This window comes from Moschus berezovskii, chromosome 18 (genome assembly GCF_049115385.1).
Source record: "Moschus berezovskii isolate FMDL1 chromosome 18, NW_MosBer_1.0, whole genome shotgun sequence".
In the NCBI taxonomy this organism is placed as follows: Eukaryota; Metazoa; Chordata; class Mammalia; order Artiodactyla; family Moschidae; genus Moschus; species Moschus berezovskii.
In genome coordinates, this window is record NC_142477.1 from 6,016,913 (window position 1) to 6,157,378 (window position 140,466).

At 60.7% G+C, this 140,466-nt stretch overlaps 2 protein-coding genes across 4 annotated transcripts; one reads left to right on the top strand and one right to left on the bottom strand.

Annotated features, from left to right (window-relative positions):
- The first annotated feature begins 48,923 nt into the window (after positions 1–48,923).
- On the top strand, positions 48,924–71,156 carry NKD2 (NKD inhibitor of Wnt signaling pathway 2). Its single transcript, XM_055422315.2, has 15 exons — positions 48,924–49,001; positions 49,764–49,827; positions 50,025–50,182; positions 50,289–50,382; positions 50,474–50,510; positions 50,617–51,056; positions 51,268–51,365; positions 51,926–52,009; positions 66,249–66,309; positions 66,649–66,776; positions 67,070–67,165; positions 67,776–67,923; positions 68,448–68,532; positions 68,952–69,079; positions 69,217–71,156. Exons 1-15 carry the CDS (start codon positions 48,924–48,926, stop codon positions 69,759–69,761), a joined length of 2,244 nt encoding a protein of 747 aa, XP_055278290.2. The 3' UTR covers positions 69,762–71,156.
- Positions 71,157–74,707: 3,551 nt separating this feature from the next.
- SLC12A7 (solute carrier family 12 member 7) lies at positions 74,708–111,554 on the bottom strand. Of its 3 annotated transcripts, none has more exons than XM_055422314.2 (25): positions 111,270–111,554; positions 97,722–97,816; positions 97,272–97,394; positions 94,926–95,024; positions 93,608–93,662; positions 92,267–92,397; positions 91,745–91,986; positions 91,036–91,247; positions 89,645–89,812; positions 88,199–88,297; positions 87,602–87,659; positions 87,139–87,313; positions 86,571–86,689; positions 86,334–86,432; positions 85,973–86,092; positions 85,004–85,108; positions 84,547–84,715; positions 81,867–82,062; positions 81,481–81,650; positions 81,235–81,366; positions 80,599–80,706; positions 80,103–80,281; positions 79,589–79,603; positions 76,361–76,494; positions 74,708–76,044 (listed from the first exon to the last, which is right to left on the bottom strand). In XM_055422314.2, exons 1-25 carry the CDS (start codon positions 111,391–111,393, stop codon positions 75,953–75,955), a joined length of 3,219 nt encoding a protein of 1,072 aa, XP_055278289.2. In that variant the 5' UTR covers positions 111,394–111,554; the 3' UTR covers positions 74,708–75,952. The 3 variants fall into 3 exon arrangements, with proteins under 3 accessions (XP_055278289.2, XP_055278286.2, XP_055278287.2); XM_055422311.2 differs by having other exon boundaries at positions 94,926–95,072; positions 111,270–111,552; XM_055422312.2 differs by lacking the exon at positions 79,589–79,603 and having other exon boundaries at positions 94,926–95,072; positions 111,270–111,553.
- Between the last annotated feature and the right edge of the window lie 28,912 nt (positions 111,555–140,466).

Here is a 140,466-nt window from a genome sequence, read left to right on the forward strand (position 1 = left end):
CGCCCATGCAAAGAGCATGAGAGAAGCTTTATTAGCTTCCTGGGGGAGAGCCAGGCAGCTCCCCATGGGTCTGAACACAGCCCGAGGGGCTGGGGAAGGTCCTCAGAGTGGTCGGGGTGGGCCGGGGGCGGGCCCTGCACACAGAGTGCTCCCACGGCTTCACTCCCGCCAGTGCCAAAGGCAGGAGCTGTTTCCCAGCAGCCTGTCCAGGAGGGGACAGGGCTGGACAGCTGGCAGACCAGATGCCCACAGGCAGGGTCTGCGTCTTTATCACAGCCCAGAGGGACCCTGTGAGTCTGACTCCCCCCTTCACACACACATGCAGACACACACAGAAACACAGATATGCAGAGACCTAGACACCCAAAGACGCACACGCACATACATATAGACACACAGACACACATATAGACACACAGATACACAGAGACGCAGACACACAAACACACACGCACATACATATAGACAGACAGACACACATATAGACACACAGAGATACACACACAGATACACAGAGATGTAGACGCACACAGAGACACATCTATACACAGACGCACACACATGCAGACACACACAGAAACACAGATATGCAGAGACCTAGACACCCAAAGACGCACACGCACATACATATAGACAGACACACATATAGACACACAGAGATACACACACAGATACACACAGATGTAGACACACACAGAGACACATCTACACACAGAGGAACACACATGCAGACACACACAGACACACAGATATGCAGAGACCTAGACACCCAAAGACGCACACGCACACACATATAGACACACAGACACACATATAGACACACACATATAGACAGACAGACACACATATAGACACACAGAGATACACACACAGATACACAGAGATGTAGACACACACAGACACACATCTACACACAGAGGCACACACATATAGACACACAGACACACATATACACACAGAGATAGATACACAGAGACGTACACACACAAACACACACACATACATATAGACACACAGACACACAGATATGCAGGACCTAGACACCCAAAGACGCACACGCACATACATATAGACACACAGACACACATATAGACACACACAGAGACACACACATATAGACACACAGGGATAGACACACAGAGACGCAGACACACAAACACACACGCACATGCATATAGACAGACAGACACACATATAGACACACAGAGATACACACACAGATACACAGAGATGTAGACACACACAGACACACATCTACACACAGAGGCACACACATATAGACACACAGAAACACACATCTACACACAGAGGCACACACATATAGACACACATACACACACACATATAGACAGACAGACACACATATAGACACACAGATACACAGAGACGCAGACACACACATATAGAGACACAGACACACATACACACACAGAGACACACACATATAGAGACACAGACACACATACACACACAGAGACACACACATATAGACACACAGAGATAGATACACAGAGACTCAGACACACAAACACACACACACATACATATAGACACACAGACACACATACACACACACATATAGACAGACAGACACACATATAGACACACAGATACACAGAGACGCAGACACACAAACACACACACATACATATAGACACACAGACACACAGATATGCAGAGACCTAGACACCCAAAGACGCACACGCACATACATATAGACACACAGACACACATACACACACACATATAGACAGACAGACACACATATAGACACACAGATACACAGATATGCAGACACACAAACACACACGCACATACATATAGACAGACAGACACACATATAGACACACAGATACACAGAGACGCAGACACACAAACACACACGCACATGCATATAGACAGACAGACACACATATAGACACACAGAGATACACACACAGATACACAGAGATGTAGACACACACAGACACACATCTACACACAGAGGCACACACATATAGACACACAGAAACACACATCTACACACAGAGGCACACACATATAGACACACAGACACACATATACACACAGAGATAGATACACAGAGACGTACACACACAAACACACACACATACATATAGACACACAGACACACAGATATGCAGAGACCTAGACACCCAAAGACGCACACACACATACATATAGACACACAGACACACATATAGACACACACAGAGACACACACATATAGACACACAGGGATAGATACACAGAGACGCAGACACACAAACACACACGCACATACATATAGACACACAGACACACATATAGACACACAGAGATAGATACACAGATACACAGAGATGTAGACACACACAGACACACATCTACACACAGAGGCACACACATATAGACACACACAGATACACAGAGATGCAGACACACAGAAACACACACACATATAGACACACACAGACAGACACACATGCACATACATATACATATAGACACACAGACACACATTCATATAGACACACAGACACACATACACACACAGAGACACACACATATAGACACACAGACACACATACACACACAGACACACATTCATATAGACACACAGACACACATACACACACAGAGACACACACATATAGATACACAGACACACAAACACACACACACATACATATAGACACATAGACACACATATAGACACACAGAGATAGATACACAGAGACGCAGACACACAAACACACACACACATACATATAGACACACAGACACACACAGGCATATAGACACACACAGATACACAGAGATGTAGACACACAGAAACACACACACACATAGACACACACAGACAGACACACATACACACACAGAGACACACACATATAGACACACATACACACACAGACACACATTCATATAGACACACAGACACACACACACAGAGACACACACATATAGATACACAGACACACATACACACACAGACACACATTCATATAGACACATAGACACACATCTACACGCAGAGGCACGCATACATAGAGACACATATAGACACACAGACACACAAATAGACACACAGAGACACACACACAAACACAGACACATGGATACATGGAAACGTAGACACACACAGACACACAAACATATAGACAGGCACACACATATGTAGACACACAGAGACACATGTGCATATAAACAGACACATATTCATATAGACACACAGACACACATACACACACAGAGACACACACATATAGACACACAGACACACATATACAGACACACAGAGACACACACACAAACACAGATACACAGAGACACACGCACATATGCATAGACACACAAAGCCACACATACACACAGAGCAGACACCGAGAGACAGGAGCAGAGACACAGAGACACGAGCAGCACGCACACCTGTAGACACACAGACACGCGTGCTCTGTGCCGGGAGCACAGGCTGTGGGTGGGACGTGGAGAAGTTTCCTCCCAGATCGCAGGGTGCGGCTGACTCCAGGCCGAGCCCCGCATGCCTCTGTCTGCATCCAGACTCAGCTGGCAAGGGGCTAGGTCTTTCCATCTGGCAAAGCTGGGGCAGCAGGGTCCGGGGCCTGGCCTGGGCAGAGCTGGTCTTGAAGCATCTGTGCCACCCAAAGGCGATGGACTTACCACAAGCTGCAGTGTGGGGGATGCATGTGGGAGGGTTTCTGGCCCCTGACTGAGGCTCTCATGCACCCAGAACCAGGGGTCTCTGCTCGCCCCTGACACTCGGGAGGTGGGGACGGTACGGTCACCAGGGGCTCGCATCTGGGCTGTGGAAGGCGCCCCCATGAGTTCACACCCCACCCTAGCTGGCCAACCCAGGAGCTGCGCTGTCTGGGCACCCCACCTTAGTCCTGTCTGGAACAGGCACCTTGGGCTACGGGCGGCTGAGGACAGGAGGCTGGGGCTGGGGAAGCCTGCGAGGTCATCAGGGCACGGGCCTCCGCCCAGGACATGGCCGGGCCAGCCGGCCCTGCGGAACCTCCACGAGGGATGCTCGTGTCCTGGGCTGAGGCACCAGGCGGCTGCTTCCCCAGAGGTGACCTGGAAACCACAGGGACCCTGACTCCAGGGGGCAGTAATGTCGGGACAGGGAGCTCTCTGGTCCCTGCAGGCCAGCGGGCCTGGGGGCTGCCTAGAAAAGGCGGGGCCCAGCTGGACACCAGCCGAAGGAGAGCTAACCTGATTGTTTCCAGATGGGGGTGCCCTCACATGGCTGGACCAGGGCCCTAGTCCCTGCCCCCTCCACCCAGTGCCCACACAGGGGCCCCTCAGCCCCCCTCCCTGCACCCCTCGCCACTCTCAGATTGCCTTCAGGGGAGGAGTGTTTTCTTAAAGACGTTTTCACCTCTGTTTTATTTACTGTACTTTTCACTTGTAGAATTTCCATGTGCTTCTTTCTGAGTACGCTCATTTCTCTGTCAACATATTCCACCGTTTTTTCACTCACTCTATATTTTTTTTTAAAGAAACTTAATTTCAGAATAGTTCTGAAGTTACAGGGAAGCTGCTGAGGTGGCACCGAGAATCCCTAGACACAGGCACTGTTTCCCTGAGTTAGCATCTCTCGTGGGTTAGTGCAGGATGTTTGTCTACCGGCCACATTGTGTATTATTATTCTCCAAAGTCCACGGTTTTTTCAGATGGCCTTAGTGTTTACCGAACGTCCCAGGACCTTGTCTAGGATGACCCAGCACTGGTTCTTTCGCTACGACAGCTTCTCAGACATGGCCCACTTTGAGGGAGACGGGCCAGCTGTTTCATAGCCATCCCTCCAGTACTACTGGTCTGAGTGTTTTGGCTTCAGATTTGGGCTCTGTGTTTTGGAGGAAGACCACCAGGTCCGGTTCCCTTCCCCTCCTGTTTCACCGTCTTGGAGAGAAGCCTGCGCCCCTGCAGAGGCAAGCGTCCCCCGCCTCCGCTCACCGTGTGTCCCTGTGTCTTCTGTCGCCACCCGTTGGCGTGGGATGTGTCTGCGTGTGGACTGGGGCGTTTACTCTGCTCGCTGCGCCCTGAGGAGCTTCCTGCCCCTGTGGTTTGGTGTCTGTCGTTACTTCCGGAAAGTTCCCAGACATTGTTGTGTGACATTCTCCTCCCTCCCCGCTCTCCCCTGTCTTCCCGGGGTCCCAGGGGCACACTTGTGCGCTGCTGGACTGTCCCGTGGCCCCTGGCCCCTGGGTATCCTGTCCTCCTGTCTCCGTGACGTCAGCCCGCCTTGGCTCATGGACTCTTCCCTCACTGTGGCCAACTGCTGCTGAGCCTGCCGACGGCGGCCGTCTTCGTTTCTGTAGTGGCCAATTCCTAGCATTTCCTTGGGATCTTTCTGAGAGTTTTGTCTCTGCTGACATTACCCATGTGCTGTGATCTTGTCTGTTTTCTCACGGGGGCCTTCGTGGGTCATCACAGGTGTTCTAAATCCCTCTTCTCAAGGTCCTCAAACCTCTGCTCTATCTTGTTGGGTCTTGCTCTGATGGCTCGCTTGCTCTCCTGACCATGTTTCACTTGGCCTTGCCCACCTTGTACTGAGTTGCTGGAAGACAGACCTGCTGTGTGGGGTTGTGGGAACTGAGGTGGATGGGCCTTTCCTGAAAGACTCACGGTTCTCTGGCTGCAGCCCCTCCCAGGTCCTGACGTCCATCTCCGCTCGTCATCGGGGTCCCCAGAGCCCTTCCTTGTGTGGAGTCTGCATCTTGCGGCTCCCAGCTACGACCCCTGGGTTACAGTGGGTCCCCGATGGTGCAGTGGTCAGTGGTGGGCACCCATAACCTCGTGATCAAGCTTCATCCTCTGTGGAGACTGGCTCTCTGGGCTGTCTCACTGCCATTCTTCAGAGTCCAGAGGGGATGGTTTTGGATCTTCAGCATGAGAACCTGGTAGGGTTCCTGAAGGTAAGGCCATGAAGGTTTGGGGAAGTCTGTCTTCCATTGGAGGAGCCCCCTGGTCTGCGACCCCCATCTCTCCAGATTCAGGAAGGTGGCCTATTGTGTGACCTCAGTCCTCTGGGGGTCAAGCTGTGACCGAGAGGCCAGGGGGAGGACAATATTCCCCAGTGATCAGGACGGGGGCCCTGCCCCCTGCCTGGGGCCCTGGTCACTCAGACCCACCGGCTCACCGCCTGGCCTCCTGTGGAGAAGCCGGAGGGCAGTGTCCCCTGTTACCTGGGGGCCAAGTCCACCCCCCGCCCCACCCTCCGGGCCTGTTCTGGCCTTGCCATCATCCCTCACCTCCTCCCCCCCACACTGCGGCAGGTCAAAGCGCGGGGTGGGGGTCGCTCAGCCCCCTCGAGTCTTCCCAGGGAGCTCCTGGAGATCAACCCTTCTTTTCAATGAACAAGGCATGAGGCCAGAGGGAAAGTGTCCTGAGGGTCCCCGGGAGGCTGGCCTGTGGCCTGGGTGTGACGGGTATTCCCCAGGGGAAGGGGGAGGGGTCTCCCCGAGCCCAGGACAGCATCTGCCCTCAGAGTTGGGCATCTACCGCCGGCATGGGGCTCTGGGTCCCCGGGCAGAGAGTCTGGGCCCTCACCAGTCCTGACCGCATGGCCTCTGCCCCGCCCTGGGCCCCGGATGCCCCCCCACCCGGGTCCCACAAGGGACGGATCTGACAGAGTCTCCCAGACTGGCCATGTAAACCAAGGCAGCATTGAAGCTGACTCAGGGGACGCGGGGTGGGTGTGCAGCGGCTGACCTGGAGGCCTGCGGGCACCTGGAGCCACCCCTGCAGAGACAGGCGCTGCGGGTGTGAAGGCGCCAGGCCTGCACGCAGAGCAGCTCAGCAACAATGTTAACTGTTGTTATAGGCGAAGGGTGCCTGGGGTTAAATAACATGTACTGTTAACATTAGCATCGTCTATTTCTTTCTGATTTCTTTAATACAGCTGCTTGAAGGTCTGTATTTATCCTGGCGGCTTGGCTGGCGCTGATCCGGGTGGAGAGAGCCATCCGGGCGATGAGTCTGCAGCCTTTAATGTGAGAAGAGAGGGCTTCAGAGGCCAGTGGACATCTGGTTAAGGCTCGTGGTCCAGCTGGGAAGGGTTCACTGCAGCCTGGCCCTTCATGGTCTCACATGAGAAGGTACACATGGTGGGGAGGGCCCCGAGTCCTCCATGGTCTCACGCGTGATATCTTAGTTTGGGCTCTGCTAGGTCTTGGGAGCTGCCTCTCAGGTCCCAGATCGTCAGGAGAGGCTCTGGGGCAGGAGGGAGGACCCAGGGAGGACAGGAGGTTCCGCAGGGAGCAAGCAGCGATGGCTGGGGGCTCCTCTTCCTTCCTCGGGTTGCGGCCCAGGAGCCCCCACCCTTCTCTCTCTCCTATTTGCATCTTACTTCTCTCCTCTGGGCTTCCCTGGTGGCAAAGCTGGTAAAGAATCCACCTGAAATGCAGGAGACCTGGGTTCGATCCCTGGGTTGGGAAGATCCCCTGGAGAAGGAAAGGGCCACCCACTCCAGGATTCTGGCCTGGAGAAGTCCATGGACTATACAGTCCATGGGGTCACAAAGAGTCGGACACGACTGAGTGACTTTCACTTCACTTTCCCTCCCATCTAGGCTTCCAGAACTTCACAACAGGATCCACCTCCCCAAGGCCCCCGCAGTGGCCGAGTGCCCTGCACACAGCAGGGACCTGGCAGACGCCTCAGGGGAGCGGTGAGCCGTCAGGGCTGGGCCCGCAGCAGGCCCCAGCCTCACCCAAGCTCCCGGCCGCGGCGGACTGGTGGCAGGGAGCAGGCTCAGGTCTGTCGAGCTTTCTGCAGGAGGGCGGGGCAGGAAGGGCTGGCCTGCCTCACCTGGGCAGGTGGCATCACCCAGCACACCAGGCGAGGGAGAAGGTGACGGGCAGTGTGGCCGACTCTCTCCTGGAGACACGGGGAGGCCGCCCTGCGTGTCTAGAGGCGGAGGAGGCTCCTGAGCTGGGAACCGGCGGAGAAACGGGCCCAAATGACCTCAAAGGGACACAGGTTGAAATGGACCGTCCAGGCCCACAACCACGTCCTACAGGCTGTCAGCGCAGTCCGCAGAGAAGCCCCATGTGGGCCAGCGACTCCATTTTTCCCTTAATTGAATCAACATGGTGGTGTTGTGGGGACGTTGGCAAAGAGTGAGTTCCTGGCCGGAGCTGAAACTTAAGATCAGATTCCCAAGAAAGCCTTTGTTTTTCCCTGGCCCCACCCCCAGGACTCAGGGCAGAGGGAGACAGGGAAGCAGCTGAGAGCTTTAACTAGGATGGCTTCCCCTCTTCTGGACCCCAGAGTCCCTAAATGAGACCCAGCATCGATGGGTACATTTTGAAGGATCGTGCTTGCTTTCGGGAGTAGTGGGGGTCTCGTGAAGCCGAGGACTAACTCTCACACAGTAGGGCTTTGTGATGGACACTTACAGTCAACCTCTGTGCCTCTTATTTTGTTTGGTTTTTAAAGGCTGTACCAATTTTTAAAACTTTTTGAGAGACGTGTTTATGTATTTACATTTAGTTTTGGCTACGCTGGGTCTTAGGGGCTGCCGTGGGCTGTCTCTAGCTGTGGTGAGCAGGGGGACTCTTTGTTGCAGTCTGAGGGCTTCTCATCGCAGTGGCTTTTCTTGTTGGACACAGGCGCTATAGTGGAGCATGGTTTTAGCTGCTCCACACATGCGGCATCTCCTTGGACCAGGAGTCAAACCCGTGTCCCCTGTTTTGGCAGGCAGATTCTTTAATCACTAGACCATCAAGGAAGCCCACTCTGCACGTTTTAACACGGAGCTCATCTTTTTGACAAACTAACTTTTAGTGAATACAATAAGTCCGCTACCTATGAACCTTCAAGTTGTGAAATTTAAAAGATGCAAATGTGTATCGGCATGTCCAATCACATAAGTTAGCTCACCTGGATGGAGTTCACTGTCACGAGCGAGCATCATCTCCAAGGAGTTCTGCTTCTGTGTGCTTTACAGTTCTGTGTGCTTTACACTTCTGTGTGCTTTACAGTTCTGTGTGCTTCACAGTTCTGTGTGCTTTACAGTTCTGTGTGCTTTACAGTTCTGTGTACTACTTTACAGTTCTGTGTGCTTTACAGTTCTGTGTGCTTTACACTTCTGTGTGCTTTACAGTTCTGTGTGCTTTACAGTTCTGTGTGCTTTACACTTCTGTGTGCTTTACAGTTCTGTGTACTACTTTACAGTTCTGTGTACTTTACAGTTCTGTGTACTACTTTAGAGTTCTGTGTGCTTTACACTTCTGTGTGCTTTACAGTTCTGTGTGCTTTACAGTTCTGTGTGCTTTACAGTTCTGTGTACTACTTTACAGTTCTGTGTGCTTTACAGTTCTGTGTGCTGTACACTTCTGTGTACTTTACAGTTCTGTGTGCTTTACACTTCTGTGTGCTTTACAGTTCTGTGTGCTTTACACTTCTGTGTGCTACTTTACAGTTCTGTGTGCTTTACAGTTCTGTGTACTACTTTACAGTTCTGTGTGCTTTACAGTTCTGTGTACTACTTTACAGTTCTGTGTGCTTTACAGTTCTGTGTGCTGTACACTTCTGTGTGCTTTACAGTTCTGTGTGCTTTACAGTTCTGTGTGCTTTACACTTCTGTGTGCTTTACAGTTCTGTGTGCTTTACACTTCTGTGTGCTTTACAGTTCTGTGTGCTTTACAGTTCTGTGTGCTTTACAGTTCTGTGTACTACTTTACAGTTCTGTGTGCTTTACAGTTCTGTGTACTACTTTACAGTTCTGTGTGCTTTACAGTTCTGTGTGCTGTACACTTCTGTGTGCTTTACAGTTCTGTGTGCTTTACAGTTCTGTGTGCTTTACACTTCTGTGTGCTTTACAGTTCTGTGTGCTTTACAGTTCTGTGTGCTACTTTACAGTTCTGTGTGCTTTACAGTTCTGTGTGCTGTACACTTCTGTGTGCTTTACAGTTCTGTGTGCTTTACAGTTCTGTGTGCTTTACACTTCTGTGTGCTTTACAGTTCTGTGTGCTTTACAGTTCTGTGTGCTTTACAGTTCTGTGTGCTACTTTACAGTTCTGTGTGCTTTACAGTTCTGTGTGCTGTACACTTCTGTGTGCTTTACAGTTCTGTGTGCTTTACACTTCTGTGTGCTTTACAGTTCTGTGTGCTTTACAGTTCTGTGTACTACTTTACAGTTCTGTGTGCTTTACAGTTCTGTGTGCTTTACAGTTCTGTGTACTACTTTACAGTTCTGTGTGCTTTACACTTCTGTGTGCTTTACAGTTCTGTGTGCTGTACACTTCTGTGTGCTTTACAGTTCTGTGTGCTTTACAGTTCTGTGTGCTTTACAGTTCTGTGTACTACTTTACAGTTCTGTGTGCTTTACACTTCTGTGTGCTTTACAGTTCTGTGTGCTTTACAGTTCTGTGTACTACTTTACAGTTCTGTGTGCTTTACAGTTCTGTGTGCTTTACAGTTCTGTGTGCTTTACAGTTCTGTGTACTACTTTACAGTTCTGTGTGCTTTACAGTTCTGTGTGCTTTACAGTTCTGTGTACTACTTTACAGTTCTGTGTGCTTTACAGTTCTGTGTGCTTTACACTTCTGTGTGCTTTACAGTTCTGTGTGCTTTACAGTTCTGTGTGCTTTACACTTCTGTGTGCTTTACAGTTCTGTGTACTACTTTACAGTTCTGTGTGCTTTACACTTCTGTGTGCTGTACACTTCTGTGTGCTTTACAGTTCTGTGTGCTTTACAGTTCTGTGTGCTTTACACTTCTGTGTACTACTTTACAGTTCTGTGTGCTTTACAGTTCTGTGTGCTTTACAGTTCTGTGTACTACTTTACACTTCTGTGTACTTTACAGTTCTGTGTGCTTTACAGTTCTGTGTGCTTTACAGTTCTGTGTGCTTTACAGTTCTGTGTACTACTTTACAGTTCTGTGTGCTTTACAGTTCTGTGTGCTTTACACTTCTGTGTGCTTTACACTTCTGTGTGCTTTACAGTTCTGTGTGCTTTACAGTTCTGTGTCCTTTACACTTCTGTGTGCTTTACACTTCTGTGTGCTTTACAGTTCTGTGTGCTTTACACTTCTGTGTGCTTTACAGTTCTGTGTACTACTTTACAGTTCTGTGTGCTTTACACTTCTGTGTGCTTTACACTTCTGTGTGCTTTACAGTTCTGTGTGCTTTACACTTCTGTGTGCTGTACACTTCTGTGTGCTTTACACTTCTGTGTGCTTTACAGTTCTGTGTGCTTTACACTTCTGTGTGCTTTACACTTCTGTGTGCTTTACAGTTCTGTGTGCTTTACACTTCTGTGTGCTTTACAGTTCTGTGTGCTTTACAGTTCTGTGTGCTTTACACTTCTGTGTGCTTTACAGTTCTGTGTACTACTTTACAGTTCTGTGTGCTTTACACTTCTGTGTGCTTTACAGTTCTGTGTGCTTTACACTTCTGTGTGCTTTACACTTCTGTGTGCTGTACACTTCTGTGTGCTTCACAGTTCTGTGTGCTTTACACTTCTGTGTGCTTTACAGTTCTGTGTGCTTTACAGTTCTGTGTGCTACTTTACAGTTCTGTGTGCTTTACAGTTCTGTGTGCTTTACAGTTCTGTGTACTACTTTACAGTTCTGTGTGCTTTACAGTTCTGTGTGCTTTACAGTTCTGTGTGCTTTACAGTTCTGTGTGCTTTACACTTCTGTGTACTACTTTACAGTTCTGTGTGCTTTACAGTTCTGTGTGCTTTACAGTTCTGTGTGCTTTACACTTCTGTGTACTACTTTACAGTTCTGTGTGCTTTACAGTTCTGTGTGCTTTACACTTCTGTGTGCTTTACAGTTCTGTGTGCTTTACACTTCTGTGTGCTTTACAGTTCTGTGTGCTTTACAGTTCTGTGTACTACTTTACAGTTCTGTGTGCTTTACAGTTCTGTGTGCTTTACAGTTCTGTGTACTACTTTACAGTTCTGTGTGCTTTACAGTTCTGTGTGCTTTACAGTTCTGTGTGCTTTACAGTTCTGTGTGCTTTACACTTCTGTGTGCTTTACAGTTCTGTGTGCTTTACACTACTGTGTACTACTTTACAGTTCTGTGTGCTTTACAGTTCTGTGTGCTTTACACTTCTGTGTGCTTTACACTTCTGTGTGCTTTACAGTTCTGTGTGCTTTACACTTCTGTGTGCTTTACACTTCTGTGTGCTGTACACTTCTGTGTGCTTCACAGTTCTGTGTGCTTCACAGTTCTGTGTGCTTTACAGTTTTGTGTGCTGTACACTTCTGTGTGCTGTACACTTCTGTGTGCTTCACAGTTCTGTGTGCTTTACAGTTCTGTGTGCTTTACACTTCTGTGTGCTTTACACTTCTGTGTGCTTTACAGTTCTGTGTGCTTTAGAGTTCTGTGTGCTTTACAGTTCTGTATACTACTTTACAGTTCTGTGTGCTTTACAGTTCTGCGTGCTTTACAGTTCTGTGTGCTTTACAGTTCTGTGTGCTTTACACTTCTGTGTGCTTTACAGTTCTGTGTGCTTTACAGTTCTGTGTACTACTTTACACTTCTGTGTGCTTTACAGTTCTGTGTGCTTTACAGTTCTGTGTGCTTTACACTTCTGTGTGCTTTACAGTTCTGTGTGCTTTACACTTCTGTGTGCTTTACAGTTCTGTGTACTACTTTACAGTTCTGTGTGCTTTACACTTCTGTGTGCTTTACAGTTCTGTGTGCTTTACAGTTCTGTGTGCTTTACAGTTCTGTGTGCTTTACAGTTCTGTGTGCTGTACACTTCTGTGTGCTTCACAGTTCTGTGTGCTTCACAGTTCTGTGTGCTTTACACTTCTGTGTGCTTTACACTTCTGTGTGCTTTACAGTTCTGTGTGCTTTACAGTTCTGTGTGCTACTTTACAGTTCTGTGTGCTTTACAGTTCTGTGTGCTTTACAGTTCTGTGTACTACTTTACAGTTCTGTGTGCTTTACAGTTCTGTGTGCTTTACAGTTCTGTGTGCTTTACACTACTGTGTACTACTTTACAGTTCTGTGTGCTTTACAGTTCTGTGTGCTTTACACTTCTGTGTGCTTTACACTTCTGTGTGCTTTACAGTTCTGTGTGCTTTACACTTCTGTGTACTACTTTACAGTTCTGTGTGCTTTACAGTTCTGTGTGCTTTACAGTTCTGTGTGCTTTACAGTTCTGTGTACTACTTTACAGTTCTGTGTGCTTTACAGTTCTGTGTGCTTTACAGTTCTGTGTACTACTTTACAGTTCTGTGTACTACTTTACAGTTCTGTGTGCTTTACAGTTCTGTGTGCTTTACAGTTCTGTGTGCTTTACAGTTCTGTGTACTACTTTACAGTTCTGTGTGCTTTACAGTTCTGTGTACTACTTTACAGTTCTGTGTACTACTTTACAGTTCTGTGTGCTTTACAGTTCTGTGTGCTTTACAGTTCTGTGTACTACTTTACAGTTCTGTGTGCTTTACACTTCTGTGTGCTTTACAGTTCTGTGTGCTTTACAGTTCTGTGTGCTTTACAGTTCTGTGTGCTTTACAGTTCTGTGTACTACTTTACAGTTCTGTGTGCTTTACAGTTCTGTGTGCTTTACAGTTCTGTGTACTACTTTACAGTTCTGTGTGCTTTACAGTTCTGTGTGCTTTACACTTCTGTGTGCTTTACAGTTCTGTGTGCTTTACAGTTCTGTGTACTACTTTACAGTTCTGTGTGCTTTACAGTTCTGTGTGCTTTACAGTTCTGTGTGCTTTACAGTTCTGTGTACTTTACAGTTCTGTGTGCTTTACAGTTCTGTGTACTACTTTACAGTTCTGTGTGCTTTACAGTTCTGTGTGCTTTACAGTTCTGTGTGCTTTACAGTTCTGTGTACTACTTTACAGTTCTGTGTGCTTTACACTTCTGTGTGCTGTACACTTCTGTGTGCTTTACAGTTCTGTGTGCTTTACAGTTCTGTGTACTACTTTACAGTTCTGTGTGCTTTACACTTCTGTGTGCTTTACAGTTCTGTGTGCTTTACAGTTCTGTGTGCTTTACACTTCTGTGTACTACTTTACAGTTCTGTGTGCTTTACACTTCTGTGTGCTTTACAGTTCTGCGTGCTGTACACTTCTGTGTGCTTCACAGTTCTGTGTGCTTCACAGTTCTGTGTGCTTTACACTTCTGTGTGCTTTACACTTCTGTGTGCTTTACAGTTCTGTGTGCTTTACAGTTCTGTGTGCTACTTTACAGTTCTGTGTGCTTTACAGTTCTGTGTGCTTTACAGTTCTGTGTACTACTTTACAGTTCTGTGTGCTTTACAGTTCTGTGTGCTTTACAGTTCTGTGTGCTTTACACTACTGTGTACTACTTTACAGTTCTGTGTGCTTTACAGTTCTGTGTGCTTTACACTTCTGTGTGCTTTACACTTCTGTGTGCTTTACAGTTCTGTGTGCTTTACACTTCTGTGTACTACTTTACAGTTCTGTGTGCTTTACAGTTCTGTGTGCTTTACAGTTCTGTGTGCTTTACAGTTCTGTGTACTACTTTACAGTTCTGTGTGCTTTACAGTTCTGTGTGCTTTACAGTTCTGTGTACTACTTTACAGTTCTGTGTACTACTTTACAGTTCTGTGTGCTTTACAGTTCTGTGTGCTTTACAGTTCTGTGTGCTTTACAGTTCTGTGTACTACTTTACAGTTCTGTGTGCTTTACAGTTCTGTGTACTACTTTACAGTTCTGTGTACTACTTTACAGTTCTGTGTGCTTTACAGTTCTGTGTGCTTTACAGTTCTGTGTACTACTTTACAGTTCTGTGTGCTTTACACTTCTGTGTGCTTTACAGTTCTGTGTGCTTTACAGTTCTGTGTGCTTTACAGTTCTGTGTGCTTTACAGTTCTGTGTACTACTTTACAGTTCTGTGTGCTTTACAGTTCTGTGTGCTTTACAGTTCTGTGTACTACTTTACAGTTCTGTGTGCTTTACAGTTCTGTGTGCTTTACACTTCTGTGTGCTTTACAGTTCTGTGTGCTTTACAGTTCTGTGTACTACTTTACAGTTCTGTGTGCTTTACAGTTCTGTGTGCTTTACAGTTCTGTGTGCTTTACAGTTCTGTGTACTTTACAGTTCTGTGTGCTTTACAGTTCTGTGTACTACTTTACAGTTCTGTGTGCTTTACAGTTCTGTGTGCTTTACAGTTCTGTGTGCTTTACAGTTCTGTGTACTACTTTACAGTTCTGTGTGCTTTACACTTCTGTGTGCTGTACACTTCTGTGTGCTTTACAGTTCTGTGTGCTTTACAGTTCTGTGTACTACTTTACAGTTCTGTGTGCTTTACACTTCTGTGTGCTTTACAGTTCTGTGTGCTTTACAGTTCTGTGTGCTTTACACTTCTGTGTACTACTTTACAGTTCTGTGTGCTTTACACTTCTGTGTGCTTTACAGTTCTGCGTGCTTTACAGTTCTGTGTGCTTTACACTTCTGTGTACTACTTTACAGTTCTGTGTGCTTTACACTTCTGTGTGCTTTACAGTTCTGTGTGCTTTACAGTTCTGTGTGCTACTTTACAGTTCTGTGTGCTTTACAGTTCTGTGTGCTTTACAGTTCTGTGTGCTTTACAGTTCTGTGTACTACTTTACAGTTCTGTGTGCTTTACAGTTCTGTGTGCTTTACAGTTCTGTGTGCTTTACAGTTCTGTGTACTACTTTACAGTTCTGTGTGCTTTACAGTTCTGTGTGCTTTACAGTTCTGTGTGCTTTACAGTTCTGTGTACTACTTTACAGTTCTGTGTGCTTTACTGTTCTGTGTGCTTTACAGTTCTGTGTGCTTTACAGTTCTGTGTACTACTTTACACTTCTGTGTACTTTACAGTTCTGTGTGCTTTACAGTTCTGTGTACTACTCTACAGTTCTGTGTGCTTTACACTTCTGTGTGCTTTACAGTTCTGTGTGCTTTACACTTCTGTGTGCTTTACACTTCTGTGTACTACTTTACAGTTCTGTGTGCTTTACACTTCTGTGTGCTTTACAGTTCTGTGTCCTTTACACTTCTGTGTGCTTTACAGTTCTGTGTGCTACTTTACAGTTCTGTGTGCTTTACAGTTCTGTGTGCTTTACACTTCTGTGTGCTTTACACTTCTGTGTGCTTTACAGTTCTGTGTGCTTTACAGTTCTGTATACTACTTTACAGTTCTGTGTGCTTTACAGTTCTGTGTGCTTTACACTTCTGTGTGCTTTACAGTTCTGTGTGCTTTACAGTTCTGTGTACTACTTTACAGTTCTGTGTGCTTTACAGTTCTGTGTGCTTTACAGTTCTGTGTACTACTTTACAGTTCTGTGTGCTTTACAGTTCTGTGTGCTTTACAGTTCTGTGTGCTTTACAGTTCTGTGTACTACTTTACAGTTCTGTGTGCTTTACAGTTCTGTGTGCTTTACAGTTCTGTGTGCTTTACACTTCTGTGTGCTTTACAGTTCTGTGTGCTTTACAGTTCTGTGTACTACTTTACAGTTCTGTGTGCTTTACAGTTCTGTGTGCTTTACACTTCTGTGTGCTTTACACTTCTGTGTGCTTTACAGTTCTGTGTGCTTTACACTTCTGTGTGCTGTACACTTCTGTGTGCTTCACAGTTCTGTGTGCTTCACAGTTCTGTGTGCTGTACACTTCTGTGTGCTGTACACTTCTGTGTGCTTCATAGTTCTGTGTGCTTTACACTTCTGTGTGCTTTACACTTCTGTGTGCTTTACACTTCTGTGTGCTTTACAGTTCTGTGTGCTTTAGAGTTCTGTGTGCTTTACAGTTCTGTATACTACTTTACAGTTCTGTGTGCTTTACAGTTCTGCGTGCTTTACAGTTCTGTGTGCTTTACAGTTCTGTGTGCTTTACACTTCTGTGTGCTTTACAGTTCTGTGTGCTTTACAGTTGTGTACTACTTTACACTTCTGTGTGCTTTACAGTTCTGTGTGCTTTACACTTCTGTGTGCTTTACACTTCTGTGTGCTTTACAGTTCTGTGTGCTTTACACTTCTGTGTGCTTTACAGTTCTGTGTACTACTTTACAGTTCTGTGTGCTTTACACTTCTGTGTGCTTTACAGTTCTGTGTGCTTTACAGTTCTGTGTGCTTTACAGTTCTGTGTGCTGTACACTTCTGTGTGCTTCACAGTTCTGTGTGCTTTACAGTTCTGTGTGCTTTACAGTTCTGTGTGCTTTACAGTTCTGTGTGCTTTACAGTTCTGTGTGCTACTTTACAGTTCTGTGTGCTACTTTACAGTTCTGTGTGCTTTACAGTTCTGTGTGCTTTACAGTTCTGTGTACTACTTTACAGTTCTGTGTGCTTTACAGTTCTGTGTGCTTTACAGTTCTGTGTGCTTTACACTACTGTGTACTACTTTACAGTTCTGTGTGCTTTACAGTTCTGTGTGCTTTACAGTTCTGTGTGCTTTACACTTCTGTGTGCTTTACAGTTCTGTGTGCTTTACAGTTCTGTGTGCTTTACACTTCTGTGTACTACTTTACAGTTCTGTGTGCTTTACAGTTCTGTGTGCTTTACACTTCTGTGTGCTTTACAGTTCTGTGTGCTTTACACTTCTGTGTGCTTTACAGTTCTGTGTGCTTTACAGTTCTGTGTACTACTTTACAGTTCTGTGTGCTTTACAGTTCTGTGTGCTTTACAGTTCTGTGTACTACTTTACAGTTCTGTGTGCTTTACAGTTCTGTGTGCTTTACAGTTCTGTGTGCTTTACAGTTCTGTGTACTACTTTACAGTTCTGTGTGCTTTACAGTTCTGTGTGCTTTACAGTTCTGTGTACTACTTTACAGTTCTGTGTGCTTTACAGTTCTGTGTGCTTTACAGTTCTGTGTGCTTTACAGTTCTGTGTACTACTTTACAGTTCTGTGTGCTTTACAGTTCTGTGTGCTTTACAGTTCTGTGTGCTTTACACTTCTGTGTGCTTTACAGGTCTGTGTGCTTTACAGTTCTGTGTACTACTTTACAGTTCTGTGTGCTTTACAGTTCTGTGTGCTTTACAGTTCTGTGTACTACTTTACAGTTCTGTGTGCTTTACAGTTCTGTGTGCTTTACACTTCTGTGTGCTTTACACTTCTGTGTGCTTTACAGTTCTGTGTGCTTTACAGTTCTGTGTACTACTTTACAGTTCTGTGTGCTTTACAGTTCTGTGTGCTTTACAGTTCTGTGTGCTTTACACTTCTGTGTACTACTTTACAGTTCTGTGTGCTTTACAGTTCTGTGTGCTTTACACTTCTGTGTGCTTTACAGTTCTGTGTGCTTTACACTTCTGTGTGCTTTACAGTTCTGTGTGCTTTACAGTTCTGTGTGCTTTACAGTTCTGTGTGCTTTACAGTTCTGTGTACAACTTTACAGTTCTGTGTGCTTTACAGTTCTGTGTGCTTTACACTTCTGTGTGCTTTACACTTCTGTGTGCTTTACAGTTCTGTGTGCTTTACAGTTCTGTGTGCTTTACACTTCTGTGTGCTTTACAGTTCTGTGTGCTTTACAGTTCTGTGTACTACTTTACAGTTCTGTGTGCTTTACAGTTCTGTGTGCTTTAGAGTTCTGTGTGCTTTACAGTTCTGTGTGCTTTACAGTTCTGTGTACTTTACAGTTCTGTGTGCTGTACACTTCTGTGTACTTTACAGTTCTGTGTACTACTTTACAGTTCTGTGTGCTTTACAGTTCTGTGTGCTTTACAGTTCTGTGTGCTTTACAGTTCTGTGTGCTTTACACTTCTGTGTACTACTTTACACTTCTGTGTGCTTTACAGTTCTGTGTGCTTTACAGTTCTGTGTACTTTACAGTTCTGTGTGCTGTACACTTCTGTGTACTTTACAGTTCTGTGTACTACTTTACAGTTCTGTGTGCTTTACAGTTCTGTGTGCTTTACAGTTCTGTGTGCTTTACAGTTCTGTGTGCTGTACACTTCTGTGTACTTTACAGTTCTGTGTACTACTTTACAGTTCTGTGTGCTTTACAGTTCTATGTGCTTTACAGTTCTGTGTGCTGTACACTTCTGTGTACTTTACAGTTCTGTGTGCTTTACAGTTCTGTGTGCTTTACAGTTCTGTGTGCTTTACAGTTCTGTGTACTACTTTACAGTTCTGTGTACTACTTTACAGTTCTGTGTGCTTTACAGTTCTGTGTGCTTTACAGTTCTGTGTGCTTTACAGTTCTGTGTACTACTTTACAGTTCTGTGTACTTTACAGTTCTGTGTGCTTTACAGTTCTGTGTACTACTTTACAGTTCTGTGTGCTTTACAGTTCTGTGTGCTTTACAGTTCTGTGTGCTTTACAGTTCTGTGTACTACTTTACAGTTCTGTGTGCTTCACAGTTCTGTGTGCTTCACAGTTCTGTGTGCTTTACAGTTCTGTGTGCTTTACACTTCTGTGTGCTTTACAGTTCTGTGTGCTTTACAGTTCTGTGTACTACTCTACAGTTCTGTGTACTTTACAGTTCTGTGTGCTTTACAGTTCTGTGTGCTTTACAGTTCTGTGTACTACTTTACAGTTCTGTGTACTTTACAGTTCTGTGTGCTTTACAGTTCTGTGTACTACTTTACAGTTCTGTGTGCTTTACAGTTCTGTGTGCTTTACAGTTCTGTGTACTACTTTACAGTTCTGTGTGCTTTACAGTTCTGTGTGCTTTACACTTCTGTGTGCTTTACACTTCTGTGTGCTTTACAGTTCTGTGTACTACTTTACAGTTCTGTGTGCTTTACACTTCTGTGTGCTTTACAGTTCTGTGTGCTTTACAGTTCTGTGTGCTTTACAGTTCTGTGTACTTTACAGTTCTGTGTGCTTTACAGTTCTGTGTACTACTTTACAGTTCTGTGTGCTTTACAGTTCTGTGTGCTTTACAGTTCTGTGTGCTTTACAGTTCTGTGTACTACTTTACAGTTCTGTGTGCTTTACAGTTCTGTGTACTACTTTACACTTCTGTGTACTTTACAGTTCTGTGTGCTTTACAGTTCTGTGTACTACTTTACAGTTCTGTGTGCTTTACACTTCTGTGTGCTTTACAGTTCTGTGTGCTTTACAGTTCTGTGTACTACTTTACAGTTCTGTGTGCTTTACACTTCTGTGTGCTTTACAGTTCTGTGTGCTTTACAGTTCTGTGTGCTTTACACTTCTGTGTACTACTTTACAGTTCTGTGTGCTTTACACTTCTGTGTGCTTTACAGTTCTGTGTGCTTTACAGTTCTGTGTGCTACTTTACAGTTCTGTGTGCTTTACAGTTCTGTGTGCTTTACAGTTCTGTGTGCTTTACAGTTCTGTGTGCTTTACAGTTCTGTGTACTACTTTACAGTTCTGTGTGCTTTACAGTTCTGTGTGCTTTACAGTTCTGTGTGCTTTACAGTTCTGTGTGCTTTACAGTTCTGTGTACTACTTTACAGTTCTGTGTGCTTTACAGTTCTGTGTGCTTTACAGTTCTGTGTGCTTTACAGTTCTGTGTACTACTTTACAGTTCTGTGTGCTTTACTGTTCTGTGTGCTTTACAGTTCTGTGTGCTTTACAGTTCTGTGTACTACTTTACACTTCTGTGTACTTTACAGTTCTGTGTGCTTTACAGTTCTGTGTACTACTCTACAGTTCTGTGTGCTTTACACTTCTGTGTGCTTTACACTTCTGTGTACTACTTTACAGTTCTGTGTGCTTTACACTTCTGTGTGCTTTACAGTTCTGTGTCCTTTACACTTCTGTGTGCTTTACACTTCTGTGTGCTACTTTACAGTTCTGTGTGCTTTACAGTTCTGTGTGCTTTACAGTTCTGTGTGCTTTACACTTCTGTGTGCTTTACAGTTCTGTGTGCTTTACAGTTCTGTATACTACTTTACAGTTCTGTGTGCTTTACAGTTCTGTGTGCTTTACAGTTCTGTGTGCTTTACACTTCTGTGTGCTTTACAGTTCTGTGTGCTTTACAGTTCTGTGTACTACTTTACAGTTCTGTGTGCTTTACAGTTCTGTGTACTACTTTACAGTTCTGTGTGCTTTACAGTTCCGTGTGCTTTACAGTTCTGTGTGCTTTACAGTTCTGTGTACTACTTTACACTTCTGTGTACTTTACAGTTCTGTGTGCTTTACAGTTCTGTGTGCTTTACAGTTCTGTGTGCTTTACAGTTCTGTGTACTACTTTACAGTTCTGTGTGCTTTACAGTTCTGTGTGCTTTACAGTTCTGTGTGCTTTACAGTTCTGTGTACTACTTTACAGTTCTGTGTGCTTTACAGTTCTGTGTGCTTTACAGTTCTGTGTGCTTTACAGTTCTGTGTACTGCTTTACAGTTCTGTGTGCTTTACAGTTCTGTGTGCTTTACAGTTCTGTGTACAGAAACTGCAGTTAAGTTGGACCATAAAGAGGGCTGAACAGCAAAGAATTGATGCTTTCAAATAATGGTGCTGGAGAAGACTCTTGAGAGTCCCTTGGATGGCAAGCAGATCCAACGAGTCAATCCTAAAGGAAATCAGTCCTGAATATTCATTGGAAGGTCTGATGCTGAAGCTGAAGCTCCAATACTTTGGTCACTGACTCACTGGAAAAGACCCTGATGCTGGAAAGATTGAAGGCGGGAGGAAAAGGGGATGACAGAGGATGAGATGGTTGGATGGCATCACCAAGTTGGAAGTGCATTTGAACAAACTCCGGAAGCTGGTGGAGGACAGAGGAAGCTGGCGTGCTACAGTCCGTGGGGCCGCAGAGTCGGACACGACTGAGCGTCTACAGCAGTAGATTACAGTAGTTCAGGACCCTTATCTCAAGCCCAGGATGCCCAGAAGCAACTGGTTCAGTTCTTCAGAAGTAGCTGAAGAACCAAAGAGATTCAGGACACAGGAAATGGCAAGGAATTTGAGGAGGCACTGCTGGTTTCTAAGGCGCAGGACCTGAATGGGGAAGAGTACAGGAAGACTGCGGCAGCCTCTCAGAACGTGACCCAGTGCTGGGGCGCCATTTACAGTGAGGGAAAAAGCGCGGCTACCCGGACATCACTGGATCACTCTTTCAAGACAGTAGATCAGGTTGAACGCAGCAGGAACCGAACCTTTGCCTTCGACTTCGGCGTGAGCGCCGCTGCGGCTGGCCCTCCGTCCCCAATGCTGACGGCCCTGCAGCTCTGCGTCCCCCGCCCCTCCTCTGGCCCGTGACCCTTCTTGCCTGTTCACGGATGCCAGCCCCTGTGTGCCCGCTGCTGTCCTGGGCTACTCTACTTCTCAACGTGCTGTGCTGTAAGATTAAAACGTTTCTGTTATTTTTTTGTGCTTGTTTTTTTATGTATTATTTGTGTGGAAAGTCTTCCAAATCTACTGCAGTATAGTACCAGATAGCCAATTGTGTTCGCTGGGTCCCTGGGCTAACTTTGCGGGACTTACGAACACACTGAACCTACTAATGTGCTCTTGGAAGGGAACTCACTTGTTTGTAGCAGATTTACTATATTCATCTGCTTTTCGTTTCCCAGGCATCACAGGGAGGCCCAAGGTCAGCAGGGAGGCCCTGAGGTCACGCTGCTGGAAAGGGCCGGACCTGGAGAAGGAAGTGACGTTGCCTAAAGTGGCCATTTGGGCAGGGTCTTGCTGGGCACTGGGCAGCCACCGCTCTGAGCAGTGGGAATTTCTCTTCTTGGAACAGAGTAGATTGCCATCCTTCTCGTCCTCCTGGGCATGGAGTCGTGTCGTGACTATGGAGGCGGGGAGGGCAGGGATGGCCTCCCTCCAAAGTGTTTCGCAAGCCTCCCCTCAAGATTAGAACTTGGGCCGCTGGTCGGGTTTCAGATCCCAATTGGAAACAGATTTGTCTTCTCTGCTTTGGTGAAGTTTTGCTGTTTTGCAGGACTTTGAAGTTTATTTATTGTTTTAAATTGCGTTAATTATTTTTGAAGTTCATACTTTTGTTCATGACTTGAAGGCTCTGAAGGGCATAACGTGCACAGAGATTCAAATAATTCAAAGGAGTGCATCCAATGGTTTCTTTTAATTGGCAGCAGAAGACGGCATCCAATTTATTACAAACTTACATGCTGTGATTTAGGACTAATTTAACTTCCTCTTGAAGCTGGAATTCAAAACCTCACTCATGGCCCGCCATGGTATTACCCGGGGAGAAGGCATTTCATAAGCTGAAGCAAGAACTAGGGTCTTGCACGAGGCCCAGCATTACTCCCATATGAGGGGGCTGGACGGAAGGACAAAGCTGGACGCCTGACCATGGTGCCCGGGCTTGGAGACCAGGGACCACTCTCCACGGTGCCTGTCTTCTTGAGCTGAGATCCAGCTGGGGTGCGCGTGCTGGGGTCACAGGACGGCAGTGATGGAAGCACCCCCTCCCAGTTCTCCGCACCCCTGGGGCTTGGGGCAGGCCAGGCCCCTCCCCCACACCCATCCCAGCAGGCACCTCCCTCGCCTGCACGGAGCAGCCGCCCTTGCTTACTCAATCCACAGTCTTTCTTTCTTTCTTTTTTCTCTTTCTCAACAATTTTTGGGTCATCTGCTTGGGAAGCCCTCTTCCAGGCTCTGGGTACCCAGCAGTGAGATAATGACCCCTCTCAAGAGGGTCAGTCCTCCAGGGGATGCGGCAGGCACAGGTTGCCTCCTGTGTGCTGGCAGAGGCCCATGTGGGTCAGAGAAGGGAAGCAGGTGTGGTGTCCCCCACACAGACCCCAGAACCAGGGCATCGGACACAAGGACGCGTCTGAGAGGGGCCCCACAAAGCATAATGGCCTGACTGCCCCAGGGGTGGACTGCAGGGAGTCTTTTCCATCACTGCTGCCCTGGGGTGCTGGACCCTGCCCCAGGGTTGCCCAGCTCTGGGCCCGTGGTGCAGCCACCTGGTGAGGCTGGGAAGGCATGAACACATCTGTGTGTGGTGTCCACATGGCGGCTCCGAACTCCAGGGCCCAGGGGATGGGGTGTGTCCACAGTGCAGCCTCTGAGCAGAAACTGAAGGCCTGAGGGACCTGACCTCTGGGCTTCTCTGCCAGAGAACCCCTGTCCCAGGGTAGGACCAGTGGGCTTGGCTGGAGGAAGCTGAGGTGGGCCGGCAGTGGCCTGTGCTGTGGGCGCTTTGGGGACTCTTGTCCTACTGGGAGGCTGAAGTGTGGGCACGCAGGAGCTGCTTAGGGGTGGCTGGGCCTGGTTCTAGGGGCCCTTTGTCTCCCCATGATGGATACACTATGGGGAGCATAAGAGCAAGACCCACCAGGAGGGTGGTCAGTGCCCAGGGCAGCTTCTGGGGCCTGGACAGGGCAGGGGTGGGAGTGCCTGGGTCCTGGATCGGCTGCAGGAGAACTTGGATCATCTGCCGATGGGAGGAACGTGATGGGGCGGCCAGGACCATCCTGGGGCTTCATCCGGAGGCCCAGAAGCAGACGGGGGCTGGTTCCCAGGAGCAGGGAGGGCCGTGGGTGCTCGTGTGTAGGATGTGCCGGAGGGGCACCCAGAGAAGACGCCAGATAAATTCACGTCTGCGGTCCCAGGGAGAGGAGCCAAGGTCATCACGCTGGGGAATTTGGAGAGGCTGGGGACCCGGAGAAGCGGTCAGCAAGGCGATGGGAACCGAGAGGAGGGGTGCCCAGCAAGCCTGGAGGCTGGGCACAGCCCTGTCAGCCTGCCCAGGTTTCCAGAGGTCACTGACTATTTGGATATTTCCTGCCGCCTCTTAAATTTCAATTTGCTTTTCTCATTCATTTTTCTGATTTTTGCCTTTATTCAGGTGGACAGCAAACGCTCCCCTGACCAGTGGAGGGTCTGGGGGTCTCGGAGCCCCCGGGCTCCACGTCCTGGCCCCTCACCCGCCAACGCTATGGTGAGTGCTAGTTCTGGGCTCGAGCTTGTTTATTTTCTCTGGTCTTAATTTTTTCTTAAGACAACAATAAACTTTATATGAAGGTATAGTTTTAACCTTTCTCTTTTTCTTCTCATATCTCTTACAGATTTTCTGGGTTTGTTTCTTTTTATTTTGAGGTTTCCTCCAAAAATATTTTCATTGTGGGTTTGGTTGGCAAGTCTTTTGAAACCTTATGAGAACAGCTTTATTATGCCCTCAAAACAGTTTGTTCTTTCAACTGTTGTGTACCTTTTATTTCTATTTTCTTCCTTTTTCAGGATATTTTTCTTTTTCCTATTGCTAATGTCTTCCCTTATTTTTAGAGGATATTTGTCATGCTAATTTCAAATAATTTGTCTGTCCTAACACTTCTGTTTCAGATGTTATAAGCTCATTGGTTTGTGGCTTTCCCTTTGTGATTTTTAAACTTCTCGAGAATTTAGATTGCTTGACTCAGGGCTACGTCCCCCTAGAAGTGAACCAAATGGTCTTTGGAAGAAAATACATCATCCAAGACCTCTGTTTCCATGCATTGCATCCAAAATACACCCAGCGTTTCCAGCCATACCAAGGACCAAGTGGCCAAACACAACAAGACAAAGCGACAATGTAAGCAGAATCAGATGTGAACAGAGGCTGGACTTACCAGACGTGGATTTTAGTTAACTATTTTCATTCCTCCAGACCAACTTTTAGCCATTAAATTAACTGTTTACTAACATATACACAGAGCTAAGACAAGACGGACAATTTAATAGGAGAACTGGAATCATATTTTTAATTGGTAGAAATTCTAGAACTAAAATCTACACTAATTGAAATTAAATACTTGAAAAGTTGAGACCCTGATGCTGGGAAAGATTGAAGGCAAAAGGAGAAGGGGGCAGCAGAGGGTGAGATGGTTAGATGGCATCAGTAACTCAATAGAAGTGAATCTGAGCAAACTCAGGAAGATAGTGGAGGACAGAAAAGCCTGGTGAGCTGCAGTCCATGGGGTTGCAAAGAGTCAGACATGACTTAGAGACTGAGAAACAGCAACACTTGAAATGTGGGTTTGGTGTCTTAGAGCACAGAATAAAGGTCAGTGAACTGGCAGACAGGTTGGCAGGACAAAATCGATAAGAGCATAAGAACACCTGGGATTTAGTGAAAAGCTGAAACATGCAAAGGAGAGCAGAGAGAACAAGAGAAAGGTTTGAAGAAATGCTGGTCAAGACGTTCTCAGGCCAGTGGAAGACATCAAGGCGTGTGTTTGTGAAAACACACAAGCGTGAAGCACAGTGAGAGCAAAGGGACCACACCTGAGCACACTGCAGCCCGGCGCCGCCCGGAAGCCCAGGGGGGCTGTGAACGTGACGCCAGCCCACGCTCCACAAAATGACGGCGGGCGGGGGACAAGTGGAGGACGTACGCACAACCCTGGGCAAATAACAGCTCACCCAGAGTGTTCTATCCAGTTAAAACGTGTTTAGAGAACAAACAAAATGAAGATGTATCAAAATAAAAATTGAGAAAATTTGTCAACAGTGATTTTCATTAAAGGTAATGTTAAAGGAAAATTTTTAGGTAGAAGGGAAATCTTTATTTTTTTTTAAGTGAGAAATTTATGGAAAACTATAGAAAGAATAAATGTGAAGGGAAACCTAGATGGCTGTTGACTGACTGTAACAATAACAACATCAGGTAGAATTTAAATATATGTAAAATTAGGGCACAGAAGAAAAAAGAAGCTAGGATAGGTGAGTGTGATTCAAGAGTTGAGGTGTGGTTGCCTTGTCCAGGAAGCTGGAAGTACTAAGGAAACAATAAACTAACTGACTAGTCAAAATCTGGCAGAGAAAGATTTAAAATGGACAGAGAACATCCCTACAAAGCAAACTGTAACACGGTATGTTTGACACAAATATATCACTTATTACACCAAAATAACATGACCATTATTTATAATTAAAGTACATTAATACTCTAATTGAAGACAAAGATGGTCGGGCTGGATTACAAAAACAAAAGAAAAAAAGCAGTTATTTCTTCAACGACACATGTAAATGTGAGCATTTATATATGGAAGAGTGGGGAGAGGCACCATGCAAGCAGACAAAAGTGATAGAGGTAGTGAAGATTTGACAATCATGGTAAACAAACCTGATCGGTCAACATGCACAGAGCCCTGCATCCAACTGATGCCTGCAGTAAACACTTATTTCCCCTGAGCACACAGGGAACATTTGCCAAAGCTGAGGACCTTTTGTGTCATTAAAATCCCTCAACGAATTCTTAAATGTCGAAAACATACACTGATCGATGACACATTGAAATTAATCTAGAAATCAGTAACTGGAAGATATGTGGGGGAAACCACGAGTGTTTGAACATAACTAACGTTCTGAGTGACCCGTTCGCCTAAGAGAAGCCTCAGTGGAGATCAGGAAACACTGTGAACTGGATGACATAGAAACTTGTGTGATGCACTAACGCTGTACTGAACAGGAAGTGTCTCACTTTTAATTGTGCATATTAGACAAAATGCCGAACATCAGGGAACTAACTACTTTACTCAAGAACTTAAGAAAAGGACAGAAAAGTAAAAAATTACACTCAATAAATTAGAATACGGCAATGATAAAATCAGTACTTAATGAAATATAAAACATATGAGAGAAAAAGTCAATAGCCAAATGTTACTTGCTTGAAACAGAATGATAAAAACAAAATTATAAAGTCCTGGAGACTTTAATGAAGGGAGAATGCAGAGACACAATTAACAGTGCCAAAGATGAGAAAGGAGGCACCACTAAGGGTCAAACAGAGGTTCACTCATGAAAGGGCCTGCTGAACAATCTGTGCCAGTAATCTCGACAGCGTCGACAAGTTGAGCAAATGCTGGAAAACGCAACATGCCAAAACTAATGCAAGAAAAAAAATTAAGTCCTAAAAATATTCCCACAAAAAGTCCAGATCCAGTTGGCTTTAGGAGTAAACTCTTCCAGATGCTGTGGAAGAAATCACAGCAGTCTTATACAGACTGTTCTAGGGAATAGGGGAGAAAAATGTGATATTTCACAACTTGATTTATGAGACCAGAGTAACTTCATAAATGTCTGACCACAAGGTCACTGCAAGAAAGGAACATTACGGCAATCTCCAACATGAGCATGAACACGAAAGTGCTTTAAGATTAGCAATTCACAACAGAATACAGATGGCTGTGTGGCGTGCTTTATACGGAAATACACCACAGCCACCTGAAATATAATCCAGAGACGCAAGAATGGTAAAACACTAAAAAGGAAATCAATGTATGATCATGTACAATCAGGCAAGGAATGCTCCAGCACAGGTGAAGCCTGAGGCCACCGCGCTGAGCGGAGTACACTGGCCGTAAAAAGACAAACAGTGGCTAATGCCACTTCCCTGAGGGACTCGGGGTCTTCGATGCGTGGAGAGAGCCAGGGACCGAGGGGGCAGAGGGAGTCGCCAGGTAAGGGAGGAGCTTTCAGCTGCGTGAGGAACAGCTGTGGACGCGGATGGAGGCGAACGTCACACGGTGTTCTGAACAGGCAACACGCAGGGTCAATCGATGAGCCGTCTGGAATGACCCAGGAGCAGGTCAGCACTGCCACGGCACCCTCTGCCGGCAACGAGAGACAGGAGCAGGCTCTCTGGGGCAGCGGGACCAGAAAAGGAGACGTTCTTGCTGATACCCACTCGGAGGCGAGGCGTGGCATGAGGCCCGGGGCTGGCCCGCAGCAGGCGGAGCCAAGCGCAGCGCCGCGTGGGGGCCCGCTCCATCCCGGTGCATGGCGGACATCCGCAGAGGAGGCTGCCCCATGCAGGCAGCGGTGTGAAGGCCAGCTGCCCCCGCGGGACCCCGCCTCACACTCCGTGCGAAATGGGGAGCGCGGAAGAGCCCCAGAGGGGAGGGCAAAATCCTCGCAGCTAACAGGAGGTGCCAGCCTGTCTTCACCACCTGAGAGCCGCAGACGGCAAGGTGGAAACTTGCTGCGTTTGCCTGCATCAAGGTTAGATGCGTGTGTCCCATGGAGGACAGCCTATGCATGAGCTGTGTCCAGCATCAGGACCCTGCGGGGGGTCTGCCCCCCAGACCCCTGCGGAGCTCCTGCCTCTGCCAGGCAAGGAGGAGCTGGGACATGGGACGTGGCGGGGCAGGTTACAGGTGGGATTTCAGGGGGGTGAGCGGCCTCACCGGTGAGTGGGGGGTGGTGGTCACTTCATGCCCACCGGCCAGGGTGGGGAGGGGAGGGGTGGGGGCAGAGAAGCCCTGCAGGGTGAGGGGAGCATCGCCCAGCGGGGATGGGCATCGCAGCTTTTGCAGCTGAGCGGACCTGGGCGGAGGGTGCGCAGCCTGCCCAGGGCACCATCCAGGGTGCAGGTGTAGGGGGAGGCCGGGGTCACCACCACCTTCTCTGTGGGGGCAGGAGGGTGGGGCCCCTGCCTAAGGGACAGGTGAGGCAGCGCCCAACCCACCCGCATAGGCAGTGAGGAGGGGACACCCCAGCCTGCGTGAGGGGCAACCGCTGGGGCTGCAGCCCGCGGCCCTGCCAGCCACCGTCTGCGGACTCGGGCCAGACAGGTTTGCCCTGAAAACCCCAGGCTGACCCGGACATGGTGGTTTGAGAAATCAGTAAACCGGCCGACTGGAAGACAGCACGAATCTGGACGCAGCTCTAAAATAGTGTCGACTTTGGAAACTTAGCCACTGAGAGCGAGATGAGATACAGACGCCAGTTACAGCGCTAGAAGCAAGTCGGGAAACGCCGGTGTGTCTGCACGGCTCAGACGCAGACAAGGGCTTGCCCGGTCGTGCAGTGGGCGCTGCGTGGGACTCGCTGTGGGGTGGATGGGGGGTGGCAAAGCAGTGTTGCTGAGCCAGCGGTGGCCCTCGAGGGGGACGGCGCACAGGCCAGACCCGAGCGGTTCAGTGAACTCTGCGTCCAACCTTGGGAAGTAAGCAGAAGGCAGAAGCGAAACCAGCGGGATTAGAACAAAATACAGACGGACCTTTCCACACGTTGTCATCAACGCACTGGTTGTGGCAGAAGACTCGAAGAAAAGGTCAGTGTTACCTTCCCCCAAAATGGTTTTAAAAAGCTGCGTCTCTTCACGCCCAACCTGAAATGCCGTCTTTACCAACAGTAACTCCGGGAACCCTGGGATCCACTGCTGGCTTCACAGTCCCGCCCCACGGAGTTTCTTATGTTTTAACACCTTTTACGGAGAGTCATTCTTCTGACTCTTTTTAGGATTCCTTGGCTATTACTGGAGTCTTTTTTTTAACATAAACTTAAGAATTACTTTGTTGCCAGTTTCCAACAGGGCCCCTTGGGGTTCGCTTTACTGGCTCTGTGAAGGGTGTTCAGCTGGACTCCCCTCCTTCCCATGACATCAAGGCCTCTGAAGGGTGGGCTCACCGTGGCCCAGCTTCTGTGGTGGACCCCATGGCCACACCTATGGTCTCACCTCCGGCAAACAGCAGCTCTTCACAGCGGGGGGCCATCAGGGCCCCTTGTCAGCTCAAGACCCCATCCTTGTCCACTCGGCCCCAGTGGGAGGGCAGGGGGGACACCACGGTCTCGGGTTGGACGTGCTGGCCTCCAGAGGCGGGTGAGAGAGCCCCCGGCTCAGAAACGAGGAGCCCGCTCCCTGCTGGCAGGAGGCTGGGTCTCCTCCCCAGTCAGGGCGCCTCTGCAGACAGTTGCCAGGAGAAGGAAATGGCAACCCACCCCAGTATGCTTGCCTGGAGAATCCCAAGGACAGAGGAGCCTGGTGGGCTGCTGTCCATAGTGTCACACAGAGTCGGACACGACTGAAGTGACTCAGCAGCAGCAGCAGCCGGGACCAGGTGTGGCTGCTGGAGGGGAGGAGCCAGCTGGGGGAGGACCCACCCCATCAGCCCATCCACAGGGACCCTCGGGGGCTCTTGGGGACCCACATTCTGGTGGCACAATTGCTCTGGGTTTTCTTTTTTTCATGCACTTGTTGACGTGTCGGGCATTCCTTCCCTACAGCGGGAAGGAACAGGTCTCAGGCCACCATCCATCTCCCCTGATCGTTCAGGGGAAGCCATGAGCTCTGTGACCGGCCGGGCCATCTGCTTACTTTGCGGGCATGACCTGCCTCTGCTGCCTTTGAGAACAGGAATAAGTCAGCAGCGTCCTGGATCTCCTGACTCTGGTGGAAGCCGTTTCCTCTCACCAGCGTCCGGATGTAACAGACGTGTCGTCGGGGGAACCGCCGGCCACTCCCCGGGGAAGCCGGGAGACAGGTCTGTAAAAACTGCCGAGCAGGACGTTTGCAAATAAAGGGCCTGACTGTGCTCATCTGCGACTGTGCTGGCTTGGCTGGAGGCCTCGTTACACACTTTCCTGGAAAACAATGCATTCTTCTCTCTTCTCCCGGGAGCGCCGCAGGCTGCCCCGGCATAGCTTACAAAGGGCCCTCTGTGGGGCCCTACCCGCGGGTAGTGGGAGGCAGGTTTGGGGGGGCACGCCCGTCTCCTCCCGCCGCCCCCAGTTTCCGCAGGCAGACCTGGATATGCAGGGCCCTGACTCCCGCCGCAGACCCCGGGTGGGGGGTTCAGGGCTGTGGGCTGCCCAGGCCCCTCGGGGCAGGAGAGCAGGTGTGGGAAAGGCCCCAAGGGGACCTCAGCCCCAGGGGCCACGGTGCGGACGGGGAAGCCAAGTCCTCCCACCCAGCGGACTGGATGTGGGCGCCGGAGGGGAACGCGAACTTTGACCCATACTTCACGTCAAAAACAAAAATAAATTTAGAAGTGATCTGAAAGACACAGGAAAAGGCCCTCACAGCTCAGAGGCACATCTCTCAAACCAGAGAAAGCTCTACTCGGGAAAGAAAATAGGGATGAGTGGGGCTTTATGGGAACTGAGAGCTCCCATCTGTCTGAGACCCCAGGGAGGAAGCCCAGCCCAGGCTGGAGGGACGTGCGACATGCCGTCTGAGGAATGGCCGGAGCCGGCGGGCTTGCTCGTGGCTCATCCTAGGTCTTTCCAGCTCATAGCCAGGGCCCTGTGTCCTAGTGACCCGAGGATGCGGCCCAGGCATCAGCGGTCCTCTCTGCAGAGGCTGCTGGCTGGTGGAGCCCCAGGGATGGCAACGGGGGGTCCCCAGATGGGACAGCTGGCGTTCCTCTCCCCGGGGCTAGACCCCCAGATGGAAGCCACACCCCCAGATGGGGCTGCACCACGGCCCCAGGTGGAAACTGAGTGGAGGCCAGCCGGCTGGCCAGGGTGGAGGGACAGACAGAGCAGCATCGGGTCCGTGTCCCAGGGGCCGGCCCATGGTGACCACCCTTGGATCCCGCACCCTTTCATGTTCAATTACCGAGACGACTGGGGGGCTGCAGGCGCGGACATGCACGGTCTGCTGGTCCTCCCAGGGAGCACCACTGCGTCCCAGTGGCGCGGCCCCGCCCCACCCTGCGTGCAGGGCTGCTTCTGGCTCCGAGCTGCTCCCACAGGTGAAGTGATTGGGAAATAAAAACACAAGTCAAAGACGTTCTCAAGAGCAGACACCCCACCTGCCCTGTTCAGATCGGGGCCCCCAGGGCCGCAGGTGGCCGACCCACACTGCCCGCTGCGCCAGGCATCTGCACCCTGAGCCTTGGCCTCGGGTCCCTTAAGCAGAAGCCAGTGGCGTCTCTCTGGAAATGGCTCAGCCCCCGGGGCGCTCGCTGTGTGCGCCCTTTCTCTGTCTATCTCTCTGGGGAGAGGTGACCCTGGGTCATCTGGTTGGCCGTGTGCAGTCCCAGCGGTCTGTGCAGGCACTGGGGGAACAGGAGACAGAGTTTGGAGGCACTGGGTCATGAGCCCTGGGCTGGGAGGGGCGTCCAGAAGCTGGTGGGGGAAGCCCCGGGGTCCAGCCAGCACACCTGGATTGGAGCCTGTGAGCCCCGTTTCCTGTGGCCTCCGAGCCGCGGGGCAGGAGATGTGCCATCTCACAGTGGCCTGGGGCATTCACTACTGGTCGCCAGGAGCCGGCCCAATGGTCTGTCCGGATGGGGCCAGGTGGGCGGGGAGGCCCGGGACAGCCCTGTGTGCCCTCGCCCCTCGGGAGCCGCCCCTGTCCAGCCTTGAAGCCCCTCCTGCCAGGCCAGCCCGGGGCTCAGCGGGCTCCCAGGGGTCAGGGTCTCGGTCTCCAGGGTCCGCCAGGCCCCACACCCGACTGCCCCCTGGGGTCTGTCTGCCCACAGTGGTCCTCACGTGGCCCTGACCTGTCGCACACGCATCCACTCTGGGTCTAAAGTGCTTTGCAGTCACCACTGGTGGGCGGGGAGCTGCCCCACGGGGCTGCCCTCCAGGGGCCAGAGACCCAAGCCACCTGGCCTGGCTGACCCCCGACTCCAGTTTGCCCCTTCGTGTGGGACTCAGAGGAGCCCACAGCCGCTGGGGGGGGCATCCCGGGGGGCTGCGGGGAGGGCGGAACTGCATGGTGACCCAGTCCAGGCCCCCCATCCATCCTGTGCTCTGGGCTCCCGCTGGCGCGGGGGTGGGGGCAGCCCCAGGAGGGGCAAGATCAGCAGATTCACTCAGCCAACCCGGCCGACAGCCCAGTATCTGCCAACTGATGCTCGGATAAGCGCGGAGCACTTTGCTGCAGAGAGGAGCAGGCTCTGGAGAGACCCCGTCAGGGACGAGCCTGAACCGTCATGAAACAAGCCGGGCACACACTCCGCACCTGTGAAGTGCCTGGAACAGCAGTCACTGGGGGCGGGGGGTGCAGGGTTCTGGGGGCCGCCTGGCTTCTCCCGGCTGAGACAGCACTCCAAACTCGCCTCGTCCGCTCTCCCAGCCTCTGGGCCGGAAGTCCCCGTCTCGGCATCTGCCTCTGGTCCTGGGGTCTCTGTTCGCTGCCCAGGCCCCGGTCCCCGCGCCCCCACCATGTACGAGGTGCCGTCTCAGCACGTCGGCAGCTGAGAAGGAAATGACATCTTTTCTTTCCCTCCCACTTTTCTTGGGTCTGGACCACTCGGGTCTTTAGAGCCAGAGAGAGGCTCTGCTTCTCCTCCTCTACTGAGAGAGGAAAGCCCACCCTTCCCAGCCCACCCTGGGAACCACCTGTGGCCTGGCCCACCCTTCCCAGCCTGGCCTGCGTGGCTGGTTTACAGAACCACCTCCCAAGACAGAGGTCGGCCCTGGGCCGTCCCCACGGACCATCCCCACCCCAACTCCAAGGTCGTCTGTGTCTCCAGAGGCAGACCTGGGGCTGGGGGCTGAGTTCCATCACGCGAAGCTCGGGTGTGGTCGCCGGGCAGGGCAGGGGCCAGAGCCCGCTGCTGGGGAGGACGTCAGCCAAGCGGCCCGGCGTCTTGACCTCGGTGTCAGCGTGCACCCCGCACATCAGCAGGGAAACTCGGTGCTTCTTCTCTGGGGACTTGAAACCAGGTGAAGGGTAACGCTGTCCCACCACTGCCACCACCCTTGGCCCATGCGCTGGTCTGGAGAAAGTGAAGCCCGAAGCGCTTCCCTGGGGCATCTCTTTCAGGAACACCCCTCCCCTCGGTCCCCTGCCCTGCCTGGAGCCACAGAGCCAGTCAGTTCCCTTAGAAACAAAGGGACTGCTGAGCGTGAGTTAACCAGCTTACCCGTCCTCTGAGCAAGGCGCTCCCACAGAGGATCCTGCCCCCAGCCCCACACCCTCACGGCTCGCTCCCTGGAGAGAGGGGCCCCCCCTCTGCACAGGCCTCTCCTCAAACTTGCGATTTTTAAAGTTTTTCCCCATCTATTAAAAAGACATGTGTTTATTGTAAAGGAATAAAAAGTCCAGAACTGAAACAAAAGTCTCCCCCCACTCCACAATAGGAGTAACTTCTGCTAACAATTTATTGTGTGTCTTTCCAGACATTCTCCACGCAAATGCAGATAGAATTATTTCTGCATAAATGGGATCATGACAAAAATATGCTGTGAGACCGGCTGCGTTTTTCACTCAATGAGGCGTCCCAGACACTTTTCCATGCGAGTCAGCCCAGATCCTGACCATTTAGGAGCTGGGGGTTGGGGGGTCCTACCCTGCGGGGGCCCTGGTGCTCGTTCCCACGGGGGCCGCAGGGCGCTTCCAGTGACGTCCTCTGTTACAGGCAGGGCTGCGGTGTGGACACGCGGGCGTGCACACACCCACCTGTGCACACCCCCAGTGTGTCTGTGGGAGCGCCCGCAAGCAGGCTTCTCCGTGCAGTGCTGGGCTTGACGAGGCCATCACAAGGTGGCCTGCTGGGAGGAGGGGTTACCGAGCCCCAAGGCCCCTCCTTCCCCATAACGCCGAGTCCAGTGCCCACCTGAGACTCGATGCCTCGTCACCAGTATCAACCGAACACCCCCGGGCTCGGCTCTTGGTGTCCCTGGCATTAACTGTCGTCAGGGGCCAGCGCCGGGCAGAGGCTGTGGGTTTCTGAGGGGTGGACAGAGCACTGGGCCGCTCCTGGTTCCCCCCAGGCAGCCGTGAGTGAGGGGCTAAGCTGACCTCTCGGTGCCCAAGGGTGAACGTGCCGCCTGGAGCCGAACTCCGCCAGCCTCCCTCCAAGTGGCGTCCCCATCAGGACGGGCACCGTGACCCCAGGGCAGACCCACCAGCTCTGAGGGGCCGGCCCCGGCCACCCAGGGGGTCAGGAGGCCCCTCGGTAGGACCCACGTGGCCATGCCCCAGGATCTCCTCCGAGGGGCTGAGGGCCCCAGGGCTTGGCCGTCGAGAGGCAGGTGGCCTGCACGGTCACGGGGCTGGCCAGCGTGCCCCCGCTGGGCTCACTCACATCCAGGGAGGAGGGAGGCTCCTGCCATCCTCCTCTGCTTTCTGCATCTTTCAGGGAATTTTTCTGGGCAGTGCCTGCTGAATAGTCCCCAGAAACTGGCCGCCAGGCGGTGAGAGCCCAGAGCAAGGTTTTCCCCCGAGCCCCGGGGAGCAAGACTGCAGAGAAAGTCTGAGGGGCTCCTGGGGAGGCCCGCCCCCACCTGAGAAGGTCCTGAGCACAGGGCGCCCTTTCCCTGGACACACAAGAGCCGGGGGCCTTCGCCACCTCTCCATCCCTGGCACCCTGGTGTTGGGAGGAGGCACGTGAGGAAGCCACACCTCTTGAGAGCCCCGTTTCATCACCCCAGACAGGGAAACCGGCACAGTGGGGCAGGCAGCTCAGCACACGTCCTCCCGGCCCCTGAGAGGACACTTCAGGTCCAGGGACCGTCAGCTTTGGTTTCTTCACGCTGCCCACCCCCGCTTATGAAGGCTGATGTCCACTGAAAACCGCCCAGGACAGCTCCCTGCCCCAACCTGAATCAACCTGACAAGTCCAGGTTTCTCCTACAGAATAACATAGGGACTCCTCTCTAGGCTGGATTTGAAATATCCTCGCTGTCTCACCGAGACCCGCACCTCTGGCAATTAAACTGCTTGATTTATAACATTTCTACGACCATGTGCAGTGGACTGGGCACTATGTCCCGCCAGTTCATATACTGACCACGTGCCGTGGGCTGGGTGCTGTGTACCCCCTGGGTTCATCCGGTCACTCGTCCACCTATTCAGCAAGTGATTTCTGAGAACCTGTCCTGTCTGGGCCGAGGTCCAGACACTCAGATTCCAGGCTCCATGGAGCTTAGAGTGGCCGGAGCGAGTGGTCAGGTAGCAAAGAAACACGCAGGGAGGGGGGGGCTTCCTGGGACCAGGGATGCACCTCCTTAGGGGAACAAGCGAGGGGGCCATGGAGCTGTGTGCAAGGAGCTTCCGGGCACGAGACACCCGTGCAAAGGCCCCGAGGCAGGGCCACGCTTGGCACACATCCTGCCAGCAATGCAGCTGGTGTTGCTGGAGTGGAGGAGCCCAGGATGCAGCACAGGAGGGCCTGGGGGTGGGGGTGGCTCTCCGGGGGGTGGGGTCTCCTGGGCTCTGCGTAGGGAAGTGGCCTGGCCACCCTGCCTGTTCCAGAGCTGCTCTGGCCAGAGGGCGGAGGACGGGAGAGCAGGTGGCCTCCCCGCCCAGGAGGGAGCTGGGAAGGGGCCAGGGCTGCGGGCTGGCGAGGCGTGCTGGACGGCCTCCGGGCGCTGCAGGTGGAGCCCACGGGCCACCACCGGCTGAGCGACGGGTGCGGTGGGATGTCTCCGCTGACCTGGGTGGCTGGGGGAGGCGCTTTGGGGGCCCAGGACCTGGGCAGGGGCCACTGAGAACACCCGGACCCCGGGACACAGGGGCAGGTCACCCATGGAGGCCTCAAGGATGACTCTCGGCCGGGCGCCCTGAAAGCCATGGAGGACCCCGCCCGAGACACACCGGGTCCGTCTGGGGGTCTCTGAGCCTCGAAGGAGGCGGAGCTGCCCCTTCAGAGAAGCCCCTTGTCTGCCGCGTGTCCTGGCAAATCAAGCACAGAAATGCGGAGGTGCTGGGGCCCGTGGGGGGACGGGGCTGCCAGCTGGGCACCGGGGCTCCCTGGCCCTGCACTCCCGTGGACACACCCCGCTGGGGTGAGGGACACACTCTGGGCCCCGCCTCCCCCACAGCGAGGGGTCCTGCCTGCCGATGGCTGCCCCCTTATGCTTACGCCCATCTTTGGCTGGAGGAGGCGTGGCGATGCGTGTCCCTGGGTGACAAGGCAGAGGGACCCACCCAGCGTCCCAGGCCATGGGGAGCCCTGATCCGGGATGCCCCTCCACACGCTTGGCCGCGCACAGCCCGGCACCCAGGGGCCATGAGAAACACAGCGTGCAGCCCCGCACTCTGACCCACCGACTCTGAGTCCTGGGGGCTCCCCTCCCCCTGGGGCAGCCTGCCGTTGACTCCACACGTCCATGCACCGTTCAGGCCAACGCTCCAGAAGCCTGGAGCCCCGGAGCACGCTGCTGCAGGATGTCCGGCCTCTGGACCCTGTGCTCCTGACCACGGGGAGAGGAGGCTTTAACCTGTGCAGCTTGTGCCCAGGACCCGCCCCGTCCCGCCAGGCCCGCCCCCCTCCCTGGGCCAGCTGTCCCCTCTCTGCAGAGGCTTCCCACCCGCTCTGGGCCCTGGGTGCTCCTGAGTCCCCAGGGCGGCCTCAGTGTCCACTCGGCCAGCTCGTCCCCCTTCCACAGAGAGGGATGCGGGAGACAGGAGGCTCCCAGCTGCAGCTTTTGCCGCATCAGCCCCTCTGATCACCCACGCAAAGCTGCCCCCGCCCCAGGCCACACCCCCAGACTCCCGGCCGCCTCCAGCCTGGGCCTGTCCCACTGTGCCCGCCACACTGGCCTGAGTGGCCCCCGCTCAGTCTCCAGCCCTGCTCTGACCTCGCACCTGAAACGATCACCCGGCCTCCCGAGAGTAGGGGGCCCACGGTGGTGGTTGGCCCGGGGCTGACCCGCAGGTCTGTGGCGGGCCCAGCTGCTCCCTGGCTCCCTGGGTGGTTTATGGCGGGAGGAACAGTGGTCGTGAAGCGTGTCCTCCACCTTTCCCCTCCGGCCGCTCTCAGACTGGAGGGTGGGACACGGCGGTGGCAGGAGAAAAGCCTCCTAAGCTGCCTGGAGAGACAGTCCTTCAACGACGGAAGGGGCGGCGGGCCCAGGCAGCTTCACCTGTGCCCACCTGGGGGCATTGAGCCAGGTGACCTGTGACCCCAGGGGGACTCGAGGTTTCAGGTGCGTCCCAGCAGGAGGAGAAGGGGCAACAGAGGATAAGATGGTTGGACGGCATCACCGACTCGATGGACGTGGGTTTGAGCAAGTTGGTGATGGGCAGGGAGGCCTGGCGCACAGCCGTCCATGGGGTTGCAGAGTCGGACATGACTGAGCGACTGAACAACAGTGACAGCTTGGGCTGGCCAGGATCTGGGAAGCCCAGGAGAGGCCAGGTCAGCCATCAGGCCCCTGCTGTTGCCCTGAGTAACACTGGGTCCCGCCCTCGGGGGTGACAGGACCCTGGGGATTCTCAGTCACCAGGTGTCAGGACGGGCCCACAGAGGGGGCTGAGTGGCACCCCTGCCCGGGTCCCCACCGCCCCCAGCCGCCACCACCTCCCCTGTCACAGGCCACGTGTCCCGTGGACTCCAGGACTGGTGGCTGAGGACACTGCCTCCGCCCCTACGAGAGACTCCTGGGTCTGGGCTCCAGGTCCGTGCTGCATCCATGGAGGAACTGATTCTGGAGGCCCAGCCCGGCTGAACAGCTGTTAACAGCTGGCGGAGCACAGGGCCACCTCCACGCCCCGAGCCCAGGCCGTTCTGGCAGGAAACCACCTACAGGAATAGCCCTGAGGGGACAGAGGGAGGAGGTCGGAGTTCACCACTGCCCTCCCCCGGAGGCGGGATGGGGGAATTTGTGGTTATTTCCTAACCATCTTGCGCAAGTGAAAAGCGCCTGGACGGAGGTGCTGACAGCTGCAAACCCTACGGGGTTTCTCAGTTGATTTCGCGTTTCAGAGCCCGCGGGCCCGCGGGCAGGCGGCTGAGGTCCCCGCAGGAACTTGGCAGGGTCCCGCTGGGGACTCGAGACGGCGGCTGCAGAGCCCTGAACAAGCTGGGGCCAGGGGGCCGGGGGACGTGCAGAGGGTGGGGGGCCCTGGAAAGGCCAGGGCGCCTGCTCCCACTTGCGCCTGAGTGTGTGAGCACCTGTGTGCCGGTGTGCAGGCATGTGAACACACGTGTGCACATGTGTGTGAATGTGAGCGTCTTGAGGGCGTGGAAGGAGGAGGCCCTCCTCCAGCCCTCTTCTGTTCCTGGACACGGGGAGGCCACCGTGTGGGCCCCGCCCGGCAACCGCCCAGAAGGCAGCATCATGGGCTGCTGTGAGGCTTACTGAGGTCGTGCAGGCACTGCCGTGGTCGGGAGGACACCAGGAAACTGCTGGGCGTCACGTGAGCAGGTGGCATCCTGACCAGCTGGCCACGAAGAGGCCCCAGAGCAGGCACTCGAGAGGCACCTGTGGGCCCTTTCGGCTGGGCGGCGGGCCTGTTCCTGTCCAGAGGGCCTGAGCCCAGGCCGCCCACTTCCTGCCAGCAGCTTCAAGGGCATGGGCTGACCAGACCCCCTCCCCGGAGCCAGGAAGGGTGACTCGGACCAGCAGGGCTGTGGCCGCTCCTCACGGCCCTGGGGGAGGGAGCACAGGTCCCCACCCATTACCTAGCCCTGGGAGCTTCTCCCCTGGAGTAGGGGGCCAGGCCCCCGGCAGCGCAGGAGCTGGAGGTGGCTTCTAAGGGCGTCCAGCGTCCGGGTGGGCAGCGGGGTCTCCTTCCTTCAGGGAAACCGTGGCTGGGCTGGTTCTACAGATGGGAGAGGGTCCCTGCCGGGCAATACAGGGAAGGCCCCCGCTTCCCTGTTTCCTCTGATGGGGGCTTTGCGGGAGCTGGGGTCTGGGGGCTCCACCCACAGGGGTCTCCCTCTGGCTGGACACCCTGAGCTCCGGCCATGGGTCCACTCTGAGCCAGCTCTGCCTCTGGGACCTCAGGAGCTGCCCTCGGGACTCCTGCTGGCCAAGGCTGGGCGAACACATGCAGGATGACAGGAGACCAGTCAATCAGGAGCCCCGCCCCAGGCTCACCCCTTGCCCCAAGGGACACGCTCTGGCCAGGCCCCTGGCGCTCCCAGCCGGTTTCGAGCAGCAGGTGGTCACCCTTGCCCATCCTGCCGAGGCTGCTGAGGGGAGCAGAGGACCCAGGAGCTGGTCGGCACTGCCGGACCTCCGGCCGCTCCAGGGGTGGACGGGGGGCTTGGGGATCCGGGCAGCTGCTGTCCACAGACTAAAGCAGCTGCTCCAATGCACTAAGACTCGACAAGCAAACACCATCCAATCACACGAGAAGAGAAGGTGCAGGGATTGTTTTTCCTACAGAGAAATATTAAACTTCCGTAAATGAGAAACCAAAACCAAATCTGAGAGCAAACTGAGCGAATGTTTGCAGCAAACAGGTCCTTCATATGCAAAGAGCTCCTGTTGTTTAGTTGCTAAATCATGTCCAATTCTTTGCCACCCATGGACTGTAGCCTGCCAGGATCCTCTGTCCTTGGGATTTTCCAGCAAGAATAGTGGATTGGGTTTCCATTTCCTTCTCCAGAGGATCTTCCCGACCCAGGGATCAAACCCACCTGCACTGTCTCCTGCCTTGACAGTCGGATTCTTTACCACTGAGCCACCAGGGAAGCCCAGCAAAAGCTCTCACCTTAATAACTACAGAAATGTAATTAATGTAAACATTAATACAGTAGTCAACCTTGATCATAGCCAAAGAAATAAATACTAAACAAAATAAAAACTAAACAAAAATGAGACTTTTTCAGTTTCTCATTGGTTTTGGAATGCCAGGGGCTGGCCTGTAGGCTGCCAAGGGAAGTGTAAACTGGCGAGGGCTTTCTGAAAAGCCGTATAGCTCTGGACATCACCAGCGTGCGAGCGATTCCACACCTCTGCCGGGCAGCTCAGGGGACAGTTGGAACAGGGTCAGTGATTTGTGACAAAGGCAGGCGTGACTCAGCACCTGCAATCACAAGGCGGGAACGCTGTGACCGAGGCGGGAGGGAACCGGTGCCCATTCTGTGGTCGTGCCGAGCAGCCTCAAGCAGGAATATAGATCTTGCTTTTAAGGAACCTTTGGTTGTGCAGAGAGTGACCATGAAAAGTTTTCAGTAAAACAAGCAGACACAAAACTCTGGCTAATGAAGTGGTTATCTTGGGGAGACGGCACTGGGGAAATTTTCATTTCCTTCTTCTTATTTACGTTCTACATTTTGTAAATTTTCTGCAGTAGTCAGAACTTTTATAATGAGAAAAGGTAATAAACTTTTCTTTTTACAAAAATATAACCTGGAAAAATAATTCTGATGAATGTGTACGATGTGTGTTGTGAATATTAAGAAGTTTTTGATCCATACGGGCAGATCTCAAACACCCCAGGTGTTGCTGCCAACGCACTGGCCCTGGGCACAGCTCAGGCCCTGGGTGGCTCTGGGTCCGCTGCCCTCGCCTGGCCCCCAGTGACCAGGACAGGAGGTGGGAACGTACCTGGGTGGGGGCACTGCTGGCTGTTCTGCGCTGGAAAAACACATACCCTGCACTCCTTGCCGTTCGGCTTGAGTGGAAACACCCATCCCCGCTCAGCTCTGCTCATTCCAACGCACGTGGCACCTGCTGTGGGAATCCCGCCTCCACATCCCTTGGTCGCCTCCTGTGTCGGCCTTTCTGGAGGAAAACATCTCACGCAGCTGCGTTTGCGATAACTTGAGTCAGCCCTGTGGTGGCGACCACAGACAGGGTGGGGGGCCAGCCCCGCGCGGAGGCGACCACAGAGAGGGCGGGGCCTGAGGGTCAGAGACTGGGAACTGCAGCGCCCTCCCCGCACTGCCCCGTTCTCAAGGACACTGGCCTCTGCTCTGCCTGGCGGCACAGGCTTCTGCTCCAACCTCAGTGCTGACCTCCGCTCTGACCGCTCTGACCTCTACTGACCTCCGCTCTGACCTCTGCTCTGACCTCAGCTCTGACCTCTACTGACCTCCACTCTGACCTCTATACTGACCTTCGTTCTGACCTCTGCTCTGGCCAAAGGCACTTTCAGGGCCCAGGAGGTGACCGTGCTTCTTGGCGGAGGACCCAGGTGATTCCAGACCGGCCTTGTGGGCGTCTGGAAACCCCACAGCACAAGAAGGAGGAGGAGAAAGAGCGGCTCCCGGCTGTGTCCTGGGAAGGTCCAGGTGGCTCCCCAGGCCGCCGCCCGAGCAGGCGCTTCGTCTGGGACACCACCCCTCCATGCTGCGGTGTGGGCCCCTGTCCTCGGGTGTGGGTCCCGCGGTGGGTCAGCAGGGCATCCCGGGGCTGCACCCACGCCCACCCTGTTGCTGGGCTCCCACGGCAGCCGCGGGCGGGCAGCCTGGGAATGCTGCCCCTCTGCGGGGCTGTGACCGCTTCTCAGAGCAGGAGCGCCCCCACCCTGGAAGGGTCTGGGTCTGGCCTCCTCTGCGCTTCCCACAGGATACTCTTCCAGTTAGCCAGCCGCTCCCAGACCTGCTGGGTGGGGGTGGTGGGGAGCACGGGGACAGGGCCCGAGCGGCCCCCCTCGGGCTCAGCCCCCCTGCAGACGCGTCTCCTCGCCTTGGAGACAAGCCTGGGACCTGATGCGATCTCAGGAGGCACTTTCAGAGGCTGCAGGACAGCAGACTAATCACGGAGGACGTGGCTAAGCCCAGCCCTGCTCTTTGAAAGCTCTGAGAACTGATCTTATCAAGACAGCAACTGTCCCGAAGGCTCCAGGGCCTGGAAGGGAAGACATGAGCGGGGCAAGGACCCCACCCGCCCGCCTCCTCCTGCGTGGCCGTCCTGGAGCCTGGAGTGACCCTGAGCTGGTCTCAGCTGCTGGTCGGCCCCGTACTCTCCTCCTGCAGAGGACAGACAGGACACAGCAAGTGTCCCCGCCTGACCCACCGCCCCGGGGGACGGGACACGCAGGGAGACTGAATCTGGCCGTGGAAGGCCCGCAGGAGGAGCGGGGAGCCCAGGGCAGAGTGCCCACCCTGGGCAGGAGGTTAACAGGGTCCCACAGGCAGGCCATGGTGAGGACACGCCCATCGGGGCCACAGGAAGGGCCCTGGACAAACTTCCCTGGGCTGACCTCATGGGAAGGGCTGACAGCAGCCCGGCACGGGTCATACCGAAGAAGCAGCACCATCACGAGCACACATCACGCCCACCAAACAGTGGACGACAAGAAGGGGGCCTCAGGGAACGTGCCCTGGGGATGGTGACCGACAGTCCCACGACCAGAATGACGGGGGAGGGGGCCATGCCGAGGACATCACGGCGGACGTCACAGAGCAGGAATGGTGACCAACACAGCCCCACAGGGGGGTGGGGGGCGGCCACACTGCCAACATCACAGCCAACGTCACAGCGGCTCCAGCCTGAGTCTCAGGGAGATGGAAGCATCGGCTTGGCGGGCGCCAAGGGCTGGTGACACGTCCTCAGGGGTCCCTGCCAGGCCCAGGGGCTGGTGGCCGCTGCATCCCAGGGTCCCCTCTGAGCTGGGATTGCTGCCGGGAGTGGGGGTGGGGTCCCTCTAGGATCAGGGTGGGTTGGGCCGCGAGCAGAGGTCTGGATTCAGCCCAGGGTGCCCCCCCCGGGGAACCGGCCCTCCCTCCCAGTCAACGCGTGGCCCCTTGCCCACCACCACGGCTTCTCATCTACACCCCTCCTAGCCAGCGGGGGCCTCCCTGGGCGGCGGTGCCTGCAGGTAGCAAGTGCTTAGTTGACCAGCTAGGGGCACCGGCCAGACCCCTGGCGTTGCCGCCCAGCTGTGGCTTCGGCCTGAGACAAGTGCCTCGTGATGCTCCACCTGCAGATTCTTAACTCAAGGTGCCTCCTGAAACCGCACCTCCCCCTGCTCAGCTGAGGGCGGGGGACGACTTGCTTACCCCGCCTCGTGCCCCGAGGCAGCAGGCGGCGTCTCCCAGGAGCCCAGGCTTGGCCATGGGCCCGCTCCCCGCCCCCGCGGCAGCCAGCAAGACTGGGAGCCCGGTGGGGGTGGGGGGACGGCCCCAGGCGGGGGCTTCTGCCTGCAGCCCAAAGACGGGGGACCCAATCTGAACCAACTTCCCCAGAAAGGCCCCGGCAGCTAGAGTCCAGACGGTGGGCACAGCCTCACCCCCGGGCTTGGCGGACTCGGTCAGCAAGCGGCTGGGACAGCCCCTTTGGGGGCTGAGGCTGCAGAAGCCGGGACAGAGGAGCCTGGCGGGCTGCCGTCCGCGGGGGTGCAAGGAGCTGGGCTGCAGCGGCTGAGCACACGCGCGCTGAGGAGGCAGCTCCCGTGGGACGACGTGGCCGGCACAGAGGGGTCAGTGCCAGCGCTTTCTCCGGAGGAAAAGGCCCGTGGAGGCCAGACTGCCTCCTGGCTGGCGAGCCCAAGCGCCAGGCAGACGCCCCTGTTTCCCGAGCCGGCCTTCCGGCCCCTCCTGGCTGGGCTCCAGTGGCGAGGACACCCTGAAATCACCTCCCAGCCTCCTCGGCCCTGTTGCTGAGGCCCCCGGGGCTCGCTGTACCCTCTGGACACCCTTGACCCTGTGTGGACACAGAGGGTCGCACGCAGGGTCCACAGGGGCTGCGCATCACACGGACCTGACTGCCCGGGCCAGGGTGGGTGCCAACGGTGTGGACAGCCAGGCCCGGAGGCTGAGCTGAGCGGGACAGGGTCCCTCCAGCTCCTTGAGGTGCCCTGAGCTGGGAGCCAGGCAGATGAGCGGGCGTCCCTGCTGGGGCTGGCGGACGGCACTGTGGGCCTGCAGGGTCCCAGGCTGGACGGCCTTCGGGCACCTCTGAGGTCACACCCCCCCTCCCCGGGCGAGGGAGTCTGTGCTCGTCCTGCAGTCCAGATGCAGGAGAGCCTCGTGGGGCTGGCAGAGTAGCTGTCACTGGGGAACAGGAGCCCCGGGGGCCTTACCGAGGAGCAGGCGGCGTTCCCCCAGCTGAGCTGACAGCAGCAGCAGACGGCGGCCAGGAGGCAGGAGAAACGAACAAAGGGCAGTTCGAGTCAGGGCCGGCCCGTCCGAGCTGCCACCTGGGGCTCCCGGGATGGTCTGCTGGGCCCTGGGCCTCAGGGAAAGGGACCCCAGTCTGCCGCCCCATCTCCTGTCGACTGTCTGTGTGACTGAGAGCAGCCAGGCAGGCGCAGCGGCCACTCTCTGGGGACTTCAGTTCAGTTCAGGCACTCAGCTGTGGCCGACTCTTTGCGACCCATGGACTGTAGCACGCCAGGCCTCCCTGTCCATCACCACCAGAGTTTACTTAAACTCATGTCCATCGAGTCGGTGATGCCATCCAACCATCTCACCCTCTGTTGGCCCCTTCTCCTCCCGCCTTCCATCTTTCCCAGCATCAGGGTCTTTTCCAATGAGTCAGCTGTTCGCATCAGGTGGCCAAAATATTGGAGTTTTCAGCTTCAGCATCAGTCCTTCCAATGAACACCCAGGATTGATCTCCTTTAGGATGGACTGGTTGGATCTCCTTGCAGTCCAAGGGACTCTCACGAGTCTTCTCCAGCACCACAGTTCAAAAGCATCATTTCTTCAGCGATCAGTTTTCTTTACAGTCCAACTCTCACATCCATACATGACCACTGGAAAAACCACAGCCTTGACTAGACGGACCTTTGTTGGCAAAGTAATGCCTCTGCTTTTCAATATGCTGTGTAGGTTGGTCACAGCTTTTTTTCCAAGGAGGAAACTTCAATATACGCCCTGTTTTTGCACCCACTGTGGGCCACCTGGCAGAAAGTGAAGAGGAACTCAAAAGCCTCTTGATGAAAGTGAAAGAGGAGAGTGAAAAGGTTGGCTTGAAGCTCAACATTCAGAAAACAAAGATCACGGCATCTGGTCCCATCACTTCATGGGAAACAGATGGAAAAACAGTGGAAACAGTGTCAGACTTTATTTTTTTGGGCTCCAAAATCACTGCAGATGCTGATTGCAGCCATGAAATTAAAAGATGCTTGCTCCTTGGAAGGAAAGTTATGACCAACCTTGATAGTATATTAAAAAGCAGAGACATTACTTTGCCAACCAAGGTCCGTCTAGTCAAGGCAATGGTTTTTCCCGTGGTCATGTATGGATGTGAGAGTTGGACTGTGAAGAAAGCTGATCGCCGAAGAATCGATGCTTTTGAACTGTGGTGTTGGAGAAGACTCTTGAGAGTCCCTTGGACTGCAAGGAGATCCAACCAGTCCATTCTAAAGGAGATCAATCCTGGGTGTTCATTGGAGGGACTGATGCTAAAGCTGAAACTGCAATACTTTGGCCACCTCATGCGACGAGTTGACTCACTGGAAAAGACTCTGATGCTGGGAAAGGTTGGGGGTGGGGGGAGAAGGGGACGACGGAGAATGAGATGGCTGGATGGCATCACCGACTCTGTGGACATGAGTTTGAGTGAACTCCGGGAGTTGGTGATGGACAGGGAGGCCTGGCGTGCTGTGATTCATGGGGTCACAGAGAGTAGGACGCGACTGAACTGAACTGAACTGTGGGCCACCTGGAGGCTTTGCTCGTTGAGGCTGGGGAACGATGGCCACTGTCCACCCAGAACAGGGCCAAGTGGAGGACACAGGACACAGCAAAAAGAAGGCCCTTCCAGTGGCCGACGCAGAGAGGGTGTGGGGATGCGGTCTGTCCTCCTGGGCCTGGGAGGCGGGCGGGGTGGGGCGGGGCCTCAGTCCTGGCGGGGCCCTCCCCTGAAGGCATCCTGTGAGGTAACAGCCATTGTCCACACCAGCCCCGCCCTCTCCTGCCATCACACCGCCCCAAGCATGGGGGTGTATGTGGAGCAGGCCGCGGTCAGTGCACAAGCCCTTCCTCGGGACCCTGGCAGCCAGAGTGGCTGGGACGTCCTGGCTTCCTCCCCAGTTTCCGGGTGTGGGTGTGGGTGCTAACGCTGCCCTGGCCGGGTCCACACCCACCGAGGAAGCCCGAGCGTCCTGCTGGGTGAGTCCCCCCTTGAGTTGCCCCAGGGAGGCCCCACCTCCGCTCGCCTGTGTCTCTGCCATGTGACCCTCCTGGGGTACATTGAATCTGAGTCAAGAGTTCCCAGCACCAGTGACCTCAAGGGGCTTCCCAGGATATCCGGCTGTGTCCGTGGATATGCGGGCAGAGGATCAAGACAAACCCGAAGAACGCAGAGGCGTGCCACCAAACCATGAGCGACGAAAAATAAAACGGACAAATTGGAAATATCAAAATTGAAAGAACACCATGAAAAAAGGGAAAAGACAGTCTACAAGATGGGGAAATATATTTTCAAATCATACACCTGATAAGGAACTTTGATCCATAATATATAAAGAGCATTTACAACTCAACGATTAGAAGCACAGAGAGTTAACAAACAGCTCTCCAAGGAAGATATGCCAACAGACAAGCACACAGGGAGATGCTGGACATCGTCACCCACGGGGAAACTCAAACCAAAACCACAGAGACACCACGTCACGTGCTCCAGGACGGCTGGAAGCAAACGCACAGGGACGGGCGTCCGCGAGGGCGTGGAGCCTCCCCCACGGCTGGCGGGTCAGGAGCGGGCAGCGTGTGGAGAACGCAGGACCTCAGTGCGTTCGCTTCCCGCAATGTGAAACAGAGGCCCTAGGGACCCCCAGAGCCCACCCCAGGTGCAAATCCCAGAAAACTGGAAGCCCGTCCATGTGTGAGCGTACAGAGCCCCCTGAAAGCGGAGCGACCCAGGAGTGCAGCAGCGGGTACGCGGGTCAACAGAACGGGGTCCACCTGCAGCACAGAACGCCCCTCGGCCCCACAGAATGCCGAGAGGAACGGAGTGCTGACATGATCCAACAGAGACGAAGCCTGAACGTGCTGCGTCAGGAGGAGGCCGGACTCTCAGGGCACACGCCACGTGGCGCCCTTCGTGTGAAATGTCCCGAATAGGGTGGTCCACGGAGGGTGGGCGCGCTCCTGGCAGCTGGGCGTAGGAAGACGGGCGTGCTGAAACTGTCATGGATGGTCGTGCACATCCATGAAAATACGGAAGTCGTGGGCCGTACAGAGCACGGGGGCACACTGGGGCGTGTGCACTGAACTCGAGGAAGCCAAAGAATGAGCGCAAAGGGTAAAGTTTGAGGCCAGGTCCGCGTGGACAGGGGTGAGGCTTCTGCTTTATGGTCCCGCTGCCCAGCGCCGTGTGACAAGGTGCCCATGAGGCCCGCTGCCAGGCAGCCCCGGGAGGCAGCCTTGCTCCCACCCTCCCAGGACTAGATCGTGTGACCCTGCACGTGACAAAGACGAGAGCCTCTGCTGGAAAGGACGAGGCCGGCCGCTCTCCGCCGGCAGACCTGGCGGGCATCCTCGCCAACACTCCCACACTGCAGGGCGGGGAGCCAGCGGGTACGCCAGGGCCCCTCCAGGGGTGGGCCCGCACGCTGGGTCCAGCCGACCCCCGAGCTGCTGCCGGTGTGGACGTAAACACGGTGCATTTGGAAGGGCTGCCGCCCCCACGCCGACTGCGTAGCACAATCGTCCTGTTACTGTCACGGAGACAGCGAGACATGTGAAGCCCCAAGACGGCAAACCGCCGCAGTCCCTCCCCTCTGCTCACTCAGTCTGACCCATGGACTGATCCCGCCAGGCTCCTCCGTCCGGGGGACTCTCCAGGTGAGACTGCCATTTCCTTCTCCAGCTGCACTCTCGGCTGGGGCTTACGGGCCATGGTGGAGTGGGAGGAGAGCGGGGAGAGCCAGGGAGCACTGCTGAGAGAGAGCCACGCGGAAGGCGGCCACCACCGGGTCAGGGCAGGGCCACCTGCACGGCCCTGGAGACCCTGCCTCCCAGGGCCGGGATGGGAGGCAGGTCCTGCTTGAAGGGTGGGGCCCCCTCTGGGGCTGGCCTTCAGCTGGGGTCTTTTGGAAGGGATGGTGGGGACGGCTCATGGGCCAGGCTGCCCGTGACACTATTCATGACCCAAGTTCACACCTCCACGGGCAACTTGCTTCCCGGCTGAGGGTCGGCCTGGGTCGGGAGCAGGACTCCCATCCAGTCCTGGACCAGCTGTGCGACTGTGGGAACCGTGGGCACCTGTGGTGGAAAGCTGTCAGTCACTCAGCCGTGTCCGAATCTTTGGGACTCCATGGACTGCAGCCCACCAGGCTCCTCTGTCCATGGGGTTCTCCGGGCAAGAACACTGGAGTGGGTACTGTTCCCTTCTCTGGGGATCTTCCCCACCCAGGGATTGAACCCAGGTCTCCTGCATTGGTGGCTCAGCTGGTAAAGAATCCGCCTCCAAGGAGGGAGACCTGAGAGTGATCCCTGTGTCAGGAAGATCCCCTAGAGGAGGGCATGGCAACCCACCCCGGTATTCTGGTCTGGAGACTCCCACGGGCTGTATAGTCCATGGGGTCGCAAAGAGTTGGACACGACTGAGCGATGTTCACTTCCACGGTCACTTTCTTCACCATCTGAGCCCCCGGGGAAGCCCTGGGGCACCTGGACCCTCTAAAACGAGGCAACAGCGGTACCCACAACCGGACAGCCTGGAGCCTGGACCACAGAGTACCCGGGAAGTGTCCCTGCGCTCAGCTGGGCGGTGGCTCCTCAAGGCCTATTGTCCCAGAGGTGAGATGGGGGGCCGGGGCTGGTGGTGTGGGGGCTGCAGCCTGGGAGGCTCAGCTCCTTGAGGGGTGGGCCAGGCCCGGGCAGAGGAGGGACCTCACCCATGTCCAGGGCACCAGCCGGCCCGGGGCCATGTGGGTCACCCATGGAGATGGAGATGTGGCCGTGACTCCGCACGACAGGCCTCTGCTGGGTCGCAGCTGCTGCAGGAGGTGCGGGCGCCCGGCGGGTGGGGGCTCGGCCGAATAGAGGGGAGAAGCTGGGCGGCAGCGGCAAGCCGGGGCTCAAGGAGGCGAGAAGCGGTGGTTTCTGGGAGGCGGACCGAGAAGAAGCCTTCCAGGAGGGTGGGCGCGGTGGGGTGGGGCAGGGCTGCAGGGGAAGAGCTGGAAGGGAGCTGGTGGCGGAGCGAAGGGGTGGGGCTGAGTGCCGGAGACCCCAGGTCGCCGACACCCCTCACCGCCCAGGAGTCCAGTCCGCTGCCACCCCGCTCCTCGCCTGTCCTGGAATACCACGAGGTAGAGAGTCCAGCGGGTCCGCAGCAGTCCGGCCGGGACCGCAGTTGGCTTTTCCCAGAGACCCGGTCCCCACCTCCTGTCCTTCCAAAGGACCCTCTCCAGGGGCCTCTAGCCCTCTCCGCCCCCCCACCCAGACCAGCTCCACCAGCAGCCAGGCGCGTCCCCTCTAAGGTCCCCTCCCGCAAGGCGCAGGGGCGCTCGTGCCTCTGGACTTGGGGTGCCAGGACACGCCGTGAGAGGGTGGGGCTGGGAGCCGTCCCCACGGCGTCCACCGCAGCCCCCGACTGCCCCGTGGGCCTCCCGTCCGCGGTCCTCGCGGGCGGCGCCGCCCCCGCGCCCCGGGCTGGGCTCGCGGCCCCGCGGGAGGCGGGCGGGAGGCCGGGCCCGCGCGCTGCGGGCGGCGGCCGCGGGGGGCGCTGCGGGGGCGGCGGCTGGAGCCGGGCGGGCGCGCGCTCAGAGGGAGCCGGGCCGCCGCCGCCCGCCCGCCCCGCGCGCCGGGTCTCCGCGGCCCCCGCGCACGCCTGCGCCCGCAGCGGATCCCGGCCCGGCGCCCGGGCGGGCGGCTGCGGGGCGGCATGGGGAAACTCCAGTCCAAGCACGGTGAGGCGCGGGCGGCGGGCGGGCGGGCGGCGGCCACTCACGGTCCCTTCCCTCTCCCCGCGCCCTCGGGCCGCGCCGCAGCCGCTGCAGCCTTCAAGCGGAGAGAGAGCCCGGAAGGTGAGCGCGCGGGACCGAGGCCTCGGGGGGCGGCAGCGGCCTCCCGCCCTCGCCCCAGACCCCCGGGCCAGCCCCGGGCCAGCCCCGGGCCGCGCGGAGAGGGGCGGGCGCGCAGGGCGGCGGGCAGCGCCAGGCGCGGCGCCCGCGGGCTCACGGCGTCTCCTTCTCTCCTCGGTGCCGCGTTGCCCCGCGCCCGCCCGCGGGCCCGCAGGAGACAGTATCGTGGTGTCCGCGTACATGGGCGGCCGCAGAGGCGCCGAGGAGGCGGAGCGGCGGGGCTGCGCGGAGCACGGCTCCACGGACAAGCAGGTAGGCGTGGTGGGCCTGGCGGGCTCCTGGGGCCGCGAGCACCGGAGCTGAGCCCCTGACCGGGACCCGGGGTCCGGTGACAAAGAAGGCGGCGGCGCCGAGGGCCGGCAAACGGACTGCGGCGGGGCCTAGGGAGCCCCTCCCGCTCCCGGGTGGGGGTCCTGTGTATCCCAGGCGGGAGCGGGGGCCCGGGCCTGGGTCCCGACTTTCTTTAGGATCCATGCGCTGCACAGCCGTGGTGGCGAGTTAAAAGCCACCACGCTGCTTGTCTGCTGTGTCGGGGGCCGCTGGGCTCACGGGAAAGCCAGGCTTCGGGGGCATGGCCAGGCCCCCCAGACTGAAGGTGCTGTCAGCATCAAGGCCCCGAATCAGGACCCAGCGCCCCTGAAAGTGGGCGTGCAGGGTGTCCATCCAGGCCTGGGGCGCCAGAAGGGCCTTGGGTGAACCAGACCCCACCCGTCTGCCAGGGTGGGTGGCTCCGGGCACCGGTGTGAACTGGCTTCGGGGAGATGGAAAGCCGGACGGCTGAGACCCATCCTCTCCCACCACTCGCTCCCTAGCGACCCCAGGAGTCCACTGCAGACAGAACGCAGCCGCTCAGGGGCACGGCAGCTCCCTTTTTGGAAGGACACTCTGGCCAGCTGGTAAATGAAACGTTTGGAGGGTGTTTGTAAACGCTTGTGAGAAGGGGCAAGACGTGCCCTAAGATCAGACCCACTCAAGTCATGACACTTACTTTCTGGGAGTCAGGTTTGGATCCCACGCCTGTAAAGACAGGAACCCCGTTAGAGGATTTGCTGGGCACATCACAGTGTGGTTGGAGGCTGTGTGTTCCTCAGGGCCAGAGGGCCGGGGCGGGGCCGCCACTCCTCTGGGCTGATCGTGTCTGCCTGGGGAGGTGAGTGTGGGTGACGAGGTGCTGTCTCCTGCCTCCTTGGCCCTCCTGCGCGTGAGGAGTCAGAGACGCCGGCAGGTGACACAGAGTGGTCCTGGGCTTATGCCTCTTCCCGGCGGCCATCCACCTGGGGGCCTTTTTCCAGGCATGGGTACTTAAGGCCTTGAAACAGGCAGATGAGTCTCCGTCAGCTCAAGATGTGGACCACACAGCAGGTCCCAACATGTAGCCCAAGCTTACTTATGGAGATCGAAAACGATGCTCCCACTGCATGGCCGTGAGGTGGTGGAGCCCGCTGTGCTGGCCTCTGAGGCCCATGGATCCCACGCTCCTGGGATGTGTTTGAAGGAGCCGTGTGGTGTGTGGCTCGGGTAGGTCCCTTGTTTTGTTCTCTGCTGTGGTCTGAATGTTGGCGTCACCCCGAAATTCAGCCTCTCCCCCCTCCATGTGACACCCTGGGGAAGCGGTTAGGGCTGGGGGCTGAGCCCTCACGGTGGATCAGCGCCCATGTGAGCCCAGAGCACTCGGTGTCCCGTCTACCACGCGGGGTGACAGGCAGCGGGCACCGTCTACGCACCAGGAAGGGGCCCTCACCAGACGCCGAGGTGGCTGGGGCCTCGGTCTTGGACGTCCGGCCTCCAGGACCGTGTGATGAGTTCTTCTTGTTCACCAGTTACTGGCCTGCAGTATGTTGTGGCAGCCGGCACAGCCCGAGTCTGCTTTCGTAACCCTGTGGTGCAGGGAGAGTGGAACCTCAGAACAACGGGTGGTCCTTTGTGTTTAGTACAGTTCATTTCCCGTCTCCTTCCATCCTTCCCTTGTTCGGCCGTGGGCTGTGAGCCCCCGACTTGGAGCGTGGATTCCCGGCCCGGGAGCTCAGGCGTCTTGCTGCCATACTGCTGCCCGCTCCCCGAGCACCCCGCCCCTGGCTCTCCCCGGAGCGTGTCGGTCGGGGGACACTGGGGTGTCGGCTCTCCCTGTGTCCTGTCTCCAGCCCCATCTTGATCCCTGCCTCCCGGGGGAGGCCCCGAGGATGGCCTGCCTGACCGTGCTGTGCCCCCAGGACCTCCGACTGGGGCCGGTGCAGGGACACGTCCCCCTTCTCTCAAGGCCACCGTGTGCTTCCTTGTGGGTCAGTGCTGGTCACTGTGTGGCCACAAGAAGTGTGGCCAGTGGCCATGTGCAGATGCGGCGCACGTACCCCCGCCTGACTCACGCGCTCCCACCGCCCACACAGGATGAGCCAAATGAGGCTGACTCTGCCCACAAGTTGGTGAGCCCGGCTGGCTCCTGGCGCTCACCTCGTGCGCGTCCAGAACGTCTGGGAAATGTTAGTTTCCCGGCAGGTGGATACCTGCTTCACGAGGTAGAAGGGGCCTCCTTGTGAATCTGAGAAACGCTCTGTGAAGGCCACATGTCCCAGAGGGCCGGGGTGGCCGTGGGGCGTTGGCGGGTGGCACTGAGGGTCCCGGGAGGGGCAGCCGAGTCTGCAGGTGCCTCACGGAGTCACGATGCAGCATTTGGTGATGCTGTTAGCACAGGCGGGGCGGTGGGGGTCGAGGTCACAGGGGTCTGGGGGGGCGTCAGGGTTACAGGCGGGTCCAGCAGTGGGGGCTGAGGTCACGGGGGGCCAGTGGGGTTGGGGGGACTCTGTGGGAACCTTTCTGCCCCCCAGCACACACATGACCTGTGGGGTCCCGACAGGCGTGTGTGGCCATCTGGGCACCGCGCCAGCCCCAGCGGGCATGCTCGGTTTCCTCTTGGGCCCCCTGGACACCCAGGGCCCAGTGTCTGCTTTCGGACATGGTCTGGCCATGCACAAGGCCAGCACAGGTGTGCACGCCGCCCTGGGGGCTCCTCAGGGTTTGAAGGCACCAATCCCAGCCCCGGGGGCCCAGACCCTGCAGATCAGGGAATCGGGAACCCCCCCAAGGTCGGGCAGCGTCCGTGTCCCTCTCCCCACCTAGGCTTCCAGAGTTGCAGATGGCCCCCTGGAACCCCACTCGACCTAAGGATGAGCTGGGTGGTTCCAACTAATCTTCATCTGATGAGCCACTCCTCTGGGGACCCCGGAACCACGAGGCCACTTTGTGGGAAATGGCTGGAGGGGCTGGGGGCAGGGAGGTGGCCTGAGGACCCCAGAGGGGGCTGCCTGCGGGTGGGCGTGTCCAGGGCGAGTGGCTAGTGTTTCTCACCTGGAAACCAGGGAGGGGGCTGCCTGCAGGTGGATGTCCTGGCAACTCGCCCACTGGGATCCCCTCAGGACCGGAGGGGCGGTGCAGGGCTGGGAGTCACCTACAGGCCTGCGGCCAATGGTTCTGGACGCCCGGAAGGGCCTGAGGGCACCTGGTTGGGCCAGACGCCATGCATAAGTGCCCGCCCCACCCAGGCTTCCATGCACGGCACCAGGGCAGCATATGTACCCGTCTCTCTCGTGCTCAGGCACCGTCACGTGGTGCGGCCAGGACTCTGCGGCGTGGACACGGCCAGGCCGTGGCTGGTGCCCCTTCCTTGGCCTCAGTGCTGCTCCAGGGGATCGTGTCGGCTGCAGTATGGCCAGAGGCTGGTGGATCCCTCCCGAGGGCAGGGCAGGAGGGGCAGCGCCCCCAGGATCGGCAGGAGACACGGACTCACTGCCTGCCCCGCGGACACGTGGCATCAACCTCCCCACATCCACATGTGCTCTGGGGGGGCAGCCCCAGCGAAGCCCCACGTGCGCACCAGGGCCGGTGCTTGGATGGAGGGTGGGGAAGGGCCGGGGACACCCTGCTGGGGACACTGCTGTGAGAGGAGGGGCCCTCAGGGCGGGGGCGGCTCAGGGAGGCCTGCGCTGCCGGGGGTCAGAAACGCCAGCTCCCACAAGTACGAGACGCGACGGCGGTCACCGGCTCACCTCGGGACGTGCTTGGCCACAGTGGGAAGACGCGTGGTGCGTCCAGCAGCAGGTGTCCTCACCTGCCTCCCACCCCTCCCTTAGAGGGAGCTCGAGTGGCGTAGGGTGCTTCTGCTGCAGGGCTTGCTGGTCAAGGCCCGCATCCATGCTGCCCGCGGTGGTCACTGCTCGCCGGGCTGGAACTTGAAGTGTGACGGCTGATGGGAGCCGGACGCCTAACATGGCTTCGTTCATAAATTTAAATGTAAGTGGCTGCATGGGCAGCCCAGCTCCAGACGCTCCGTGTGACACCTCGTGGGCCCCAGCCCCCCCCCCAGCGAGCTCGGTGGGTCTCACGTGTTTTGCAGAATTGTCCAAGAAGCGTTGTGGACTATCCCGCAGTCCCTGCTCACTGTTCAATGTGCTGGAGGTTTTGGTCTTAAAATTGGCCGGGGTCCTTCCGGATGTCAGGAAGCAAGGCAGACCCCTGGCACTGGCATTCAGAGTGTTTGTTTGGTCAGCGTGTGACACGTCAGGCATCCGTCTCAGGCCACAGACAGGCTCAGTGGGGCCAGGGTGGAGGGCCCTGATCTGGAACCCACGCTGGAGCTGCCGAAGGGGTCGCGGGAAGGGGCGTCCTGCCGCCTGTGTGCCGGGTCATGGCTCTCCCCACGGCCTTGTGAGAACACACGCCTGACTTCAGGGAGCTGGGATCTGTGGTGAGGAGGAAGGGAGGTGAGAGGGTGTCTTGCAGGAGAAGGTCTGTGGTCCAGCCCCCACTGGCATCAGCGTCCGCGGCTGCCCGGGCTGGGGCTCCTCCTGGGACGGTACCTCCTGCTTCCCAGCAGCGTCTGTCTGGTTTACCCGAGTCACACTCGGCCCAGGCACTGCATGCTAGCGAGACTCCTGCAGGTCTGACCCAGAGCCCAGGTGCCCGTGAAGAGCACGTGGGGGCGGCGTCACGGGGCGGCGGGCGTCACGGGGCGGGTGGGCGGTCACGGGGCGGCGGGCGTCACGGGGCGGCGGGCGGTCACGGGGCGGCGGGCGTCACGGGGCGGCGGGCGGTCACGGGGCGGCGGGCATCACGGGGCGGGTGGGCGGTCACGGGGCGGAGGGCGTCACGGGGTGGACGGGCGGTCACGGGGCGGCGGGCGTCACCGGGAGAGACAGCTCCGCGGCGGGACCACGCTGCATGGGGCTGAGGGCTCCTGGCTCGTGTCTTCCCAGCTTTGGAGGATGGGGCTGAGGCCCTTCCTCTCCTTCCCGTGGTTTGTTTGAAGTGACTTATGCTGTTTTAAAACCAAGCATGGCACCCACTGGTGTCTCCTAGTGTGTTCCCAGAGCCCGAGGTATAATTCTAGTTCCTTCGGGAGCTCAGTGGGTGGTTGAGGCCTTGAGTCAGTGGCTTCCGGGACCCCGTGGCCCCTGACCCCGTGGCCCCCTTGCTCCCGGGGTGGGCAGGTAGGGTGCCCTCAGTCTCAGGCCCAGTGCCACCCGGAGGGAGGGCCCCGGCTGGGACCCGGTGCAGAGCCTCCAGTCAACTCCGCCCTCCTGCCAGGGGTCCTCCCCCAGGAGGGCACTGAGGTGTGCTGGCCGCCTGGCTGCCGTGAGGGGTGCCCAGGCCCTCTTCCTGCAGCTCGTCCTGGAGAAGGGCTGTGTGCGTCGCCTGGGTGCCAGGATAGAGGGGCCCCCGGAGCTGCGCTGGGGTTCTGCGGGGAAACCTGGAGGTGGGTGGGAGGTGAGAGTGGGGCTCCCGCGCTGGGGGTTCGTCTGCTGCTCCCAGACCACGCGGCTGCCCAGGGCCAGGGGCCGCTTCCAAGACGAAGTCATCGTGTAACAGACGTTTCCGAGGAGAAATGCACGAGATCAGCAGGTCCGTGAAAAGGTGCTGGACATCCTAGTCATCAGGACCACAGCGAGGCGACACCTCTCCCTGTCGGGACTGCTGCCACCAGAAGAACACAAGTAGCAAACGCTGGAGAGAGGGGAGCCCTCTCACTGTTGGCGGGGACGCAAAATGGTGCAGCCACTGTGCAGACTGGAGACGCCTCAGAAACGACAAGCGAGTGCCAGGTGACCCAGCAGTCTCCCTCCTGGGTACAGAACTCTCCCCAGGAGGTGGTGCAGCCCTGCATTCCCTGCAGCATCGCTTACAGTGGCCTCGACAGAGGCTGAGGCTCAAGTGCCAGGATTTGGCCACCCGATGCAAAGAGCCGACTCTTTGGAAAAGACCCTGATGCTGGGGAAGATCAAAGGCGGGAGGAGAAGGGGACGACAGAGGATGAGATGGTTGGATGGCATCACCGACTCAATGGACATGAGTTTGAGCAAGCTCCAGGAGATGGTGAAGGACAGGGAGGCCTGGTGTGCTGCAGTCCATGGGGTCACAAAGAGTCAGTCACAACTTAATAACTGAACAACAGCAAGACACAGAAGCAGCTTAAACGTCCTTTGATGGTGGATGAATGGATAAAGAAGATGTGGTGTGTACGTGCAATGGAATATTTCTCAGCCATAAAAAAACAAATCTTGCCCAAAACATGGATGGACCTTGAGGTCATGGTGCTAAGTGAAGTAAGTCAAGCAGAGAAAGACAAATGCTGTGTGGCTTCTCATATGAGGACTAGAAATGTGTAGATATGTTCATAAAACAAGCTCCCCACTGCAGAGAATGCATCGCAGGCTGTGGGAGGCAGGGGTGAGAGTGGGAGGAACGGGCGAAGGCGGCTGAAAGGTTTCAGCGAGGCAAGTACGCGTCTGCTCAGGACTCTCTTTCATGGGTGGCGTCGCAAATGAATTGTGCGTCGCAAATGAATTGTTCTTGAGTTGATTTTGGTTCCTGTTTGTGAAACTGGGGAGGGGGCGCCGGTCTCCACTCTGGCCCCAGGGGTCTGGATGCAGCCACAGAGATGGGTGCAAGTGTTACCTCCCTGCAGGCGTTTCCATGTGAGGGTGTGCGGGTGCTTCCAGAGGTAGGGAAGCCCTCATTACTTCCCAGAGCAACTCAGCCCTCAGGGTCCTGGGCTGCGATCATGTGTAAGCCTTTAGTGTCTCCAGCATGCTTACCTCTGCAGGGGATGCTGACATCACATGTGAACATGTGGGGCCTTCTCAGCTAAAAACGCAAAGCTGGAAATGCACGGGGTTCCTCTCTCCTTTGGAACTGATTTCTTTTGAAATGGGAAATATGAGGCTTTAATACAGATGGAAGGGAATGAAAACCCAGTGGTTTTTCCAGAGGAAGAGCTCAGGTAGAGGAAGATGAACCTGGGTCTGCATTCAGACCCAGCGGCAGGAAACCTCTTCTGCCCGAAAGCGCTGGCGGGCACAGTGGCTCCCACACAGGGGCACGGCGTCTTGTGGACCCTTTGTGTGTGCTGTGACCTCGGCGGCCAGGGGCTCAGGGGAAGGAGGGGGCAGGCACGGGAGGTGGATCCTGGGGACCTTCCTTTCTCTGTGAAGCTCCTCCTTGTTGGCTCTGAAGACTGAGCCAGTGGTGGGGACGACTGGGAGAAACTGAAGTCTGCAGATTTGTTGCAGAATGATTGAGCGTCAAATGAAAAACACAGTTCCGGGATGCTGAGAATTGAAATCACTGAGGTTTGTTAGTGTATGTTATGGGCATGTCTCGATTCTCTGTGGTAGCGATTGTGTGTGCATCCATGTATATGTGGGTGTGCATGCACACACACGTGTGTGCACACATACATGTGTGTATGTGCACATGTGTCTGTTGTGTTCATGTATGTGTGTGCTCACACGTATGCATGCGTGTGCGTGTTTGTGTGTGCATATGTATGTGTGCATCTGTCTGTCGTGCTCATGCATATGTGTATGTGTTCACGCACACACACGTGTGTATATGCATTTGTATATGTGTTTTTGTACACATGCATGATGTGAGTGTACATGAATGTGTGTGTGTGTGCATCACTGTTCCGTTGCTAAGTTCATCTGACTCTCTGTGGCCCCATGGACTGTACTGCGCCAGGCTCCCCTGTCCTTCAGTGTCTCCTGGAGTTTGCTCAAACTCATGTTCATGTGCGCACACACATATGTATACAGGTTCATGCATGTGTGTGTGCGTCTGTGCACACGTGTGCATGCATGCGTGTGTTGTGTTTGTGAATATATTGTGTGTGCATGCACATGTGTATGCCTGTGTGTTCATGTGTACACATATATACATGTGTGTGTGCATGCACACACATGTGTGAACATGCATGTGTGTGTGTGCACACGTCTATGGGTGTGTGTGCTTATATATAGGGTATATAGGGCTTTCCTTGTGGCTCAGATGGTAAAGAATCCACCTGCAATGCAGGAGACCTGAGTTTGATCCCTGGGTTGGGAAGATCCCCTGGAAGAGGGCATGGCAACCCACTCCAGTGTTCTTGCCTGGAGAATCCCATGGACAGAGGAGCTGGCGGCTACATCCATGGGGTTGCAATGAGTTGGACATGACCGAGCAACTGACACTTCTTTTCACGCTATGTCGCTTCTCACTGCCCCTGCATTTATTGTGTTTTCCCTGCACACACCTTAGGGTGGAGTTATTTCCCCCTCAGGTGACCTTAGTAACCCCACCCCATAACTTGTCCACAACCGTGGGCTGTGGGCTGAGCTCCTGTGCTGTGTGTTTTCAGGCCTCCCTGCCACACGTGTGGAACCCTCCTCCAACAAGCTTCACGAGTGGGTCCTTAGGGACCTCTCTGGGGTCGGGGTCTTTTTTGTGTGTGGCTGCCAAGAGAAACAAGCTTCACGAGTGGGTCCTTGGGGACCTCTCTGGGGTCAGGGTCTTTTTTGTGTGTGGCTGCCAAGAGAAACAAGCTTCACGAGTGGGTCCTTGGGGACCTCTCTGGGGTCGGGGTCTTTTTTGTGTGTGGCTGCCAAGAGAGAGATCCCCACAGACCAGGGCGAGTGGGTGTGTGACACTGCTGCTTAGTCGCTCAGTTGTGTGCGGCTCTGCGGCCCTGTGGAGCGTGGCCCATCAGGTTCCTCCGTCCATGGGATCCTCCACGCAGGAATCCTGCAGTGGGTTGTCATGCCCTCTTCCAGGGGGTCTTCCTGACTCAGGGATTGAATCTGCATCTCTTACGTTTCCTGCATTGGCAGGCAGGTTATTTACCACAAACGCCAGATACATTCTGTATTTTTTTTTTAACAAAATGAGTGAAGTTGTGAGCAGCTGTGGTGGGTAAGACGTCCTCACCCAGGACATCAGTTATGGAGCATGCTGGCCCGTTAGGTCTGTAGGTGTTTACTTTAGGAGACCCTTTGATCCCCAGAGAACTGAGTTTCTAGGCATAAATTTCAAATCTGGTTGTTAGGAAGTCTGATTGAACGGTCCTCCCCCAGGAGCCCTGCTGCACAAAGTCTTGGAACGCCCTCGGGTCCTGGAGCTGTTGTAGGAGCTATCGTTTGTGGGGACCCTGCACGCCCCTTTCCCAACACTTCACGTGCTTTAACTTGCGCTTTAAAGTCAGAAGTTGACAGTCACAGCCACGGCAGCCTCTCTGATGGAACCCCTCCATAGGCCTCACTGCGCATGTGCTGGAATAATTAAGCCCCAAACCTGCATTGTCCCCTCCAAGGCTGTTTAGCCGCTGAAGCCGCAACCCCAGCTGCTAAGCCACCAGGCCTTTCCTGCAGCCCGTGGAGCCGCCTCCGTCTCCCTGGCGGTGTGTTTGCGATGTGTCCCCACCAGGCCTTCCGTCAGGGGTGCGGGCAGGTCCGCCTCTGCCCTTGATCTCTCCCACTGAGGCCGCTGCCCCTCCCGGGCCCTGCCCTTTCACCCCCGGCCATCTGCCATCCCCTCTGCTGCCCCCTTGCCCTCCCGTGCCCCATCCTTGCCTTCTCCTGCACAACCCAGTTCTTTCCAGTGCCCGGGGAGCCCAGGCCTCCCTACTCACCCCACACCAGTCCCGCCCCATCCAGTGTCCTGACAGCCTGAGCAGGAGCCCAGGGGCTCCCCTGGACCCCCACTTGGCCCAGGTCACCCTTGCATGCCATGTCACCCCCTCATCCAGCCCTAGGCACTGCCCGGAAGTGACTTTGGTCCCCAGCAGCACGAGCCTGGCGGGCACTGCCCCAGGGTCCCCGCCTCTGACCACTCTGCCTGTCCAGGGCGTTGCCTGTCGGGGCGGGAGGTGAGGCCAGGCTCTGTCTCTGATCAGCAGGCCCCCATGGCCGACCAGCCAGGAGGTGGGGCTGGTGTGAGCAGGCCGGGATGGAGGGCCTGCAGGGCAGCAGGGGGCGCAGCCAGAGAGGGGCGCCGCGAGCCTGGGAGACGGCGGCTGGGGGTGGAACCAGCAGAAGGGGACACGTGGTGACACACGGTGAACACACCTTCAGTGACCCAGGGTGTGGGCCCTGCAGCCCCAGCGTCCCCCGTACCCTGAGCGTCTACCCATGCCCTCTGCGCCCTGAGCATCCACTCGCGCCCCGAGCTTCCACCCGCGCCCCGAGCGTCCCCTGTACCCTGAGCGTCCACCCGTGCCCCGAGCATCCTCCATGGCCCAGCACTGGGGCTGCCCTCTCCTGAGGGATTCAGGGCACCGAGAGGCTGTTCCACCAGGAGCCGCTCGCTCTGGAGGACACCCTCGCCACCCGCTCTGTCCTCGCCCTGTGCTCGCCCCTCCCATCCCCCCGCTCCGTTTTCCCTCTCTCCCCTCTGCCTGGACTGCCGTCCACACTGGGCCCCTACTGCCCTCCTGCAGACAACTCATCTTGGGACTCAGGAATCTGCCCTGTCCAGGCCCTGGAAGCACCCTTGACCTTAGGTTCCTCGGGGCCAGTGTTTGCAGGACCCAGAGCTCCCGAGCTGTAAGGGGGCTGCAGACTCTGAGTGGACTGCCTGTATTTGTAACGGAACAGGGCCGTTCTGAGGGCAGTGGAGGGGCCGGGGCAGTTCCTGGGGGGTGTGTGCAGCCGGGCTCTCCAGCCGGGACCCTCTGGCTTCTGGTCACAGCTGCCCATCCTCGGAGCTGTCACAGGAAGCTGAGCCTGTCCTCCGGGGCCCCCGAGTCTGGAAGGCGTGCCCTTGGAGCAGGAGGTCTGTCCTCGCTTCCGTGCCGTGACCCGTGCTGTGGTCTCTCCCCGCTCAGGCCAGAGGAGGGGCCTGGCTTCCGCTGGGTTTCTGGCTGGTGTACTTCCTGTCTGTCCCCATGTGAGGAGGACAGCACCCCGTGAGTGTGTGCATGAGTGGTCACCACACCCCTCCTCGTGGGGGGTCACTGTACCCCGTCTTCTGGTGGGGGGTTGCCGCATCCCATCCTCATGGGGGTTTGCAGCACCCCATCCTCTGGGGTTCATCGCACCCCGTCTTCCTGGGGGATCACCACACCCCATCCTCCTGGGAGGTCACCACACCTCGTCCACATGCTGTTGGAAAGGGGTGGAGGCGGTGGTCAGCGGCTGGTCCAGACTCTCGACCAGCTGGCGGCTCCTGGACGTGCAGGGTTGCTCCCCGTCCCAGAGCCCACGACTGTGACCTTATTGGAAAGGGGTCTCTGCAGACGTGGCTGAGTGATGGGCCTCGAGACGAGAGGTGGTTCTGGGGCCCTGACTGCTGCCTCCCGTCTTTGTAAGAAGGGGCACGGGTCTGACCTCAGACAGAAGATACACACACAGAGGCCGAGCGGCCACAGAGCAGAAGCTGGGGACACAGACATGAGCCCAGGGCCCCCAGAGCCAGAGAGGCAGGAAGGGTCCCTGTCCCTGGAGCCTGGGGGGGCTCCCCTCCACGCCGTGAGTCCTGACTGTGGCCTCAGAACTGGGAGGTGGCACGTCTTCAGGTGTGAGCTGCCTGGCTGGGGGGACCACTTGTTACGGCCCCGGGACACACACGCACTGTCCCTTGGGCCCTGGGGTCCTGGGGGGCTCCTCTCTGTTGAAGCCCAGATCCCCAGATCCACGCACTGAGCCCCAGGGACAGAGCGGGAACCAGCCTGGGTCTGAACAGCGCAGCTCTAAGAGGACATGGAGAGTCGGACACAACTAAGTGACTGAACTGAACTGAACTGAACTGAAGAGGACACCTCAACCCAGGCTGCCATCGGGAGGGGCCTTGAGTCCTGGCAGCGCTGGGGGGCCGGTGGTCGGAAGATGAAGGCCCCCCGAGGCTGGCCACAGACGTGCTCCACACTGGGACCCCGGGCAGTTTTTCTAGGCAGGCCCTTTATCGGGGTGACGGTGGAACGGGTTTGTAAAGACAGAGGCCGCCTGACGGTGAGGGAGAGGGACCATCTGGAGAAGAGACAGGCAACCCGGACAAGAAAGCGTCTGGTGCAAGGGCCTCGGCCCGTCCCTGGCAGCCCAGAGCTGTCTGAAGGAGGGCCCCTCAGACGCCGAGGAGAGGGCATGATCTCCCCTCGCTGAGGGGCCCTGGGGTTGGCAGGAGGCCAGGCCTGGGTCTGAGCAGGCTGGGTGGTGGGCTGGGTCACCCTCAGGCCCCTGCTGGCAGGTAGAGGAGCCCCAGGTGCCATGGGGACGGAGCCGTGTCCCTCAGCAGAATCAGAGGTGGTTGGTGCCAAGGACCGTCCAGGCGGGGCCAGGATGGGGGCAGGAAGGCGGGGCTGGAGGGTTTGTAGGCGGAGACTGGGGCTCCCTTGAGGAGAGGGGGACGGCACGAGGTGGGAGGTTGCTGCTGGGGAGGGTCTGCAGCTGGGGCCTCGGCCTAGGGACAGAGGCCAGCACAGGTGGGCCTCCCAGGAGGGGTGGGGCCCGGGCAGTGCCCGTGCATGCGTGGGGACGTCATCTGTTTGCCCCCAGTCTTTCTGGAAGGCCTGGGTTTTCCAGCCGCATAGGAGGTCGCTGGCAGGGGGTGGCTGCACCTGGCCAGCAGCCCTGTGCTGCATGTTCTACGTTACAGTCTAAGTTCCTGGCCCTTCTGTTGATCTACAGCAGCGTGGATGAAAGGGCGTCTTTGTGTGACAAGGATAGACGGGACCGAAGTCACCAGTCACAGGGCCGAGCGTGGCTGTGCTTCCCGCAAGCCTCCTTGTCTGATGGCTCCATGTCAGAGACTGCTGGTGACCTGTTGGATCTTAAACCGGCCTGTCCTCCCGTCGGGGTGTGCGTGGAGGAACGTTCCATGTGTCCTGAACCCCCAGCCCTGTTGGGGAAGGCGGGCACCGGCTGGGGAGGTGGGCACGTCCGTTGCTGATCAGAGGCTGCTTGGTGGTGTCTTTGGTGTGTTTGCGACTGTAGCGTTGGGAGCGTCTCAGGGTCCCACCGAGGCTCATGCAGACCCTGTCCTGACCCCTCCCCAGCCCAAAGCATGTACTAACATCTCATCTGTAACCGACACCGCCTACCAAAAGTAAGTGCTCAGATTATTTTAAAACAAAAGGATGGAAGGAATTATTGAACTTTCAACTCTTTTAAGCTCACGTGTAGAGGCCACGGGTGGGTTTTGCTCTTCCTTTGCGCACTCGGCCAAGCCAGGCAAGCAGTGAGGAAATTCTCAGGTCCCCCACCCCGTGGCTCTGGGGGCCGAGTCCTCAGGGCCAGCCTCCCCGCCAGTCCTGGGGCTCCGGGAGGTGTCCAGAGGCGGGTTTCAGGGCCTCGACGTTTCCCCCCTGAGACTGGCTCTTTTAAAGAAAGGCTGTGCCCAGTCCGGTCTCAGATCCTTAGATCCCAGGGAGGTGCTTCCTGCCGCTCTTCTCGCCTCTGTGATTCAAGGAGGTGAATACGGGGCTCTGCTCCGGGCAGGGTCATCAGGAGCCATGCAGGATCTGAGCCTCTGACCACCAGCCCAACGTGGAGGCTGGCCAGGCCCCGGGCGGGGGGACTTGGTGGAGAGCAGGCCGTCCAAGCCGGGGGGCGGAGTCCTCATGAGGCATGTCCTGAGCCCCTGGGCCTGCCGTCCGTGTTCTGGCCCCGCAGCACGTGGCAGGGACCGTAGGGCCCACAGCCCCGCTGGACGTCGGCTGGCCCCGGCCGCCCCCTGTGACGCGCCCCTGGGGCCAGCTAACCTGCCTCTGGCCAGGCACCGCGCCTGCTCCCCGCAGACACCCAGAACTTCTGCTTCGCAGCTTGTTTTGATTTTATGGAAAAAATTCAACTGAAAGCCAGGCTCTTATGATTGGAATTTATCTCGGTGTCCACGGGGCAGAGTGCTCAGGCTGCACTCTGTTTGGCTGGAGGGGCCCTTGTGTTGGCGTGCAGGGCAACCTCAGGGCCCTCCGAGCTGGGCCAGCAGGTGCGTCCCGTGGCGGCGGGCTGCATGGCAGAGGCAGCGGTGTCTCTCACACCTGGTGTTTTGTTTCCTATTAAAGCGAGCTCGGGCACACCGCCCACCTGGCCTCCCGAGGAAACTGTGAAAGTCACCTGCTTCTAAGCGGTGTGACGGGGGTGGAGGGGCCGGTTGGGGCCCGGGCCTCCAAGAGGAGGATGCTGGGGGTGCCTGGGGGCCTAGGAGACAGACGGGCAGGGCCCCCTCCACCCTGGGCCCAGCCCCGCTCACCCTGCGTCTGTTTTGACCCCGGGGCTGGCAGAGCCAACCCCGGGGACTCAGTTCTGTGGTTTCCCAGCTCGGCAGAAGGTTGGTCCTGTTTTCCCGTAACTGGCCTCAGGATCAGCCACGGGTGGAGGGGGGGCATCTTCTGTCTGTGCCCTCAGCCCAGCACCCCGAAGGAGGCGCCCCCTGCAGCCCCAGCCCCCCGGTTCCTGGGCCTTGTGGGGGAGCTCCCTGGCTCTTGTTCAGCTGGGGCAGGAGGTGCCATGTGCCGGCTGGTGAGCTGACGGATGGAAGATGGGCTCACCCGTTCACGGCCAGGCTTCTGGTCTGTGCCCGCCTTGCTCAGCAGAAGCCAGGGGGGAGCCTTGTTCTTGCTGCCCTGTGCCCTTGGGCGAAGGCCGTGTCCTCGGGGGGGATGCAAGGTGCTGAGAAGCACTGGCCCGTCCTGGGCCCTGCGTCTCGTCCCGGAGGCAGTTCTGACGGAGCCAGCCATGCCCAGGGATGGGCGTGTGTCATGTTCAGAACCTGAGGCTGAGTGAGCCTGGAGAGGCTGGTGCTCCCGCAGCAGGAGCGTGACGCCCAGGAGGCAGGTCTGGTGCCCGCCTGCGAGGTCGGGCAGGCGTCCATGGTCTGCACCTTCCCTTCTCCCTGCAGGAGCTGCTGGGCGGGGACCCCAGGGAAGGGCCTTTCCGCGATGACCAGTGTCCTCTTGAGGGTGAGTCCCGCTCCCCAGCCCTCACTCATGCCCCCTGCCCCAGACACCCTGAACCACGCTCACCCCACGCCCCCCCACTTACCCTCCAGACCCTGGCCAGCCCAGGTTTGAAGCTGCCACAGCCAGGCGGGTAGCACAAGGGGGTGCCCCAGGTCGGGGTCACCCTGAGGGCCGCCCTGGCCTCCTTCCCAGGCCCCCCTGATCCCTGTGCCCGGACTCTCAGCTCCGACCCTTCTGGGAGGGTCACAGGCTGGGAGCTGCCCACTCCCTACCCTGGGCCGGGACACCAGGCCCACCACCCTGCCCCTCGGGACGCCGGGCCCATACCCTCCCCAACAGTGGTGCTGCCCCCTGAGAAGGCCGAGGCCCGCGAGGGGCCAGGACAGCTCTTCTGCTTGGACGATGGAGAGAGAGCAGCGAGCCGCGAGGGCACCCGTGGGCTGGGCAAGCGGCGCCTGAACGTGGACGTAAGTCTTCGCCCCGCTCCCCCCCGCAGGCGCCCTAATGCGGGGTCCCTGCGGCTCCCGGGCAGAGGGGTCCCCATGCACCTGGCCAGAGCTGGCCGCTGTGGCCCCACGTAACCCGCGGGACTTTGCTGGGCTTCAGTGCCAGAGCCACGGGAATGACCCAGAAGCTGGGTCATGCACGGCCCGTCCTGTCTCCCTGCCCAGCCGGGAGGGGTGGGGACGGGCCCCCGGAGGGCGGGGCCGGGCCCCACGTGGGCGAGGACGACCCTGCGCCCGTTCACCCGCCCCCGCAGGCGGTCCAGTGCGACGTCTCGGTGGAGGAGGGCAATCACCAGGAATGGACGTTCACGCTCTATGGCTTCGACAACAGCGGCAAGGCCACCAGAGAGGTGACGGGCTGGCGCTGGCTGCAGACAGATAAGGAGGCCTGGGTCCCACGCTGGGGACATGGCTGGGCCCTCCAGGTGGGAGGAGAGGAAGGGAGCTTTCCTGGGTCCGGCTGCGGAGAGGGAGCCATCGCAGGACAGGGCACAAGTCCCCAGCAGAGCCGGCTGGAGCCGCGTCTGTCCCCCCGTGCCTGGCCACTGTCTGCGCCATTCCTGGTGGAGCCCGGCACGCCCGTCCCTGCCCCGGCCAGCAGCCCCTCAGCAGGGCAGTAAGGGTCCCAGGGGTGCCCCCGGCATGCCGCTCTGCTGCCGTCCGTGACCAGGAGGCGAAAGGCCCTCAGAAGGAAGCAGACGTGGAGGGTGACGAGACAGCGTGTCCGAGTTAAAAGCAACTCTGATCGTTTGTCTGCTCGCTGAGCCCTTTAAACTCAGACTCAGTTTGAACTTGAAAAGCTCAGAGAAACGTGGTGGTTCTTGCAGGGCTGCCGGCTCAGGCCTCTCGGTGCCTCTGTGGGGCAGAAAGGAGTGGACCAACCCCGCAGGCAGCAGGTGGTGTGGGCTGCCCCCCCCAAGTCTGCCTGTGTCCCGACGTCCGCCCCCGCCCCCTCCGCAGGACATGTCCAGCCTGATGCACACCATCTATGAAGTCGTTGACGCCTCGGTCCACCACTGCTCGGGCAGCAGCAAGACCCTCCGTGTGAAGCTGACCGTCAGCCCTGAACCATCCAGCAAGAGGAAGGATGGGCCCCCTGCTGCCCAGGGTGAGGGCCTGGGCTCCCGGGCCCCAGCAGCTCCCCGCTCAGGTGCCCCGGAGGCCCTGCCCTGCGTGTGGTCCCTGCCTCCTGCAACCCCGCCCCACGCTGCCTCTCCCCCGAGTGCCCACTCACTGTGCGGGGTCAGGAGTGTGCTAACTGTGCCCTCCGCTCAGCGCCCCCCTCACGGCAGACGGCTGTGTGGCGTCCTGAACACGGAGAGGGAGGCGAGGGCTGGGGACTGCTCCGTGAAGGACTGGGTGTGCGGGGGCGTCAGTGAGCGAGCGAGGAGTGAGTGGCTGCGTGCAAGAGTGCAGGTGGATGGTGAGCAGGGCGTGAGCAGCACGCGTGGGGAGTGCTGAGGGAGTGACTGAACGTGTGCATGAATGAACGAGTGATGGACAAACAGCTGGACCGACGCACGAGTGGACGAAGGCGTGTGAGTGAACGCGCGGGGCTGGTGAGCGCGTGAGCAGAGCAGGGGACGGGGAGCCAGGGAGTGAAGGCTGCCTGCCCGCGTCCCCCGCTTTCAGACCGCGAGCCCAGTCGCTGCAGGACGGAGGCGGAGCTCAGTGAGGACCCCAGGGCGGCCGACAGGAGGCTGTCTGCACACATCCGGTGAGGGCCTGGGCTCCAGCTCTGCTCCCCTCGGACGGGACCACCCTGGCCACACCCCTGCTTCCCGCCAGGCCTCAAGGGCTGTTCCCTTGGGGTGGCCCCCGGCACTCCCTGCCATCGGGCTGGTGGCCGGCCCCCGGGTGGGAGCTGGGCAGGCCAAGTGTTGTCTGAGAGGCCAGGGGGCTTCATGGGCAGCTGGGGGGCGGGCTTCAGACCCTCGGCCCACTTGCTCCCGGGCCCCGTGGTTCCACCCCCCGGGGGCAGCAGCCACAGAGCCCTCGCCAGGTCCTGGGTGACGACGGTGGTGGAGGCCACAGGGTGGCACCAGGGTCCTGGGGCCCTGTGGGCCCTGCTTGTCCCTGACCTCGCAGGTCAGAGCACTGCAGATCAGAGCTATATCCCCCTCCTGCTCCTCACAGGAAGCCCAACGCTGACCCCCACCCCTGCTCGGAGCGGGGGCCCTACTGCGTGGACGAAAACACGGAGAGGAGGAACCACTACCTGGACCTGGCCGGGATCGAGAACTACGCATCCAAGTTCGGACCCGGTGAGTCCCAGGGCCGGTCCCTGGGCGCCAGTGAGTCCCGCGGGGCTCCAGGCCTGGGGGTCGCGGGCCCTGGCAGCAGCGGGCCCAGCGGGACACAGCCGGCCCCGCGGAGGCCCTCACAACTGCTCTGTCTGCAGGGTCCCCACCGACGCAGGCCCGGCCGGAGCCCCCCGCCAGGGCCTCGCACCCGCAGGGCCGGTCCCGCTCGCAGGAGTCGGACGTGCACGCCGCCCACCATCGCCGCTGCCCGGGGCTGGCCGAGCTCGTCGCTGAGCCGCTGCCCCGGGCCCTGGACCTGCCGCCCCGGCCGAAGGGCCCCGAGCGGCCGTTCCTGCGGTCGCCCCAGGGCTCCGGCCGGCCCCCCGGCGCGCCCGGCGGGCTCAGGTCCGGCCGCTCCTTCAGCTTCCACCCTCCCGCGCCGCTGCCGCCGGCGCCCCTGGAGGCCCTCGCGCTCCCGCAGCCGCCGCCCCCGCCCTACGGCCACCGGCGCTGCCGGCAGAGGGCGCGGGAGGGCCACTCGCCGCTGAAGGCCGCGCCCGGCCCGCCCGCGGCGCTGGAGCACGAGCTGCCGCCCGCGCTGCTCGGCGAGGCCTGCGCGGGGCCGGCGGTGCAGCGGCACGAGCACCACCACCACCACGAGCACCACCACCACCACCACCACCACCACCACCACGCGGCGTAGCCCCGCCCACGGCCCGCCCACCCGGCCTAGTACCGCCCACGACCCGCCCGCCCGGCCCAGCACCGCCCACGGCCCGCCCACCCCGGCCTAGCACCGCCCAGCCCAGCCTAGAACCACCCACGGCCCCGCCCACCCAGCCTAGCACCGCCCACGACCCGCCCGCCCGGCCCAGCACCGCCCACGGCCCGCCCAGCCCGGCCTAGCACCGCCCACGGCCGGCCCCGCCCAGCCCGGCCTAGCACCGCCCACGACCCGCCCAGTCCGGCCCAGAACCGCCCACGGCCCCTCCCAGCCCTGCCTAGCACCGCCCAGCCCGGCCTAGAACCGCCCACGGCCCCGCCCAGCCCGGCCCAGCACCGCCCACGGCCCAGCCCGGCCTAGCACCGCCCACGATCCGCCTAGCATGGCCCCGCCCAGCCCGTCCTAGCACCGCCCACCGGCCGGCCCCGCCCACAGCCTGCCCGCCCGGCCTAGCACCGCCCACGGCCCCGCCTGCCTGTCCGGACCCGCCCACGACCCGCCCACCCCGTACCAGCGCCACGCCCACGGCCGGCCCCGCCCACCACGGCCGGCCCCGCCCTACCCGGCCCAGCGGCCTGAGGCCACGGGAGTCCCCCCTCCAAGCTTTCTGTGTCGTTCCTAAAGACGTTCGCTTCGAGATGCCTGCACCTGCTTCTGTCGTGATTCCAGCGTGAGGCCCGAGGGCAGGAGGCACCTGCCGGCTGGTCCTGGCCTGGTTTTCTTTCGCGCAGAGCAAGCGCTAGGGGGCCTTTGCTTGGGGGCGGGGGCGCGAGCCTTGTGGTCACCCGGGGCTGGGTGGACAGGGCCCTTGCGGCTCCTATAGCTCGTCCATCGTGAAGCCGGGAGGGTGGTCAGGGAGCCGCCACTGCTGAAGCCCCGGGGTGTGCGTGGCCTGCAGCTTGGGGAGGTGGCCCCCTTCAGTCGTCCGGGAGCCGAGAGGAGGCAGGCTGTGGGGCTGCCCCCAGCCCCCTGAGAGGACGCAGAGGCCGAGGTGGGGCTGGGGAGGTGTGGGCCCCCCCGAGACACTCACGTGGACAGCTGGGCGGAGGCGGCCTCCTGTCCTCCGTGGACTCGAACATACCCCATCGAGCGCCACGCATAGCTTCAGCTTTGAGAAAGTGCCCTTCCTGCCGGGAGGCTGCGAAAGAGCTGCAGGGAGCAGGGCGCCCAGTGTCCTGGAACCTTGGTCTGTGGATCCCCCTGAGGCCTGATGCGGCCGCCGCTCCATCCAAGACAACCCACTTGTGAATTTGTGCCGCTGGTTTTGTATTTGCCTCCTTGGCACTGTTTTTATGGATAAAGCAACTTGGTGGTCAACCTGTGATCGCGTTTTCCTCAGTCATAATAAAAATACGTGCATTTGGTAACATGTCACACCTTGTTTTCAAGTGAGTTTTCAGTAGGGTTGGTCAGGCCACCTCCACCAGCCTGTGTGGCCACAAGCGTGGACAGCTGGCCGTTCGGCCAGGACAGGCATGCTCTTGGGGGAGACGGCGTGTCCGTGTCTGACCTGCAGGCGGGCCGCCACTCCACATGTATGGGTCACTCTCGCCCACGTCACTGCTTCCAAAATGAAAAGAAAACCTGAGCCTGAAATTGGGTTCACGCCGTGTGCATGTTTGCTCCGTTGCTTCAGTTGTGTCAGACTCTGCAACTCTGGACTGTAGCTGCCAGTGCGTTGCCATTTGCTCCTCCAGGGGATCTTCCTGATCAAACCTGCGTCTCAGGAAGACCCCCTAAGCCTGAAATTGCGTTCACGCTCCGGGGCCACTTCAATTGCTGTCTGGGGGGCTGTGTGGATCGAGGCTAGGTGGCGGCACTGGCTCTCTGTGGATAAGAATGTCTGGAGAATACAGTGCCCTGCGCCTCTGGGCCACCCCTCCAGACCCCACGTTCGCAGCCACTTGAAAGACCCCTTGGGGTTTCCCAGGAGCTGGTCGTCTGTGAGCGGTGGCCCACACACTAAGGGAGGAGCTGGGGTTTCATTTCAGGATTTCGGGAGGAGCAGGCCAGGCCAGGTTGGCTCAGAGGCCCACGGCTGAGCAGGCGGGGTGCAGCCTCCTTGTGATCACGTCCCATGTGGTCACCTTGAGCCCTGCTCTGTGCGCCCCGACCTTCCTCTGTGCGCAGACCCGCCCAGCCCTGCCACTGCCTGCACTGCCCTCAGGCAAAAGCTCGCTGACCCTCCAGCAGCATGGGGAGGCCTGCACTTGAGCCAGAGTCCAGACCCTGAAACATAAGTGGGAGGCCACCCTCAGACGAAGCCGAAGCAGAGCGTGTCTGCGGCTTGTGGCTCCCCGAGGACGGACACCCACCCCTGAGCCCGACCTTAGCACAGGTCCAGGGTGGCGGAAGGGACAGAAGCCACGGGACAGCCACCACGCATGGGATCCTGTGTCACACAGATGCGGTGACCAGATATCCACATGTGGACAACGGCTGTCTCCTGGATGCAGTGGCTTGCCCTGGGGCTGGGGGCTGGGCCCTGGGACCACCCGGGTCAGGGGAAGTGGACACCATCCTGGAAGAGGCTATGATGGCTGGAGACAGGTGGAGAGTTGGGGGGCCATGTGCAGCCTGCTTCAGGGGCAGCCCCTGCCCGCTGCCCGGAGGCCCTGGTGCCAAGTCCACCCTGCTTGCTGGGCACCAGGAAGGCCTCATGGTGACCAGTCAAGGGAGGAGAGATGCCTTTTGTAACAGAAATAAACAAACAATAAAACTTATTTGTTTAGACCTGGCTACCGGACGACCTTGGAGCTGGAGCAATCTGTCTCACATCCTCAAAGCCCTTCTGGAGAGCGGCTGCCAGACAAACTAGTACTGAGTGGCTGAAGGCCTCCGGGACGCTGCAGTGTGGCCTCTGTGCTGCCCGACCCCCAGGCTGGCAGTCGGCTCGGCCACCAAGCCCTGGTCCCGGGCAAGGAGCTCTGGTACCCCTGTCCCATTCGACCTTCCCCCCGCCCCCTTTCTGGACAGCGAGTTCAGGCGCGATCTGAGGGTCCAGTGCTGCTCCATCAGTGGCTCCAGGTGGGCCTGCCAGGCCGGTGCCATCCGTCTGGACCCTGCCACCTGAGCGCGGGCCTGTGCTTCTGTCTTCTTGGCTGAAAGGCAAAGCCAGAGCACAGCCTGCTTCCCTGGTGTGGCTGCGCAGACCAGGGCCCAGCCGGCGCCCAGCCAGGGGTCTCTCCCTCCCCTGTACCCTCTGAGCACAGATGAGACGGGTCCTTTACGTCCGCACCCATGGCCCCTGGTATGGGACATGGAAGATGGGCCTGCCCAGGGCCCCCCAAGCCAGGACCCCACATGGCCCCACACGACCCCAACATGGCCCCCACCCCAGGCCCCACATAACCCCACACGACCCCCAGACCCCACACGGCCCCACACGACCCCCACACGACCCCGGCCCACCCCACCCCGACTCCCTCACTGCCCCCACCCCTCAGGCCTCTCCGCATCTGAGATGACCCCGAGCCGCAGCCCACGTGCCCCCAGCCCGTGCCAGCCTTGCCCGCTGCCTGGCAGCTAGCTTGTCCTGGACCAGGCTCCCCACAGGAGCCAGCATGGGGAGTGAGCTGGCGAGTGTGTGGAGAGCAGAGGACACGGCCCCCTGCAGTCTCCATACCCGGACCATCGCCTGGTCTGGGCCTGAAGGGCGGGAAGGGCGGCCCCACCGCAGGAGTCAGTCAAGCCCTCCCTCGGGCTCCAGAGCTTCTGCCTCCACCCAACACCCTCGGGGCCTCGGGTAGGACTGGCGGTGGGGTTGGGGGGGTCGCTGCCTGGGAGGAGCAAACACAGACGAGGCTGGGGCCCCAGCTGCCTCTCCGCCCCCTGAAGAGCCCGATGCCGCACCAGGTGGGCCGCATCCCCCACGGGACAGGCGACGGGAGGACCGCGGACCACAGGCACCATGGGAGGGCGTGGGAACTCGGCGCCTCCCCAGAGACTCAGCAAACAGCCAGGCAGGGACACGGAGGGGATGGACGGGCAGCCAAGGTTACAGCCAGTGCTGCAACCCCGGGGGTGGGGGTGCTGTACTGATGAGAGCATGGAGCCTGGCGGGGATGAGAGGGGGTCTGGGGAGCAGGAGTCAGGCATCGCTGGTGAAACCGGGGAGGCACAGACCCCAGTGTAGAAGTGGGCAGTTGGCCTGGAGGCCAAGGGGTCACGCCCTCCTCAGAGTATTCTCTGTGACCTGAACAGACCGCACGCCCACCCGGCCTCTCGTTCATTACCCAGTTGCTGCCCCATCGCCCACGCCTGTCTCTGGCTCCCCCAGCTTGCAGCCGACTGTGGTGCCCATGTCTCTCAGTGGGATGCTCTGGGCTCCCCGTGGGCAGTTCAGCCCTGCACTGTCTCAGGACTGACCGGCGCCGTTGAGAATGCGTGCGTCCTGCCCCCCGTGCTCCCATGTGGGGACGGCTGAGCAGGGAAGGACACGCTCGGACAGGCCTTCGTGGAGTCCGTGTCCACCGGCTATCATGTCCAGCAGCAGAACTGCTGGTTCCCGACTTAACCCTGAGAAGCGGCAACAGCGGCCCCAGCGTTCAGGCAGCACCTGCTGGTCTCCCTTCTTCGGGTCCCCGTCTCGGGTGGGAGGGCCGTTGCAGCCCCAGCCTGTGTGTCCGAACAGATGGCCCCTCGTCATGGTTCTCTCCCGATTCTCCTGGGGTGCAGATTACAGGTGGAGTCACCCCAGCGGACAGCAGGACCTCATGGTCGGGCTGCCCCCCCGGGTCTGGGGACACAGCACGGCACCCCGTCGCCAGCTGTGGTTACTCTGGTCTGTTTTTACTTCTTTCAGTCAGGTCATGCGGTCACTCTTCTAGCACCTGGGTTTGCCCTGCTGATCAGACCTGAGGTCAACTCCAAGAGAAGCAGGGGGCCGCTCTGAGTATTTCATTTCTAGGCTGAACAAGACACGTGAGAACCTTTAACAGATTCGGATTCTATACAATTTTATTCCTCTGCTAACAAAATGATACAAAGAACCTAAAATAGGGAAACAAGAAATCAACTCTAAACGGCTTGCGGTTCCATGGTTGGCGCTGGAAAGGCTGCCGGTGAAGACACAGGGCAGTGGGCCGCACGCACCTGCTCCACGCCAGCCAGGGTTACGGGGCTCAGGAGCGGGCCCCACGGGCCCCCCCGATGCAGGAGGGGGCTGGAAGCCACTGGGCTGGGTCTTGCTGCCTAAATCAGCCCTGAACCGGACCCCGCCCGCCCGTGGCATTTGGCACTAGCTGTGGCCGCAGTTACACTGCCCAGCCACCCGTCGGGCGCATCCGGAAGCTTAGCCCTGCCTGACCTGGAGTCCACGGACCAGGCAGATTCCTTGGGAGCCCACAAAAGCCAGCGACAGCAAGGCTGGGCCGCTTGGGGCCCCTTCCATCGAAGCGATCTCCGTAAGGACAGCGTTTACCAGTGAACCCCCCACTCCTCAGTGTTTAAATAAATAAATAAGCCGAAGGAAATTGAGGCACACAAGTTACTCCAACAACATACAGTGGGTGTGATTACGCGTGCAAAGTGCAAACACAGGCCAGGTCATTGGAAGGCGTGTCAGTGGTCCCAACACAGCTGGGACCACCTGTCAGTGCCTGGGTGCCTCGGCCGCAGCCGGACCCCCTCCAGCATCAGTGGGAACCGGGGCCACAGGGGCAGGTGTGTGTCAGATGCTTGCGCGTGCGGGGCTCCGGGTCTCAAAAGCGTCCCCGCCGTCGCCTGCCATTTCCTGGAGCCTAAACCCAGGTGGGGATGCAGCTGGGGAGACCTGGCGCCCAAGGCCACCCAGGGTCTGTGTGGCTCCTTGTGGGCGCCTGGGGTGGTGCTCAGAGTAACCCTAAGTGCACATCAGCCTGAAGGCCCAGCCGGGGAGTCAGTTCTGAGAGTCCGTTCAGGGGCTTCCCACCTCGGGGAGTCAGTTCTGAGAGTCCGTCCGGGGGCTTCCCGCCTTGCTGGGCCACACGAGGTGGCCGCCACGTTCCAGTCTCTACCAGCCTCCTGTGGGGAGGGGCCCGGGGGGGTGGATACGAGGAAAGCTTGAGTGCATGCCGGCGTTCGGCCTGGACAGGAGCACCCAGGGGCATTCCATGGGATGTCAGCGCCGGCCAGCGAGCTCCGCGGCTCTATCGGCACGCCTGCCTAGCCGGCTGGCAGGAAGCAGAAAGCTAGGAGTAGATGGTGACCACCTCCCGGCCGCTGCCCCTGACCAGCAGCACCCTGTTCAGCCCCTCGGTCAGGACCTCGAGGAACTCCATGTCTGCAGCGAGGCTGAGTTAAGGACGCAGCCGACTTCACCACAAACGCGAAGGGCACCCCCGACTTCCCAAGAGCCTCATTGCCAGGACTTGGCCGGAGGCAGAGGGAGCTGGGACCCAGGTCCTTTCGGGGTGGGAGACTGGGGGAGGGGAAGGGGCCCTGTCCGCCCACCAGGACCCCACATCCTGGGCTGCCCAGGCCGACCCGCAGCCCATGGCAAGGGCTCCTCCGCTCTGACCCCCGCCTCGGGCGCCTCCACTGAGCAGGGGGGCAGTGAGGCATGGCCCACCCCGTGGGGACAGCGCAGCGAAGGATACAGTTCTCGTCCCCCTGCCGGTTCTTCGGGGGCCCCGGCATATTCAGCAGGACCAGCTGGGCGTCCTGGGACTTGTCAAGGACGACGCCGTTGAGCCTCACAGCCGTGTGCATCCTTCTCACGTTGGACTGGTTCCTAGGGAGGGAGACGGTCACTCGGCACTTCCAGCCGCATCCCAGGCCCCCGGTTCACGCCCGCTTGGCTCCCATCAGAAAGGGCAGGTGGGCACAGGTCTGACCCGCTGCGCAGAGTGCCCCCGGGGCAGCAAGTCCATGGGGGGCTGTGTCGACACCTGAGGGGAGCTGGTTTCTGTGCTCTGAGCACAGCTGCGGGATGGCACAGGGCAGCCCGCCAGCTCACAGGGCATCTCCCGTGGAGACCCCTGCCTTGGGCCGGGTCGGCCTTATAGACTGCCCCTGGCTCCTGGAAAGTCCCATGGACAGGAGCCTGGTGGGCTGCAGTCCATGGGGTCGCTAAGAGTCGGGCACGACTAAGCGACTTCACTTTCTCTTTTCACTCTCATGCATTGGAGAAGGAAACGGCAACCCACTCCAGTGTTCTTGCCTGGAGAATCCCAGGGACAGAGCCTAGTGGGATCGCACAGAGTCAGACACAACTGAAGCAATTTAGCAGCAGCAGTAGCTCCTGCTGACGTGCGCTGGGGTCCAGGGGGCCAGGCAGAGGGCAACTAAGGGGCGGCCTGGCCCTCTACCTGCTCCCGAGGCCGGAGGTCTTGGAACAGGGCCCCCCACCGCAGTGACTGGATCCCATGCCCACATCCACGGGGGACCTAAGGGTCTGGGGCGGCCCCAAGGGAGGGTCCCCAGGGGAGTGGGCCTGGGGATGCCCCCTCGCCCTCCTGGCCGCCCCCCCCAGCAAGCTGCCTTCCAGGACACATGAAGCAGACCCCAGCTGTGACCACCTGCTTCATGGCGCCAGCAGCTGCATGTGCTGGGCGCTCGGGCACCTCTGCCAACTCCAGGGCTGCACATGGGAGACGCGGCTCGAAAGTCACCCGTGGCCCAAACTGAGAGGGACGGGCAGACAGACAGAGGCCACCCCACGAGGGGTCAGGGAAAGGCCCATGGAGGAATCGTGGACCATAGCCTTTGATCAACACAGCCCTTCGGCCAAATGAAGCCAATTACAGCCGCCAATTACCAGGAGGGAGGAAGGGACGTGGAGCTCTTGGTTTCCTCTCTCCAATTTTGTCTGATAAAATTACAGGCTGGGCCTCTGTCCATGGCAGTCGGGGTCTTTTGTTATAAGAACCATGCATTAGTTGCCGGGACGGACCACAATTACCAGTGTGTCTGGGGGCAGTGACCCCAGGAATGCGCATGTGATATTGAAGGGCCTCTCTGGGTTCAGGGTCTGAAAACATATATAATCTAAAAATCAGGAGTCTGGGGCCCGACAGACCCGCGCCTCCCAGACGACAGGACCCATGGAGGGCAGAGAGGGCGGACCCTGAGTGTCCGGGATGCGAACAGAGACCAGCTGTGAGGCTGCTGACGGAGACGGGCGGCCGGGAGCTGAGCCTGGCAGGGAGCGGCACTCAGGCCGGGGCTGCCGGACACACGGAGGAGGACTCGTGGCCAGCCTGGGCGCAGAGCTGGAAACCAGATCCCCGTTCCGGATGGCCGCCCAGAGGACACTGGTGACCCACACACCCGGTTCACGGGGCCCAGGGAGCCCGCCTTGGGGCGGGCACGTGTCATCAGCGGGCTGACCGCCCACCTTCCGGGAGTCCCTCCAGCTGACTCCAAGGAGGCGCCCGGGGCAGGCCCTGCCCCCGAGTCCACCTCCCACGCATCCTGCTGACCCACCGGGCACACACAGGGCATGGGCCCAGGGTTCACAGCCGCTCCTGTGTCCACAGATTTGCTTTTGTCTTTCAGTCAGGCTTTAAGTGGAGGGCACTTTAAATTCGTGAGAGAACAGCAGGCAACAGTGCCCGGCCCTGTGTCCACAGAAGTGTGTCCTGTCCCCTCTGTGCGGTCCACTCGGGTTTAGGGGCTGGACGTGCAGTCCCGAACCTCATGGCTCTGCAGGGTGAGCGGCCGGGGCTCCCGAGGGAGGGAAAACAGCCCGCAAGTCACAGGGGGCCAGGGCAGAGGCGACAGACAGACAGCACCCCCGGCCTGAAGCCCCGGCTGCAGAGGTTCATCCACATCCCTGCCCGCAAGACTAAAGGCGCCGCTTCCTGTGGGCAAGGGGTGCCTGGCGCCAGGCAGATGGGAGGACATGCGGTCCGGGCTGAGCCGGAACGCGGAGCCTGAACCCCTGGCCCCAAGGGACATGGGTGAACAATCACTGCAGTTTCGGGCACGGCCAGCCTCCGCTCCACTGCAGGGCCGCTCAGGGCTGCTGCAGCTCAGTCCTCACGCGCTACCCAGAGAAGGAATTTCGGGTATGTGCCCTGAGCGGCTCTGGACAGAGGGAGCAAACTAAACAGGAAATTACTGAAAGCAGGGCGGGGGAGCGCCACATGTACATGGACACACACACACAGATCAGGCGTATGTGCACGGACAAGCAGGCACACACGGACACGCACACAGGCCAGGCACACGTACGTAGTGGACACACACACGCACACACACAGACCAGGCACGTGTACACGGACACGCAGACACACACGGACACGCACACAGGCCAGGCACACGTACGTAGTGGACACACACACGCACACACACAGACCAGGCACGTGTACACGGACACGCAGACACACACGGACACGCACACAGGCCAGGCACACGTACGTAGTGGACACACACACGCACACACACAGACCAGGCACGTGTACACGGACACGCAGACACACACGGACACGCACACAGGCCAGGCACACGTACGTAGTGGACACACACATGCACACACACGGACCAGGCACGTGTACACGGACACGCAGACACACACGGACACGCACACAGGCCAGGCACACGTACGTAGTGGACACACACACGCATGCACACACACGGATCAGGCACGTGTACACGGACACGTACACACACTGACTCACAAGTGGGTCAGGTAAATATGCACGGACACACACATGCACAAGGCCAGGCACACACACATACTCACGGGAACACCCACACTGGGCCCTGCACACACACGGGGCTGTGTATACACTCGGACATGCACACGCGGTTCACAGGGGTTGTGCGTGCAGCGCATGCCAGGCAACCACGTCTACGAGGTCCGGGGTAAGGGGGTGACTTACAGGTTTCCCCATTCTCTACATGGGAGAAAAAACAGAGTGTGCGTTACTTCAGGAGGACACAGCACGCGGCACAAAGCTACTAGCTCCCCCAGGCCGCCCTTTCTCAGGTGACCGTGTCCTTCTCAAGGGCTCCATGGCTCAGCTCCACCGCCCAAAACACTGCAGACGTTGTCCTGGCCTCCCGCCAGGGACACCCCCATCTCCCAGGTCCAGCCACACCGCACACTGGCACGGGGCTAGCCCCAGGGCTCTCAGCTCAACGTCGCAGCCGTGAGCCAAGCAGGGCATGGGCCCCAGGGAGAAGGGCAGCCTGGAGGGTCCCCGCTGGGGCTTGGCCCTGACCTCTGGGTCCTGGGACCCCCACCAGAAACACCAGCAGCAGCCCACCGGCCTCCTCACCCGCGTCCCTGCTAACTGCGCCCTGGGCTGTCCCCCGCTCATGGGCCGTGTGGGCTGTGGCTCCTGACGGACAGTAGGGCCCCCCCAGCTGGGGTCGGGGCAGTGTGACACTCACGGCTTCAGGCTGAAGAGGTCCTTGAACCCGGACATGGTGGCGTCCTTGTTCCGATGCTTCTCAGCAACCAGCTTCTCCTTCGTCCAGGTCATCTGCACCCTGTCGGGTGTGGACGGGGCCTGGGCCCTGGCGGACATGGCTGAGTGGGAAGCTGTGTTCCTGTCATGGATCAGCTGAGCCTGGCAGTGATAGGGAAGCGCAGCCTCACTTCCCGGCCTGCACGATCACAGGCACACACAGCTCCCGAGAGCACGGGGCTGGCCCGGGGCCACAACGCCCTCCAGGACAGGAACCAAACCCCGTGGGGAGAGAAGCTGGCCGGCTCCACGGACCCAAGATGGACACATCGACACGGCCCCCAAGCCCAGGCCCATGAGGGCGTGACCTCGACCACGGGAGGGAGAGGACCAGGCGTGGAGGTGAAATGCCCCGGAGACCTCGGCGCCCCCGGCCTGAGAGGCGCTTGTCGTCTGGATGCCCACGGGCTCCCACGTACCTCCCGCTCCTGCTCCGTCTTGGACAGCTGCATCTGCTTCAGCATCTGCGACCGCTGCTCCATCATCAGTGTCCGCTCATAGGTGAAGGCCGAGATGTCATTCTCCACCTGAAGGCCCGAAGCACGAAGCTGATCCCCGTCCCCCAACAGCGGGCCACGGACCTGGGCCCCGGGCGGCCCACTGTGGGTGCAGAGCCTGGCCCTGGTGTGCCTGCACCAGGCCGTCACGACTGAACGCCCTCGCCCTTCCTGGGGCCGTGGTCATGGACGCGCGAGAGGCCCACGAAGAGTAAGGACTGCGCGAGCTCTGGACACAGGTCCGCCCGCCCGCACAGGACCGTCGGGAACCTCACTGGCCGCGGGGCTCAGATCCTGACTAGCGGCCAGTCCTGCAGTCACGTGCAGTGCAGCTGAGCCTTCCCGCCGCGAACTCACAGCCCAGCCACCCACAGGGAAAGCTTCAGGCAAAGCTACACTGAGGGACTCGCTGCAAACTGCCCAGCTCTCCTTGAAGCCAAGTTCACAGAGACAGAGGGAGCCTGGAACGCAGCCGGCCTGGAACTAAGGACAGACTCGGGACGACTCGACCTGGGCTGTGGGGATTGGAGGCCCCGCCCGGCACCCGCCGGCCCTCACCATCTCCACCACCTCCACCTCGGCGCTGATGCGCAGGTGGTACAGGAAGGTCTGCAGGTCCTTCTTCATCTGGATGCTGTTGTCGTCCACCTGGGCCACCGTGAAGATGCGCATCTGACACCTCCTCCACACCTGGGGGCGGGGCCGTCACTGCTGCGTGCTGCCACGCTGACCCCACGCCCGGCGACCCCACCCCACGTGAAGCCTGCTCAGGACCCCACGAGCCCCCCCGCACCCCTCCCCCACCTTGTGCTGCCGCAGCAGGAAGGGCAGCAGCATGAGCAGGCCGCCGTCATGGACGATCCACCAGACGTCGATGTGCCCGCCACTGAAGCGCTGCTGGTTGTGCGGGAACAGGTCCACGTTCTTGGCCACCAGCAGGGCCTGCTGTGCGGCCGTGGTGTCCCGCACGGTGTCTGCAAGGAGGGGCGGTCATGGGTCACAGGGCCCGCGGGACCCAGCCTCCTGGGGCCGCTGGGAGCAGCCGGCCAGGGGTGGGCTGGGGTCCCCGTGCAGCCCATCAGGGGCAGGGCCCTCAAGCCCACCACCCTGCAGCTGGGGCGGGCCAGCCTGGAACCATCCCCCGGGAACCATGAGCCCCACTCCGAGCGGGCTGGGGCCCGCAGACCCACCAACAAAGTTCCTCCAGGAGAAGGGGTTGTCCTCCCGCTTCCAGGCCCCGGGCCAGCCCACGAGCACCGTGTTGTGCTTCATGGCCCCCAGGCCAGCCGACTGGATGAGGTGCGATGTGCCGTCCCGCAGGCTGGATGACACCACCAGCTGGCAGAAGCCCTTGGTCTTCTCGGCGCTCATCAGAGCCCGGATGTTCTGCAACGTGGGCGGGCGTCAGCAGAGGGCTGGGGGCACCCCGTCACCCCCACCCCGGGCGCCGGGCAGCTTCCACATAGACGTCACGGCCTCACACACGGAGGCTGAAGGCTGAGCGGCCAGAGTCCAGGCAGGGCTCGGCATGCTTGGGGCTGACTGTGCGCACGTGCCCACGGGGGCGAAGGTCATCACTGGGGCCGTGCCGTCACGACCCCCCACCCCTGTGCGTGGACACCCCCCTGCTTCCTGGGGGCCAGGCCAGGACGTGTGAGGCCCAACGGCTCCTCCTGGAAGCCCACGGAGCCAGCGGTTCAGGAGGGACAGGCCGGCCTTCTGGACCGCATGCCAGCCCCCGACGGGCAGCTCAATGCCCAGTGAGGCCACATGCGCAGGGACCACGGGAGCCCTTCTGTCCAGACACCCTGCCTGTGCCTGCCGGCCGCCTCCCGGCCCTGCTGACTGGCCCTCGGGGGCCTGGCGTGGGCCCCGCGCGAGCAGGAGCACGGCCCCGCCAGGGCGGCCTGGACGCTGGGCCTCTGGCCTCAGAGCTGAGACAGCCAGCCTCACTTGTCCTGAGAGCCTGCCATGGGCACTTGTGACAGACATCCAGGGAACCCACACCGACACGTCTCCCCTCGGCAGCACAGCCCCCTCGACCACCTGCCGTGGGCACTTGTGACAGACACCCAGGGAACTCACACCGACACGTCTCCCCTCAGCAGCACAGCCCCCTCGACCACTGCGAGGGTCCCAGCAGCTGGGACGTGGCCCAGGTCCGCCTCAGCGCAGCTGTGCCGCCACTCAGGACCCCTGGACACACGCTCCTGGAGACCAGTCCAGGGGCTCCGCCGCCCTGCTCGAGGGGCTCAAAGGCCACACATTCCAGCTTTGAGACTGATGGCTTCTCAGGTCACGGGCAGGAGTGCCGACCTACGCTGGGGCTTCCAGGAGTCCCTGTGGGGTTCCAAGCAGCAGCGCCCCGGGGCCTCGGACAGCAGCCCCACGCTGAGCCCAAGGGTCCACAGTGAGCCCTCCTGCCCCAGGAGACCAGCCTCGCCCATGCTCCCCCGACACCAGGCCGGCCCTGCACTCACCGGATCATCTGACGTGGGTCCCTCCATCCCCCCAGAACCAGCAGAGCCCCCCACCCGACAAGGCTGCCGCTTCCACGAACGGGCCGACATACAACGCATGAAGGCAAGCCCACGAACACTGCCCAGGCTTCCGCCTGCAAAGCCACGTGTGCATCCAGCAGGCGCGTCGAGCAAACCTGGGGCGCCCAACCACGGCCTGCCCGCAGTCCTCACCCTCTGAGTACCCCGTAAGCACCTATACCAGCCCCTCCCCTGGGGAACCCACACGGCTCTGAGCTCCACCCCTGCCGGATACTTGGGGTGAACCCCAGCGGGGCCTCCCCTTTCCCCCAGCAGCACCAGAATCCAGCCACTGGCTTGGGATGGGACAGGGCCCTCGAGGTAGAGATGGCAGAGCACCCGAGTGGGGCGGCCTGCCTCTCCATAAACCATGGGGGAGATCAGAACCGCACCTGAGACCCGCCTCTCCATAAACCATGGGGGAGACAGAACTGCAACTCTGCCCAGCCTCAGGGGTGTCAGGAACCACCCCTACGCCAAAGGCGGCGGATTCCACAGAACAGAACTAGGACCTCATCCAGGAAAGGATCCCTGTGCGGCCACTGAAACCCCACAAGCACCTGGCCAACTGGGAGAGCAATGGTTAAAAGCAGAATGAGTACGCGGGGCAGTATTTCCACAGAGTCCCGGGGAAGGGCCAGAGGGACGTGTGGGTGACCCGCTCGGGTCTGGAAGGGGGGCTGTGAATCTAGCTGTGCTGGTGACGCTTCAGGCAGCGCTGAGCTCTGACCCCCCACCCACTCAGCGTCCCCAGAGACGCTGGGGGGCCAAAGGGGCCATGGTCACAGGCAGAGAGATGCTCTCACGCGCGACCCCTCACGCGCGCGGCCGGATGCCACCCGGCACTCTGCTGAGCACAGAGCTGGCCCCCACCTTGGCGTGGGGATCGGGTCTGGAGCGCCTTCACACCAGGCCACAGGGGCTGCTCCAGACCCAGGGCAGAGGCCACGGCCGCGCCAGCAGAGCATCTGAGTCGGAGGACCGAGTGCTGGCCGGCCGCCACGGCCCCCTCTGGACGGGCCCTGAAGCAGAGCAGAGGGAACTCGAGCCGGTCCCGCCCACTGGGAGTCCTACCCCCAGGGCAGCGCTCAGCCCGGCCCACCGCCCTGCCCACTGCCGTGCCCAGCCCCTCAGAGCCCGCCCGGCCCCGCCCAAGGCCTCAGGGCGTGCACTCCAAGTCTCGGTGGTTTCCTTCCCTGCCTGTTCAAACACTCAGAAACCACATCCGCTTGGAAACAAGAACAGAACTGGCACAGCCCACGAGCCGGTGGCGGGCGTGCTGGCAGAACACCGGTGGGGCCACCCACTCCCCCGACCCCAGGCAGCCCACCTCCTCGGCCTGCTGGGCCTCCATGTGCTTGTCCAGGAAGGTGCCCTCCAGCACGGAGCCCACGATGGTCAGGCCCTTGCCGGCCTTGAGCTGCGAGGTGAAGGAGAGCAGGCGGGGGTGCTTCACGCGCTGCTCGGCGTCCAGGTTCAGCAGGACCAGCACCTGGGGCCTAGGGGTAGGTGGGCGTCACCGTGCGCAATGCAGTCCCGCCCAGGGAGAGCCCAGGTTCCAGGGCGCAGCCCCTCCCAGGCAAGGGGAGGCGGACAGGCCCCCTCCATCCACAGTGGGGCCCCAAGTAGGTCTGCTCACCCCCTGCACCCGATGCCCCAACCAGAGATCAGACCCGAGCTGAGTGGCCGGCTGAGCAGTCCCGGCTCAGGGACCACGGCCCCTAATTGGGGGGCGCCCCTCCCCTCCGGGAGGCCTGGCCTCAGGGCAGGGCACCGGGCCGGCTCACCTCCAGTTCTTGGTGTGCAGTGGGCCGTGCTCCACGTGCAGCAGAGCATAGCGGGCGGCGTTCAGCGACAGCCCGCGGATGCCGTCGCCCCACTCCTTCTCGGCCCTGGGGTGGGGTGGGGGTCAGGGATGAGGCCCGGCCCCAGCACACCCGGGTGGACCCACAGGCAGCCAGCCCAGGGCCGCAGGGGTCCCTCGGTGTTTCTGTGACAAACGGGGGGGTTCCTGGGCTGGGCAGGAATGGGGCAGCAGGACTAGGGGGACAGCCTGTGCAGAATGGGGGTGGGGGTGCAGGCAGCACCGGCGCCCGTGCGGGACGGCATGGGGCCGCCAGCAGGGCAGACGGAGGAGGGGGCTCCAGAAGGGGCCACTGGGGGTGCAGGGCTCGCTGCAGCAGCGGTCGAGGCCCCCAGACCCTCCCTCCAAGCTTGGAAGAGCTGGACAGGGCCTTCAGGCTGCACCCCCGGAGGCCTCTCATCACCCCAAGCCCAAGAAGCCCCCAGATCCCAGAGCACAGTGCTCATCTGCAAGACCGGCATCCTCATCGCCTCCCTGGACAGCGTGGCCCCTATCCTGTCCATGTGAGTGGCCGCTGGGGGCCCTGCTCGGGCATGTGGATGAGGCTGGGAGGACCCCTGGGACCCAGCCCAGCCCTCATGGGGGCGGCGGCCGCAGCTGGGAGGACCACGGGGCCTGGCCCTCACGGGGGCGGCAGCCACCCCGGACGGGGCAGGATATCCAGGGAAAACGCCCCCATGATGGACCTGGGGCTCTGAGATGCAAGTGACCACCTGCCCAGCGCTTACGATTTTATGGGAAACTTTAGAAACGTGATAATCCACCACACGTCAGTGCCGTCATTAGATGGATCTCAGTTTACAGACACACTGCTGAAACAGCGTGGCTACCACGCTGGGACACGGACAAACTCAGCGACAGATCGTCACTCCCGGAGCGGCCGGCAGCTCACCCGCGGTACTCGATGTACTTGTAGATGCAGCCGGCGACAAGCATGGCACACAGCGCGTAATACCAGGAGCAGATGAACATCAGCGCGAAGCACAGGCTCATGCCCAGGAAGGACAGGGTCCTGCGGGGCGGCAGCCCAGGGCTACACTCGCCACCCGGACCCCGAGCCAGCGCCCGAGCAGCCGCCCCGGAGGCCTTCCCCCACCCAGCAGAAGGACCCGAGCCTCGGCGCCAGCCGAGGCGCGTCCCCTGGGCCGTCCCGAGGGCTGGGAGACCCCCCGGTCCAGGAAGGGCGGCCGGGGCCCCACGGCGGCTGCACCCCACACTCCCCCGGGAAGGCGGCAGCAGCTCCGCATGCTCACCAGTGGTAGTACTTGAAGCGTGGGCGCCAGCTGGGCGTGCGCAGCAGGGTCTGCAGGGCGCAGGCCAAGTTCACGAACATGTAGCACATGAGGAAAAACCTAGGGCATGAGTGGCAGCATGAGGGCTGGGCCCCGGGGTCCTCCCAGCTGCGGCCGCCGCCCCGAGGGCTGGGCCGGGCCCCGGGGTCCTCCCAGCCTCATCCACATGCCCGAGCAGGGCCCCCAGCGGCCACTCACATGGACAGGATGGGGGCCACGCTGTCCAGGGAGGCGATGAGGATGCCGGTCTCGCAGATGAGCGCTGTGAGCAGCAGGGCCCACGTGGGCTCCCCGTTGGCCTTCCCGTGGCCAAACACCTGCCCGGAGAAGAGAGTGGCACCAGAAGAACGCTCACATGCAAGAGGCCGAGATGCCCGCGCTCAGCTCAGAGGTGGCCTTGGGGCTGCGACGCTGGGATGGACCCCACCCAGCCACAGCCAGGAGGAGAGGCTGGAGCGCGGGGCCCGGGCTCCTGGCGAGTGCCAACTGGGGGCATAGCCTGGGAGGGCCCCGTGGGCACCGGGACTCCTGGGAGGAAGCTTTGCCCCGCGCCTCCTTCCTTCACGGGCTCTGGGGCGGGGAACCCAGAGCCTGGGGCAGACGCAGAGCAAGGTGAGAGCACAGGCTTGGGGTGGGGGGCAGCCAGGCTGCAGGCGGGGACCTGCGTCCTGCCACCTTTGATCACGACGCTCACGCTCGGGGGCAGACCCTGGGCCCTCAAGGCAGGCTTCCTGGGGGCCTCACACGCGGGATGGGGGGCGCTTACCTGCAGGAAGGGGACAATGGAGTCCCGGGCAATGGCCTGCAGCAGGCGCGGGGCCCCGGTCAGGCTCTGCAGGCCGGCCCCGCAGGTGGAGAAGAAGGAGCCGATGACGATGACCCAGGGCGACGGCCAGGCCAGCATGCCGATGACGAGGTTCCCCTGCAGGGCCTCCCCGAACCTGTGGGGGGCGCAAGCACCCAGAGAGGGGCTGAGGGCAGAAACCGCCTCCCACCCCTCAAGAGGGAGTGACAGCCCCCGGAGTCCCTGCACCCAGCTCTCCTGGGGTCCAGGGTCGCGGTGCGGGCTCCAGGACAGGAGGGATGCACAGGCGCGACCCCAGCACGCCGGCCGCTGGGACGGCCTGACACGCGAGGCTGGACACCCTGTCCTCCCCCAGACTCAACACTAGTCATCAAAGAAGCCAGCGCTGGCCCAGGAGCTCCCGGAAGCCGTGAACGAAACGTACTTATCTCGTAAGATCACGCCTTCAATGCAAGCCCCGAAAAGCACAATGCAGGAGAGGTCTACAGCCTGGGTCAAGGATGCGGCGGGCAGCACACGCTGGCCACAGGTGGGCCTGGACCAGCCCCCTGCCTGCCCACCCCATCTTGGGTCGTGGTCCCCTGGATGGGATACCTCGGGTCAGTTGTGATGGGCCTGGCCCTCGGCACGACCACTGCTGGGACCAAGTGGGAACCCTCGCCAGCTGGGAAGGGGCGAACTCGGGGAGAAATGGCCCCTCCGGCATGGCGATGCCAGGGACCCCTGCTCGACAAAAGTGCGGTGCGGGCACACGTGTAGCTACACGTGATCACGTTCCTGAAGCTGTCTGCTCACTATGCGCGGCTCTCAGACAAAGCCACGCTCTTCAACCAACACAGGCTGGACTCCAGGAGTCAGGGCAAGACCGGCCCGCCCCCTCTGAGGGCAGGGGTGTGGTCAGGGCCACCCGAGGCCACCTAGAAGTGGGGGTCGGGGGCACCTGGAGGAGGCCCCAAGGGCACGGCCACAAGCAGAGGACGGTACAGCCGCCCACCCTCCCACACCGGGCCCCCAAGGATACAAATGAAAGACGTGGTCACAATGGCCAGGATGGTCCCAGTGGGGATGGACTTCTGCGCGTCCCTGAGGTCCCCGGACCGGTTTGAGCCTGCCATGATGCCTGTGGGAAGAGAGAGTGGTGATGGTCCCTGGGCACACCTGGGAGACGCCGCCCACCCAGCCCCGTCGGGCAGAGTCCAAGGACAGTGGGGGGCGGGGGGGCATCCTCACAATGCACAGGAGAGACACCAGGCTGCACGGGGCCGCTGTCGGCACGCTGGACCTCACCACACACCGTGGGACCACAGGGCACATGGGTGGGCACCCCGAGGTCCCCCACAGTGTCCGCAGGATCAGCCGCCCAGCCGTGAACCGAGTCACAGCAGAGACCCCGTGAACCGAGTCACAGCAGAGACCAGAGCACAGCTCAGCCCCAGGCGCCAACACCAGACCCAGCCTCTGTGAGCATCCAGCTTGGACCTCGTCCCCTAAACACGGTTAATCCCTGTGGCCCGGAGTCAGAAAGTCCCAGGAGGCCACTGCCAAACGCTGACTCACCCCCGGGCCAGGCCTGGGTCAGTGTGTGGCCTGGCCTCAGCCCCCCCACCCCCAACAGGGAGCAGCCTCCACCCCCACCCCCCTCGCTCCGTCCAGCACATAAACTCTAAGTGAGTCCATCTGAGCTTAGAGCACGTCCTCACGGAGCATTGTCTGTCAGCGCCTGTGATCTGTCCCGGTCATGGCCTGAGCAGAGCCCGTGGGCATGGTGCCACGGGGTGTGGAAATACCCACACCCACAGGGGAGGCTCCTACGCCCTCATCACCGACAGGCAGGGGACAGGAATACAGGACAAAGATCCCCAAGGGGTCGGACCCCACCCCCAACTACCGCCTAAGTGAGACGTGACCCACACCACGGGGAGGCTACAGACGTGTCTGTCCACCCCCAGCTCCGAGCCGTGGGCAGGAGGGCAGTGGCACCTGGCAGGCTGGCCTCCCAGTGTGTGGACAGGCTCGGGGGGGCCTGAAGCAGGAGGGACTGACACGCAACCACAGGCCGCTCGGTCAGCCGGGGGCCACGGCCAGGCTGAGGGCTTCCCAGGGGCAGGCGTGTGTGCGTGTACACACACACGAGCCCACGGACAGCTGCCTGCGTGGGTGCGCGCGTGGGGGTGGGGGCTGGCCTGCACCCCTGTCCCTCTAGGAAGGTCAGCGGACTCTCTCATAAGCACAAGGACGCCGGCCTCCGACAGCCGTCACGTCCACTGTAAAGCCAAGCTCACAGGGCTTTTCTGAATAGCCCGGCCTCTCAGGAAAGCGTGGACGAACCTGCCTGATGCCACACAGCTTCCCAGGCCCCCAACTCTGGACAGACAGGGAGTGGAGACCCTTGGGCTAGTTTCTTAAGCCAAAAGCAGCAGAAACGGGGGAGTGTGTGTGTGGGGCGTGCGGGACGCCCGGGCCTCACCGGTCACAGATGGGAAGTAGATGCCGACCAGCATGGTGAAGTAGGTCATGATATCGGTCAGCACGTAGGGGAGCCCGCGAGCTCGGGCCTCCTCCGGCACGGCCACCGAGGGCACCCCCTTCTTCTCCACGAATGTCTCCTTGTCCGCGTACGCGCTCCACAGGTTGTCTGCAAGGGCGAGGGCGGCTCACGAAACCCTGGTACCTGCCCAGGGCTCAGCCCCCCAGCGCTGACCCTGCCTGGACAGGGACGTGGACTCGGAGCAACTGAGCCCGGAGAAAATTACATCTCCTGACGGCCGAAGCAAAGGCTTCAGTAGGGAGTCTGAAGAAGACACCCATTGTGGGTGACACGCTGCCTGACCACCTCCCGCCGCCTCCTCATTAACCCCCAACTGCCGCTCCGCAGGCCCGAAGCTGGGGCCGTGACGCCGGGACCTGACCTGCCCCCTCCACGAGCCACCAGGTGTCTAAGCTTGGGGAGCACTAGCCCGGGGGGCCCAGACGGTCAGCAACCGGGGACGCAGTCACATGGCCACCAGCAGAATCTTGTGGATTTTCTCGAGTTGTGGCGGGAAGCTTGGGCTCCTTCTCGAGTTGCGGTGGATACGTCAGGAATGCGCTCGTGTTGTCCCAGGGACATCAAGTCTCCAATCGTGTTGGAAGGGGTACCTCGGGTTTCCGCACGTGGCGTGGAATGTGATTTGGGTCTCATCTTGTGTTGAGTCCGTTATTTGTGTGCTCCTCTCCAGTGGGGACGGCTTAGTCAGGGATTTTTTGTGTCGAAGAAAGGGTTTCAAGTACCCTTTCGAGTTTCAAGCGGGAATGTGTGATTTCACTTGAGATTCAGAAGGACAGGGCCCCAAGGAGCAGGCGTGGATGGCCCAGGCGGCAGAGACCTGCTGGACACTCACCAGGGAAGGGATGCTCACCCAGGGGACGGACACTCACCTGGGGGAGACTTTCACCCAGGAGGGGACACTCACCAGGGACGGACACTCACGAGGGACGGACACTCACCAAGGGGGACACTCAACCAGGAGGAGACACTCACCCGGGAGGGGACACTCACCAGGGGTGACACTCACCAGGGGTGGACATTCACCCGGGAGGGGACACTCACCAGCGGGGGACACACACTAGGGGGGACACCCGGGAGGGGACACTCACCAGCGGGGGACACTCACTGGGGGGGACACTCACCAGGGACGGACACTCACCCGGGAGGGGACACTCACCTGGGGGGACACTCACCAGGGACGGACACTCACCCAGGAGAAGACACTCACCCGGGAGGGGACCCTCACCAGCAGGGGACACTCACTAGGAGGGGACACTCACCAGGGATGGACACTCACCAGGAGGGGAGACTCACCAGGGGGGGACACTCACCCAGGAGGACACCGCTGGCCACGCCCGGGATGCCCTGGATCTCGGTGACGTTGTTGTGGAGAAAGTACTGGTCGCAGGAAGTGCTGTCCGTGGAGCCATTGCAGAAGATGCCCCAGAGCGCAGTGGTTGCTGAGCCATTGTTGGCAGTGTGGACTTTGGCACACACATCGAAGCCACGTCGGGACAGCGTGCGGTTCCCCAGCAGACAGACCCTGGTGGGGGCAGGCAGCGAAAACCCTCCGTCCACTGACCCCTCTGTAATCGAATGTGGCTCAGGGGTCTCTGGGGAGGAGCTGCTGACACTCTCCACTCGGCTACAGGGGTGTCCACGGGTGGGACACCCCGGTCTGTCCCGCCAGCCTCTGCTCTGAGGCATCTGACGTGGCGCAAACAGCTCAGCCATGGGTGCACAGGAGCTGGGGGTGTGGGACTCAGGCCCAGAGCCTCCCCCACCAGGCGCCCCCTGGACCAGCCCCATGTGGGCGGCACTGGGGTTCGCTCGCTTGGTGACCGGGGCTGCCGCCTTCAATCCTGAAGGGGACAAAGAAGGAGCCTGCTCAGGGGCTCCGGTGAGGACAGGCCTCGGCTGGGAGCAGTGCAGTGCTGCCAGATGGGCCCCAGGCCTGCCAGCCTGTCCTCAACCCAGCCAGAGCGCCAACGGCTGTGGACACGGCCTGGCCCCCGGCCCTGGCCCCGGCGGAGGACTCACGGGATATCGGGCGGGTCGAAGGCCGTCTTGATGACGCCGGCGTAGATGGCAAGGATGGACAGCACCACGCAGGCCAGGAACACCAGGGCCAGCTTATTGACGTACTTGACGCCCACGAAGACCACCGTGGCCATGAGGGCCAGCGTGCAGGTCCCGTACACGCGCATGTTGTGCAGCAGGGCTGCGGCCTCACCCCCTGCGCCCTCGGGGTGCACGATGGCCGCGCCGGGGGAGATGTACGTCTGCGGGGTGCAGGGCACAGGGCCAGGTCGGGAGAGCCGCCCTGCCAAGGGACCCCTGGGACCAGGGAGGGGTGCCCACCCTCCCAAGGGGATCCCTGGGAGCAGGGAGGGGCTGGGGCGCCAGCGCCTCCAGAGGGCCTTCTCAGGGCCTCTGCGCTGGGTGTCCTCCCACCCCGTGAGCCCCCACGCCCGCAGATGCCGCTGGGACAGACCCTCAGGTCAACAGACAGGGCCACCGATGTGCTGGACAAAGGAACCCAGCCCGAAATAAAGCACTTACCAAAAAAATCTCAATGGTCCCCAAAATGTACATGGCCCCTGCAAACGTGGTGCCCAGGTAGAAGCAGAGGCCCACAGCGCCCCCGAACTCTGGCCCCAGAGACCGCGATATCATGTAGTAAGAGCCGCCCGCTGCAAGACACACCAAACGAGACATGGCAGGTTACGGACCCACCACTGACCAAGAACACAGGCCTCCCGGGGCAGGCGGGCTCACCCCCGGAACGGGGTGCCAGGCAGGGGACCCGCCTGGCATCCACAGGCACCTCCTCCCCACGGGCGGCCGACTTCAGAAGCCGTGACTGAGGAGGTGCAGCCCTAAGCAGGAGGCCAGGACCCAGGGCCGAGACCACGACGGCCAGCACCTGCGTTCTCTTAACTTTGTCCGAGAACGTTTAGGAAGCTGAGTCGCCTGCTCCGTAACACACCTCCGGGCGTGATGGCACCCAGTTTGCCGGCCCAATCCTGGTCCTCCTGCTGGCAGGCTGAGACCCCACGTGGACACTGACCAGGGACCATGCGTGGCAAGGGGCACCTGGGGGACACCTGAGGGCGCACACCCTCCCGAAGAATGGCGGGCCCCTCAGGAGGCTGACCACAAGGTCCTCCCGGGACCCCCGGCCACTTCCCCCAGCCCCACGGTGCTTTGGTGTAGTTTAGTCCTGGCAATGACTTGCCTCATGAACAGAGCCACAATCTGTGGGAAACCAGAGTCCAGAACCAAAGAGACGCCGTGGCTCGTGCGGCACCAGCCCCATCCGGGGCGGCCCCACAAACATGACAGGAAACACCTCAGAGGCGTTTCGGAGGAGAAACCCGGTTTCGCGGGGACCTCGCGCACTCGGGCTCCAAGGGACGGGCTGCAGGTACGCACCCCACCCAGCCTCACAGAAGCCCCACTGCGCCCCGGGGGTGGGCACACAACTGCAGGGTCACTGCCCACAGGGGCCCTGGAGGGCGAGCCCCCTGCCGTCTGCCCCTCGGGACGCAGGCTCCCTCCTGCCCCGGGACCACCTGGCGGTGGGGGTGGCTTCAGTCACTCAGTCGTGGCCGACGCTTTGCGACCCCATGGACTGCAGCCCGCCAGGCTCCTCTGTGCATGGAATTCTCCAGGCAAGAAGACTGGAGTGGGTAGCCATTCCCTTCTGCAGGGCTCTTCCCACCCAGGGATCCAACCCAGGTCTCCTGCACTGCAGGCGGATTCTTCATCACTGAGCCACCTGGGAAGCCTGAGGCCACCCGGGGTGCAGGGCAAAGGTCACAGCAAGTGGCCATGCTGCACTGTCCACCGCAGAGCTCACAGTCCCTCCCCGCCACGCCCGGCTCTCCGCGGCTCACCTACCTGGGACCACGCCGTTGGTCGCGATCGCACTCATGGAGATGGCGGTCAGCATCGTCTGCGGACAGACAGGGGGCCTCTCAGAAGATGGAGGGTTTCCAAGAGCCACCTCAGCACGCAGACGGCACCAGGCCCAGTCAGGGCCACCTACAGGCAAGCTCCCAGCTTCTGACCGAAGAGGGGCCAGGCGGTCGCATGGCTGGAGCACTCGGGACCTCGGCTACTTGACCCTCAACATCGAGCTCCTGGGATCACCCAGCAGTCCCCCGGCTCAAGGCCCTCTTGCACTGAAGGGCTGGCTTCTAGTGGGTGCCCACTCCCCGTGGGAGGCAAGAGGCCCCATCAAGATGCCCATCTCCTGAGGGGACACAGGGGAACCCCGTGGAGGCACACCTCCTGTGAGGCGCCCAGGACCCCGTCTGCGCAATCCCCATCCTGGGGCGGAGGACCACGGGAGCCTGTCTAGGGCGGGCCGCCTCCAGCCCCACCACCTGAGCAGGGAAGTGGCCACACCTGCGGGTTGCAGGGCAACCACTTCACAACCTGAAAACCAGACGCAACAGCCTCAGGGAGGCGTGAGGCCTCAGCAACCAGGTGGAGAGGTCCTGCCGGGCTCGATTCCAGCTCAACAAGGCCCTGCTCTGTTTCCTGCTTTCATCGGTTTTGGGGGAGATTCTTCCAAAGATGCTCCCAGGCACACTGAGCGAAAGCAGCACATGCAGAACAGCATGGCAAGACCCCACGGCGACCCCACAGCTGCAGGATGGCCGGGACCTGGGAGAGGCCCGGGGCGGCCGGGGGATGGGCGGGACAGCTGCGGGGACCCTGGTCATCCACCCACTGGGTCCGCTCGGGCCGGTGGCGCTTGCGGTCAGGGCTGCTGAATGGCCCTCCTCGCCACAGGAACGGAGGGAGGGGCAGGGCAGGTGCCAGGGGCCACTTGGGGGGCCTGTGCACCCGGGTCTGAATATGTCACCAGTAGGTGTCCCCTCCTTCCAATGGGAGCCCCGGGAAACACCCAGATGCTCCCAGTGGGCAGGGGAACTGCTGGAAGTGCAGGACAGCCGGCCGGGAGAGGTGACCATTCAGAGATACTCACTCACCCTGCTTTTGCAGAGACCCCACCAGCCCCCAGCCCCGCTGGCCCGTCAGCAAGCAAGGGCCGGCCTGCCCACGGGCGAAGGTGGGGGACCCGACGGCCAGCCCCCCAACTCGTGGGCAAGGGCTGGGGTACCGATGGGGGTACCCCAACAGCCAGCCCCCCGCCCCATGACAGGCTAAAGTGGGGGCCCCGTCGCAGGCCCTGACGCCCCCCACTCACGCAGGTGCAGCACATGGATACGATCAGGAAGGACTCCAGCACGCCGGCCGCCCCCACGATCCACGTGAGCCGCAGGAAGAGGATCACGCCCAGGATGTTCTGCAGGCAGGGCAGGTAGACGCCAATGAAGGTGCCCATGCCGGGGCTCTGCGAGAGAGCGGGTGCTGTCAGGGCCGGGTGGGAGCCTCATGCACGTCCTGGGCCCCGGGACCACAGGGAGGCCGGGGGACGGGAAGACACGGAGCGGCTGCCAGGGCCGGGTCGGCTCCCCTCAGCCCAGGAGCCGCGTACATGCCCCAGGCCCCAGGACCAAAAGCCCCAGGGAAGCGGAGGACGTCCAGGGCTCAGACAGACCCGGGGCAGGACCCCCGACCTGGGTCAGGAGCAGGCTCCACTCTCCTCTCCCAGGGGTGCCGCAAGAAGGTGGGGAGATAAAGCGACCTGCCCAGCATGCCTGCACCCCACTCCTCAGGAGACCACAACTTGGGGGAAGAGAGGCCGAGGGAAGGACCGGGGACCGGCCGCCAGGCCCTAAACCATGAAGAGCACAGAAACTCCCAGTCCAGACAGATGCCCGCCACGTCCTGACCATGAGGTGGATGTCCAGCAAGGGGGGGACCCGCAAGGGTGCAGGGGGCATGTGCTGCCCATGGGTCACCCCTTTCCATGGGTCCTACCAGTGGCCTGGTAGAGGGGTTGCCCCGCCGTGGGGTAACCACAGGAGGGCGTGTGATGCAAATGGCCCAGGACCCCGGATGGACTATGGCCCAGGAAGCCAGCCCGGAGGAGAACAGGGCCGGGCGCTAGCCTGTCCTGCCAACAGCCGGTGTGACCCCAGCGTCAGGTGGCCCACTCGGGATCTGGGGTCACCTGGCCAAGAAGACAAGAGAACGTTTAAAGGGGGGAGCAGCTTAAACTCAGGCGAGCAAGAGGAAAAAAGCTGGAGGACCGGCTTGCAAAAACACTGCCCACGAAAGTGGCTTGGCTGCCTGAAACGGGGCATCCCGTGGAGGCTGGGGAGACACAGTCCAGCCCCCAGATACCCCCTCAAAGGAAGCCAGGGGCAGGGCTTCTGGGGGAGACCGGGCTGGTGACACAGGAATGCCTGCACCAGAGGAGACACCCCGGGAGCTGACTCTGGGGGGCATCGGTGGGCGAGGAGGTGGGTCAGATGATGGGCGGGCTCAGCCTGAGGCCGGGACGGCCCCACAGCCTAGACCCCAAGTGCCAGCGTGTGACGATCAAAGCGGTCATGGGGAGAATCTTGGGGGACTGGGGGCTCAGGACCTGGAGGCAAATGAAAGGGTGATGCGGGGCCAGCCCCCAGCCCAGCCAGGGCCAGCGACCAAAGTGAGCCCCATCCTGAAAGGCCACTCAGGAACCCCAGCACTGCAAAAGAGGCCGCTTTGAAGGGTTAACCCAAGTGGTCCCCAGGCCCAGGACATGAGAGGTGCCTGGACCCTGGAGAAGGCGCCTTTGGGGGATGGACACCCCGCCTTGGTGCCCCTCGGTTGGAGGAACCCACTCAGTCCTTGGTGGGGCGCCCGGGGCATCCGGCAAACCCGCCCACCCGGTCCCACGTTAAGCAGAGGGTCTGGGCGGCCTGCATTGGCCTGCGGCACCTGGTCCCAGCCCCCAGGGGACGGAGGCCAAGGCCACCTGCCTGGGACACGAGTCCACGATCTCCCCTGGGCACACAGGGCCTCCGCGGGGACCTGTGGGCAGCTCAGCTCATTTTGGGAGAGAGTCCCAGAGACAATGCTCAGAAATAAGGCCCCTGGGAAAGTGGGGGCAGGATAGGGCCCACGAGGAGTCGGGGAGTGGGGGACCTGGGGCCCAAGGTGGAGGGCACCTTGGCCTCGGGGTCAGGGGGCCTGAGGGCTGGGGGGCGGTCACAGGGTGGGGGGCACCTTGACCTGGGATCCCGGGGGGCAGTCGCAGGTAGGGGGTTACCTTGGCCTGGGGGCCAGGACAGGGGGTGGTCACGGGCTAGGGGGCCTGGGGGGCGGGGCCCGGGGAGCCCAGGGTGGGGGGTGGTCGTGGGCTGGGGGCCCAGGGTGGGGGGCGGTCGCGGGCTGGGGCTCACCTTGGCCTGGGGGCCGGGACAGGGGGTGGTCACGGGCCAGGGGGCCCAGGGTGGGGGGCGGCCGCGGGCTGGGGCTCACCTTGGCCTGGGGGCCGGGACAGGGGGTGGTCATGGGCCAGGGGGCCTGGGGGGCGGGACCCGGGGAGCCCAGGGTGGGGGGCGGCCACAGGCTGGGGCTCACCTTGGCCTGGGGGCCGGGACAGGGGGTGGTCACGGGCCAGGGGGCCCAGGGTGGGGGGCGGCCGCGGGCTGGGGCTCACCTTGGCCTGGCGCCGCCGGCTGTCTTCCGCCTCCTCGTGCTCCACCACGCCCTGGGTCAGGTTGGTGTAGTTGGCCAGCTTGTTGAGCAGGGAGGACACCATGGGGTTACTGTCCATCTCCTCCTGTTTTGAGGCCGAGACGTGGAATCACTTACCCATCCCCACCCAGGAAATATCGCCCAACTGACCAGATCAACCACCTGCGGGGGTGTCCCCACTCCATCTGCCTTGAGGCCAACATATCCAAAGTGGGCAGGGGGCTCTGGACACAGCCCAGGGGTCAGGGGTTCAAGGTCAGAGCTCCAGGGCTCCCAAATGGCCCAGGTCCAGCCCCTCCAAGGGGCTCCCTGAGGCCTTGGCCGGGACCCTTCATTCACCGTGAGGCCGGGGATGGGCCTCTCGTGCGGAGGACGAGGGCTCCTCCCGCTTAGAGGGGAAACTGAGGTTCACCTCAAACAGCGCCATGTTCTTCCCTTCGTAGACACTCTCTGCGTCCACCTCCCCATGGGTGATGAATGGGCTGCTCTCCCTGGGGTGTCCATCTCCTGCGGGGAGGGAAGTGGTCAGACGGGGCGGAAGTCACCAGGGGTGACAAGGGAACTGGCCCCTCTTGGCCTGGTCCTCATGCGAGGGCACCAGGCAGAGACGAGGCTGAGGGCAGTGCTGGGTCCAGGAGCTTGGAGTCCGGCCCCAGCATCACAGGTCCTGCAGGACAGACATCCCATGACCAGCGGCTCCCGCCAGCCTGGCCATGAGCATCTGCGGGGACCAGCCTTTGTCAGGAGACTCTGCCCTCATAGTGCCTCCAGCCCCCGGGCCTGGAGACCCCGCCCGCTGGGAGCCCCACCCCGTGAGGGGGCCCGGAGCCCACACAGAGCACCCGCAGCCCTGCCATCTCCGCAGCTATTCCTGTCGGGAAGGTCTGGGCCGCCAACCCCAGCGCGAGTGTATGGAGATCACTGGAATCTCCCGTCCACAGAGCAATGAAGGGTCAGCCCAGACCCTCAGACACGGGCCTGACCGTGTACTCCAGTGCGTAAGCAGAAAAACCAGGTGGGCACCGCTCTCAGCATGGCCCCGGCTCAGGGTCAACGCCGCCCTGGGAGCCACCTGGGACACAGGTGAGCTCGGGGAGCAGCTGGGGCCTCCTGCACAGCAGTGCCACCCACGGGCCTTCTGCAGCTGACTAGGCCCTACTGAAAGGTCTGAGCAAGGACACGGGGACAAGGCACCCACGCTGGCTTCTCTCAGGCCCCGGGCCAGCCCCAAGCATGGCTGTGGCGGAGAATCACCCACTCACCAGATCCTGTCAGGGGGTGGGGGGTGACTCATGGGTGACCCCCGAGTCCCCAGAAAAAGCCCAGCCCAGACGCACAGGGCGAGCGTGTTCCATCCGTCCATGCCCCCATGCCTCGCCACAAGACAAACAGGAGCCGCTGGGTTGCTCCCTGCTGCCCCCCCCCAATATCCAGAGGCCCCACTCAGCTCCACGCCCGCTCCCCCTGCCCAGGCCTCCCAGCCCCTCCCCAGAAGCTGCCCAGGGCCCAGCCCGTGGAAGCACTCAGCGGGCAGAGCCCCGGCCCTGCTGGATGGACCCACGCTGCCCGCTGCCCAGCCCTGGGGGCCACTGTGTGGGACAACAGGCCCACAGAGCCCAGAGCTGGGATCAGTGTTTGCAGGGGGGAATCGCCAGCAGACACTGGGAGCAGAAGTGAGAGCTGGAGGCAGGGACAGGGCTGCCCACGGCCCCTCCAGCGGCCCACATGGCAGGGGTGGTGCCTGGACGAGCCGACCACCCAGCAAACCCAGCAAACCAGGTGAATGTGAGGGTCACAGGCTGACGACACCCAGGAGAGGACGCGCCTGCTGGGGCTCCTGAACCCCAACAGGAACTGAAAGCCAAGTGGGGACCACCCTCCTCAGGAGAGAAGCTGCGGGGAACACAGGCTGGCTCCGGAAGGTTCCGGAAGGTTCTGGACGAAGACGGAGGCGGGTGTCAGGGTGCAGAGCACGGCCCGGCGCTTTCCATGAAAGATGTTGGGCTGACGGCAAAACCTAAGACCTGCACTCACTGTGGGTCCCGATGCCGGTGACTGGACCGCAGGGCTCGCGAGAGGAAACACGCCTGTTCTGGGAGACGCAGAGGGCACAGCACCAGCCGCCTGCTCTCGGAAGACGGGACGGAGCACGCGAGGAGCGGGCACTGGGGAGCGCAGGCGGGAGGGCCAGTGCCAGGGGACATGCGATCCTGCGCTTGAGTGTGTTCTCTGAAGCCGAGGTTCTGGCGTCAGGTCAAAACAAAGCCCACAGCGCACCCCTGCTGCTGCTGCTGCTGCTAAGTCACTTCAGTCGTGTCCAACTCTGTGTGACCCCATAGACGGAAGCCCACCAGGCTCCCCCGTCCCTGGGATTCTCCAGGCAAGAACACTCCTAGGGACCCCATTTCCTGCCCCAGCTGGTCTTCCCGGCTCAGGGGTCGGACCTGCGTCTTTTATGTCTCTTGCACTGGCAAGTGGGCTCTCTGCCACTCACGCCACCTGGGCAGCCCTTTAAGAAACACAACTGCCTTCAGCTGCCCTCAACTAGGCGAGAATTCGCGCCTGAACGTCCCCTCCCTGCTTGGCGGGCGTCTCGGGGCAGCGCCAGCCCCTCCCTGTCTCTTTTCCACTTCCCGCCGGTCACTCAGCATCCTTTTCCTGGTCCCCACGACCGTGCTTTTCTGGTAATAACAATCCTTTTTCTGGTAACGAGAGGCCAGCGTTTCCGACTGGGTCTCTGGCATAAACGGAAGCTGCAGAGAGCTGTCTGCGGATGGGATGCTGGAGGACACGCAGGCCGGCCCAGCCCCAGGCGCCGGCCGCCCCCAGAGGGGTGTCGGGTTCCCCGTCAGCCCGACCTTGCACAAAGTCACAGCCCCCGCCTGGGTCTTGTATTTCTCATCTGGGAGAGGCAGCTGGTGCGGGCAGGGCCTCCGCTCCGCTCAGCACAAACGCCCTGGGGCACCCACCCCAGCTTCCACCTTGGAAGCACAGCCTGTGGGGGGGGGGCCTTGGCGGGTTGGCCTGAACACCCTTGGGTACGGGGCGGCCAGGCACCTGCAGCGGGCCAACCCCAGGCACGGCTGAGAAAGCAGGCGGCAACCTCAGGCGGGCGCTGGGACAGCCTGCCGTTCCCCCGACCGAGGGGGCTGAGACAAGGGGCCAGAAGGGAACAGAAGGGGCCGGGGCGTGGGACAGGCCAACACCACGTGCACGGACCCGGGTCGGGCAGATGTGGCAGCTCGTCTGCACACGGGACCGCTGTGGAGACTGGGAGATGGCCCGCGAACACCCCCCCAGGCCAGGACGGGCCGCACGCTGCAGGCGGGGCAAGCGAGGCAAGGGCGTGCACACAGGAAGCCGGGCGCCCGGGGGGCCTCTGCCTTCCCACCTCACGGCTTCTGACCATGGTGCCGCCATCACGAGCAGCGATCACAGAGGACACGGGACACACGCAAAACGCACCACGGACACAGCAGCACACCCCCCAGCGTCTCCGTAAACCCCCGGCCTGGAGGCAGCCCCCCCGCCCCCAACCGTGAGCTCGGTTCCCACGGGGACCACCGTCTTCACCGCTCAGCCTGCTACCAGGACTCGCTTCCCTCCCCTCCTGGAGAGGCACGCAGGGAGTCAGCCCTGGAGGCTTCCCCAGGGCTCGGGCGACAGGCACGCGGGGACAAGTGCCTTCCCAAGCAAGGGGTGGCCACGGGCGGGCGCCTGGACTGGGCTGGGGGCAGCCTTCTCCTTCGCAACCTGCTCCAGCGAGACCCTGGACTACAGACCAAAGAGCAAGTGTTTCCTGGGCTCCCCTGGTGGCCCAGGAGACACGGGTTCCAGCCCTGGGCTGGGAAGACCCCACGTGCCCCAGAGCAGCTAAGCCCGTGGTCCTGGAGCCTGTAGCCACAGCAAGAGGAGCTGCCACAACGAGAAGCCACTGCTCGCTGCAACAGAGAAGGCCGGGGCAGCAAAAAGACCCAGTGTGGTCCAAAGAAAGAACACGGAACAGCCACACAGAGATCAGGGCTGAGATCAGAGGGAAACTCCAGTGTCTCCACCTGAGGGGCTCTCCTGTGTTTCCACCAAATGGAAACAGCCATCTCCCTTAATCACTCCCACCTCTGGGCAGCGTCAGCTTTTACCTCTCAAGGCAGCAGCAGGGTCCAACTCCTGTATGCACAAAGGAGTCCCCGGCACGAAGACTCCCAGGGCCTGAGCCCTCCATTCACGTGGGGGCTCTGAAGGGCGGGGGTCCTCCTGGGGCCTGGACCCCGATCTGGGCTCTCAGCCCCGTGCTCACTCTGCTTGTTCATGATGATGGGGACCCAGGGCCAGCCGGAGCACAGGGAATCCCGGGGGGCCCGAAGCATCCATCCTTCTGGGGCAGGTCCCCCAGTGCCCCCAAGGGGCCAGTGGCCTTCAGGCCATGTGACGAGGGTGCCCCTGAAGCAGATCAGGTGTCTGGGGCCAGGTTGGCCAGGAGGGCAGGCCCCACCCTGCCGTCCCCAGGCCGGGGTGCTCAGGAAAGGCAGCCCCACGGGTTAACCTGCTCTAACGGGCAGGCCTGGCTCGCGTCAGACGTCCAATCACATAACGGCCTGGAGGCCGTGGGGCAGACCCCCGCCGCCCCCAGCAGAGCCGGCCCCTCTCACCTGCACAGCCCGCCTCGGTTCACAGGCGGGGCCCCCTCAGAGCCTCCAACGTGCCACCGCTGGGGCGCACCCCGCGCGCTGACCACCTGCGGCCTCTGCCTTTTCCTCCTGCGTCCGGTTTCCCCTCACCCGTTTTGATGCCCCACTGATGCCTCCACGAGATGCAAACTGAACCCCAAGTCGGTAAAAGTGTGTGGGGACCAGGGACGTGTGGGACACAAGGCTCCGGACTCAGGGCGGGAACTCCACACAGCGCTCTGGCTTCTGCTCCCCGGAGGAGACTGGAAGTCCATGTCATGAACACAGCACGGCCTTCTGCAGGGTGTAGGGGGAGGCCGGGACCAGGCAGGGCAGAGCCTCGGTCAGAGCCCTGCCCGCCGAGGTGCCGAGGGCAGTGGCTCCTCCGCCTCCGTGTTTGGGGTTCAGCACAAGTCTCAGGAAAGGCCCCCAGGCTCAGGGTCAGAGGCACTCACGAGGGCCAGCTGGCCCACGATGGCCCCCTCCCACCGCTGAGCGTGGGTGGCCTGCACGGGGTTGCGCGCAGCGGGGGCACCCAGTCCTCCTGGGGGTGCAGGGCACCTCCAGGACAGCAGCCCCCCTGCCAACCTCGTGGTGAGCCTGACAGCCACTCCCTGGCTCCCCGAACGGCCACAGCCCCCGCAGCAGGCTCTCCTCCAGGTCACCCAGGGTTGGGACCAGGAGCTTTAGGTCCCACCACACCCAGAGGGAATGAATGCCCCCTGCCCTCCGTGCTCTGCAGCCAGGACTGATGCTGGATCTGACATCCAGGGCCTGGCCACCAGTGCACGCCCCAAGGGGCACGGGCCGAGAAGGAGCACCCTGCGATCAGGCCGGAGAAACGGAACTGCTCGAGCCCAGGGGCTCCGGTGCGCTCACAGCAAGTTTGGGGCTGAAAGAGTAACTCGTTCTGCAGCGAAGACAGAAAACACTGCGAGGAAAGCAGAGCCCAGGAGCCCCCACGGCCTCTCCAGCCGACACTGCCTCCGGCCCAGGCATCTCCTCCAGCGTCTGCTACTGGAGGGCCTTTCCATCCAGGGCTCCAGCAGGAGACGGACGCTCCAGCACACAGCTGGGAGCCGCGAGGGGGGCAGAAGGTGGACGGGCTCCAAGCCCCCCAGAGCCTCTGCATGGTGGACGAGCCCCCCAGAGCCTCCGTGGGGTGGATGGGCCCCAGTCCCCCAGAGCCTCCGCAGGGTGGACGGGCCCTGAGTCCCCCGGAGCCTCCGCAGGGTGGACGGGCCCCGAGCACCAGAGCCTCCGTGGGTCTCCCTGACCCTCGCTCTTGGCCTGCAAGGCCCCCATGCCGTCTCAGGGAGGATCAGATGCTGAGACGCACGTGCAGGGGCCAGGCCGGGTGACCCCCGAGTTGGCAAATTCAATCTCTGTCCTGTGCACCCAGCCCTACTGCCCCGCCCCAAGCCGACCCCACCACCAACACAGCCCCCCTGCCAGAGCGACAGGCAGCGTTGTCCCATCCCCGGTCCGCAGAGCAGGGTGGGAGGCGGGCCCGGCACCCCGCCCCCACCCAGGAGTGCCCTCCACACACGTGTGCCTGGCATCTGGCTGGCCACCCAGAGCCAGCGCCTGGTGGGCGGGTGGGGGAGCTTGGCGTGGAGAGGCGGGCAGGGCCTGACCGCACCTCCGAAGGGCCCTCGCGAAATGACACTCACTCCCAGGGGCATCCTGCCCCTGGCACGACTGGGAATGAGCCGAAAGCCGCAGCGGGCGGCAGGGCCACGGGGCAAGGCCCAGCGGCCCAGGTGTGTCCCGCTCCCCACCCACTCCCTGCCACCGCCGCCGCCCACAGAGCCCAGGGACAAAGGTGCTCCTGCAAAACACCGCAGAGTGCGGGGACTCAGAGAAGGACTCAGGAAGGCTCCCGGGCGGGAGGAACATGGCTGCCCTTCAACCAGGACCGAGGCCACGGCCACCCCGACAGTCGGGCCAAAGACACCACCTGGTGAGACGGGGAGGCTCCGGGCATCTCGGCTACTGAGAGGCGCCAACAGAGGAGCAGCCGGGCACCCGGGGTGCGCACAGACGCACGGTCCGCACACACGTGTGGGCACGGGCACAGCCGGGCCCTCGGCGCTGAGCTGGCTCCTCCAGAGCAGAGCGTGTTCCAGGGACTTCCGTCCATCTGGACACGACCCCGCGCCAGGCGGCGAGGGCCGCTGGCAGACTCAGGCAGCCTGGCTCCCCGCCACCCCTCCATCACGTGGGTGCCGCAGCCGCTCCAGCCGTTCCTTTCTCGGCGACCCGCGGCTGTGATCCCAGCCTAGGTGGGGCGCAGGGCCAGCCCAGCCAGGGCCGAAGGTGGGAGGCAGGTGCCCTGGCAGCCTCCAGGGACGGCTCCCGTTACCGGCTCAGGCTCCATCTGGCTGTGGTCAAGACCCCGCTCAGAGAGGAGGAAACCCAAGAACCACCCGGGGCTCCTCTCCTCTGATGCTGGCTCCACACGGTCCCTCCCCAGGGACCGTCCCATCCCGTAAGCCTCCCAAGAATCGGGCCTGACCCAAGGGTCACCTCTGGGACAGGCTGGCTCCAGGGCAGGAAAGCAGGCAGAAGCCTCAGCAAGGTGCGGGGTCTCTGAGAGGCCTCCTGACCCCCCAGGGGACAGCCCACTCCAGGGGTCAACTAACAGTACCCTGGGGGACAGCCGTACGCTGACCACGTGCAGACCCCAGACAGGCTTGGCTGCAGAGCAGCTGCAGGTTGGACAGAAGGGGGCGGTTCTGGCTGTGGGGCAACCGCAGGCCCGTCCAGCTCCCCTCCCAGCACGCAGCCTGAGGACAACCTAATAAGCCCAGGAAACTTGTGCAGGGTTACGGGTCCTACCCTGGCTGCGCGAAGCTCATAAATGGAACTTACACCTCCCCCTGACTCTGTGCTCAAAAAGAAAGCACCTCAAAAAGAGGAAATTAATGCAGGCCGGGGCCCCGCCTCTGGGCCCGAGCAGACGCAGGCAGCTGGCCCCATGCAGACACCTTAGGCCCCATGCAGACGCCTTAGGCCCCAGGCAAGACCCCGCACCAACGGCTCCCACCCACCCGCCAGGGGCACAGCTGTGGACCCCCATCCCCCACCAGCCACAAGGGCACCTGGACAGGGCACTCACTGGGGCTCCTGGCAGCAGGCTCCGGGCCCAACACAGCGCGGGCCGCCTTGGACGGGGGAGCAGCCATGGATGGGGGAGCCAGGGCGTCTCATTCCTGGGCTGGTCCCACCGCAGCACAGCTTATCTGCATAGACCAGGCCTGGCTCTCGGGGGAGCACCCACTTTCTCATAAAAGGAAGGTGTTAACCCTTCGTTCTCTGCTCTCTCTGCAGGCAGCGCTGCCCCAGGCCCCACAAACAGGCAGCCCACGGCGGTCGCCCGCCGCAGCCCTCAAGGCGCCAGGCCCAGCTGCCATGCCCAGGCGCCGTCCACTCCCCCAGGCCCCACAAACAGGCAGCCCACAGCGGTCGCCCGCCACAGTCCGCAAGGCGCCAGGCCCAGCTGCCATGCCCAGGCGCCGTCCACTCCCACCAGGCCCCAGACCTGGCCTGGCCTCTGTCTCATGGGCCCCGGGGTGGGGGGTCTTCCCTCTCTAGCCCGAAGGCAGTGTCTGCAGAGATGACAGTCCACACTCAGCCCCTGCCCTGCAGCCTCACGCACGGCCGGCCAGCGGCACACGTCCACCAATGGCCTGTGCCTCCGATTCCCACCCTGAGCCCGACCACGGGCCCGGGAAAGGTACCCCGGGAGAGGCACCAGGACCTGCGGGGTCAGCTTGAGACTACGGCCACCGGGAAGAGCCCCGTCCCTACAGACAGGTTCTCCGGGAGGCAGGAAGCAGAGGGCAGCCCCCTCGCCCATGGTGTCCGGCCTGGCAGATCCCTCTGGCCACCCCAGGTGCTGCTGCACAGCCTGTGACGCCCTGAGCTCCAGGAGATCAAGACCCTGGGGGACCACGGCCCTGATGGGTCCACGAGCTCATCACCGTCTCTGGCCGGCCCCCAGCGGTCCAGTGAGCCTCCCCTCCCTGCTCCTGCAGGCAGAGCTTACCAGCCCACCGCCCACCTCCATGCAGTCGTGCCCGACTCTTTGCGACCCTGGGGACCGGAGCCCACCAGGCTCCTCTGTCCGTGGGATTCTCCAGGCAGGAGTATGGGTGTGGGTTGCCATTTCCTCCTCCAGGGGATCTTCCCGACCCAGGGTTCGACCCTGCGTCTCTTGTGTCTCCTGCATCGCAGGCAGATTCTTTACCACTGAACTTCCCTGGTGGCTCAGACAGTAAAGAATCTGCCTCCAATGCAGGAGACCTGGGTTCAGGCCCTGGGTTCATGCCCTGGAGGAGGGCATGGCAACCAACTCCAGGATTCTTGCCTGGAGAATTCTGTGGACAAAGGAGCCTGGCGAGCTACAGTCCATGGGATCCCAAAGAGTCAGACACGACGTAGCAACTTCACTTTCATTTCCGTCTCCCAAAGAGTCAGACACGACGTAGCAACTTCACTTTCATTTCTGTCTTTCCTTTACCACTAGCGCCACCTGGGAAGCCCAAAACAGCAGACATTTAGAGTCAATTACTTGAGTCCCCTCCAGTCCCAGGGCAAGAAGGGGACCCCACTTTCCAACAGGACTTGGGGTGCGACCAAGCAGCAAGCCCCCCGGCGCTGGAGCAGCAGTGGGTTCCTTCATCCCAGCCTGCCACGCCACCCAGGTGCGGGCCAGAGGGGCGGTGAGCCCGGCCTGGCACACTGGGCACAGCGGCCCCTCCTCACACATGCCCCGCTGGCCTCTGGGGCCCCTTTTCCCTGATGGAGCCCGCGGAGCACACAGGTGCCCCTCTGCCCAGGGCTGCCAGGGACCCACACAGCAGGCAGTGCTCCAGCCAGCGCCCCAGACACGCACAGAGACACACACACACAGACACGCACACTCACACAGCATCGACCCCGGCAGGACGCGGCGCCCTGCTGGCTCCAGGCCGCCTCTCCCTGGAATCCCCCTGGCTCAGTGTCCTGTGGCTTCAGACCCTGAGTCACTGCCCTGAGGTGCCAGTCTCAGGCCAGGCTCCCCCACCCCCCAACCCGGGGCTGCATCCTGGGGAGCTGAGTTTCTGGAGGGCAGACTGCTGGTCTATGTAACTGTTGGACAGCCTGCCTCCCTTTGGTCTACGCAGACAGCCAGGCCCAGCACAGGACACACGTGCCCCCGTCACCAGAGGGAGCTGCACAAGCAGAGGGTGTGTCTGCAGGGCCAGCCGCTCCCGGCTCGAGGCCACAGTCCACCTACGGGCAGAGGCAGGTGGGTGCTGACTTCCCCTGGATGGAGCAGCTCCCAGGGCAGGGGGCCTGCAGCTCAGAGGCCCCTGGGCAGACCGCCACATGGCTGGGGCACAAGCACCCACCAGGTCAGCCCGCAGCCCCTCTCTCAAAGTGGGCGGGGCCGTGGCTCCCTGCCAGTGCACAGGCGTCCCCAAGAGGCCATCCTGCCGCCCAGTGGCTTGTGAAGCCCCAATCTCCCCTTGAACCATAAATCACTAGCTGGTTCCTACAGCTGCCCTCGCCCAGGACGGCGCAGAGACGCCCTGCTCACTGATACCCCTGGACAACGACAGACCACCGTGGATACTCCACAACCTTCACTGAACAAACTGCAGCTGCTGGAAACTACTGCCCAGTGGCCCCGGGCCAGCCCGGCCCCTTTGGGGGGGCTGCTGTCAGAGACAGATCCTCGGGAGTATCTCTCACATCCAGACTCAGGCAGCCAGCACGGCTGGTGTCCACAGCTCAGATGCCCACCCAGCACAGCATTGAGATCAGGAGTCCGGGGGCGTTCCAGAGGAAAAGACCCCAGGGCGGGGTCTAAGGCTCCTCACAGGACTTGAGGGCATGTGAATGGAGAACGGCCTCAGATCCAGGCGCAGGCGTCTGAGCAGGACCGGCATGGCCCACGGGGGACGGGATCCCTCAGGGAGGCAGCACCTCCAGCCCTCCAACCAGACGCAGACACCCCAGCACCCGTGCCCTGGCCCCGGGGACCTCCACGTCGAGGCCCGCACATGCCTGCAAACACGCACACACACAGGTCTGCAGGGCTCGGCAGGGAAACTCAGAGCGCTTCTCCCGGTTTCCAAGAAAAGAACCCATGGACTGGAGGTTGCCCCAGAGCCTCGATGGGCACGGGGAGGCCAGGCTGCAGGCCGCCCGCCCCATAAGCATCCAGGCCTGGGCTGTCCTGCGCCTTTAAAGATGGAATCCGGCCCTCCCACCCCCTCCATCCAGCATCACGACTCTCCCTGAGCGAGGTCCAGAGCCCAGACCGCCCACAGAGATTCCCACGGCGGGGGTGCCGGACACGGGCCGGGGTCAGCCCTTCCTGCTCAGCGTCTGCAGCCCTTCCTTCCTGGAGCCTGGTGGTGGGGCAAGGCTGCACGCCTGACCCACAGGACAGGACCTGCAGGCTCGTCTCAGGCCCCTGCAGCCATGCTCACGACCTTCGCCCAGCGCCCCTGCTCTGTGCTCTGGCCGGCCTGTGGGAGCAGCCCCTGGAGGGCCGCAGCCACACGGGGCAATAGGCAGCAGAGCCTGCTCCCCCAGACCCCCCAGTCCCAGCAGAACCCAAGATGATGCCCCCAGGGCTTCCGGGGTCAGCGGCTGGGGCCACCTTCACAGAGGTCAAGGAAGCCCCCAGGTGACCCTTAGGGCCTGAGCCGCACAGCAGGAAACCACAGGAAAGGCATTCAAAGAGGAAGAACCAGGAAGGAAGGGGAAGTGAGAGCAGAGCTGGGGGAGGGGAGAGTCTGGGGGGTGATGGGCGGCACCCCCGTGTGGAGGCTGGCAGGGTCCGGCGAATCCCTGGGGGCACACACAACACCTCCCAAACATTGGGTGCCCCCCCAACACACACTGCCCGCAGGCCTCCTCACCAGCTCTAAAGCCCAGGCCTGCCAACCCGACTCAGCCAAGGTCAAAACAGCAGCAGCAGCGCAAGGTCAAGACTCGGGTGTCGGTCACCAGACCCCAATGGAGGCCTGGGCCTCGGACGGCCAGGAAGCGGGCCCTGGCTTCACACGCTGACCACAGGGCCCTACGCAGGCCTGGCCCGGAGCGCAGGGAGTGAAGGCAGCTTGGGCCGGCCTCCACGTGTCACCGGCTCGCGTGCCAGGCCTGCGGGCTCAGGTGGGCAGACTCAGCCTGGTCCCGCAGAGGTCCGGGTCAGCCAAGTAGGCTGCAGAAGTGAGTCCGGCCCCTCCCTGGAGCAACCCGCACCCCCCCACCCCCGCCTATTTCCAGCCTGCTCCAGCTCGGGAGGGTCTCTCTGAGTTTGCCTCACCAGCACCATCAGGAGGCCCACCCGGAAAGCCGGGCGCCTCCCCAGGGGCTCAAGGGCCAGCCACAGAGTCGGGAAGGATCTTCAGTGACCCTGTGATGAGTAGGCACGGCCCCAGGCTGGGCCACGGGGGCAAGGACCCTGCACACAGGTCTGTGAGGGGCTTCACCAGTGGTTCCATGCTGCAGGGTGGGCCCCTCAACAAGCAGAATGTGAGCTGCTTTCCAGCCGCTCCATCACACTGGCAATGCCTTGGCCATCACAAGGCCTCTCTGGGCACCACTGTGGGCTGACGGCTTCAAGCAGAATCCAAAAGGCAACAGCACGCCTGCCTGCAGAGCCACAGGGGCTCTGCCCAGCGAACCAAGGCCTCTGCTGCCATTCCTCTAAGGCAACGTGAGAGAAGGACAGAGAAGTCCCAGGTTCAGTTCTGTGCCAGCTCGTTCAAGTGCCAGGGTCAGCTCAGACCCCGGCGGGCTTGTTGACAGGTACGCGAGATGCCCACACATGGTGTTCACCGGGGCCCCTGCCTCTGAACACGCAAGCAAATGGGATTCTAGATAAATCCAAGGCAGGGGCTGAAGTGGGCCTGGGGTGGAGAAAGCAGGAGCCTCAGAGCGAAGGTGGGTGGGGGGCTCATGGCCCCCCTGCAGCCACATCCAGGTCTGCAGACAGCCACTGAGGCCCGTCCGAGAAGGGGCCAGCGGGTGGGGGAGCACCCTCCTGGGTGGTGGCAAGGGTCCCCTGAAGACCCGATGGCTCCCGGAGGCCAGGGAGGTGCAGCTCACCTGGAGAGGCCACTGGCCCGCTAGCCAGAGCTGCTGTGTGGGAGGCTGGGCTCAGGGACTCTACCTGCAAGTCCCACGTGCTTCCCACTGGGCAGGCAGCTGAAGCCCTGCCCAGTCCCACACCTCTGTACAGGGGAAAGCAGGCAGACCCTGAGGGAGGGGGCAGTACCCTGGGGAGCCGCACTCGCCCGCCAGGATGGTGCACGTCCCCAGGAGGGACCCGGCCTCTCATCCTGGAGGGGGCTCTGAAGGACCTGTCGCCTGCCGTAGCATCACCATCTTTCCTGGCTGGTCACCTGCTCCCTGATGCTGCAGTGACCCCAACTTCGACGGGGCACTGAGTCCGGAGATGAGGCAGCGCCCTCGGGTGATCCACCCACCAGCTGTAGGGAAGTCGGGGCCTGGAGCCCAGGTGATGGAGAAGCAGGCCAGGGATCCCCACCCCCCCCAGCCCACCAAGGGAAAGTGAAAGTGCCAGAGATCTCCGGGTTCCAGAGGCCCAGAGGCCCAGAGGCAGGCGGTCCCGAGTCTGAGCACAGCTCTGTGGGGGCGGTGGAGGCCTTTCCCCGCCCGGCAGGGACCTGCTGTCCTTCCAGCTCAGGACCCCACAGGGCAGTGGGCTGGTCCTCCCGGCAGCTTATCTGCCTGGCGGCCCTTTGCCCCAGAGCGAGCGGCGCGCAGTGGAGCAGAGGCGGCCGGGAAGGAAGCGGGCAGGCACTCCGCCCCCCTCGGCCTCTCCGGGGGTGGAGGTCACACCAGGTCACTTGGGGGGCCCGGGGGCGCTCTCGGAGAGACCCTCTCCGTCTCCACAGCTACCGAGGGCGTCTCGCACCTCCCCACGACTCCGCCCCGAGTTGGGGAAAGGTGCTTCCTGCGTCCCGGGCCGGGGCGGCGGGGGGAAGGGACACGGGGGCGCAGCAGCTGCGAGCCCAGCGCCCCCACCACGAAGCTCGGGGAGCGGGCCGCGGCAGCAGGAGACGGGGCGGCGAGAGGGGCCCCGCAGGGGCCGCAGAGCGGTGGGGACTAGCGAGGAGTGAGCGGGACCCGCGCGGAGCCGCCCCGCAGCCCTTCTCGGCGCGCGCGCGCCTCCCGAGACGCCCGCCCCGCCGCCCCGGCCTCCCCGCCGCCCCGCGCAGCCCGGCCTCCGCCTTTGTCCCGCGGGCAGGTGCGGCCGCGCTCACCCAGGCTCGGGCGGTCGGGCTCGCCGCCCTCGGGCGGGCCTGGCGCCTCGTTCGGCTCCGCCGCCTCCTCCTGGCCGCCGTCCGCCCGCGCCTCCACGGGCACCACGGTGAAGTTGGTGGGCATGGCGAGCCCGGAGCGCCGGCCGGTCTGCGCGCCCCGCTCGGCTCCGCGCGCCCGGCCGCGGCTCCGCCCGCTCCCGCCGACGCGGCCGGACCCGGGCGCAGGGGCGGGGTCCGCGCGGCCCGCCCGCCCCACGTGACCGCACCTGCCGGCCCGCCGGCCCCGCCAAGTTTGTGCGCCGGGGCCGCCGGGCGCCCCGCCGAGAGCCCTGCCCCGGCCCGCGCGCGGGGGCCGCCGCCGCCCCGGACCCCCGGCCCGCCCCGGCCGGCGGCTGACTTTCGGTTCCGGAGCTGCCCGCTTCGCCAATGTCCGGCGCAGGCCTCTGCCCGCTCAGCGCCCTCACTGCCAGCCCGCTGCCCGCAGCTGGATCCCTTCTGGCCTCACTGCCCCCTCTCCCGAGAGGGCGACTGCCCACCCCTCGCGTCTCCCCGCCCCCCTGCCTGACGCACCCAGAGCTCGGTTTAGGGAAGCGCTTCCCCTTCGAGCACAGGGCTCAGTCCACAGGGACACGATCGCCAGGCGCTCTGCCACGGGGCCCCGCCCACCGGTGACCCCAGGCCCATCCCTGCCGGCTCAGGGAGCACGCCCTGCCCCACCCTGGCGGCGTGGTCTGAGGAGGCCCCTGGGAAAGGGGAAGCTAGACCATGAAAGGCACAGGTGGGCCACCAGACCCAGGGTGCCACCTGCCAGGTCGCCTCCAAGCACCCTGTAGTTTCTTAAAGACACAGGAAATCTGGCAACGGCCGAAAGTCCATCGAAGAGAAATGAGTTCGAAGAGTTGCAGCAGCTGGGTGCAGTGTTTCACCCCAGAAACGTTTTTACAAAAATGAGGTGAAACGTAGGTGGTGTGGGCAGCAAGGTCAGGGCACTGTAGTGGGTCAAGCAGGCCCAGATCCTGTTTGAAAAGGCCTGGGGTTGCTCCTGGCCTCGGGCAGGAAAGTGAAAGTGTTGGTTGATCACTCTTGTCTGACTCTTTGCTACGGACCTTATGGGATTCTCCAGGCAGGAATACCAGAATGGGTTCTCATGCCCTCGTCCAGGGGACCTTCTGACCCAGGGGTTGAACCCGGGTCTCCTGCACTGCAGGCGGATTGTTTACTGAGGCCTGGGGTTGCTACGGGCCTTAGGCAGGGGCTTTATCTTGATCTCTGTTCAGGGATCTGGCTGTGCATTCCCCTGCCTTGGGTTCTTGTCAACAACAAAACCGCAGAGAGCCAAGCCCAGAAAAGCTGATCCCCATGGAAGATGAAAGAAGCAGGGAGGCAGTCTAGACTCCCACCCCGGCCCCAGATCGCTGGGCCCACAGGGAAGGCTCCCCCGTCTCCTACCCCTACCCGGCACCAGCCTTCTGAGGAGGGGGTGCAGCTGGCCCGGGCCACCCCCACAGCCCAGCCTGTTCAGAGGGGGCTCTGCAGGCCTGTGGAAGGGGCCGGCGTGTCAGATGGCAGAGGTCGGCCTTCTTCCGTGTCAACTGACTTCCAAACGTACTTCCTTTCCCCTCTCTGCTCCTACTGGGACAACACTGTCAGCCAGTCTGCCCCCGAAACTAGGCAAACTCTCAGTTACAAAGAAGCCCCCAAACACTAAGGCCGTAACTCCTCGGGGTGGCCTTCGAAGTATTTAGTGATCGAGGAGAAGGAAAGGACTCTAAAAGCCAAGCCAAGGCTCAAGCTCCGGGCTGCAGACGGTACTGGGTGGCTGTCCACCCCCCCTGCAGGTTGGGGAGGGTCCCCAGACATTCTCTGGGAAGGCTCAGCTCCCTGGGGAAGATGACACCACAGGTGCAGGGCTGAGGGGTAGGGGCAACAGACCCTCTCCGGTCACTCACGAGGACCCTGCACACCGTGGCTCAGAGAGAGGTTGCCCCTGCCCCAGGCCTGGGACCCCCCCACACACACAAGCCAGCTCGGGGCCGCCTCCAGACAGGAAGCTCCCAGCCCAGAAAGAGCGGCTAACCCAAGGGCCAACCCCAGCCCCTACCAGCGACCTCTGGCCTCAGTTTCCTCATCTGCAAAACCGAGGGGTGGACCTCCTGGCAAGCTCCCAGGGCCACCACGAGCTGAGACCCGCCTGGGCTGTGAGGAGGCTGGCAGGCCTCCTGCCCTTAGGGCCCTGCCAATAAAACCTGTCCCCCAACCCACGCCCACAGGTGGCAGTAACTCGGGGTGGCAGTCGGCGCTGAGTCTGCAGAAACCTTTGTTGGTGACTCTGCATCCAGTCCCCCCACCACACTGTGACCCCAAGTCCAGGCCCCCCACCCGAGGGCTCCCCGTTGGGGACCCAAGTCCTGCCCACTCGGGAGCCCTGCAGTTCAAAGCCTGGGCTGGGGCGGCCTGGCCCCAGCTGGCTCTGGGTCCTGTGGAACAATGCCTGGCTCCTGAATCACGTCGTTGCCACCTGAGAAGCAAACAAAACCCAGCCCTCTTTCCAGGTGAAAGGGCTGAAGCGGGGGAGGCGGCGGGGGGGTGGCACGCAGCGGACAAGGGCCGCACGGGGGCACACGTGGGCCCTTGCACTTTCCTGTCGGTTTGGGATTTTTTCAAACTAAGGTCGTTTCATAGCTCTCAGTAAATAAGTTTCCTTGTTTCACTATATGTAAAAGAGACAAACATCAAGGACCTACTTACATGGCACAGGGAGCTCTGCTCGGCATCTTGTAATACACTATAATGGGAAAAATCTGAGAAAGAATGTGTGTGCAACTGAATCACTTTGCTGGACACCTGAGACCAACACAACGTTGTAAATCAGCTGGGTGTCAAGTGAAGCGACAGAGGAGGCAGCAGAAGCGCCTCGTTGCCGAGGGGCCACGGCGTCCTGGACGCCGTCTCCACGCCCTCGGTGCCCCGGGAGGCCCGCCCCGCCTGTCCCAGCTGAGGACCTCAGCTGCCTCCTGGCTGAGGAGCCGGCTCCTCCTGGTGCCTGGATGTCCTAGGCCCGCCCACCCTGCCCCTCAGCCTCGGGGAGCAGGGCGTACACAGCAGTGGGCGGCACCTACCTGCAAAGTCCCTGTTGGGTGGTGCTGAAGACCAGCAGACCCCCGAGACCTGGCGGGGCGGAGGAAAGGAAACGACATGAAAAGAACACACGGCTTAGCAAGCCCAGGGCCTGAGCGCTGGAGGGCTGGGAGCCAGTCACAGGGCAGACCGTCCGGGAGACCGGGAGACCCCACGGGGCCGGCGGGGTGTCTCACCCGCCGCTACCCGAGGCTGGGGGGCCCTCACGCCGGCCGGCAGTACCCTCCTTGCCCATATTGCGACCTCACCCCCAGGACTCCCAAGTTAGAACAACCGAGGGCTTCCCACTTCCTTTAAAGTCCGAGACACAGCCTGCCCTCTAACTCCACAAGTAGCCCCTTTTCAGTGAATCTCGAACAAACGTTCACTGTCAGCTCCGGGAACAGTCGTCACGGCCCCGGCCGGGGTGGGATGCGGGCGGGGTGAGGGGAGCACAGACTTGGGTTCCGGTTCCTGCCCACCAGGAGGACCCAGAGCCCCTGATGAGAGAGCAGCGTCCCCACCCTGAGAAGCTCGGCCCTGCAATCTGAGGACTTTGCAAAGATCTTTCCACACCCTGCAGAGAAGGGACGGGGCAGCGAAGAGAAACACCGGGCGTGGCCAGGCCCCACGGGATTCCTGGCCCTCCACCCGCAGGATGTTGGGACGACCAGACAAGCTCAGCTGCCAGCTAGGGCCGAGGAAGGCCTCTCTGGGTGCGACGGACCCTGACACGGGGCTCCCCCTGCCGGGACAGAGGGTGGGCCTGGGCGGGGGTGGGACACAGTCCAGAACAGGCCAGGGCGGGGATGAACTGAGCTGAAGCCCCTGAAGACGCCGGCCGTTTCTGGGGGTCATTCCAGCGGGTTTGTTGGGAAGAGGGTCAGGGCCCAAATCTGCCGGGGGGCAGGGAGAGAGGGGGCCCAGCTGCCCGGAGCCCCAGGGACCACGGCCCCCATGGCTGTAATTCTCCAGAACGAAGAGTCACTGCAGCGCTCTCAGAGGGGGTGCCCCCTGCCCGCCTCGGGGAGGGTCCTGGGAGGACAGGGCTGCACGTGACACCTGGTCCAGCAGGCCGGCCCCGCCGCTCTCTTGTGAAACCAGATCTGGCCTGTGAGACCCTCCCTGGGAAAGCACAGATGCTCGTCTGGACCTCAGACCGCACACAGGAGCCAAGACGTCCCAGGCAAGCTCGAAGAAGTCCTCCCCTGATCCACAGGATGCTCCAAGTCTCACCACAACACTGAGGGACGCACCTCCGACAACACGGCGCTTTTCAAGCAGTGGGACCCGGGGGTGCAGTCACTGCGGGCCCTGCCCAACCCTGACCTAGGGCCCCAGAGGGGCCTGGAAGCCCGGGGCCCTCATCAGCCCCACAGGAACCCTGGGAGCAGCCCCCGCCCTCGGCCGTACCGGTGTGTGACGCCGCCTCCCGTCCACCCTGTCCGTGGCTCCCGTCTCGTCTCACCCTTGGCCAAGTGCCCAGCAGCCTGGCCGCCAGGAGCAGAGGCAATGCTCAGGGCCTCAGGGCTCTCAGCCCAGTCTCTTCCCCTCCCGCCCCCCCCGCCCTGCTCTGCCATCTCTGGGCAGCCCCCAGCCCTCTGCACTCCCACCCACCCCCAGCCCAGGCCCAGGCCGGCTCAGGACAAGGTCAGGGCACAGCTGCCCTTGCCGGACTTGCCGGGGAGTTCCCAGGTGGGCCGGTACCAGCCTCCTGTGCCAGGATGGGGTGCGAGGCTGGGGGGCTTGACAGGAGTGTCAGCTTCAAACTCTGGAGGCCCTGATCTCCCTTCAGGCCCAACAGCTCCCCTTTGCTGCTCGGTCCTCCACCCCGGCCTGGCCTGCGTGCAGGTGGTTCCCAACAGCAGTCCTCCTAAAGGGCGTCGGGTTCCAGCACAGGGGTCCCCTTGGGACCTTCCTGTTGACGCGGTGACCAGGCTCCTGTCTCACCCCTCAGAGTGCTGTGGGTTCCCCAGGGCTGCGGGCAGCCTGGCCACCCAGCAGGCTCCCAGGACACCCCCTGGGGTGGCCCCGGGGCTCACCATCAGGGAGGCCCCAGGCCTGCAGCCTGAGCTCAGGGCTGCAAAACACAGACGTGCTTAGTCATATTGGACTCTCTGTGACCCCCCTGGGCTGTCCGCAGGATTCTCCAGGCCAGAGTACTGGAGTGGGCGGCCGTGCCCGCCTCCAGGGTCTTCCCGACTCGGGGATCAAACTCCCGTGTCCCCTGCACTGACTGGCAGGTCATTTACCACTGAGCCTCCTGGGAAGCCCACACAGGAGTGGAGGCAGGCTGGGGGCTCCGTCGTGACCTGGAACACTTTTCATGAGAGGACCCTAAACAGTCACTGGGGACAGTGACCACCTCTGTGCCTCACAGACACGGCTGGGACGGGAAAGTGGGTGCGGAGCCCACGGCAACCGCGGGCCGGGCAGCCGACCCAGGCCTGTGCGGACACTAGAAGGACCTCCCGGCAGAAGGGCAGGCCCCCAGTGCCGCGGGCGGGCTCCAGGTGGGCGAGGGCAGGTGTGCAAACCGGGCTCTGTCACCGCCCAGCAATTCCACAGAACCGTGTGGGCCCAGAGACACCGCAGGTGTCCCCAGCAGCAGGTCGGGTCGACCCACTGCAAGCAGCACACGAGCCCCGCCAACAGCACCCAGCGAGCGGGGAACAGGGCCTCGTGGTGGGCTGTGCGAGCCGGGGAGGCCAGAGGAGGCTGCACCATCCTGCCCATGTAACGCCCCGGGAAAGGGGGCCGGTACCCGGCACAGACCACTGCCGGGACAGCGGCTCCTCGAGCTGACGGGGCTGGGTGGGGCTCCAGGCGTGGACTGGGGTGAGCAGCCCTCACTGGAGGAGAAAGACCATCAGACTCTCTACCATCTGAGCCACCAGGGAAGCCCCCTGGTGGGCGGGGCCCCCACAAATACCCTGCCGTGTTCATTCACATAAACTCGTGGTTAAGCGGCCACGGCCACCACCTCCATATCTAGGACTTTCTCATACTGCAAAACTGAAACTTGTCTCCCTTAAACATCACTCGCGCCCCCTCCCCTGCCCCAGGGACCCTCCGCCCTAGTCTCCGCGTCTGCGGATCTGACCATCCGGGCCTTTACGCAGGGACTAGCTCAGTGCCTGTCTTTCCCCGATAGCAGAGCCTCGTGAGCCTTCCACGCTGGGGCCTGTGTCAGAAGGGCTTTTTATTTTTTAATACTATTTATCTATTTATCTGGCTGCTCTGGGTCTCAGCTGCAGCATGTGGGATCTAGTTCCCTGACCAGGGGTCAAACCCGGGCCTGCACTGGGGGCTCAGAGTCGCCGTCACTGGGTCACCAGGGGAATCTCAGACGTCCTTGCTTGGAAGGCGGAATCGCATTCCAGCCTCTGAATGGGCCACACTGGGTTTGTCCATCAGCCATCGATGGACACCTGGGTTCCTTCCACCTTCTGATCACTCATTTCACTCCGTGTTCCCCTGTGCAGAGGCATGGGGAACACTTTCCAGGGTCTGTGTCAAGTAAGAAACACGAGCATTTAAACTATGGTCCCTGTGGGTAAGGGGTCACGCAGAGGTGTGCACACATGCACAGCCCTGCGGGTAAGGAATCACGCAGAGGTCCACACACGTGCACACAGCCCACCGGAAGGAGACAGGAAGCGTGTCAGTGGCCGACTCTGACCGACAGACGGGGGCACCGACTCTCTGTGGGACGCTCCTCTGGACCTGCTGCGTCTGGTGACGTGCCAGCCTGGTGGAGACAAAAATACCTCCCAATCTTTTACACGAAACAGCCGCTGCGGCCCGCAGATAAGCGGGCCACGCTTGAGTGCCCAGGGCGGTGATTTCTGCCCTATTATTACCCACAGCACAGAGAGCGCGACCAGGACCTGCCCCAAGGTCATGCCACCTGTCCCGGGCCCAGGCAGAGGACTGCCGCTGGGCTGGGGGCCGCACGTGGCTCCGGCTGAGACTCCCCAGCGCAAACCTCTGAGGGACACTTGTGCATGTCGCGGGGGGCGGGGACACACACAGGCCTGGCTGTGGCCAATTCTGCTAACCATTCCCCACACGGGCTGGGCCGTCACCCCGCGGTTTAAACTTCAGATCTGTTCTGGCAGATTGAACCAAACCCACCTCTCTCCTTGGCTTTGATTCTGTGAGGAGAGAGAGAAGGGAAGTGCATCTGATGGACAGTCTTTGGGTTGGACAGCTATCTCTCGGCTTAATGACCTCATTCAAACCTTAAACCTTGGGCTCGGGTCACATGAGCGCGGAGAGGGCTGGGCTAGCATGTACATACCGCCTCTGTCTACAGAGAATGGCTTTTTGTATAAAAGCTGCAAGCCATTAATTTCTATTTTCTCACGGCCATGAGTTAAAAATACATTTTAAAAATAAGCTCTGATTGCTGCTGAAGTTTGCCAAGGTCACACAGGCCTCAGACTCAGAATCCACCAGCTCAGGCTGTGCCCCAACACAAGAGCCAGGTCCTTCGAGAGATAAGCTCGGCGGGTCAGACCCTGTGATATGAGGGAACGCCGAGCCCAGAGGAAAACAAAACCCAGGGCCAGACCATCTAATTGCTACGCTCGGCTCCCCGAGGAGAAAAGGGACACATGACAGGAAAGCGGAACAAGAAAGGTCCCGTGACTGCGCTTGGGAGGGGTCACGGGAGGGGCCCGATCAGAGGGGGACAAGAAGAGAGTTTCAGGCACCCAAGGACAGCAGCTCCTCCTGGGTCCCACACCTGCAAGGACGGGCACTGAAAAGGAAAGATACACACGCCCCAGTGTTCACTGCAGCGCTGCTCACAGCAGCCAGACACGGAAACGACCCAAGTGTCTGTCGACAGAGGAACAGTCTGTGGCCCGTACGTAATACAACGGAATATCACTCGGCCGTAAAAGCAAAGGGAGTCATGCCGTTTGCGGCAACGCGGACGGACCTAGAGATGATCACACTAAGTGTAGAAGGTCAGACAGAGAAAATGTATCGCTTACCTGTGAATCTGAAAAAAGAGACACAAAGGAACTTATTTACACAACAGACACCGCCGCTGCCCCAGACAAAGAAAGCAAACTGACCAAAGCAGAGAGGGGGGAGGGGTGCATTAGGGGCTGAGGATTAACAGACGCCCACGACGGAATAAACACCATGGCGCCCAGCAGCCACTGTCTCGGGGAGAGTCACAGCCTGACGGGTGGGGTGGAACTGGCGTGATGGAGCCGCAAGAAAATAAAGGATGTCGGCTGGCGTCACACTCACGGAAGCCAGGGACACCTGCTTCCAAGGCCTGCATTATTCCTCTGCCCCGAAACCAGGTGACTCAGGGGCAAAGACACCGGCTGTCGTCAGAAGTCGGGGACCTGGGCTGTGCCCTGTCACCCGAGCCCTGGGCCATGGGCCTGTGGGTGGCGCTCAGCTCACCGGGGGTGGGGGACGTGCTTTCTGGGGCAGCCCAGGGCACGGGACTCTGCTCTCCCCTGAAAACCCAAGAAGCCTCTGGTGTTACCTGATGACTTCCTTTCTGGATGTGATTCAGAAAATAGGGTGAAAGTCACTCAAAAGGGTACCAGGGGTCTTGTCTCGTGATTCTCTGCTGCCCCACTGAGGTGGCCGATTCGGCAGCTCCGGAACCCTGCAGAGGCCCCGGCGCTGGCTCTGGGTGGGCACTGGGGGAACTTCACGGGATCAGAGGGCAAGCGGGGGGCGAGGAAGGTTGGGAGGGCTCAGCTCGGCTCCCACGCCCAGGAGTGGACACGCCCGGCCCCAAAGGTTTGGGGCCTTCTGCCTGGTGCCCCCGAGTCAGGTGGGAGGACGGGGAGAACTTCCACTTGCCCCGAAGCTGCAGCCTCGGATTCACATGGACCTCAGCCAGGAGAGGTCCCAGGGAGGAGGCCGGGGAGGCGGAGGACGTGGGCCCCCAGGGTGACGGGGAGGGCACAGAGGGGCGCACCGCCCAGCCTGGGGGGCGGGGCTCAGAAGGACCCCGAACCAGGGGACCCCAGGCTGGTCTGATGGGGGCAGCCGAGGGGGCCTGAGGCCGGGCGCCACAGAGCCGGCAGGAATCTGTCCAGGGAGGGTGGTCTGGGGCCAGGGCAGGGGCAGGGCACTGAGGGGGAAGTGGGGAGACGCCCCAAGCTGAGTGGGGGCCAGCCGGACAGGAGAGGGTCTGGGCGTGAGGGTGCATGGCAGGGTTGGAACCTGCTGGAACGCCTCTGCCTCCTGGCCTCCTGGCAGGATCCGAGAGGAGCCAGGATGAGCGGCAGAGCCTGGCACGCTGGGCAGAGGCCCAGGAGGCCCATGGACAAGGCAGCCGGGAGGCCACGGGGCCTGGACGCTGCCCTCCAGCGCCGCAGCCCTGCTGGAGGAGTGAAGGGGAGGCCCATGTTGGCCAAACATGTGGAAGGTTCTGGAAACTCACCTCCCCTCTTGCCAGCACAGGTGAACTCTGAGGACCTGGTGCTCAGCGACGGGCACGAGTCCCAGGAGGACAGACCCTGCAGGACTTGCTCACACAGGAGCCCAGAGGAGGCGGGCTCCTGGAGGACAGGGGCTGGTGGGCTGGAGCAGGGAGTCAGGGTTCACGGGAACAGTGCTCCAGCCTCGCAGGATGGGGAGGCACACGGAGGCTGGTGGACGGGGGCGGGGAGTCAGGGTTCACAGGGGGCGCTCCGGCCAAGCAGGACGGGGAGGCACACGGAGGCTGGTGGGCCGGGCTGCGCACTGAGGACGTTTCGGGTGGTAAACACCGGGTCGCGTGCATCTCAGCACAAACAGGAAGCAAGGCTCATACACAGCGCCAGGAAGGGGTCAGGTCTGTCGGCGGGGTGAGGAGCCCACGTGTGGCCACAGGGGCCACGGGAACCCGGCGCAGAGACTGAGGCTTGTGCACACGTGTGTTACCAGCAGGCCCCGTGAGCACAAACCTCAGTCCCCTGCGGGCGGGTCACCAGAGTCCAGGTTCCAGCTTGAGCGGCCAGAAACGCCTTCCCACCCTACACCTGGACCTGCCCCAGGGCGGGGCGGGGCGGCAGGCTGAGCAGGGCCCGTTAGCAGGGGCTGTGAGAATCAGCTCACGACGTGGTGAGGTCCCTGCTGCCCGGGGGGACAGGACAGGGCACACAGGTGGTCAAGAGCAGGGCCCAGTGGGGCCTGGGGGACCCTGGTCAAGCCGGGCAGGGCGCGAGCCATGTCTGGAACGGCCACAGAAGCCAACGCGAGGGGCATCAGGTGTGTCTGGCAGGCAGGCAGAGAAGGGAGGCCACCGCTCCTGCAGCCCCCAACTCAGGGCCAGGCCAAGCTGAGCCCCCAGGCCCAGCTGGCTCAGCCCAGGGCCAGCAGGTCGTCCCAGCCCTCAGCCTGCTCCCGGCAGCCTCCCCAGAGGGTCCCTGCCCCGAGGTGGGCTGCACGGTGGCGGGAGGAGCTGTATCCAGGCTCCTGACCCCCAGCTGGCCGCCCCCAGGGTGCCTGGTCTCCCCCAGACGGTCCTCTCGCTGCTGACATGGCCCATCCGGTGGGAGGCCAGCCTCCTCCACTCAGGACGCTCCCGTCCAATCCCTCCTGAGGGCCAGCGCAGCCCCTACAGACACATGGACACACATGGACACACAGACGTGCAGGTACAGATACACAGACACACACATGGACACAGACACACAGACACACACACGGGCACCCAGACATGCAGATCCAGACACACGGACACACAGACGTGCAGATACAGACACACACAACCGTGAACCGGGCCTCCCTCCTGTATCCCCATGGGGGTCCCTGGCGCCGGCCTGGTTTCCACTCACCGCAGACGTCCTCCCCAGGCCTCTGCCGCCCAGGGCAGCGAGACACTGGGGCGGGGAGGGCTGGGCAGGCCAAGTGTCAGGGGACACCAGGGCAGGGCTGCGCCCTTGGGGCAGGTGGGGGCCTGGGGCAGCTGGCAAGGGACCTGGGGGGAGCAGCCGTGGGTGTGGAGAACCCCCACCCCACCCTGGCCCAGGGACCAGCAGGTGGGTGAAGGCAAAGGGCATTTGCGTCTGAGGGGTGTTTCCTCCACTTCGTGAACCTACAGGGGAAGGAAGAATCCCTCCCTAGGCCCACAGGCCTCCCATGGGACCGTAGGGCCATGGCTGGGGCCGTGGCCGTGACTGTGACCCCAAATGGCTGGTGAAGGCAGCCCCTCACGCCCCCCAAGGGCCTGTCTGGGGGCCGAGCTGATGGCGCGGTGGCTCCTGACTCTGCATCTGCAGGGGTTTCCTTGGAACAGAACCGCAGCCCCAGTCATGAGGAATCCCAGGGCCTGGGCGACATCAGCTCGGAGTGAGAGAGAGAGAGGCTGGTGCGGGCCACCCAGCAAGCCCACAGGCAGGCAGGCCCTCCAGGCTGGCTCCCCTGCTCTCTGTTAGGCGGCTCTCCCACGGGGGCTGACGCCCCAGGACCTGGGCGACATCGGCTCGGAGTGAGAGAGAGGCTGGCGCGGGCCACCCAGCAAGCCCACAGGCAGGCAGGCCCTCCAGGCTGGCTCCCCTGCTCTCTGTTAGGCGGCTCTCCCACGGGGGCTGACGCCCCAGGACCTGGGCGACATCCGCTCGGAGTGAGAGAGAGAGAGGCTGGCGCGGGCCACCCAGCAAGCCCACAGGCAGGCAGGCCCGCCAGGCTGGCTCCCCTGCTCTCTGTTAGGCGGGTCTCCCACGGGGGCTGACACCCCAGGCGCCTGCACCCAGTGCTTACAGCCGCGGGGACTTTGCTCTGGACTAAGTGCCACTCAGCAGGGCCAGTGACCGTCCCCAGGTCACCATGACGCTCCACCCTCCTGGGCCCTCTGGAGCTCACTCTGCCTCTACCGCGGGCTGTCCACCCCACAGAGCCGTGGGGGCCACGTGCTCCCCTCCAGAAACCTAAAAACAAGCCAACGACTGAAGCATTCCAGTCCCGCTCCATGTGGAGTCCCATCAGTGGCGCAGAGACTCCAAGGGCAGGGTGGCCAGCTCACAGGCAACCACGGATGCTCAGTCCACGGCCTCTGCCACTGCCGGCCCAGAAGCCAAACCATAGCCTCAGCAGCGACAGGCCCCAGCGGTCACTGATGTGCCTTCTAGCTCAGGACCAACCACAGGGGATCCGGGGCTCCTCTCGCCAACCTGGGGAGACGCCCCCTCCCAGCCCCCTCGGTTTTCCTGGCTGCAGCCCGGTCAGGACACCTGCGCCCCCCTCAGCTGGGATGCCCTCTCCCCTCCCCTCCCTCCCAAATGAGTGCCACGGTGGGGCCGACCCCCTCGCCCCCGGGGGAGTTCCTCACTCCTGGGACAGCAAGGCCTCTGCACTGCTGTGCTTGGTGGACGGCGGCTGCCGAGGCCCCTCTTCCTGCCAGCAGCCTTTGCAGCCACCCCGCCTCTTGCCCCCTTCTGTTCGAGAGCATCCTCAGGACCCCCGGTCAGAGGCAGGGGGAGGCGGCCGGGACCGAGACCTGAGTTGTGGCTCCCGTGCCTGAACCCTGCACCCAGTAGGCAGCCCACCCCCGGGTGCATTTCTGAGACCGGCAGCATTTCCCACCCTGCACATCACCTGCCCTGCCTTCAGGCTGGGATGATCCCCAGGGTAAGGCTTGTGAAGTCCAGGCAGACACCGCTCGGGGAGAAGCCGGGGCGCCGTTCGCATGGTGGCCCTGTGGTGCTGGGCACCTCTGCTTCCTCAGGCAGCCTAAGGCCCTCCTGCCACCCTCGCCCACCTTGCTCATGTCCCCTGGCCCTGCCTGACCCGTTTGGACCTTTGGTGACAGTGAAGTTGCCCCCAGGGTCAACCAGTTCAGTTCAGTTCAGTTCAGTCGCCGAGTCGTGTCTGCCTCTTTGCAACCCCATGGACTGCAGCGTGCTGGGCCTCCCTGTCCACCACCAGCTCCTGAACATGTGAGGCACCTCGAGGACTGCAAGCTGCAGTGGGGCCATTCTTTCGTGGGGGGGCTTCTCTTGATTTGAGGGCCTTCAAGGGGGGCTCTCCTACCACCAGCCCCTGGCTCCACAGGAGCAGGGGTTGCAGGGGGAGGAGCCCAGCCACTCACGGGCCGCGCTTTGGTGTCAGGTCTGCTCCGGGTGGCGGGTCCAGATTCAGGTCCCCATTTCCGCGGGCTCCTCGGTCACCCCTCAGCCCACACTACAGGACACAGCCATCCCCTCCGCGGGGGTCCAGGGCCACTGGGCGCAGGTCTGCTCCTCCTCCTCCTGGGGTAAGCGGATAGGGTGAGGCGGGCCCCCGGAGACAGAGAGCCAGGCTCTGGTGACAGAGGAGTCGTCTGGGGACTGAGCTACTTTGTCATTGAAACTGAAGGCAGGCTTGCCCTGGGGCGGGTCTCAGCGATCTGATCGTCAGGGAAGTGACAGAAAGGGAACAAAGGAAAGAAACAACATAAAGCCGTTCAGCATAAAGCAGGCTGAGCCCAGCGAGGGCCCACCCGGGGGAGGGAAGGATGGTGTTGACAGGGTGACTTCCCACCACTCAGGCCTGGGGTCTGTGGACTCTGCCCAGTTCTAGGCTGAGCCCTCTGCTCAGGCCCCTTCGTGAATGTGCCTGTGCCCCTAGTTTAAAGCACCCCCAGTCTCATTGTTTGGGGGAGGCCCCTGGGGTTCTCCTCATTTGTAACACTGTATCCTTCCTGCCTGCCCTGTAACATTTGGCTCACACCCATCAAGAGGTTCCAGATGCTCAAGCTCGTTTAGAAAAGGCAGAGGCACCGGAGATCACACTGCCAACATCTGCTGGATCACAGAAAAAGAGAGAGCTCCAGAAAACCATCTATTTCTGCTTCACTGACTATGCCGAAGCCTCTGACCGTGGATCACAGCAAACCGGAAAATTCTTCAAGAGATGGGAATCCCAGACCACCTGACCTGCCTCCTGAGAAATCTGTATGCAGGTCAATAATCAGCAGAACCGGACACGGAACAACAGACTGGTTCCAAATAGGAAAAGGAGTGCGTCAAGGTTGTATATTGTCACCCTGCTTATTTAACTTATGTGCAGAGTACATCATGAGGAACGCTGGGCTGGAAGAAGCACAAGCTGGAATCAAGGTTGCCGGGAGAAATATCAATAGCCTCAGATATGCTGATGACACCACCCTTATGGCAGAAAGCGAACAGGAACTAAAGCACCTCTTGATGAAAGTGAAACGGGAGAGTGAAAAAGTTGGCTTAAAATTCAACATTCAGAAAACTAAGATCATGGCATCCAGTCCAATCACTTCATGGCAAATAGATGGGGAAACAGTGGAAACAGTGACAGACTTTATTCTGGGGGGCTCCAAAATCTCTGCAGATGGTGACTGCAACCATGAAATTAAAAGACGCTTACTCCTTGGAAGAAAAGCTATGACCAACCTAGATAGTTTATTAAAAAGCAGAGACATTACTTTGCCAGCAAGTCATGTATGGATATGAGAGTTGGACTATAAAGAAAGCTGAGCCCCGAAGAATTGATGCTTTTGAACTGTGGTGTTGGAGAAGACTCTTGAGAGACCCTTGGACTGCAAGGAGATCCAACCAGTCCATCCTAAAGGAGATCAGTCCTGAGTGTGCATTGGAAGGACTGATGCTGAAGCTGAAACTCGAATACTTTGGTCACCTGATGTGAAGAACCGACTGATTGGAAAAGACCCTGATGCTGGGAAAGATTGAAGGTGGGAGGAGAAGGGGACGACAGAGGATGAGCTGGTTGGATGGCGTCACCGACTTGATGGACACGAGTTTGGGTAAATTCAGGGAGCTGGTGATGGACAGGGAGGCCTGGCGTGCTGCGGTCCACGGGGTCGCAAAGAGTCGGACACGATTGAGTGACTGAACATCAAGAGGGGCACCCGGTTTGGGGCAACACCGGGACCACCGCGTGAAGCCCTCGGGAAGGCGGGCCCAGGGAGGACGCGCGGGCTCCTGGGCGGCAGGGTGGGCGCTCAGGAGGGGATGGGGTCTGGGCTGGGCCTGCTGTTCTTGCAGATGGTGGTGCCCCGGCGCCCAGCCACGCGTCCCGAGCAGCAGCGCACGTGAGACCTCCCGGAGGGCAGCCACGACGGTGCTGCCCAGCGGGGAGGCCCTGGCGGGTCCAGCGGGGCAGGCATTGTGCACCCAGTCTCCTCTGCACCCTCCCCCCCCAGGGCCAGGGGGCACCTCAGACAAGCCCGCCTGGCCCCGCGGACGCCCCTCGAGAGCCCGAGTGGCCTGACTCAGAAACGTCTGCTCGGCTCTGGGGCTGGTGGCCCGCGTGGGGCGGGGCTCGGGGCAGCGTGCGTCCCGCCTCGACCAGCTTCTGCGGCTGCAGGCGGCCAGCCTCTGCCTCCATCTTCCGTGTGCCTGTCTGCTCCCCTCCGTGTCTCAGGATACTCGTCTTGGAGCCGGGGCTCAGCGAAGCCAGGACGACCTCATCGTCTCCAGACCCTGAATCACCTCTGCAGAGAGCCTTTTTCCGGGAAAGTACCAGGGGTCAGGGCACGGACGTGTCTTTAGGGATCACCATTCGGCTCAGAGGTTAAAGCGTCTGCCTCCAATGCGGGAGACCCGGGTTCGATCCCTGGGTTGGGAAGATCCCCTGGAGAAGGAAATGGTAACCCACTCCAGTGTTCTTGCCTGGAGAATCCCATGGACAGAGAAGCCTGGTGGGCTACAGTCCACGGGGTCACAAAGAGTCGGACACAACTGAGCGACTTCACTCACTCATTCAGCCCATGAGTGGCATCAAACCTGGGCCCCCCACCCCACCACGTGCCCAGAGAAGCGGCTGCGGGCCACGCAGGCGGGGCAGGCAGTGCAGGATGCGGCGCCCCGAGCCCCCAGCCCCCACCAAGGGCGCACAGCCCGCGGAGACTCTGCTCAGCGAGGCTGGGCCCACCCGGCAGACGAGGCTGTTCTGCAAGGTGGTCTTTCCCCCCGATGGGCCGCGCGGCTGTGCCAGACGCCTGGGCAGGCAGGCTCCTCATCTGCGGCCTGACTCCAGGCCTCCTGCGTGTCTTATGAACGTCGTGAGCCCCCTACCCGCCGTCCTAGCCCCCCACGTTCTGCCGCCTTCACAGCCCGCCCTAAAACAACATTTCCAGGGGCACCTGGATACCCGCTCCAGGCCTCCAGACGCTGCACCGTGGCTGGAAATGTCCTCGCCTCAGCGCATTGAGGTCGGTGGGCACAGAGCCCCCTCCCCAGCCAGGCTGGTTCAGGCTGAGGGCCTCATGGCTCCCCTGTAGTGCTCAGCAGCCCCCCAAGACCCAAGCGGCCCCCACACCCGTCAGACTGGGAAACCGTGCAGCGACACGAGGCCCAGGCCATGTTTGCAGGTCGGGACCCCAAGGAGGGTTTGTGCTGGAGCAGGGTCCCGGGGCCTGGGGGCCCCTCCCTGTGGGCCAACGGAGGGCCCTTGTCTGGGAGGGCGGGGTCTCTCCTCGTGCAGGCTGCAGGGTGGGACCCAGGCCCCTAGGACCCTGCAGCCCCCGACCTGCATGGGCTCGGATGGGTCCCTCCTGAGGAAGGCGGCCCTGGCGTTGGCCGGCTCCACCCAGGAGCACTAGGCCCTCCTGACCACCATCTGGATAGCGGCCACATCTGTGGGTGGTCGCCCTCAGCTCACTAACAGCCCTGGGCGGGTAACCGCAGGTGTTCAGGCTTCAGGCGGGTGGCTGGAGGGTGGCTGGAGTTACCTGCAGGCCCCACGGCCCCCACTCCCCGTGCCCCTGGGAGGCGTCTTTCTGTAAACAGGGGACGCGGGCCCCGTGTGCCGACACATCTTGCTCAGCATTGCAGCCCTGCCTGCTCTGCTCGTGAATCCAGGGGGATAGGAGCGCTCCTGTCTCCAGGCAACGAGGACAGGAGCTGGCCCCGGGGAGGGCTCAGGAGGCGGGGAAGGCAAGGTGGGAGCCTCGGTGCAGGTAAGGCAGGGCCCCCCTCCCCGTGGCCGCCAGAGTGTCCCGTGGGGAGGCCACCTGGGGGCTGAGGGTGCCGCAGAGCCGGGGGCACCGGGCAGGGTCCGTGGGGAGGTCGCCCCCCTGTGTGTCTGTGTCCCGAGTTCCCCTTCTCATAAGGACAGTCGGGACGAAGGCCATCCCAGTGACTGCATCCACCTTAATCACCCGTTTAAGGCCCGTCTCCAAAGGCAGTCACGTTCGGAGGTCCTGGGGGGTCAGGACCCGGGTGAAGGAACTCTGGGGATGCCAGCCAGGCTGGCCCACTCGTCGGTCATCACAGAGTCCCAGGGCATCTGCCGCCTGCCGCCCGCTCCACCGCCGGTCGTCCCGCGGGCCCTGCCTGGTCCCTCACCCACGGCGTCCCTGGCACCCAGACTGTTCGGCCGAGCAGCCACAGAGCACTCGTGGTTAAGTGCCACGTTAAACTAATTAAACATTTAAAAGCTAAATCCTGCTCTTGGGTTGCACTGGCCATGTTTCAAGCGGCCAGCGGGCGCCGTCCCCACCTTCCTCTCTGTGTACATCATCCTCTTTATCTCCCTGTTTCTCCATCTCTCTGTCCCCCACCCCCGGGCTGAAGTTACCGCCCAGCGTGCCAGGCAGTGAGCTGCCCACTGACCCACCCCACGAGCCCTGTCCCTCCACAGCCCCACACTCTGCCCTTTGGATGCGCGTGGAGCTCAGTGCAGATAAACCAGCTGAAAGTCGAAAGAGGAGAATGGACTTTACCCTCCCGTTCCCCCCGTGGGGTGGCCGCCGGGTCCTGGGCACTTGCTTTCGAGGCCAACAGGGGCGGAGGAGGCTGTGGCCCTGTGCCGGCTTCCCTGAAGCCTGGGGGAGTGACCCGCCTGTGCAAGGGCAGGGCTGGGGAGCCTCCAGACTCCGAGAAGTCCCCCTGGCGGGGTTGGCCCGCACAGCCCGGGAGGTGAGCCCACGGGATGCGGGAACGTTCCAAGCACCGCTCACAGAAAGCTGTAGAAGCCCCGAGCTGTGCTATGTGTGAACCTCCCCGACTCATAGCCTCTTCTACCCCAGGGCCCCCTGCTCCCTGAGCTCAGGGCAGGGAGTCAGGGAGGCTGGCACCACACCCCGCCTCCACTGAGGCTGCCAGAAAGCACCCGCCAGCCCCACAGACAGCACGACAGAGGGCGGCCGGACAGCGAGAGGGGAAGGCTGCCTGGACCAACTGGCTCCGAGCCCATCACAGGGCCCTTGTTGCCCCACACATGTTCACACACAGACATGCACACACACACAGGTACACACACACAGGCAGGTGCACACACACACAGGTACATACACAGGCAGGTGCACACACAGGCAGGTGCACACACACACAGGCGCACACACACACACACAGGCACACACACACACAGGCAGGCACGCACACACACACACACAGGCACACACACATACACACACAGGCACAAACACAGGCACACACACACACAGGCACACACACAGAGGCACACACACAGGCACACACACGCACAGGCACACACACACAGGCATACACACACAGGCAGGCACACACAGGCAGGTGCACACACACGCACACACACAGGCACACACACACAAGTAAACACACACACAGGCTCACACACACACAGGCGCACACACACACAGGCGCACACACACACACAGGCACACACACACAGGTACACACACACAGGCAGGCACACACACACACAGAGGCACACACACATACACACACAGGCACACACACAGGCACACTCACAGGTACACACACAGGCACACTCACACAGGCACACACACAGGCACACACACAGGCGAGCACACACACACACACAGACCACACAGGCACACACACATACACACACAGGCACAAACACAGGCACACACACACACAGAGGCACACACACAGGCACACACACACATACATACACAGGCACACACACACAGGCAGGCACACTCACACACACACAGAGGCACACTCACACAGGCACACTCACAGGTACACACACAGGCACACTCACACAGGCGTGCACACACACACAGGCACACTCACACAGGCACACACAGGCACACTCACACACACACAGGCACACACACACAAGCGTGCACACACACAGGCACACTCACACAGGCACACACAGGCATACTCACACAGGTGCACACACACACACAGGCACACACACAGGTGCACACACACAGGCACACACACACTCACATACACACAGACACACACACAAGCACAGTCCCTGTCTGTGGCCAAGACACAGCACAGAAGTCAACGCCGGGCCCTGTCTGCCTGCTGGGTCCCGCCTCGAGCGCCTGCACCCAGGCCCCTCTAGGGCACAATGCTCAGCCCACCCCCAGCCCTGACCCGGAAGGTTTGCTGTGTCCAGGGTGGAAGTGCAGGTGGTTGAGCTCTCCCATTTCTGGACCAGGCCCCACCCCCACCCCACTCTGAGCAGGGGACGGATGACGGCAGAGGGGAGGGTGAGAAGACGAGAGCCCCGAGCACCCAGGGCCCACCTGCCCTTCCCTCTGGCAGACCTGACCTCCCGCCCGTCTGCGGTTGGGGACTGCCGGCGGGGGTGGGGGTGTGGGCAGGGGGAGTCCGGTCTGTGCCCCTGGCTGAGGGAGAGGAGGGCCCTGGGTGGGCAGGGAGGCTCGGGCCCATGGGCAGCGCCAGGGGCAGCAGCGTGGCAGGGCGGTCCCAACCGGCGCCCGCCCCTCCAGGACGGAAGGGCCTCGCGGGGAGCCCTTTGAGACAGGAAGGCCCCGGGACAAACGCGCTCTTGTGAGAGGTCTGAACGCGCACCTGCAGAGAGCCATTTGCATTAACAAGGACCGCTCCTGGGAGGGCCTCGGGTGTGAATTGATTTAATCAATCTGGCGTCTCCCGGAAGACGGAAGACGGAGGGGGCACAGGGTTCTCTGGGCGGAATGGAGCCTGGGGAAGAACTCTTTTCCTGTCTGCCTGGCCCTTCTCCTGTGTTTCCATTTTCGGGGTGTTTTGTTGTATTGTAAAATCTACAAGGCATAAAACAGCATTTTCAGCCATTTTAAAGTGCACGGCTCAGTGGCGTTAAGGACACCCACACTGCTGTGTGAACACTGCCCCACCACCCCCAGAACTCTCTGGTCTCCCCAAGAGAAACCCTGTCCTCAGCATCGCTGACCCCCCTCTCCCACCCCAGCCCCCAGCCCCAGCTCCCTGCTTCTGCCCCCGTGGACGGGGCTGCTCAGGGGCCTCACAGAGGCAGAGTCCGGCCGGCTGCCCCTTCTGTGTCTGGCTCAGCTCACTGAGCACAAAGCCCTCGCAGTTCACCCCGCTCACGCTGGAGTCACATCCTCTCCCATGCGCACCCCACGGCTGTGGACCCGCCCGTCCGGCCCGGCGCCTGGGCCGTTCCCACGACGCCACTGTGAACGCGGCTGCTCGGATGTCCGTTCGGGCTCCCGCCTTCAGTTCCGCTGGGTCCACAGCCCAGAGTGGAACCTCTGAGCAGGCAGTAGTTCTGTTTAACTTTTGGGGAATCTCCAGGCCGTTTTCCGCAAGGGCTGCATGGATTCCGTTTCCATCGGCAGTGCACGAGTGTTGCTATCCCCACATCTGCGCCAGCACTTGTGATTCTCTGGTTTCCTTTAACAGCCATTCGGACGGGTAAAAAGAGGGGGCATCGCTGTGGCCTTGATTTGCGTTTCCCTGACAACTAGTGCAGCTGAGCATCTTCCACGTGCTTACTGGCCATTCATATGTCTTCTTTGGAGAGATGACCATTTTAGACCTTTGCCCACTTTTTAGTGGTTGGATTTTGTTGCTACTGTTGAGTTGTGGGAGTTCTTTATATATTGTGGATGCTAATCCCTCATCAGATGTATGAGTCGCGGGCATTTCCTCCCATCTGTAGGTTGTCTTTTGATAGTGTCCTTTGATGTCCTATGTTCATAGTTACCCCTTTAATCACTATACTGGGCCAAGAGTCAACCCCATGGACACACCTCTGGAGTGCCAGCTCAGGCCTGTTTGGGGCCACAGCCCTGCTCAGGGGACAGAGGCCAGGTGGGCAGGGGAGCCAGAGGCCAGGCAGGCACTGCCCACAGGGCGCAGGAGGGCAGCCTGGGGGTGGGCGGCCACAGGGGCCCCGGGGAAGAGCTGGCCTGTGCTTGCAGCCGCCAATGGGTGAAGGGCGTCGCGTGGCCACCGACAGTGACCCCCTCGTGCCTGTTTGCGGCATGAACCGGCACGTGCGGGGTGGGCAGAGAGAGCATGCCCAGGATGTCGGGGGCCAGAGCCCCACCCTGCTGCCTGATACTAGGCCTCGGCTCTCGGGAGCTAAAGCTTCTATTTAAAGAAAAGCTTGATGTGTAAAGGGAGCTGGTGCCTCAGAACCCGTGATGCCCCCTGCCCGGCCCCAGCCCCGGAAAAGAAGCTGCGATGAATGTTCCATAGCAAAGAAGGGAAGCCAGGGATGGGCTGGGGGAGGTTTAAGCCGCAGCAGGAGTCCTCCCCCAGCTCCCACAGGGGCCCATGCACAACACACACACACACAGACAACTCACACGCAACTGCATACCCGCAGCCTGGGCGCTGGGCACTTACACACGCTGCCACTCCAGAAGCCATTTAAGGGGCAGGGGGACGGAGTGTGCCTGGTAGCTGCGGGCTCTCCCACACCAGCTGCCTCTGTCCTGGGTGGCAGCGCCCGCCTCCTGTCCGGGCAGGAGCCCAGAGCCTCACTCCCCACAAGGAAGGCCCGATTCAGCCAGAGAAGCGCGACCTCGAGCAGAGACTACACTGACTTCCTGCACGAAGGCGTGAGCCGTGCACACAGTCACACGGAGGCACGCACGCGTGTCAGGCAGGCAGGGGCTCCGCCCGGTCACAGACGGTGACGGAGAGCCAGCTGCCTACACACGCACGTGTTGGGGCCTGGAGAGGGGCACGGCGGGCGGGACCCGAGCTCGGCTCTGGGCTCGGCCCCCTCGTGCCACCAGGTCCCCTGGTCCCAGCTCACGGTGGAGCGTCATGCCTCCAGGTCTGTGCCTTCAGGAGCAAGACTGTCCTCCAGCCGCAGTCACTCCCAAGGCGGGTGCCCAGCTCTCACCTTCTCATCAGTGGACACCAAGCCACACACACGCACTAGACAACACACAGACACACACATACAGGCACACAGACATACACACACACACGGACACACACAGACATACTGACACACAGACACACACGGACATACACACAGACACAGACACATACGGACACACACAGACACACGGACACACACACAGACACAGACACATACGGACACACACAGACATACTGACACACAGACACACACAGACACACGGACACACACAGACACACAGACACACACACAGACACAGACACATACGGACACACACAGGCATACTGACACACAGACACACACACACAGACACACGGACACACACAGACACAGAGACATACTGACACACACAGACACACACACAGACACACAGATGCAGACACACAGACACACACACACACGGATGCACAGAGACAACACAGACACACACGGACACACACAGACAGACACACAGACAGACAGACACACACACAGACACACGGACACACACAGACAGACACATACGGACACACACAGACACACAGATGCAGACACACAGACACACACAGACACACAGATGCAGACACACAGACACACACACACACGGACGCACACAGACACACACAGACACGGACACACAGACACGGACACACACAGACACACACACAGACACACACACAGAGACACATACTGACACACAGACACACACACACAGACACACACAGACATACTGACACACAGACACACACACACAGACACACGGACACACACGTGGACACACACACACACACGGACACAGACACAGACACACACGGACACACACAGACACACAGACAGACAGACACACACACACACGGACACATAGACACACACACGGACACACACAGACACAAACAGACACACGGACACACACATGGACACACACACACACACGGACACAGACACACAGACACACATACACAGACACACACACGGACACACACAGACAGACAGACACACACACACACACACACACAGATGCAGACACACAGACACACACACACACACGGACACGGACACACACAGACATACACACACAGACACACACACACACATGGACACATACTGACACACAGACACACACACACAGACACAGACACACACACACATGGACACATACTGACACACAGACACACACACACAGACACACACACACGGACGCACACACACACACACACACATGGACACATACTGACACACAGACACACACACAGACACACACAGACACACAGACACACATGGACACAAACAGACACACAGACACACACACACACAGACAGACACAGACACACACAGACACACAGACACACACACGGACACACACAGACACAAACAGACACACAGACACACACACACACGGACAAACACAGACACACACAGAAAGACACACACAGACACATAGATGCAGACACACAGACACACACACACGGACAAACACAGACACACACAGAAAGACACACACAGACACATAGATGTAGACACACAGACGCACAGACACGGACACACACAGATATACACGGACACACACAGATATACACAGACACACACAGACACAGACACACAGACACACACACAGACACACATGGACACACACACTCACATGGACACACACACTGACACACACACAGACACACAGATGCAGACACACAGACACACACACACGGACACACACAGACACACAGACACACATACATAGACACGGACATACAGACATATACACAGACACAGACACACAGACACAGACAGACAGACACACACACACACACACACACAGAAACAGCACAAAACACCCCCTTGAGTGTTCAGAGTGAGAGGCCCGCACTTCACTCCTCCGGGTGTAACCCTGGGGGCCTGCAGGACTCGCATCCCACCAGCATAACCACCCTCTCTCCAGAAGGACCCGGAGGGCCAAACCCTGATCAGGGTGGAGGTGGGGTGATGCTGGGGGTCGGCCCCCTGACGGGGGAGCCAGTCTCCCCGCCACACCCCAGCCTCGCCAAGGGCACAGGGCAGGGCCGCCCACGAGGGGCGCAGACAAGGGCGCTGACCTCCCCGGAGCCCTCAGCCTCAGGCTCCTCTGCACCTCCCTCCCCCAGGCTTGTACACCCACCCAGGCCAGCAGCAGGGGGACCAGGGGCCCGGAGCAGACAGGCAGAGGCCGAGCCCACACTGTGGGCACTGCTGAGACCCTGGCAGAGACGCTGCCGCAACCTCACCCGCCTCCTCCTGGGGCAGCCGTGCGGCTGATGCTGTGGCGCCCGCCTCCCCAGGTTCAGGGTGGGCCTGACCAGGCCGTGTCCCTCAGCTCTTGCTGCCCAGATGGACAGGCTGGCGGGTGGTCCTCACGGTCCCTTGGCCAGGCAGGCCCTGCCAGCCCAGCGGGAGGCCCCTCCCAGAAGTGATAGAAGTGACAGGCTGTTGTCCACTGGCCCTGAGAGGCAGGGCCTGGCCCCTGCTTCTAGAACCTTCTGCTCAGGGCCTGTCTCAACGGCAGCCTGCCCCGGGCCACAGAGACACGGAGGTGGCCGAAGGGCAGTCTGGCCTCTGAGAGGCATGACCTCTGAGTGGTGTGACCCTCAGGGTGGGGACACATGGAGGATGGCAGGGGGAAGCGGGGAAAGCCTTCTGATCCCACCAGAGGGCCTGCCCCAGGGTCTCTCCGCTGCATCCCTCTCCCAGGAAGTCCCCATGCTCGCTGCCGGCCAGGTCCTTCCCGACCACCCGTGACCCTGCCCACCCCCTGCTCCAGGCCCCTCCGGGTGAGCTGCATGGCCGCCTCCCCCGACCTGCGCGCAGAACCAAGTTGGTGACCAGCCCAGCCAGCGGCTCTTCCGGTCGGTTGTCAGTGGCCGGGAGGCCAGGGAGGGCTCCCGACACAGCCTCGGCCCAGGCCCTGCTGTGAGGAGGCGCCCCGGGGTCACCCACCACCCGTGGGTGAAGGGCAGCTCAGGACAGGTGAGCTCCATGCGCTCTCTGGCGCCAGCCCCGGGCGCGCTGGTGAGACCGCACTTGCTGTTTTAACCTTAGTTTGTGTTGTCTTCTTAATGGCAATGTCAAATAATAGGTCCTTTGTTCTCATCAGGTGGGAATAACAGAAAATTGTTGGATTGATCCTCAGCGGGTGCTGTGCCTGTGAACTCCCACACCTCTGGAGCCTGGCTGTCTATCGGCCGGGCAGCCGGGCAGTGGCCCTCAGTCCAACCCCCAAGGGCTGGATGCTGACCGGGTGGGGGCGGGGAGCCTGAGCCCAGACGACTGCCCCGCAGAAGAGGTGGGCGGGGGCGGTCCTGGGGTCAGGGGTCACCTTTCTCCCACCTGCGACATTGAGGACGCTGGGCGGTACCCTTCCTGCACATCAGTGTGAGCATGGAGACAGCAGGAGGCCAGCGGAGGGCGTCCCCAGGGGCACAAGCCAGCACAGCGGGAGCGGGGTGGGCATCCCAGAGGGGGCAAAGGGCAGCAAGATGTGGGGAGGGTCGGAAGTCAGCCTGGCCCAGGCCGCGTCCCCTGCTGGTCCCTGCCGGGCGGGAGAGCAGCCCCACGCGGGATGGCAGCCGTGGGGGTCCAGCCGACGGCCCACGCTGAGGCCCGTGGGGGGGGCAGGGCGGGGGTCCGTGGGCAGCTTGGTGCCGAGCCCTTCGCTGCCGCAGCCCCAGAGCACGCACCACTCCGCCCAGGTCCCCCAGAAGGGACGCAGGCTGGCACGACATCCCAGAAATAGAGTGGCTCTGACGCGCACTGCTCAGCACCTGTAGAATCCCCCCACAGGAGACTCAGGGTCTGCGGGAGCGGGGAGGCCCCTCGGAGGTGGGGAGGACCCCCTCTGGTTCTGGGGTTGAGACTGCGTGCAGGTCGTCATCAGATGCATACACCCCCCCCTCGCTCCCCGGAGCCCAGGAAATGGCTCCCAGGCCGAGAGGGGGACCCGAGACCCAGCGGCCTGACCAGTGTCTGGTGAATCAGCCCTCCGAGCAGACGGGGCGGCCATGGGTACCTGGGCCATTGCCCTCATCCGGGGTCTGGAGGCTGAAGGTGAGGCGCAGGCAGGGGTTCGGGGTGAAAGGCAGGGGTGGGGGCACAGGGGAGGACACAGCGGGGACTTGGGTGGGGGCTGGCAGTCCTCCGATCACCTCAGGCCACGGAGGGGCCAGCGTTTCCTTGGTGGTCCCCGAGTCTCCGCCCCTACACACCATAGCTGACTTGGCCTGGACCCTGCACTCCCAGAGCGGTGATGTCACTAGGAGCCTGGGGCTGTCACCAGCCGGTCCCCAGGGACAGAAGCCCAGGACGGATTCCTGTCCGAGCCCCGCGACAGGCAGGGGGACCGCGATGAGGGGCGCTAAGCCAAGGTCCTCCCCCGCCCTCCCCCCGCCGGGGAGCAAGGCGGTCGGGCGCACCAGGTGAACCGCAGTTCCACACCACGCAGCCACACGCGGCGGCCCCGAGGTCAGCGCCCCGCAGCCCTCCCGCCCGATCCCCGGCCACCGCCCTGCGCCCCGGACGCGGAGGAAGCGGCGCTCCGAGGGCGCGCACCTACCGTAGTAGCGGCTCGGCTCGCGGCAGTAGCGCAGGATGGGCAGCGCGTCCACCGCCGGCGGCTCCGGGGAGGGTGCGGGGTCCGCGTCGGGGGCCCGGCCGGAGCTGGAGCTCTGACCGCCGCCGCCCCCGGGCCTGGGCCCCGCGTCCCCCGCCCCGCCCGCCGCGGGGGTCACCACAAAGCGCTGGGACATGGTGGCCCAGCGGCAGCCCGGCCTCCGGGTGCGGGCGCTGCGAAGGCGGAGAGGACGCGGGCGGGGCCCGGGGAGGGCGCGGCGGGGCGGGGCTGGGCCGGACGGCTGCAGCCGAGAGGCCAACGGACCCTGAGCCCCTGGGACCCGGGCCGGCGGGGGTGGGGGCGCCCGGGGCCGGGCGGGCGGCGCAGCCCGGGGCGCAGAGAGGGGCGCGGGCACCGCGGAGAGCCGTCGGGCCGTGGGCAGAGGCTGTGGCCACCGCCTCAGAGCACCCCTGCGCGCCCCAAGACGCAGAAACCTTGTTCTGGAAGCCAGTACTGTCTCTTCAGAAGAGCGCAGCCGCGGGGTATCTTTGGAAAACCTCGGAGACCCCGCCCCAGGCGCCAGGGCTCAGTTCGCCAGGGCTGGTCTGGGGAGGGACAGGTCAGGGACGCTGGAGTTCCGGCTTTGGTGTGGGGAGTGCGGCCACCCCCAGAGGCAGCCGGTGGCCTGGGGACCTTGAGAATGCCCACTGAGGGCCAGGACCAAGACTCCCCAGTGACCGAGGGTGGAGGCCTCCCACGGGGAGACTCTGGGGCCTGGGAACCCTGGCCTGGCGTTTCCCACCCCCACTCTGGCCTCTTGGCCACTAGGGTCCAGTCATTCAGCCCAGGATGTCAGGCAGATGGCCTCCCTCAGAATTCCACCTGGGAGAAGCCCCAGGAGGGCGGGAGGGCTGAGGTGGGGCTGGGGAGGCAAGCAGGCCCTGGGCAAGAGCCAGCCCCCTCTGTCCTTGGTGTCCACGGCAGGGCCCCCAGAGGCGCTCCCGTTGCTCTCCCAGCCTCAGGTCCATCCCCCAGCCCTCCCGGCTACATGTGCAGCACATCACTCATTCTTTCCTTCACTGAATGTGCGTTGATGCCTAGCAGAGCCTGGCTCTGGGATGACGCAAGCAGGCAGGAGTCCCTGCAGCTCTGAAACCTGAGTTCCATATGAGAGGCAGTGACAAGAGCTCTGAGCAAGAGACAGAAAGAGAAGGGGTCTGGGGGTGAGACTTTAAGTGGGATGTCGGGGACAGTGCCAGAAGATGGTGACATTCAAGCAGGGACTTGAAGGAGGCTGGTGTTCAGCGGTTTCCTTTCACTCACCTCATGATCCATCATAGCTGCTCCTGGTCCAGCCCTCACATTCGTATCCCAGTAGTGGAGGGAGGAAACAGTGGAAGGGACAATCAGGACCCTTCCCCAGAACATGGCCCAGGAGCCGAACACCGCACCGTTAGCCAGAATGTGGTCATGGGGCCACATCCGCCTGTTGAGAAGACTGGGACATGGACCTCCGATGTTTGGAGTTCTGCTAACAAGGGAAGATGAGAAGTTAGGGTTAGAGGCCCCCAGAGCCCAGGGGGAGAGGTGGAGAGCTGTGGGTGAAGACTCCGCTCTTGCACTCACCACCTCGTTTTCTCCCCACCTCCAACCACATAGCAGCAGAGAGGGTGAGCAGAGCCCTGTGCCCACCCTGCAGGCACACCCGGCCTCTCCATGCCGCCCCTGCACAGCCTTCTTGGCTTTTTCTGGGTGCTCTGGGGGCCCTCCTGGCAGCAGCGGGGCCTCCACAGACCCCTGTCCTCCGCGACTCGCTGGCACGGCAGTCCTGCCCCCCACTCTTCAGTGCTTTCTAGGCCGTTTCTGCCCTTCAATCTTTTCCCCTCAAGATGAATGTCTGAATCATTGTGGAAAGTTTTCCCCCAAGTACCTTCATGTTTTGATTGAAAAGGCATTCAGTCTAAAAGTAAATTTGCCGGAAACTGTCCTTAAGGTGTCTAGTCTTTCCAGCCAGGTCCCACAGTCTTTCTCATTTAATTCACACGTGTTCACATTTTGTGTTGCTGCTGTAATGGATCTTGCAATTATGCTGAAATGTAAAAACCCAAGCAAGACAAGCGTTACTGGCTGTCGTGTGTCTGTTCTGTAACCTGCCACCCCCCAGAACTCTAAATTCCACTCTTTACTTGCTTGCCCCGTGTCCTCTCTGGTTTGCAGGGAACTTTTTTAACCTGTAAAGAAGGACGGCTTTGTCTTTCTTTGTTGTTTTTGCTTCTTCTGTTTACTTCCCTCCTTTTGTTCTTGTTTTGGAATTTTCTAGAAATTCTGGGGAAATATGAAATAACGCATTTTCCAGAACTGAAAAGGGAACAACCCTGGAGGTCATCAGCAGTCATCAGAAGCACCCAGATGGGAAAGGACCACCGAGCCCTCCTCTGCCCTGACACCCCACCCTGAGACCAGAGGCGGCCGTGGGCAGGCTTGACCCAGGAG

Bases quoted from the DNA above. Each gene is read 5' to 3' on its own strand.
- NKD2 (XM_055422315.2), top strand. From the start codon at position 48,924: ATGGTGGAGTGGGAGGAGAGCGGGGAGAGCCAGGGAGCACTGCTGAGA. The intron at 51,366-51,925 runs GTAGGCGTGGTG...CTCGCTCCCTAG, and splicing joins ACGGCTCCACGGACAAGCAG to CGACCCCAGGAGTCCACTGC. The intron at 66,310-66,648 runs GTGAGTCCCGCT...CCTCCCCAACAG, and splicing joins TGACCAGTGTCCTCTTGAGG to TGGTGCTGCCCCCTGAGAAG.
- SLC12A7 (XM_055422311.2), bottom strand. From the start codon at position 111,393: ATGCCCACCAACTTCACCGTGGTGCCCGTGGAGGCGCGGGCGGACGGC. The intron at 86,690-87,138 runs GTAAGCGCCCCC...TTCTCCGGGCAG, and splicing joins CCATTGTCCCCTTCCTGCAG to GTGTTTGGCCACGGGAAGGC. The intron at 82,063-84,546 runs GTGGGCTGCCTG...CCCACGTTGCAG, and splicing joins AGGCCCAGCAGGCCGAGGAG to AACATCCGGGCTCTGATGAG.